At 36.4% G+C, this 144,179-nt stretch overlaps 1 protein-coding gene and 1 non-coding gene across 6 annotated transcripts; both read right to left on the reverse strand.

The window, feature by feature from the left end:
• Positions 1-23,725: 23,725 nt before the first annotated feature.
• Positions 23,726-23,832, reverse strand: LOC132364161 (U6 spliceosomal RNA). The gene has a single exon (XR_009502718.1). It is a non-coding gene; the product is annotated as a U6 spliceosomal RNA (small nuclear RNA).
• Positions 23,833-36,050: 12,218 nt separating this feature from the next.
• On the reverse strand, positions 36,051-113,952 carry CEP120 (centrosomal protein 120). Of its 5 annotated transcripts, none has more exons than XM_059916956.1 (21): positions 113,828-113,952; positions 113,271-113,348; positions 109,426-109,582; positions 107,648-107,762; positions 104,598-104,739; positions 94,741-94,889; positions 86,821-87,018; positions 84,919-85,146; positions 83,731-83,947; positions 82,091-82,268; positions 78,817-78,966; positions 77,875-78,057; positions 75,989-76,085; positions 75,732-75,884; positions 75,093-75,182; positions 71,510-71,602; positions 70,274-70,435; positions 66,698-66,820; positions 59,377-59,475; positions 41,747-41,892; positions 36,051-37,915 (listed from the first exon to the last, which is right to left on the reverse strand). In XM_059916956.1, the coding sequence occupies exons 2-21, from the start codon at positions 113,317-113,319 to the stop codon at positions 37,681-37,683; spliced, it is 2,964 nt and encodes a 987-aa protein (XP_059772939.1). In that variant the 5' UTR covers positions 113,320-113,348; positions 113,828-113,952; the 3' UTR covers positions 36,051-37,680. The 5 variants fall into 5 exon arrangements, with proteins under 5 accessions (XP_059772939.1, XP_059772940.1, XP_059772937.1 ...); XM_059916957.1 differs by having other exon boundaries at positions 113,271-113,351; XM_059916954.1 differs by lacking the exon at positions 113,828-113,952 and adding an exon at positions 113,598-113,722.
• Positions 113,953-144,179: the final 30,227 nt, after the last annotated feature.

The following is a 144,179-nucleotide window of genomic DNA, read 5'->3' on the forward strand; positions in this document are numbered from 1 at the left end:
TTGTCATATATGGCCTTTATTATGTTGAGGTAGGTTCCCTGTATGCCTACTTTCTGGAGAGTTTTTATCATAAATGGGTGTTGAATTTTATCATAAGATTTTTCTGCATATATTGAGATGATCATATGGTTTTTCTCCTTCAATTTGTTAATATGGTGTATCACATTGATTGATTTGTGTATATTGAAAAATCCTTGCATCCCTGGGATAAAGCCCACTTGATCATGGTGTATGATCCTTTTAATGTGTGGTTGGATTCTGTTTGCTAGTATTTTGTTGAGGATTTTTGCATCTATGTTCATCAGTGATATTGGCCTGTAGTTTTCTTTTTTTGTGACATCTTTGTCTGGTTTTGGTGTCAGGGTAATTGTAGCCTCATAGAATGAATTTGAGAGTGTTCCTCCCTCTGCTGTATTTTGGAAGAGTTTGGAAAGGATAGGTGTTAGCTCTTCTCTAAATGTTTGATAAAATTCGCCTGTGAAGCCATCTGGTCCCGGGTTTTTGTTTGCTGGGAGATTTTTAATCACAGTTACAATTTCAGTGCTTGTGATTGGTCTGTTTATATTTTCTATTTCTTTCTGGTTCAGTCTTGGAAGGTTGTGCTTTTCTAAGAATTTGTCCATTTCTTCCAGGTTTTCCATGTTATTGGCATATCATATAGTTGCTTGTAGTAATCTCTCATGATACTTTGTATTTCTACAGTGTCAGTTGTTACTCTCCTTTTTCATTTCTAATTCTGTTGATTTGAGTCTTCTGTCTTTTTCTCTTGATCACTCTAGCTAATGGTTTATCAATTTTGTTTATCTTTTAAAAGAACCAGCTTTTAGTTTTATTGATCTTTGCTATTGTTTTCTTCATTTCTTTTTCATTTATTTCTGATCTGATCTTTATGATTTCTTTCCTTCTGCTAACTTTGGGGTTTTTTTTTTTTTGTTCTTCTTTCTCTCGTTCCTTTAGGGGTAAGGCTAGATTGTTTATTTGAGATTTTTCTTGTTTCTTGAGGTAGGATTGTATCGCTATGAACTTCCCTCTTAGAACTGTGTTTGGTGCATCCCATACGTTTTGGGTCATCGTGTTTTCATTGTCATTTGTTTCTAGGTATTTTTGATTTCCCCTTTGATTTCTTTGGTGATCTCTTGGTTATTTAGTAGCATATTGTTTAGTCTCCATGTGTTTGTATTTTTTACAGTTTTTTTTTCCTGTAATTCATATCTAGTCTCATAGTATTGTGGTTGGAAAAGATACTTGATATGATTTCAGTGTTCTTAAATTTACCAAGGCATGATTTGTGACCCAAGACATGATCTATCCTGGAGAATGTTCCATGAGCACTTGAGAAGAAAGTGCATTCTGTTGTTTTTGGATGGAATGTCCTATAAATATCAATTAAGTCCATCTTGTTTAATGTGTCCTTTAAAGCTTGTGTTTCCTTATTTATTTTCTTTTTGGATGATCTGTCTATTGGTGAAAGTGGGGTGTTAAAGTCCCCTACTAGGATTGTGTTGCTGTTGATTTCCCCTTTTATGGCTGTTAGCATTTGCCTTATGTATTGAGGTGCTCCTATTTGGGGTGCATAAATATTTACAATTGTTATATCTTCTTCTTGGATTGACCCCCTGATCATTATGTAGTGTCCTTCTCTGTCTCTTGTAATAGTCTTTATTTTAAAGTCTATTTTGTCTGATATGAGAATTGCTACTTCAGCTTTCTTTTCATTTCCATTTGCATGGAATATCTTTTTCCATCCCCTCACTTTCAGTCTGTATGTGTCCCTAAGTCTGAAGTGGGTCTCTTGTAGACAGCATATATACAGGTCTTGTTTTTGTATCCATTCAGCCAGGCTATGTCTTTTGGTTGGAGCATTTAATCCATTTACATTTAAGGTAATTATCAGTATGTATGTTCCTCTTACCATTTTCTTAATTGTTTTGGTTTTGCTTTTGTAAGTCTTTTCCTTCTCTTGTGTTTCCTGCCTAGAGAAGTTCCTTTAGCATTTGTTGTAAAGCTGGTTTGGTGGTGCTGAGTTCTCTTAGCTTTTGCTTGTCTGTAAAGGTTTTAATTTCTATGTTGAATCTGAATGAGATCCTTGCTAGGTAAAGTAATCTTGCTTGTAGGTTTTTCCATTTCATCACTTTAAATATGTCCTGCCATGCCCTTCTGACTTGCAGAGTTTCTGCTGAAAGTTCAGCTGCTAACCTTATGGGGATTCCCTTGTATGTTATTTGTTGCTTTTACCTTGCTGCTTTTAATATTTTTTCTTTGTATTTAATTTTTGATAGTTTGATTAATATGTGTCTTGGCATGTTTCCCCTTGGCTTTATCCTGTATGGGATTCTCTGTGCTTCATGGACTTGATTAACTATTTCCTTTCCCATGTAAGGGAAATTTTCAACTATAATCTCTTCAAATATTTTCTCAGACCCTTTCTTTTTCTCTTCTTCTTCTGGGACCCCTATAATTTGAATGTTGGTGCGTTTCATGTTGCCCCAGAGGCCTCTGAGACTGTCCTCAATTCTTTTAATTCTTTCTTCTTTATTCTGCTCTGCAGTAGTTATTTCCACCCTTTTATCTTCCAGGTCACTTATCCGTTCTTTGGCCTCAGTTATTCTGCTATTGATTCCATCTGGAGAATTTTTAATTTCATTTTTTGTGTTGTTCATCATTGTTTGTTTGCTCTTTAGTTCTTCTAGGTCCTTGTTAAATGTTTCTTGTATTTTCTCCATTGTATTTCCAAGATTTTGGATCATCTTTTCTATCATTATTCTGAATTCTTTTTCAGGTGGACTGCCTATTTCATCTTCATTTGTTTAGTTTGCTGGGTTTTTACCTTGCTCCTTCATCTGGTGCATATTTCTCTGTCTTCTCATTTTGCTTAACTTACTGTTTTGGGGGTCTCGTTTTCACAGGCTGCAGGTTTGTATACAGTTCCTGTTGTTTTTGGTATCTGCCCCCAGTATGTGAGGTTGATTCAGTGGCTTGTGTAGGCTTCCTGTTAGAGGGGACTGGTGCCTGTGTTCTGGTGGGTTGGTCTGGATCTTGTCTTTCTGGTGGGCAGGGCCACGTCCAGTGGTAAGTTTTGGGGTGTCTGTGAACTTTTATGCATCCTCTCTGCTAATAGGTGGGGTTGTGTTCCTGTCTTGCTAGTTGTTTGGCATTGGGTGTCCAGCACTGGAACTTGCTGGTCATTGAGTGGAGCTCAGTCTTAGCGTTGAGACAGATATCTCTGGGGAAGCTCTTGCCAATTGATATCACGTGGGGCCGGGAGGTCTTAGGTGGTCCAGTGTTCTGAACTTGGCTCTCCCTCCTCAGAGGCTCAGGCCTGACACCCAGACAGAGCACCAAGACCCTGTCAGCCACACAGCTCAGAAGAAAAGGGAGAAAAGAAAAAAAATGAAAGAGAGAAAAAAATAATAAAATAAAGTTATTAAAATTTTTAAAATTTTTATTTTTTTAAAAAGTAATTTAGAAAAAAGAAGAGAGCAACAAAACCAATAAAGAAATCCACCAATGATAACAATCACTAAAACTAAACTAAGATAAACATAAAAATCAGAAACAAATCAGTCGCAGACAGCAAACCCCAAGTCTACAGTTGCTCCCAAAGTCCCCTGCCTCAGTTTTGGTACAATTCATTGTCTGTTCAGGTATTCCACCGATGCTGGGTACATCAAGTTGATTGTGGGGATTTAATCCACTGCTCCTGAGGCTGCACGGAGAAATTTTCCTTTCTCCTCTTTGTTCACACAGCTCCTGGGGGGTTCAGCTTTGGTTTTGGACCCCCTCTGCGTGTAGGTCACCCTCAGGCATCTGTTCCTGCCCAGACAGGTTGGGGTTAAAGCAGAGTCTGATTAAGGGGCTCTTGCTCATTCAGGCCAGGGGTAGGGAGGGGTACAGTAGTTATAACTGGAATGTGGGGTGAGCCTGCGATGGCAGAGGCCGGCGTGATGTTGCAACAGCCTGAGGTGCACCGTGTGTTCTCCCAGGGAACTTGTCCCTGATCATGGGACCCTGGCAGTGGCGGGCTGCACAGGCTCCCAGGGGGTGGGGATAGTGACCTGTGCTCGCCCATAGGATTTTTGGTGGCTGCAGCAGCAGTGTTAGCATTTCATGCCCGTCTCTGGGGTCTGAGCTGATAGCCACAGCTTGTGCCTGTCTCTGGAGCTCATTTAGGCAGTGCTCTGCCTTCTGTGGGCAGGCAGGGAAGGAATCCCCTCTTCTTGCACACCCTGAAACAGTGGTCTCTTGCCTGTTAGGCAGGTCCAGACTTCTTCCTGGATTCCCTCCTGGCTAGCTGTGGCACACTAGCCCCCTTCAGGCTGTGTTCACACAGCCAACCCCAGTCCTCTCCCTGGGATCTGACCTCCAAAGCCCGAGCCTCAGCTCCTAGCCCCCGCCTTCCCTGGCAGGTGAGCAGACAAGCCTCTCAGGTTGCTGAGTGCTGGTCAGCACCGATCCTCTGTGCGGGAATCTCTCTGCTTTGCCCTCTGCACCCCTGTTGCTGTGCTCTCCTCCATGGCTACAAAGCTTCCCCCCACCCACCCCCCGTCTCTCCCAGTGAAGGGGTTTCCTAGTGTGTGGAAACTTTTCCTCCTTCACAGCTCCATCCCAGAGGTGCAGGTCCCATCCCTATTCTTTTGTCTCTGTTTTTTCTTTTGCCCTACGCAGGTACGTGGGGATTTTCTTGCCTTTTGGGATGTCTGAGGTCTTCTGCTAGCATTCAGTAAGTGTTCTGTAGGAGTTGTTCCATGTGTAGATGTATTTTTCGTGTATTTGTGGGGAGGAAGTTGATCTCCACGTCTTACTCCTCCACCATCTTGAAGGTTCCCCGCCAATGGAATCTTGATAGAGATTGCATTGGCTTTTGGTAATATTGACATTTTAACAATATTAATTCTTCCAATCTGTGAGTTTGGATTATCTTTCCATTTATTTCCATTTATTTGTGTCTTCTTACGTTTCTTTCATCAATGTCTTGTAGTTTTCAGTGTAGAGATCTTTCACCTCTTTGGTTAAATTTATTCCTAAGAATATTATTGTTTTTGATGTTAGTGGAAGTGGGATCAATTTCCTTTTTAAAAATTTATTTTATTGAAGTATAGTTGATTTACAATGTTGTGTTAGTTTCTGGTGTACAGCAAAGTGATTCAGTTATACATACGTAAAATAGTTTGCATCTATTATTCCCAAATTCCCTATCCATCCCTCCCCCATCCCCCCTCCCACTTGGCAACCATAAGTCTGTTCTCTATGTCTGTGAGTCTGTTTCTCTTTCATAGATGGGATCAATTTCTTTATTTCTACTCAGATAATTAGTTTCTAGTGTATAGAAACACTACTGATTCTTTATATTAATTTTGTGTCCTGAAACTTTACTGAATTCGTTGTTTAGATCTTACAGGATTTTGTGTGTGTGTGTGTGTGTGTGTGTGTGTGTGTGAAGTCTTGAGGATTTTCTATATATAAAATGATGTCATCGGTAAATAGCACAAATTTTACTTCTTACTTTCCAATTCTGATACCTCTTTTTTCTTTTCATTGCCTAATTGCTCAGGTTAGAACTTCCAGTACGGTGTTCCATAGGAGTGATGAGAGTTGAGACTTTGTCTTGTCTTGATCTTAGAGGAAAAGCTTTCAACCTTTTATCACTGAATATGATATTATCTGTGAACTTGTCATATATGGCCTGTACATTGTACAGGCCATGTTGAGGTACATTCCTTCTATACCTAATTTGTTAAGATTTTCTGTCATGAATGAGTGTTGAATTTTTAAATGCTTTTTCTGTGTTTTGATATGATCATGATTTTTTTCTTTCTATTATGTGATATATCACATTTATTGATATGCATATATTTAACCATTCTACATCCTAAGGAAAAATCCCGCTTGATCATGATGAATGATCCTTTCAATGTGCTGCTGAATTCAATTTACTGGTATTTTATTGAGAACTTTTGCATCTGTATTCATTAAGAATTTTGGCTTGTAGTTTTCTTTAATGTCCTTTTCTGATTTTGTTATTAGAGTAATGCTGTCCTTTGGGAGTGTTCCTCCTCTTCAATTTTCAGAAGATTTGGAAGTATTGGCAATCTTCTTTAAATATTTGGTAAAATTCCCTGTAAAGCCAACTGCCCCTGGGTTTTTCTTTGTTGGGAGATTTTTGATTACTGATTCAATCTCCTTACTAGTAATTGGTCTGTTCAGATTTTCTGCTTCTTCCTAATTCAGTCTTGGTAGGTTGTATGTTTCTAAGAGTTTTTCCATTTCTTCTAGGTTGTCCAGTTTGTTGGCATATATTGTTCACAGTAGCCTGTTAGGATTCTTTGTATTTCTGTTTTGTCAGTTGGTAAAATCTTCCTTTTTATTTATAATTTTGTTGATTTGAGTTCTCATTTTTTTTTTCCCTTGGTTAGTTTAGCTAGATTTGTCAGTTTTATTTATCATTTCAAAGAACCAACTCTTGGTTTGGTCAATCTTTTCTATTGTTTTCCTATTTTCTATTTTATTTATTCTGTTCTAATCTTTATTATTTCCATCCTTCAACTGACTTTGGGCTCAGTTAGTTCTTCTTACTGTAGTCCTTGAGGTGTAGAGTTAAGTTATTTATTTAAGAATTGTTTTTCTTTATTTTTTTATTGAAGTATAGTTGATTTACAATGTGTTTCAGGTGTACAATAAAGTGACTCAGTTTATATATATACATAAATATAAAATCAGTTATATATATAATCTGAAAAAGAATATATAATATTTAATATTATTTAATATTTATATTTTAATAATATAATATATATTATATATGTTCTTTTTCAGATTCTTTTCCATTATAGGTTATTATAAGATATTGAGTATAGTTCCCTGTGCCATACAGTAGGTCCTTGTTGTTTACCTATTTTATATATAGTAGTATGTATATGTTAATCCCAACCTCCTAATTTAGCCCCCCCTACTATCCCCTTTGGTAACTATACGTTTGTTTTCTATGTCTGTGAGTCTATTTCTGTTTTGTAAATAAGTTCATTTGTATCATTTTTTTAGATTCCACAAATAAGTGATATCATACAATATTCCTATTTCTTTTTTTTATCTTTTTATTATTTTTTAAATTTCTTTTTCTTTCTTTCTTTCTTTGTTTTTGGCTGCATCAGGTCTTAGTTGCAGCATGCAGGATCTTTTCCTTGTGGCACGTGGGCTCTTTGTTGCAGCGTGTGGGCTGCTCTCTAGTTGTGGCATGCAGGTTTTCTCTCTCTAGTTGTGGCACTGGGCCTAGTTGCCCTGCGGCATGTGGGATCTTAGTTCCCTGACCAGGGATTGAACCAGTGTCCTCTGAATTGCAAGGTGGATTCTCTACCACTGCACCACCAGGGAAGTCACCATGATATTCCTATTTCTTAATGTACACATTTATTATTATGAGCTTTCCTCTTAGAATTGCTTTTGCTGTATCCCATAAGTTTGGATATGTTGTATTTCCATTTTCATTTTTCTCAAGAAACTTGTAAATTTCTTTAATTTTTTTTCTTTGATCCTTTGGTTGTTCAGGTGGATATTGTTTAAATTCTAAGAATTCATGAACTTTCCAGTTTTCCTCCTGTTATTGATTTCTAGTTTCATATCATTGTGGTCAGAGAAGATATGTATATGGTATGCTCTTGAGCTTTCTAAGACTTCTTTTGTGGTCTAACATTTGGTCTGTCCTAGAGAGTGTTCCATGTGTGCTTAAGAAGAATGTGTATTTCACTGGTTCTCAGATTGAATGTTCTATATACGTTAGGTTCATTTGGTCTGTAGTGTTGTTCAAATTCACTGTTTCTTTATTGATTCTCTTTTTGGATGATATATCCCTTGTTGAGAGTGGGGTATTAAAGTTTCCAGCCATTCTATTGCTGTTTATTTCTCCTTTTAGCTCTGTTAGTTTTTGCTTTATGTATTTAGGTGCTCAATATAGTTGATCACCTAAATATAATTATTTAAAAATTTTTGTCTGGTAAAACTGAAACCTGTGTTTTTGTAGGGTTGGTTTCTAGAGATTTATTTTGTTACTTTGAATAGGCCATGTTTCCTTTTTTCTTTGTATGACTTGAGATCTTTTGTTGCAAATTGGGCACAGGAGGAATGAGCCACCTCTCCAAGTCTTTGCAGACTGGCTCTGAGCAAAGGAAGAATTTCACTAATTCAACTGGCCTGGAGGTTTAATTCTTTTCAGACCTTTTCAGGGCATGTGTCTTCCCTGAACCTGTGTGTGTGTTTCCCTCTAACTCCCCAGTATACATGCCTGCTTTTAAATCTGTTAATTTCCCTGAGTTTTACCCCTGCTTTTTCTCAGGTCTTCAAGGCTTTATTGTATTCTTCAGCCTATAGTGTCTTGCCCCCAGGCACCCACAGGTCCGCAGTCCCCTGTAGTTTTTATGTGTCATTTTGCCCGCCACTGCTCTCAGCAGCCTCCAACCTGATAATCAAATTATGCCACTGTTCCTGTCTGAGATTCAAGTCAGGAGAAACAGAAACTAGTCCCTCAGGGTTTTTCAGACAAGCCAAAATGTTGCAAGCAACTTCTACTCTTTCCCTTCTGTCCTGAGGAGAGGACCAGGGATTTGGCAGCTTTCTCCTGACTGTCTTACTCCGCATTATTCCACATCAGGGATGGGGAGGGGTAAATGTGAGCAAAAAATGCCACAAAATTTCCTATCATTTTGTGTGTGACTTTTTAAAAATTGTTATTCACTTGGTTGCTGCATAACTTTGATTTCTAGAGCTCACCAAAATTATTCTAGTCAGTCCGTTGTTTACTTGATGTTTCCAGGGGGGAGTGAGGGCCTGGAGCTTCCTGGTCCACCATCTTGCTTGTGTCACTATAACATTAATTTTAATAAGTGTACTTTTCATCACTTTTATATTCTAGAGGTCTTGTAATTTGTATTTTTCTCTTTGATGCAAGTGTAAAGAGAGTGTTTAAGTAATTTTTAAGTAGAAGAGCCTCTTTATAATCTAGTTTTTGTATTAATTTTTAGTTTTTTTCTTTTTAACTGGGGTATAGTTGTTTTACAATATTGTGTTAGTTTCTAACAAACAGCGAAGTGAAGTAGAGTTCCTGTGCTCTACAGCAGGTTCTCATTAGTTATCTATTTTATACCTATTAGTGTATATATGTCAATCCCAATCTCCCAATTCATCCCTCCCCCCCTTTCCCCCTTGGTGTCCATACGTTTGTTCTCTATGTCTGTGTCTCCATTTCTGCCTTGCAAACACGTTCATCTGTACCATTTTTCTAGATTCCATATATATGCGTGGATATATGATATTTTTCTCTTTCTGCCTTACTTCACTCTGTATGACAGTCTCTAGGTCCATGCACATCTCTACAAATGACCCAGTTTCATTCCTTTTTATGGCTGAGTAATATTCCATTGTATATATGTACTACATCTTCTTTATCCATTTGTCTGTCGATGGGCATTTAGGTTGCTTCCATGACCTGGCTATTGTAAATAGCTGCAGTGAACATTGGGGTGCATTTGTCTTTTTGAATTATGGTTTTCTCTGGGTATATGCCCAGTAGTGGGATTGCTGGGTTTAATTTTTAGTTTTATCAAGACTGTGCTTTCTACATTTTTAGGTCATAAAATATTCTATGGCCTAGCATACTCAATTATTGCATATTTCATGTGAACTTGTAAAGGTTTATATACTGTTTTCTGGGTACAAAATGCATATATATAAATTATATCTATCTAGTTAATAATATTGAGGTCTTCTGCATCCTCTTTTTCACCCCTTAATGTAGTGAAGGAAGGAGTCTTTAAGTACAGAGAAGCAAAGATAACAACACTCAGAATCCTAAAGATGTTAATTTCAAGGCCATTCCCATTTCATTACTGCTGTATTTTTTGGCAATTATATCCTCTTTAGTGCCCAGGCAATTTCAAGCTGGATTTTCTGTCACTTACAGAAAGAGACTTAAGTATTGATGATATCACTAATATTTTCTCTGGCATTAGTATTTGCCAGTCTATGTTTTTCTCTCATACTGATTCTTCAATTATTTGTTATTTCCTTTTGAATTTAATTTAATTTTGTAAATCATCTGAAATTCCTTGTTAAGGGCAGCAAATATAAACCTGTACATAATATCAAGTAACTTCAAATAGAGTACTTTTCCACCTCTGCTGCAGCTGTCATAATGTTAGTCTGTGATGTAAAGATTACTTGGTTTCTGTATTCTCTGTTTCAAAAAGCAAAGATGACTTTGATACATTAAATATTTATCTTTAGAATGGTTAGAATAAGCAATTTTCAATGCAGTAAATGCTAAGCCTCAGTTATCTGGAAAATCCACTTACATGGAAATGTACAGTTGATCCTTGAACATGCAGGAATTAGAGGCACTGACCTTCCTCACAATTGAACTTTACAGTTGGCACTCTGTATCCGATATTCTGCATCTATGGAATCAACCAGCTGTTCATTGTGTAGTACTGTAGTATTTATTGAAAAAACCCCACATATAAGTGGATCTGCACAATTCTAATCCATGTTATTCAAGGTCAACTGTCTATGCCCTAATATGGGAAACAGATGCATTATCAATATAGTAAATAGTATATTAAAAACTGAATACAATTGAAAAACAACCAAGAATGCCTTGGCAGCTGTTGTTTTAATATTGGTATTTTAAAAAATTTAATAGCTTTACTAAGGCATTAGTGACATAAAGTAAATAGCAAATATTCAAAGTATACAATTCAAAAAGTTTTGAAATATGTATAAACCTGTGAAGTCATCACGTAAGTCAAGATAATGAACATACCCATCACCCCTAGAAGTTTCCTTGTATCACTTTATATTTCCTCCACACTGTTCCTTTCCTTACCTTACACCCTAATACAAATCAACTGTTGATGTGCTTTTGGTTATTATGCATTAATTTTAGCTTTTAAGAAATCTCTGTAAGTATAATAGTTCATTAAGTGCTCTCTTTTAGTTGGACTTTACTCAGCCTATGAATACACTCTTTGTAATTATTTTGAGATTCATCCTTGTTGCATCAATAACTCATTCCTTTTTATTGGGGACTAATATTCCATTGTATGGATATGCCATAATTTATCCATTCTCGTCCTGATGAACATTTGGGCTGTTTCCAATGTGGATACAAATAAAGCTTCTATGAACATTTATTTACAAGTCTTTGTATGGACATATGCTTTATTTTTATTTATTTATTTATTTTTGGTAAACACCTAGGAAAAGAATGGACTATTTAATGTATTTAGTCTGTTTAGTGTATTTAATTTTAGCCATTCTAATTGTTGTATAGTAGTATTTCGTGGATTTAATTTGCATTTTTTAATGACTATTGATGTTGAATATTTTTTCATGTACTTATTGGATACTCATAGATCTTTCTTTAGTGAGGCATTTGTTCAAAGCTTTACCTTCCTAAAATTTGGGTGGTTTGTTTTCTTATTATTTTCTTACAAGAGCTGTTTATATATTCTGAATACAAATCCTGTATCAGATATGTGATTTGCAGATTTTTTTCTCCCTAGTTGTAGCTTGTTTTTTCAGATGTCTTTGAAGCGTGAGTTTTTAATTTGGATGAAGTTCTATTTATCAATTTATTCCTTTATGGATTGTGCTTTTGATATTATATGTAGGGCATTTTTTTTTCTAACCCCAAACTACAAGGTTTCCTGCTAAAAGTCTTATAGTTTATGAAACATTTTGAGTTAACTTTTGTATATAGTGTGAAGCATGAAAAGTTCAGTTTTTTTACTTAAGGACATCCAAATTTTCCAGAACAATTTGTCAAAGACAATGCTTTCTTCACTGAATTGACTTTGCATTTTGGTAAAAAATCAGTTCTGTGTATACATGTGGTCTTTATTACTATATCTTTATAAAACTTGAAATTGAATAGTATTCATTGTCCAAATTTGTTTTTCATTTTGGTAAGTTCCTTTGGCTATTCTAGGTCCTTTGTATTTCAGTGTAAATTTATATCGCAACCTAATAAAGGCCATTTATGACAAACTTTAATATTTTGGATATTAACCCCTTGTCAGTTGCATCATTTGCAAATATTTTCTCCCAGGCTATAGGTTGTCTTTTTGTTTTATTGATGGTTTCCTTTGCTGTGCAAAAGCTTTTAAATTTAATTCGATCCCATTTGCTTATTTTTGCTTTTGTTTCCTTTGCCTTATGACTCAGATAAAAAAAATATTGCTACAATTTATGTCAGAGTATTTTCCCTATGTTCTCTTTTAGGAGTTTTATGGTTTCAGGTCTCACATTTAGGTCATTAATTCATTTTGAGTTTATTTTTGCATATGGTGTAAAAAATATTCTAATTTCATTCTTTTACATGTAGCTATCCAGTTTTCCCAGCATCATTCATTGAAGAGACTGTATATTCTTGCCTCCTTTGTCATAAATTAATTGACCATATAAGTGTGGGTTTATTTCTGGGCTCTCTGTTCTGTTTCATTGATCTATATGTCTCTTTTTGTGCCAGTACCATACTGTTTGCTTGTTTTATAAATTTATTTATTTATTTATTTACTTTTGGCTGTGTTGGGTCTTCGTTGCTGAGAGTGGACTTTCTCTATTTGCAGTGAGCAGGGGCTACTCTTCGTTGCGATGAACGAGCTTTTCATTGCAGTGGCTTCTCTTGTTGTGGAGCATGGGCTTCAGTAGTTGTGGCTCACAGGCTCTAGAGCAGAGGCTCAGTAGTTGTGGCACATGGGCTTAGTTGCTCTGCGGCATGTGGGATCCTCCTGGACCAGGGCTCAAACCCGTGTTCCCTGCATTGGCAGGTGGATTCTTAACCACTGCGCCACCAGGGAAGTCCAGTACCATATTGTTTTTGTTTTTGTTTTAATTTATTTATTTATTTTTGGCTGTGTTGGGTCTTCATTTCTGTGCAACGGCTTTCTCTAGTTGTGGCAAGCGGGGGCCACTCTTCATCGCGGTGTGCAGGCCTCTCACTATCATGGACTTTCTTGTTGCAGAGCGCAGGCTCCAGACGCGCAGGCTCAGTAGTTTTGGCTCACGGGCCTAGTTGCTCCGCGGCATGTGGGATCTTCCCAGACCAGGGCTCGAACCCGTGTCCCCTGCATTTGCAGGCAGATTCTCAACCACTATGCCACCAGGGAAGCCCCATACTGTTTTGATGACTGTAGCTTTGTAGCATAATCTGAAGTCAGGGAGCATGATACATCCAACTTCGTTTTTTTGGGGTTTTTTTTCCCCCTCAAGATTGCTTTGGCAATTCAGGGTTTTCTGTGGTTCCATGTAAATTTTAGGATTATTTATTCTAGCTCTGAGGAAAATGTCATGGGTATTTTGATAGGGATTTCATTAAACCTGTAAATTGCTTTGGGTAGTATTACGATTTTAACAATACTAAATCTGCCAATTCATGAACACAGTTTATATTTTCATTTCTTTGTATCATCTTCAATTTCCTTCATCATTGTTTTATACATTTCAGAGTATAGCTCTTTCACCTCCTTGGTTTAAGTTTATTCCTAAGTATTTGATTCTTGATGGGATTTTAAATGGGATTTTTTTTTTAACATTCTCTTTCTGATAGTTCATTATTAGTGTATAGAAAAGCAACAGATTTCTGTATATTCATCTTGTATCCTAAAACTTTACTGGATTCATTTATTAGTTACTGAATTCTAATAGTTTTCAGATAGATACTTTAGGGTTTTCTATATATAGTATCATGTCATCAGCAAATAGTGACAGTTTAAATTTTTCTTTTCCAATTTGGATGCCTTTTCTGTTTCTTGTCTTATTGCTGTGTCTAGGACTTCCAATACTCTGCTAAATATAAGTGGTGAGAGTAGGCATCTTTGTCTTGTTCCTTATATTAGAGGAAAAGCTTTCAGCCTTTCACCATTGAGTATGACGTTAGCTGTGGTTTTGTTATAAGTGGCCTTTACTACGTTGAGATGTCAAATCATATTCCTGATTTGATGAGTTTTCATTGTGAATGATGTTGAATGTTGTCAAATGCTTTTTCTGCATCTATTGAGATGACCATGTGGTTTTTATCCTTCTTTTGTTAATGTGGTGTACCATCTTGATTGATTTGTGGATATTGAACCATCTTTGCATCCCTGGAATAAATTTCATTTGATCACAGTGTATGACACTTTTTATATATTGTTGAATTCAGTTTGCTAATATTTTGCTGAGGACTTTTGCATCTATTTATCATATATTGGCCTGTAATTTTCTTTTTTTGGTTGCATCTTTGTCTGGTTTTGGTATCAGGGTAATGGTGGCCTCATAGAATGAGTTTGAGAGTGTTCTCTCCTCTTCAATTTTTTGGAATACTTTGAGAAGGATAGATATCAGCTTTTCTTACTGTGTTTGGTAGAATTCCACTGTGAACCCATCTGGTCCTGGACTTTCCTTTGCTGGGAGTTTTTAACTTACAAATTCAAGTTCACTGCTGCTGATTGGTCTGTTCAGATTGTCTGTTTCTTCCTGATTCAGTCTTAGAAGATTGTATGTCCCTAGAAACCTATCCATTTCTTCTACATTACCCAATTTGTTGACATATAACTATTTGTAGTAGTCTCTTATGATTTTTTGTATCTCTGTGATTGCACTTGTAGTTTCTCCTCTTCCATTTCTTATTTTGTTTATTTGGGTCCCCTCTTTTTCTCTTGATGAGCCTGGCTAAAGGTTTATCAATTTTATCTTTTAAAAAAAAACAGCTCTTTGTTTGTCTGATATTTTATTTTTCTTTTTTCTTTTTTTTGTGTGGGAGGGGGTTCTATTTTATTTATTTCCTCTCTGATCTTTATTATTTCCTTCCCTCTTCTGACTTTGGACTTTGTATGTTCTTCCTTTTCTAATTCCTTTAGAGGGTAGGTTATGTTGTTTATTTGATATTTTTCTCGTTTCTTGAGGTAGGCCTGTATCACTATACTTTCCTCTTAGAACAGCTTTTGCTGCATCCCATAGATTTTGGAAAGTTGTGTTATTGTTTTCATTTTTCTTGAGGTATTTTCCAATCTCCTCATTGGTTTCTTCATTGACCCATTTTTAGTAGCATATTGTTTGGTTTGCATGCGTTTGCGTTTTTCCAATTTTTCTTCCTTGTGTTTCCCCCCCTTTTCTTCTTTACCATTTTCCACCCACCCTTGTGGGCAGAAAAAGTGCTTGATATAATTTATATCCTCTTAAATGTAATGAGACATGTTTTGTGGTCTAGCATGTGATCTATCCTGGAGAATATTCCATGTGCACTTGAAAAGAATGTGTATTCTGCTATTCTAGGATGTGATGTTCAATAGACATCTGTTAAGTCCAACTGGTCTATTGTGTCATTTAGGACTTCTGTTGCCTTACTGATTATCTGCCTGGATGACCTGTCCTTTAACATCCCACTGACATCAAAATCCCCTACTATTATTGTATTATTGTCAGTTTCTTCCTTTGTGTCTCTTAATATTTGCTTTGTATATTTAGGTGCTGCTATATAAGTTGCATATATTTTAACAAGTTTTATATCCTCCTCTTGTATTGATCTCTTTATCATTATATAACGTCCTTCTTTGTCTCTTTTATAGACTGTTTTAAGGTCTATTTTGTATGATATGAATTTGCCACACCAGCTTTCTTGTCATTTTTATTTTCATGAAATATCTTTCTCTTTGCTCTCACTTTCATTCTGTGTGTGTCTTTAGCTCTGAAGTGAGTTTCTTGTAAGCACCATATGGATGCATCTTTTTTTTTTTTCAAATCCAATCATCCCCTTACGTCTTTTGATTGTAGCATTTAGTCTATTGACATTTAAAGTGATTATTGATAGGTATGTACTTATTGCAATTTTGTTACTTGTTTTCTGGTTGTTTTTGTAGTTCTTCTCTGTTATTTTATTCTTTCAGTTTCTTCCCTTCTGGTTTGATTATTTTCTTTAGTTGTATGCTTATGTTTCTTTCTGTCTAGTTTTTGTGTACCATTTTATGTTTTTGATTTGTGGTTACCATGGGTTCATATATATTGACCTATAACTATATCTACTTGTTTTAAATGGGTAATCATTTAAGTTCAAACACATTTTAAAAGATCTGCATTTTTTACTCCCCTCTCCCACATTTTCTGTTTTTGATGTATTATTTTATACTTCATGTTTATCTCTTAACTGTTTATTGTAGTTGATTTTACAGTTTTTTATCTTTTAGTCTTTATACTAGCTTATTTAAGTGGTTGATCCGCAACATTTACTATTTATTTGCCTTTACTAGTGGGATTTTTCTTTTCCTATAAATTTTTCCTTCTTATTGTAACCCTTTTTTTTTTTTTCCACTTAGAGAAGATCCTTCAACATTCCTTTTAGGGTCAGTTTAGTATTGATGAACTGTTTTTGCTTATCCAAGTTCTTCATCTCTCCTTCAAGTCTGAAGGAGAATCTTGCTGTGTAGAGTATCCTAGGTTGTAGGTTTTTCCCTTTCAGCACTTTAAATATATCATGTCACTCCATTCTGGCCTACAAAGTTTCTGCAGAAAAATCAGCTAATAAACTTACGGGGGTTCCCTTGTATGTGACTCTATTTTTCTCTTGCTCCCTTTGAATTTCTCTCTTTATCTTTTACTTTGCCATTTTAATTATGATATGTTTTGGTGTCAGTCTTTTGGGGTTTATCTTGTTTGGGACACTGTCTGCTTCCTGTACCTGAATATCTGCTTCTTTCTTCAGGTTTGGGAGGTCTTCAGACATAATTTCATCAAATATATTTTTGATCCCTTTCTTTCTTCTCTTTTTGGGACCCCTATAATGCAAATGTTAGTATGCTCAATGTTTTTCCACAGGTCCCTTAAACTGTTCTAATTTTTTAAAAAATTTATATGCTCTTTGCTGTTCTGATTGAATGATTTCCAGTATTCTATTATCTTCCAGATCACTTATGTGTTCTTCTGTATCATCTAGTGTGTTTTTCATTTCAGTTATTGTATTCTTCAGCTCTGATTGGTTCTCTTTAAAATTTTCTAGTTCCTTGTTAAAATTCTATGTTCATCTATTATTTTCCCTAGTTAGCATTCTTATTGCTAATGCTTTGAACTGTGTATCTGGTAAATTATTTATCTGTTTCATTAGTTGTTTATTTCAGAGCTTTTTTTCTTTCTTTTTTTGAGTAGTGTATTTATCATAATAATGTAATTTTTTCCCTAAATGAAACCATGTTCATTATAAAAATGCAAAAACATACATGTATATAAAGGAGAAGAGTGACATTTGCTCTTTTTGTGTTCCTTTTCCATAATACCCCTTTCCTCATCCAGAGATAAACACCGTTAATGATTTTGTATACCACATCCTTCCCAAACCATTTCTATGCATTTACCAAAATATGTGTTTGTGTGCCTTTATATTTATATATATTAGACATATATACACATGTATATGGTTTACACATTATAGTATCATATTACACATATTGCTCTGTAAGCTGATTTCCCTTTAAATATATCATAGATATATATTAATGGCCAATTGCCTTCTCATGATGTTTTACCAGTTTATATTACCTCCAAGAGGTGTGCTTTTTTTTTTATTTTTTATTTAAAAAAATTTTTTTATTTTATATTGGAGTATAGTTGATTTACAATGTTTTGTTAGTTTCAGGTATACAGCTAAGTGATTTAGTTATACATATACATATATGTATTCTTTTTAAGATTTTTTCCCAAATAGGTTATTACAGAGTATTGAGTAGAGTTCCCTGTGCTATACAGTAGGTCCTTCTTGCTTATCTATTTTATATATAGTAGTATGTATATGTTAATCCCAAACTCCTAATTTATACCCCCACCCGACATTTCTGCTTTGGCAATCATAAGTTTGTTTTTGAATTCTGTGAGTCTGTTTATCTTTTGTAAATAACTTCATTTGTATCTTTTTTTAGATTCCACATATAAATGATATCATATAGTATTTGTCTTTCTCTTTCTGACTTACTTTACTTAGTATGATAATCTCTAGGTTCATCCATGTTGTTGCAAATGGCATTATTTCATTCTTTTCTATGGCTGAGTAATACTCTATTGTTATATGTACCACGTCTTCTTTATCCATTCCTCTGTCGATGGACATTTAGGTTGATTCCATGTCTTGGCTGTTGTAAATAGTGCTGCAATAAACATTAGGGTGCATGTGTCCTTTTCAAAGTATGGTCTTCTCTGGATATATGCCCAGGAGTGGGATTGCTGGATCATATGGTAGCTCTATTTTTAGTTTTTTAAGGAATCTCCATAATGTTCTCTCTAGTGGCTGCACCAATTTACATTCCCACCAACAGTGTAGGAGGGTTCCCTTTTCTCCATACCCTCTCCAGAATTTATTGTTTGTAGACGTTTTGATGCTGTCCATTCTGACCAGTGTGAGGTGATACCTCAGTATAGTTCTGATTTGCATTTCTCTAATAGCTATGTTAAGCATCTTTTCATGTGCTTCTTGACCATCTCTGTGTTTTCTTTGGAGAAATGTCTATTTAGATCTTCTGCCCCTTTTTTGATTGGGTTTTTTTTTCATATAGAGCTGCATGAGCTGTTTGTATATTTTGGAGATTAATCCCTTGTCGCATCATTTGTCAGTCGCATCATTTACAAATATTTTCTCTCATTCTCTGGGATTTTTGTTTTGTTTTGGTTTGTTTTATTTATGCTTTCTTTTGCTGTACAAAACCTTTTAAGTTTAGTTAGGTCCCATTTGTTTATTTTTGGTTTTATTTTCATTACTCTAGGAGGTGGATCCAAAAAGATATTGCTGCGATTTATGTCAAAGAGTGTTCTGCCTGTATATTCCTCTAAGAGTTTTACAGTATCTGGTCTTACATTTAGGTCTTTAATCCATTTTGAGTTTTTTTTGTGTATGGTGTTAGAGAATGTTCTAATTTCATTCGTTTACATGTAGCTGTCCAGTTTTCCCAGCACCACTTATTGAAGAGACTGTCTTTTCTCCATTGTATATTCTTGCCTCTTTTGCTGTAGATTAATTGAGCATAGGTGTGTGGGTTTATTTCTGGGCTTTCTCTCCTGTTCCATTGATCTATAAGTCTGTCTTTGTGTAATATCATACTGTTTTGCTTACTGTAGCTTTGTAGTATAGTCTGAAGTGAGGGAGCCTGATTCCTTCAGTTCCATTTTTCTTACTGAAGATTGTTTTGGCTATTCGGGGTCTTTTGTGTTTCCATACAAATTTTAAGATTTTTGTCCTAGATCTGCCAAAAAAAAAAATTGCCATTGGTAATTTGATAGGGATTGCATTGAATCTGTAGATTGCCTTGGGTGGTACAGTCATTTTGACAATATTGATTCTTGCATTCCAAGAATATGGTATATCTTTCCATCTGTTTGTGTCATCTTTGATTTCTTTCATCAGCAGCTTATAGTTTTCAGAGTACAGGTCTTTTGCCTCCTTAAGTAGGTTTATTCCTAGGTATTTTATTCTTTTTGATGTGATAGTAAATGGGGTTGTTTCTTGAATTTCTCTTTCTGATGTTTCATTGTTAATGTATAGAAATGCAACAGATTTCTGTGTATTAATTTTATATCCTGCAACTTTACCAAATTCATTAATGAGCTCTAGTAGTTTTCTGGTAGCATCTTTAGGATTTTCTATGTATAGTATCATGTCATCTGCAAACAGTGACAGTTTTACTTCTTTTCCAATTTCGACTTGTTTTATTTCTTTTTCTTCTTGGATTGCTATGGCTAGGACTTCCAGAACTATGTTGAATAAAAGTGGTGAGAATGGACATCCTTATCTTGTTCCTGATCTTAGAGGAGATGCTTTCACTTTTCACCATTGAGTATGATGTTAGCTCTGGGTTTGTCATATATTGCCTTTATCATGTTGAGGTATGTTCCCTCTATGCCCACTTTCTGGAGAGTTTTTATCATAAATGGGTGTTGAATTTTGTCAAAAGCTTTCTCTGCATCTATTGAGATGATAATATGGGGGTTTTTTTCTTTTTTTTTAAAATTGAAGTGTAGTTGATTTACAATGTTGTGTTAATTTCTGCTGTACAGCAAAGTGACTTAGTTATACATACATATACATTCTTTTTCATATTCTTTTCCATTACAGTTTATCACAGGAGATTGGATATAATTCCCTGTGCAAGACAGTGGGACCTTGTTTTTTATCCAATCTAAATATGCCAGTTTGCATCTGCTAATCCCCATATCCCAATCCATCCTTATCCCACTCTTCTCCCCCGTGGCAGCCACCAGTCCATTCTCTTAGTATGTCATTCTGTTTCTGTTTAATAGATAGGTTCGTTTTGGTCATATTTTAGATTCCACATATAATTGATATCATATGGTACTTGTCTTTCTCTTTCTGACTTACTTTACATAGTATGATAATCTCTAGGTTCATCCATGTTGCTGCAAATGGCATTATTTCATTCTTTTTTATGGCTGAGTAATATTCCATTGTATATATGTACCACATCTTCTTTATCCATTCATCTGTCAGTGGACATTTAGGTTTTTTCCATGTCTTGGCTATTATGAATAGTGCTGTTGTGAACATAGGAGTACATGTATCTTTTCAAAGTGTGGTTTTCTCCAGATATATGCCCAGGAGTGGGATTGCTGGATCATATGACAGCTCTATTTTTAGTTTTCTGAGGAAGCTTCATACTGTTTTCCATAGTGGGTGCACCAATTTACATTCCCACCAACAGTGTAGGAGGGTTCCTTTTTCTCCATACCCTCTCCAGAATTTATTGTTTGTAGATGATGGCCATCTGACTAGTGTGAGATGATACCCCATTGTAGTTCTGATTTGCATTTCTCTAATAATTAGCTCTGTGAAGCATCTTTTCTTGTGCTTCTTGGCCATCTGTGTGTTTTCTTTGGAGAAATGTCTATTTAGATCTTCTGCCTCTTTTTTGATTTTTTTTTTTTTAATATAGAGCTCCATGAGCTGTTTGTATATTTTGGAGATTAATCCCTTGTCGGTCACATCATTTAAAAATATTTTCTTTTATTCTTTGGGTTGTCTTTTCATTTTGTTTGTGGTTTCCTTTGCTGCGCAAAAGCTTGAAAGTCTGATCATATCCCATTTGTATATTTTTGTTTTTATTTCTTTTGCCTTGGGAGACTGACCTAAGAAAACATTGGTATGATTTATGTCAGAGAATGTTTTGCCTATGTTCTCTTCTAGGAGTTTTATGGTGTTATGTCTCATATTTAAGTCTTTAAGCCATTTTGAGTTTATTTCTGTGTATGGTAAGAAGGTGTGTTCTAACTTCATTGAGTTACATGTGGCTGTCCAACTTTCCCAGCACCACTTGCTGAAAATATTATCTTTTTCCCATTGTATATTCTTGCCTCTTTTGCCAAAGATTAATTTACTGTAGATGTGTGGGTTTATTTCTGGGCTCTCTATTCTGTTCTATTGCTCCATATGTCTGTTTTTGTGCCAGTACCATGCTGCTTTGATTACTGTAGCTTTGTAGCATTGTCTGAAGTTTGGGAGGGTTATGCTCCTGGTTTGTTCTTTTTCTTCAGGATTGATTTGGTAATTCTGGGTCTTTTATGGTTCCATATGAATTTTATGATAATTTGTTCTAGTTCTATGAAAAATGTCATGGGTAATTTGTTAGGGATCACATTAAATCTGTAGATTGCTTTGGGTAGTATGGTCGTTTTAACAATATTGATTCTTCCAATCCAAGAGCATGGGATATCTTTCCATTTCTTTGAATCATCTTCAGTTTTCTTTATTAATGTTTTGTAGTTCTCAATGTATAAGTCTTTCACCTCCTTGGTGAGGTTTATTCCTATTTATTTTATTTTTGGGGTTGTGATTTTAAAAGTTATTATTTTTCTTAGCATTCCGTTTCTGATGTTTCATTGTTGGTGTAAAGAAATGTAACCAATTTCTGTATGTTAATCTTGTATCCTGCTACCTTGCTGAATTCATTTATCAGTTCTAGTATTTTTTGTGTGAAGTCTTTAGGGTTTTCTATATATAGTATCATATCATCTGCATATAATAACAGTTTTACCTCTTTCCTTCCAATTTGGATATGTTTTATTTCTTTTTCTTGTGTCATTGCTGTGGCTAGGACTTCCAATGTTATGTTGAATAGAAGAGATGAGAGTAAGCATTCTTGTCTTGTTCCAGATTTTAGCAGGAAGGCTTTCAACGTTTCACCATTGAGTATTATATTGGCTGTGGGTTTGTCATTAATAGCTTTTACTGTTTTGAGATATGTTCCCTCTATACTGACTTTGATAAGAGTTTTTATCATGACTGGATGTTAAATTTAGTCAAATGCTTTTTCTGCATCTATTGAGATGATCATGTGTTTTTTGTCTTTTCTTTTTCTGATGTGGTGTATCATGTTGATTGATTTGTGTATGTTGAACCATCCTTGTGAACTTGGGAAGAATTCCACTTGGTTGCGGTGTATGATCTTTTTTATGGGTTGTTGGATTCAATTTGCTAATATTTTGTTGAGAATTTTTGTATCTATGTTCATCAAAGATATTGGCCTGTAATTTTCTTTTTTGGTGGTGTCTTTGTCTGGTTTTCGTATCAGGGAGATGGTGGCTTCATAGAATGTCTTTGGGAGTGTTCCCTCCTCTTCAGTTTTTTGGACGAGTTTGAGAAGGATTGGTATGATTTCTTCCTTGTATGTTTGGCAGCATTTTCCTGTGAAGCCATCTGGTCCTGGACTTTTGTTTGTAGGGATTTTTTAAATTACAGATTCTATTTCACTTCTAGTGATCAGTCTGTTCAAATTATCTAATTCCTTTGTCATTCAATTTTGGTGCACTGTATGTTTCTAGAAACTTGTCCATTTCTTATAGATTGTTGAATTTGTTTTAATATAATTGTTCATAGTATTCCCTTAAGGTTTTTCATATTTCTGCAGTATCTGTTGTTATGTCTCCTTTTCCAGTTCTCATTTTGTTTATTTGGGTTCTCTCTCTTTTTTCTTCTTGGGGAGCCAGGCCAGATGTTTGTCAATCTTGTTTATCCTTTCAAAGAGCCAGATCTTGGTTTTATTGAATTTTTCTATTTTTAAAAATTTTTTTTTATTTATTTCCTCTCTGATCTTTATTATTTCCTTCCTTCTGCTGACTTTCTTCTTTTTCTAATTCTTTTAAGTGGTGGGTTCGGTTGTTTATTTGAGATTTTTCTTATTTTTTTGAGGACTGCCTGTATTATTATGAACTTCCCTCTAAGAACTGCTTTTCTGTATCCCATAGATTTTGTGTGGTGTGTTTTCATTGTCATTTGTCTCTGAGTATTTTTAAATTTCCTCTTTGATTTCATCACTGACCCATTGGTTTTTTAGTAGCATGTTTTTTAGTCTCTGTGTAATCATTTTTCCTCATTTCTTTTTCTGTCATTAATTTCTAGTTTCATGATGTTGTGGTCGGAAAAGATGCTTGAGATAATTTCTACACTCTTAAATTTGCTGAGGATTATTTTGTGCCCTAGTATGTGGTCAATCCTAGAGAATGTTCCACATGCACCAAAAAGAATGTGTATTCTGGTTTTTTTGAATGTAATTTCCTAAAAATCTCAATTAAATTTAACTGTTCTAGTGTATCATTTAGTATCTCTGTTGCCTTATTGATTCTCTGTCTGGAAGATCTGTCTATTGATGTGAGTAGGGTGTTAAATTCTCCTACTATTATTGTATTCCTAGCAATTTCTCCCTTTATGTCTGTTAAAAATATGAAATGCTTTATGAATTTCCATGTCATCCTTGCACAGGGGCCATGCTAATATTCTCTGTATCATTCTAATTTTAGCATATGTGCTGCCAAAGTGAGCATGATCATATGGTTTTATTCTTCAATTTGTAAACATGGAGTATCACACTGATTGATTTGCAGTTACTGAAAAATCCTTGCATCCCTTCGATAAATTCCACTTTACATGGTGCATGATCCTTTTAATGCACTGTTGGATTCGGTTTGCAAGTATTTTGTTGAGGACTTTTACGTCTATGTTCATCAGTGATATTGGTCTTTGATTCTCTCTCTCTTTTTTTTTTTTTTTTTTTTTTTGCAGTATCTTTGTCTGGTATTGGTATCAGAATAATGGCCTCATAGAATGAGTTAAGGAGTGTTTCTTCCTCTGCAGTTTTTTGAAATAGTTTTAGAAGGATCAGTGTTAACTCTTCTCTAAATGTTTGATAGAATTCGCCTGTGAAGCCATCTGGTCCTGTACTTTTGTTCGTTGGGAGTTTCAATTTCGGTGCTTGTGATTGGTCTGTTTATACTTTCTATTTCTTCCTGGTTCAGATTTGGGAGATTGTACCTTTCTAGGAATTTGTCCATTTCTTCTAGGTTGTCCATTTTATTGGCATATAGTTTCTTGTAGTAGTGTCTTATAATCCTTTGTAATTCTGTGGTGTCAGTTGTAACTTCTTTTTCATTTCTAACTTTATTGATTTGAGCCCTCTCCCTTTTTATCTTGATGAGTCTGGCTAAAGGTTTATCCGTTTTGTTTATTTTTTCAAAGAACCAGCCTTTAGTTTCATTGATGTTTTCTATTGTTTTCTTCATCTCTATTTCCTTTATTTCTGCTCTGATTTTTATGATTTATTTCTTTCAGCTGACTCTGGGTTTTGTTCTTTCTCTAGTTGCTTAGGTGTAAGGTTGGGTTGCTTATTTGTGATTTTTCTTATTTCCTGATGTAAGATTGTATTGCTATAAAGTTCCCTCTTAGAACCGCTTTTGTCACATTTCATATGTTTTGGATCATCCTGTTTTCATTTTCATTTGTCTCTAGGTATTTTTTATTTCCTGTTTGATTTCTTCAGTGATCCAGTGGTTGTTTAGTAATATATTGTTTAGCCTCCACATGTTTGTTTTTTACAATTTTTTTCTTGTAGTTGACTTCTAATCTCATAGTGTTGTGGTCAGGCAAGGTGCTAGATATGATTTCAATTTTCTTAAATTTACTGAGGTTTGCTTTGTGGCCCAGCATGTGATCTATCCTGGAGAATGTTCTATGTGCACTTGAGAAGGTGTATTCTGCTGCTTTTGGATGGAATGCTCTATAAGTATCAATTAAGTCCATCTGGTCTAATGTGTCATTTAAAGCCTGTGTTTCCTTATTGATTTTCTGTCTGGATGATCTGTCCCTTGATGTAAATGGGGTATTAAAACTCCTCACTATATTGTGTTACTGTCAATTTCTCCTTTTATGGCTGTTAGCATTTGCCTTATATATTGAGGTGCTCCTATGTTGGGTGCATATATATTTACAATTGCTATATCTTCTTCTTGGATGGATTGCTTGATCATTATGTAGTGTCCTTCTTTGTCTCTTGTAACAGTCTTTTTTTTAAGGTCTATTTTGTCTGATATGAGTATTGCTACTCCAGCTTTCTTTTGATTTCCATTTGCATGGAATACCTTTTTCCATCCCCTCACTTTCATTCTGTATGTGTCCCTAGATCTGAAGTGGGTTTCTTTTAGACAGCATATATATGGGTGTTGTTTTTGTATGCATTTAGCCAGTCTATGTTTTTGGTTTAATCTGTTTACATTTCAGGTAATTATTGATATGTATGTTCTTACTGCCATTTTATTCATTGTTTTGGACTTGTTTTCATAGGTCTTTTTTCTTCCCTTCCTTTTTTGTTCTCTTCTATTGTGATTTGATGACTATCTTTAGTGTTGTGTTTGTGTTGCTTTTTCTTTTTTGTGCGTACATCTATTGTAGACTTTTGGTTTGTGGTTACCATGAGTTTTTGATGTAGCAGTCTGTATATATACAAGACTGTTTTAAGTTGCTGGTCTCTTAATTTCAAATGCACATCCAATATCCTGCATTTGTACTCTCGTCTTCTCACAATTGCTGGTTTTGATATCATATTTGTGTGTGAATGATCTACTACATTTAGGTTTGCCTTTATTGGTGAGCTTTCCCATTCGTAATTTTCTTGTTTCTAGTTGTGACCTTTCCTTTCCTTCTAGAGAAGTTCCTTTAGCATTTGGTGCAAAGCTGGTCTAGTGGTGCTGAATTCCCTTAGCTTTTGCTTGTCTGTAAAGCTTTTGATTTCTTGGTCAAATCTGAATGAGAGCCTTGCTGTGTAGAGTATTCTTGGTTGTAGGCTTTTCCCTTTCATCCCTTGAAATATATCATGCCACTCCCTTCTGACCCACAGAGTTTCGGCTGAGAAATCAGCTGATTACTTTATGGGAATTTCCTTGTATGTTGTTTGTTGCTTTTCCCTTGTTGCTTTAATATTTTCTCTTTGTCTTTAATTTTTGTCAATTTGATTAATATGTTCCTCGGTGTATTCCTCCTTGGGTTTATCCTGCCTGGGACTCTCTGTGCTTCCTGAACTTGGGTGTCTGTTTCCTTTCCCATGTTAGGGAAGTTTTCAGCTATTATCTCTTCACATATTTTCTCAGGCCCTTTCTCTCTCTCTTCGCCTCCTGGGACCCCCATAATGTGAATGTTGGTGAATTTAATGTTGTCCCAGATGTCTCTTAAAGTGTCCTAATTTCTTTTCATTCTTTTTTCTTTATTCTGTTCCTTGGCAGTGATTTCCACAATTCTTTCTTCCAGCTCACTTATCTGTTTTTCTGCCTCATTTATTCTCCTACTGATTCCTTCTGGTGTATTTTTCATTTCAGTTATTGTATTGTTCAACTCTGTTTGTTTGTTATATCTCCTAGCTCTTTGTTAAGCATTTCTTATGTCTTCTTGGTCTGTGCCTCCATTCTTTTTCTGAGATCTTGGATCATCTTTACTATCATTTCTCTGAATTATTTTTTTAGGTGGATTGCCTATCTCCATTTCACTTGTTCTTCTGGGATTTTATCTTGTTCCTTCATCTGGAACATATTCCTCTGCCATCTCATTTTGTCTAACTTTCTGTGTTTGCAGTCCCACAGGCTGCAGGAATTTAGTTCCTCCTGCTTCTGGTGTCTGCCTCCATCTTGTTGTGGCTTCTTTGTCTTTGGAAGGAGAATATCATTTTCAGTAGGTTCGAGTCTGTTTTGTCGATGATTGTTCAGCAGTTAGCTGTGCTTTTGGTGTTTTCATGAGAGCAGGTGAGCTCAGGTCCTTCTACTCTGCCTTCTTGTCCTCAGACCCTACAAAGCTTTTGTTTTCCTTTGTGCTCTGTCTAGTTTCACTTGTTTATAATGTGTTGTGGGCAGAGGCCTTTTACCTGATGATTCAGGTAGAGATCCTGGTGAGAAATGGATTCACTGACACATCAGCTCAGGATGTGTGCAGAGGTATTTTTCTTGTTCTTGCATTTGAAACAAATTCCTGTCTTCTCATTTTCCATAAGTTTCTCTATTTCTATGAAATTAGATGTAACAGTTACCCATCCTGGTCTTGAAGGGGTGTCCTTATGTGGGTGTGTCCATCTACAGTCTGTGTGTGTCTAGTGGCTTTTGATGGGAGAACACGAGTCATGTCTTCCCCCAGGGTATGTTGACAGCTATCACTGAGGTGGGCCACAGAGATGGCAGAGCTAGCCAGAGCCAGGTGTGAGCTGGGGCTTCTCCTATGTTCAGTGCCTAACACCACCCTATTGAGGGTGGGTTCAGGTCTCAAGGTGCTAAAGAAGAGGCCCTGAGGTTTGGATCCAAGCTGGTTCTGTTCTAAGTGTGTGCTCCTCACTGCCCCCAGCATTGGCACCTTAGCTCCAGATGGAAGCAGAGTTGGAGCAAGAGGGGCCAGATCAGGCACCCAGTGCAGGCCAGGGCCTGTACTGGGTTGGTCCCATATAGCATTCAGAGTTCCAGACCACTCCTGATCTGCTGCCTCCAAGAGTGCCAGGAAGGGTCACTCCAAACCCATTCAGATGTAGTGCCAGGTATAAGCCAGCTCCGTCCTCCACAACTGCACATTCCCCCTGGCAGCAGCAACCTTCATCCTAGTGGGATGCTGCCCCACACAGCAAGAGGAGCCAGAGTGGGCACTCAGTGTGGGCCAGGGTGCATGGTGGGGTGTCATGGGAAACTGGCCAGAGTCCCAGGCAGTCTCAAACTGCTTACTCAGCCTTGTTTTGGGAACAAGGAAGGATGTGCTTGCACTTCACAAGTGGAGTCCAAGTTTCTCACAGCCCCCCTACCAGTCTTACTGGTCCTCAAACCAGCCAAGGGCACTCATCTTCCTGGTATTAGACTCAAGGTCTGGCACATCCCATATGTGGGTTGAACCACTCATTTCCCAGGAAGTACCTCCAGGCCTGTGTAATACCCCCCCCCCCCACTTCTGTGTCCCCTCCCAGGGGTGCAGGTCCTGACATGATCACTTCTCTTTCCTTCCTACCTGACTTTGTGTGGATCTTTATAGCCTTGGTTTCTTTATTGACTTTATAGTCTTTCTGCCAGTTTGTTTTCAGTGAGAATTGCTCCACATGTAGATTTTTTTTTTTTTTTTTTGATGTGTTCATGGAGGGGAGACAAGCTTAGCATCCTCCTACTCCACCATCTTGATCTCTCTAGTCATTATTTTTTGACATAAGCTTTCTGCCCCCTTTCTCTCTTTTGGTACTCTCATAGTACATATATTGTTTCACTTAACGGTATCCCATAATTCACATAGGATTTCTTCACTGTTTTTCATTCTTTTTTCTTTATTCTCCTCTGACTGGATAATATCAAATGACCTGTTCTCAAGTTCACAGATTCTTTCTTCTGTATCATTAAAGTCTGCTGTTGATGTTCTTCTTGCATTTTTTTCATTCCGTTATTATCTTCAGCTCCAGAATATGTTTTTGGGTGTTTTTTTTTTTTTAAATGATTTCTCTCTCTCTCTGTTGAGCTTCTCATTTAGTTTATGTATTGTTTTCCTAATTTAATTGTCTATATGTATTCTCTTATAGCTCACTAGTCTTCCTTAAACCAATTATCTTGAATTCTCTGTCAATTCATAGTTTTTATTTCTTTGGAGTTGATTACTGGAAAATTATTGTGTTTCTTTGGTTGTGTCATGTTTCCTTGATTTTTCACCTTTATTGTAGGCTTGTGTTGATGTTTCTGCATTTGATGGAACAGTCACCTCTTCCAGAATTTATGGACAGGTTTTGGTGGGAAAAGATCATCAGCATGTGGTACAAGGGCAGTGGCTGAGTGGGGTGTGGTAGTTCTGGCTCCAGATAAGTCCTGGTGGTGCTGCTCCATGCAGCTCCATCAGCTGAGGTCACTGTTCACAAAGATTGCTGGGGTCTTCATTGGCCAGGCCATGACTGTCTGAAGCAGTGGTGGGGTCTGATGGGGTCTTTGGTGGTAAAGTCTTCTAGGGAACTCCTGATCTTTCTTCTCCTGCTGGGGTTGTCATGGCAAAGGATATCCCTTTTGGATCCATGTCCAGCTCATGAGTGCCGTTGTGGTAGAGTTGGCATTGGTGTCTGATGCATAGGCACCATGGAACAGCTATGAAGTTGGGCTCTGGAGTGGATGTCCACAGAGCAACAGCGGCTCCAGGGATTGGGGCACTGGCTGCCCACAGTGGTGGTTGCTCTGGTATCTGAAATGTTGGTGAAAGCTGAGCAGCCAAGGAGCTGGGAGCTGGAGATTGGGTGCATTTGTAGAGACAGCAACTCCAGAATCTGGGGCACTGCCTAGCCCTCAGTGGTGTTGACTCCAGTGCCCAAGATGTGGGTACACACAGAACAGGCACACAAAGAGCACATGCACAGTCAGGGTCTGAAGTTTTGGGACATGCAGAGCAGCTGTGGCTCTGGGATCTGGGGTAAGTATGGGGCTTGGTGGGAGGGGGTGGCATCCTTGGTCCCAGGACACCACAGACTCTTTCTTGGGGGGTTGCAGTATCTCATCTCTGAGAGGTCCTTGATGACAATGGTTGTTTCTTACCTCAGTAGTGAAATCTGCTTGTATTATCCGTGGAGCGGGCCATTGGTATTCATATGAACAAACACAATGGAGTAGTCCATACTGTCATGGGGGCTGTTGAGCTCCTCAGTGGCAAAGTCTGTTGGGATTCTCCACAGAGCATGCCATGGGGAATGTGGTGGCCTTTGCCATGTGGCTGATACTGATAGCCTTCACCTTTTTTATTTTTTGATTCCTAGCTGTCTCTGGACACCTCAGCTATGCTGATCTCCCCGGAGATCCTTTTTGTGCAGTTATTCTCCAGTTTGGTTCCACTATGTTGCTATAGGCTCTTAATTGGACTCTTGCGTCCTCCCAGGGCTGTTTTCATTCATGAATAGCTGCATACTTGTTATATTTTCTTGAGGAATGAAGGCTGGTATCTCCTACTCCATTATCTTGTTCTTTTCTGCCTTATTTCACTGGCTATGAACCTTCCATACAGTCTTGAACAGAGATAGTGAGAGCAGATACTGTTTTGTTCTTGATCTTTTGGGAAAGCACTCACTCTTTTACTATTAAGTATGTTAGCTATAGGGTCCTGTAGATGTCCTTTATCAGGTTGAAGAAGTTCCCTTATATTCTTAGTTTGCTGGGAGTGTTTATCAGGAATGGATGTTGGATTTTGACAAATGCTTTTTCTCACTTGACCGCTATTATCACTTGTACCCAGAATTGGCTATTAACACATTCTATGGAAATGCTTTGGACCCTATGGATTTTAAGGCCATCTTAGATTCCAATTGAGTTTGCCTACATACACACCCCCCTTTGCTAGCTAAGTTTTGGGAGCACAGGCTTATAAACATACTATTTTGTTGTTGTTGTTGTTTTTCTCATTCTCCCCCTATACCTACCTCTGAAGTTTTAGTGTGACTAGCAACTACTCTGATGTAGTTTATGACATAAATTGTTCCTCTGGTTCAAACAAGTTTGATACCACTTTTAATATCAAATTTAGTATCCAAATACTCTTACAAAATCTGAGAAAAAGTCTTTATATAAAATAACATGCATCAGCAAAGTTTCTACAAATAAAGCTGTGATTGGAAATTTTTTGCTTACTCTACTTTATAGTAACAGAATCTATCAGAAACAGAACAGTGAGTGTAGATAAAGGATGAGGAAAAGGAAAATGCAGAAATGCTATTTTGGTCATTCTTTGCTGTTGACTACATGAAAGGATTGGAGGCGCACTGTCACCTGTAGTTTTTACTGATAACCATGAAGGGTATAATCTCTTTCCTAGATAACATACTAGGAAGAACAATAGTAATACTTTATATATAACTACAGTTGACCCTTGAACAACATGGGTTTGAACTGTATGGGTCCACTTACACAAATATATACTGTAGAACTATGTGATCTGTGGTTGAATCTTCAGATGCAGAACCGCAGGTAGGAGGGCCGTCCTAAAGTTACAGGTGGATTTTTGACTGCCAGGGTTGGCACTGCTAACACATGCATTGTTCAATAATCAACTGTATGTAGAACTGTATACTGCATAAAGCACTTACATATAGTGTGTATGTGTGTATATATATATTATATATAATAAATCTATATAAATCTATAATTTGTTTGATCTCTGTGGAACAGGCAGATTATTCTCTTTCACTTGGTAGAACAGCATGCCCCTAGCAATTGCTAAATATGTACACACACTGAAGGGAGCATTGAAATGAATACTGCACATGTGCTCCAAATTTTAAGTTTAGATTCATGCCAGAATATACTAGATTGACAATTACTTCTCATGTGTACGTATACTGCTGGATTCATAGACATATTCAGATAAATCTGGACAGTGACACTGAGGTTCTAGTGATAAGGGGTAAAGAGTAATCGAACCAGTGAACCCACCTGACAATTTTATAGACCTTAGGAAGAAAAAGAAAGGGTATACCAGAGGAAAATTGAGGTGTGAGCTCTTCTTTCCACTCTTTCTTTCCCCCTTTTTTCTTTCTCCTTCTTTCTTCCTTCCTTTTCTTTTTTGGGGGGTTTATAAAGAATCTTTTACAGACAAATTTTGGGTGTCATTTTTTCCTGGTAAACACTTACACATTCATAGGGAGATAAGAGAGAAAGAAGTGTGGATTGATAACAGGGAAAGAGGTGGTAGGCCAAATGTGGGCTGGCTATTACAGTTTTTATTGGTGAAAAAAGTCTGTGGGCTAAATCACTTCTGAAGACTATTTATAAAACTTTCCTATTTGGTACCTTTATTCTCTTTGTGCAAATTTTACAAATTTCAGTTGGTTACCTAAATAAACTTCTGCCAGAAACCTTCAAGAGACCATTAATCTCATCTGCCAACAATGAAGCTAAATCAGGAATTGAAAGTTCCTTCCTTGAGGCAACAACCGGGCACTACACCAGTCTGCTATACTATCTCATCCAATCTAAACAGGATGACTCAAGATATGTGCTGAATATTAATATCTCAAGTTCTTGATTTGACATCCCATTTTCAGGGCATCTTTGCACACAGTCTGAACTGAATTCAAGTAATGCAACAATAGCCTTGCTTGAAATTCAGAATTTCTCTCAAGAAAACAGATGGAAATTTTAGTAACCAAATCTTTCTCAGTTTTTCAGATTACAGAAAGAAGTCATAGAAATGAAAGTCCTTTAATGCTTTTAATCTTGCTCCATCTATTCATTAATATGAGAATTTGCTAAAAAACTGAGCAAATCTACTAGGCATAGACTCTCTCACTATTGGGTTGGCATTCACTAAAATTTACAGTAATGTCAAAGTAGGATTTTGCAATAATATTTCATTTGCTCTGGCCAAGTTTTAATCTAAAATATTGAGGAAAATTCAGCACTCATCCAATGTATCTGCATGCTTTTGACTAGTTAACGTGTTAATCAAGAAAAGGGTTGTGCTGTCCAACTATTAGATAAGCTATTTGGAAAAGAAAAAATATTTGTCTGTGAATTTGTGGATGAAATGTTTCCAAGAAGAAATTATAAATGGACCCTATTTTAGTTCTCTCCTATTATGAATGACAGGTTTAACATTCTTAGAAACCCTAAGAATATAATGACTACATCTTTAAAAGCCTCTAGGGATTATTGTACATTAACGTATCAGAGTCAGTAAATTATTTATCTATAAATTAATCTTTCTAAACAGATTTCCACCCCCCTTCAATTTGAAAGCTAAACTTCTGAGTCTATTTCAGCAACTTTATATCTGAAGAGCCTACATCTGTAAAAACATTTCTAATGAAAACATGAAGACAACCCCCAGAGAAGCAAATAAAATGAGATTTAAGTATATAGCAGCCTTTCTACAGTTACATTCCTAACAATAGTGGGTTCTAATTTGATGCCAAATAGAGGTTATATAACAAAATCAGTGAGCACTCTAGTTCTTTTGGTTTCAGTGAAAAATTTAGGTGCTTAAACACTTCCGTCTGTACTTCCACATTTACACCAAGATGGAGGAGTTATGTCTTTGTCTGCCAAGTCACAGAAGCCGAGGGCCCATCGGATAGGAAGATACATAGATTGTGTTCTAGGGCAGGTGGCAGAAGAAGCGCATGCTGGAAAGTCTGGGTTCCAAGGCCTTTGTCCCAGTTGCCAAAACACAAATATCAAAGACGGATTTGAATTTTCAAGTCATACCATGTTAAAAATTATCCACCCAGACTTTATTCAGCACTCCCACACAAACCATTTCATCAATTAATAAGACCACCAACCAACAATAAGACTACCTCAATCAAAAAGATATTAAGCCTAATTTAGGGAACTAGTAATCCACTGTGAAAAATTTGTGTCACTCAAGTTTATGTCCATGTTCTGGACTATCTGCTAAATTAAATAACCAGTACTGTTTTGTTTTGTGTTGATTTTGTCATTATTCCTTTTTAAAAGGATAATAAGACCTTAATTTTATAATACATGAAGGCATTACAATTCCAAGTTTCAAGGATGCTCCAATTTTACCTTTAGAGGTTGGGATGAAAAAGTAGCCATTAATTTTCACTGATTTCAGAATTTGCCAACAAAGGCACTACAAACATATAATGAAGTATCTGATCCACTCCTACAATCAAGGAATGAAAAGATAGTATCTTTAAAAATGGCTTGCCAGGAGGCTCATGTGCAAAACCCTTTTAGTATTTAAACACTGGGTAGGCAGATTTTGAAGCAAACTTTTTTTTTTAATTGTAGTAAAATATACATAACACAAAATTTTAACAATTTTAAGTGTACAATTCAGTGGCATTACATATATTCACAATGCAACCATTTCCACCATCATCATCCTAAACAGAAACTCTGTACCTATTCAGCAATAACTCCCCAATTCCTGCACCCCCTCCCCCAGGTAACCTCTATTCTACCTTCTGTCTCAATGCAATTGAAGCATACTTTTAAAAAGCCAAACAATCCAACAAACAAATCCCTCAGTTTCAACAGAGCCGGGTCAGTGAGGCCTTCCGAAAGCGCATTCTCCCAGTACCTCAGTCATTAATTTTTATGTCTATTTTGACTGGCAGACAATACACAATTTTTTCTTCATGTATTTCTTCATGAATGCAGCAACTATTGAGTACCTACCTGGGGAAGCCACTATTTTATTCCTGGCAAATGGCAGAAAGTAAGACAGACCTAACCTCTGCCCTCATGGACCTTCTATTCTAGGTAACCATGCTTCTCCTTATCCCCACTCTAGAAATCATGTGGGAAAGTGTCCAATTTTGATAGGATACCAGTGGCATGACACATGACCTGTATCAATAATCCATTTCCAGCATAAGAGGACTGCTCAGAGGTGTTACGGCAGAACATTATCTACCATTCACTATTTTAGGTCACTGCTTTACCAGGTAATGGATAACAGAACAGCTGAGCTATACTAACTGATCGATAAATATTATGCCCTTATTTGGGCCTTCTGCATCTCTGTTTCATTTAATTTAACATCTGATAAAATGCTATATACCATAGAAACCGGGCATAGAAAAATACTTAAAGTTTCCAATTTTAATATCAAATTTGGAATTTCATTTATATGAAATGTCCAGAATAGGCAAATCCACAGAGACAGAACGTAGGTAAGTGGTTGTCAAGGGCTGGGGAGAGGGGTAAAGGGGGAATGATTGCTAATGAGTGTGGTGCTTCTTTGGGGGATGGTGAAAACGCTTCAGTATTAGATAGCAGTGATGGCTGCACAACCGTGTGAATATACTAAAAATCACGGAAGTGCATACTTTAAAATGGTGAATCCTATGGTATGTGAATTATATCAATAAAAAAGTCAAGTCAGGTATTCAGTCAAGCCAGACACAATGGTAGTGAGAGGCCAAATTTTCGAAGTCCATCCATAGCTACCAGGGGACCCTTTTTACAGACTGTAAGAACCAGGTCAGTCAGTCCATTCTCAGGTGGTGGAGGACAAGCAATATGTACTGGGGCGATCTGAGGACTCAGAATCGGGCTGGGACGTATCTGGACAGAGCAGTAAGTGGATGAGAAAGTCATCTGATCAGACTTGCCTGTTGTAATCTTAAGTTGTTCATGCAGTGCCTTAATACATCCTTAAATCACACTCAAAACTTCCACACCTGCTGGAAGCAACAGGATCCCAAGTCTATATAGAAATCACTGGGATATACCTGTGAAGGAACTCTTCCAATTTATACAGACATGGCACCACACACACCTGGAAGACGTAGTAATACACCTCCCGCGCAGTATGTGCTAGCCTTACACATGGAAACTAGGCTTTCTCCATGAAAAGGAATCACAAACATTTTAAAGGTAAACTTTGTTTCACATGCAAATACCTGATGAAAGGTCTGCTGTTACATATAGTCCTGAGGAAACTTCTTATTCACTCACCTACTCACTTGCTCATTCACTCATCTCTCTACTATGGTCATAACTCAACTCCCAGGCACCGATGATAATTTAGTAAGAGCAATCAGTATAAATACAGTAAATGCCACTTACAAATGAAATGTCTGTTGCTACAGGACCACAAAGAGGTGTTAAAATTTCAGACTCTCCCCATCAATTTTAGAACATATAAAAGTATCTATCTGCAATGTAAGCACTTAAAAACCAAAAATACAAAGTAACTTGATACAGGAAGTGCCAAGCACTTGCCCAGTCCGTTTAACAAAAAAGTAACAGGCTGCTCAGAAACTCAAAGATGCATACAGGTATCATCTTTATTTGATAAAATACATAGCCAAAAGATTACTTTAGAGAAGGCAAACGACACATCCATTTTAGAAACGTCCTTTTTGTTTCTTTAAATCTAAGGCCCCCTCTAGCGTTTGAAAACAGTCACATGCAGCACACAGTGCAACTGAAGGCACAGTCACAATATTTACCTGAAACCTTCCCAAATAAAAAGAATACTTCTGTTCCATTCATGTGGCACAAAAATCAATGAGAGAAAATGTCTAGCCATAATTAATACTTCACATTCTTGCTATAATTCACATATTCATTATTCTCTCAGTAATTTCTCTATTTACTGTTGGGTTGTTTTCAGATTAATACTTGTTAACAAGGGGGGAGGAAAAAACATATAAAGCATGTAGGGACTTTAATTTCCCAAACAAGAAATATACCACCTTGAAAACAACAGAAAATTTAGTGTCACCAAATAGCCTATTCTGCTTTTGTGGAAGTTATCAGTAAATAGTATATATTTCCTAAAGTATATACTTAAAATTTATTATATTTGGGAATAAGAAATTTTAAACTACATATATTTCAAAGCTCACCTAATCTGTGAATTTGCTAATCAAACCTTTTTAGTACCCTGTAAAAGGAAGTGGAAAGTGTTGCTTTGAGGGCAAATGTTGGCTCTGAAGAATACGATGTAAAGGAATTCTTAAAAATTTATACTGACATGGCACTACATAAATCCGATGACTTAATCTCATGTTCTTTTGTAAAAGACTGATTAAACTCAGGGGGAGTCAAAAAATAGTAGGTTTTCACTCTACTTTCTTAGCTAAAGCGTTTATGCGTCTGTTTCCATGTTTTATTACAGAGGGTTTACATTAACAACTAGTATTACTATTACTGGAAAATGAAATCTCTATTTTTAACAAAAGAAAACAATGCAATCTTGAGCAGGAGACTGACAGAGGAAACTTACTAAGCTATTACTTCATATTCTTAAAAGTTAAGAGTATACTAAAAATTTGAAAATTCAATAGCTGTTGAAACAAGTTTAATCTGTATTAACTTTATTTAAATAAATGACTAATTTGTCACTCAATAGATCACATATGGCTTCTCTGCACTGATCCTGCTTTCTGTTTGCGAACTTGTCACCTGCAAATGTTACAAGTTAAAAAAGACAGCTCATCTAAAATGAATTAAATAAAACTAGTTGCATTTGCAAGTGGTCTCAACTTTTAAGATATCTCTATTCAAATGAACAGGACAGCATTTTTAAAGTGCAACATATACTCTTTTGGCTCAACATAAAAAATTATGTAACTGGAAATTACTACAGTCATTTCTCTGAGAACAAATTTAGTGAAAAGCTGTTTTGAAAGTTACCCATGAAATTATAAATTATGAGAAACACTGAAAAGTCATTAAAAATGAGAATATAAAATGCAATTACAAATAAACCAGAGTGGGAGAGGTAGCATAAAGTAAATAAAATCAAATAAATACTATACAATAACATACAAAATTTTGCTTATAAAAAACTGAAAATTGCATTGTAAAACATCCATTTTCCCTTCTTTTGAGGGCTTTACTATGAAATTAAAATTTAGACCTGGAGTCTCTGTAAAGATTTTCCAAATGTTATTAATTACTGGCATTGTTTTTTGCCAAAATCTCTCCGATCTGTCGGTCAAGTTCACTTATTATTCGATCCTCATGATTATACACACCCGTCCTCATCAAAGTATCCCTTTCTTCTATGAGGCGAGTCAAATAATCATCCAAACCTTCTTCCAATGCACTGCCATGTGGGCCATCCATTTTTCCACTTGCAATCTCTCTGGAATCCTGGTACTGTTTTTGTTCTTGTTGCCTTAACCTGAGAAGTCAAGAACACATGCCACTCTAGCAAGCAACAAACACTCTTTTGGTTTTTGGTTAACAACACCACTTAAAAACAAAATGATTTAGTGGTAAAATACATTTTTTTAGTAATATTTTCAGGAAGAAAACAAAAACCACTTGGTTGGCCAGAGTTAGCACACTTATAAAAGACAGTTTAAAAAAAAATACTTGTTTTTCTAATTATAAAATACATGAAAACTGTAGAAATTTGGGGAATGTGTAGAAAAGAAAATCATCACAATCTTAACCAGAGATAACCAATCTGAGTAATAATTTTCTGTATTCTCAATTAAAAAATGCATGTATTTAAAACACAGTATTGCTAACTTTTTAGAAAACTATATATGCAATTCTGTACATTATATGTATCACTTATTAATATAATGAATATCTTCCTATACATTATTATTGATCTTTAGGTTGTTATTAAACCTTTGTTATGTTTTTTGAACATAAAATTTTCTTCTAAATTCATCCCACAAATATTTACTCTTACTAAACAGTGCTAGGTTTGGGGGATACTGCAGTTGAATCAAGAAGAAAAGTTCCCGTTATTATGGAGCTTATGTTACTAAGTATTCATAGAAAGTGATATTCTATAGATGTGAATGCCTGGTTCAAAGGGCATGCACATTTTGAGTTTGTATGGATAGCTTCAAGTTATATTCATGATGATCTTATCTAAGAGATGAAGAAAGGGGAGCAGGTGCCAGCCTGGGATTTGGGTCTTTACAATGGAATATCATCAATCACTTTGCCTTGAAAATGGGGAGTATACTTGGCATTACTATCACTTAGTAAGTATACTAAGTTTGGACACAGAGTAGGTTTTAATTTGGAATCTACAACTAAGACATAACTTTATACTCTACGTACCTGGCTACGAAAATATTTAATTTGCAACTACTCCTAACCTTTGTCTTTATAAATAAGATAAAAAAGCAATTGAGTCTAAGCCCCTGCTTCTAGATGGTCTTCATAGTAAGTAAGCCAATGAGAACCAAATCCGCTTCTCCAATTACACATGGCGAGGGGGGAAGAGGGAGGAAGAGCCTGGGAGGAGAGTGCCCTGCCCTGACAGACAAGGAGCGCTGGGCCCCGGAAAGGGTGCAGGAGCACTGGGAGTGTACAGTGTTGTTTGTTCATATACCTCTCTGAAGCCTGAACTGACTCCTAAGATCCCTCACAAAAGAACAAGAAACTGAGGTATACAGTCCAAAAAGGACACCAAATACCTCTATCTGTTCTAAGAAAAAAACCCTAAATAGTGAGGGCCCTGTGCTTTGGGACTGGGGTGGGTGGAAATCAAGTGATTAATGGGACACTAGTAAAACTGCGCAACACATGGGGATGAGTAAGAGAAGATTTCTGAATAGCTGTTTTTCCCCTACTCTAACTCTTACAGCTCTCTTGGAGGAAGAGGTCCTCTTGGGAGATTAATGACACACAGTGCCAAACTATGTACCAGGAAGTTCAGCCATTTCCCTGTTCATCTGTGTATGCATGAAGGACAAATGAAATTTTTACACAACTGAGAGATTATCCCTATCAAGTCTTTACTAAAATGCAATCAACATTCATGATCACAACAGGATTTTAGAACCCTGTGGCTGAAGAAGTCCATAAAGCTATCAAAGGAAACTTTACTTCCCTGACAAACACTATGTGTGGACTCCACTCACCCAGCTTCGTGTCACTAGGAACCTACTGCTTTTAGAATTGCTCTGTTAGAAAGTTCCTTCTTATATTGAACTCAGTATGCACCTTTATACTTTCCAATAACTGGCTATGATTCTGTTCAAGAGGAAATCCTACTGAATTATTTTTAACATGGTAGCCCTCCAGATATCTGAAGAGAGCTTTCTAATACTTTGCCCAAGACTTCTCTACAAATTAATATCCCTCACTCTCCTAACCACTTTTTGGTCACATTCCTTTGGCAGCTCTCTAGGTAGCTGATTTCCCTTAAAGTCTGTTGCACACTGGTAAGAACAACCCAGAGGCGGTTTTACCACAGTGTGTACTGAACACTCCTTCTATGAATGTCCCTAACTGCACTGGCTCTTTGGCAGCCAAGTCACATTGTTAGCAGTAGTCACTTAAACCCCCCTAGGCTTCCTCACAGCAACTGTTTTATTATGTCTTGCCCATCACTTAAGAGATTTTTCTTATAATTTATACAGAGAACTCTGCTTTTGTTTCTAATGTATTTAATCTTGTTGGTTTCAGTTCTCCCGAAATCTTAATTTATTAAGACATTAATAATAAGTTTTAATTTTATATGACCTATCGGCAAAGAGCTATCTTCGTTTAAACCACCAAAACAGTGCTCAGCAAACAGTAGGTGCTTAGTATGTATTTGCTAAACTAAAACAAATTGCTATACATAATAGCAAAATTTTGCAAGGCAAAGGACATGTTAAAATTAATTTGTAACATCTTCCAAACCTATGATAGTAGATACCAAATAAATATTTGCTGAAAAAGAGAATAACAGTGTGAACTGAGCCCTGTAGCATGCATTATAGACCTTGACCTTTTCCAACCGATATTTATACATTAATACTCTAAATGCAGTGGTGTAATTCAGCTCCAAACCCACCTAATATAGTGACTGAATTTTCCCCATTTATATAGGGATATATCATGGGATATTCTGTCAAATGTTATGTCCTATGTATACATTGTGTCCTCCCCAAATTCATATTTTAAAGCCCCAGCCCACAGTGTGATGGTATTTGGAGATGGACCCTTTGGGAGATGATTAGGTTTAGATGAGATCATGAGCGGGGGGTGTCATGATGAGATTTATGCACTTATTAGAAGAGACACAGTAGAGCTTGTGAGGACACAGCGGTAAGGCAGCTGTCTAACAAGCCAGGAAGAGAGTCCTCACCAGAAACTAACCATGCTGGCACTTTGATCTTGAACTTTTAGCTTCCAGAACTGTGAGAAAATAAATTTCTGTTGTTTAAGCCACCCAATCTATGGTATTTTGTTATGCCAGCCTGAGCTAAGACAGTATGCTTCGCTGCAACAAAAATACTAGTCTCTTGCTAAACAAAAGTCTTCCTGTACACTCCCCTCAAAAAGACAGTAATTTGTTCTAATACTGCTTCCTAATGATTACTTTTCTAGCATGACATACTTGAAATTGTAACTAAGATGAACATGACACTATAGAGAAGCCCATTGTTGCAGAGTAGTTAAAAATACAACCTCTAGAATCAGATATGAACTCTGGCTCCCTGATTTACTAGCTGTGTGACCTTGGAAAGGGTACTTAAATCTCTTTAATCCTCGGTTTCTTCATCTCGAAATGGGGATAATATCTTCCTCAAAAAGTTGCTTCGAGGATTAAAAAAAGTGGAGATAGGCATATAAGGCATTTAAAATAGCTGCTGACACACAGGGCAATAATTAAGAGCTATATTCTGTATTACTTACATTAATAATATAACAATATTTGAAATTTCTTATACTTTATATAATTAAAAATTCAGTGTAATCAATTACCTTGAAATAGCAATAATCCTAAAATAGACACACAGGAATAAAATTTAAAGTACTAATGCTATGAGTGGAAACAAAAAAGCTAAATACGGCTACATTCATGGCAAAAAAAATGTTAAGAGTAATGGTCTTTGGCAAAGATTTTCTATCGTATAACTCAGCTACATTTTATATACGATGTACCTTATTCTTGAAAGACCTGATGTTGTACTTTCCCTAGACCAATGACTAAATAAAAAGTTGTCCTATTTGAACTTTTCTATGGAAAAAAAGTAATTTTTAGTTATTATACCTGTTCAGTTCATTTCTTATATCCAACAATTCTTGTCTCTCGGTGTTTACTGTATCTTTTTCCTCAGCAGCCAAGTAACGTAGTCTCATCTGTTCCAACTCTTCTTGCTGTTTTTTAAGACGAGCCATTTGACTTTCTTGCTCCCGCTTGAAAGAAACAAGCCAGATCTCTAATGTTAGGAATAAATATATTTATATGACTTTGACTTATGATTATAATCCTCCTTGACAGCACCCATGATAGAGCCACACACCACAGATTCTTTCTATTATCTAGAAAGCCCAGGTTCTCTTTACAAACTCTTCTGTGATTTCCCTTCTTGTTATAAGCCATAACCACTCATGGCCCAATCAGTGATTGAGGTTAGCTAAATATCGTAAGATCTAATAGTAGTTAGAGGGAAGAAAGAGTCTGCTGTCAACACAATGAGTTGCCCCAGGACCAATGATAAGAGTAGTATTTAAGAAATGGTTAATTATACAAAATTATCTAAGAAATTACAATTATAGAAAGGAATGGTAAATTATACAAATTTAATTACACAAAATACAAATTATACAAAGAGGTAACAAGAAAGATTCAGTAACTGTCCCTGTACTAGTAACTCCACTCCTACCTCAAGAAATAATATGCCTTTCTACTCTTTTCTCCAGGCTCACATAGAAATCTATGCACATGATAAAATTTCTTTTATATAAATGTGTGACATTCCACACAATGGATATTCCATGATTTAGTCAACCACTCTCTCAATAACAGACATTTTGGAATGCTGCAGTAAGACACCCTGTCATCTAACATAGTTAGCTCATGAATCTTTCTTATATATTTCCTTAGGGACCACAAGTGCTTTTCTTTTTTTAGGACAGACCCACTAAATGGGAAAGCTTGGATCAATAGGTAACATCATCTTTTTTAAAAAAGAAGCATTTACTGAATAATAACAAAACTACCGAATCATAATGGTGCACTCTGGTCAAATTTTACAAAGTGAACTACTCACATAACCACCATCCAGAACAAGAAACAGGAGATTATCATAACCCCAGAAGCCCCTCTGTGTTCCCGCCCAAGTCACTGACCACTCATCCTTCACCAAAGATAGGACTAATTTCTAACACCATGAATAAGTTTTCACTGCTTTGAACTTTGTGTACGTGGAACTGTACCGTGTAAGTTTATGTCTGGCTTCTTTCGCTAAACGTTTTTTCAGATCCGTTCGTATTATGTGTAGTTGATGATTCACAGTACTACATAGCATTCTATTGGATGAATATACAGTCCTTTCATTCCACTGCCGAGGGACATTTGCGTTAGTTTCCAGTTTTGTATTATAAAGCTGATGTGAACATTATTGTACATTCATGGACTTTTGTATGCACTTCTACTGAGTATATACCTGTGATTCAAACTGCTGGGTCATTGGGTATAAGAATTTCAATATTAGTAAATATGGTCTGTTTTTAAAGTAGTAGTACTAATTTACACTCCCATGTAAGCATTCCAGTGCTCTATACTCTTGCCAAAACTGCGTAATGTCAGTTTTTTCTTTTTTCTTTTTTTTCATTTAAACCATTCTGATAAACTTATGTAGTGGTATCTCATGATTTTATTTTGCATTTTTTCAAATACTAATGAGGTTGAACATGTTTTAATATTTTTAATGGCATTCTTATTCTGTAAAGTTCCTGTTCAACCATTTGGCCCTTTGCTCTACTTAGCAGTCCATCCTTCCTTATTGATACGTGTGTGGTTCTTTACATATACTGGATAAATCCTTTGTCAATTATTTAAATTGTAAATATTTTCCACTAGTCTTTGTCTTGCCTTTTACTTTAATGGTGTTTTTTACTTAATTCTAATATGGTCCAAATTTATCTGTCTGTCTTTTTGTCTGCCTCAGTTTTTTGTTTTTTGTTTTTAATTTTTATTTATTTGGTTGCATGGGGTCTTGGTTGTGGCATGCATGTGGGATCTAGTTCCCTGACCAGGGATTGAACCCGGGCCCCCTGCATTGGTAGCCTGGGGTCTTATCCACTGTGCCACCAGGGAAGTCCCTGCGTGCCTGTTTTGAAGACACTACTTTACATCACCCTCTTGAAGCTTCATTTATCAAAAATTCATATGCAATTGGTTTTGTGTACGGTGAGATCAAGTTTCTTCTTCTCCGCATACAGAGCTCCAACTGACTTAGCAACATTTACGGGAAAATAACTTTTTCCCCCACTGCTTGGCAGTGTCACCTGTTATACATCACCTCTGTCCTTTCATGTATGAGTTGTTTCTGGATTCTCTATCCTTGCATTAAACTTCACTGTCTTAATTACTGTAACTTTTGTAACAATAACTGGATATTTGATAGTATGTCTTCTGTCTTCAAAATTCTTTTAGTTATTCTTGACGTCTGTATTTTCATATAAATATCAGTTTCTAGGGTTGAAAAAAAAAGGCCTGCTGGAACTGCTTATGATTATGCTGAATCTACAAATCAATTTGCCAAAACCATTATCTTTACAATATTAATTCTTCAAACAGTGAACATAGTTTACCTCTCCAATTATTCAGGTCTTCTTTAATTTTGTTTAACAATATTTTATACTTTTCTATATACTGAGTAGCATCTTTCTTTGAATGTGCGCCTAGGAGTTTCAAGTTTTTAAATGCTACTGCAAATGGCAGAGTTTTAAAATTTCTGTTCTCTGTCTCTGGTATAGAGAATTAAAATTGATATTTACATACTCATTTTGTTTCCAGCAAACTTGCTAAACTCACTTATTAATTCTAATAGGTCATCTGTAGATACTTTCTGGTTTTCTATGTACATAACAACTGTCATCTGCAAATGACAACAGTTTTATTTTTTCCTTTCCAGATGATAGACCCTTTCTCTCTCGGCCTGTTACACTGGATAGAACCTCTAGTACAATATTAAAAAATGATAATAGAGGGCATTTTTCTCTCATTCCTGATCTCAGAGGAAAACCTTTAAGAAATATTTTTTGGTAGGTTTTATTAGATTAAGAAATTTCCCCTACATTCTTAGTTTGCTAAGAATTGTTACTGGGAATGGGTACTGACTTTTTCTGCATTTTTGATAGGAGCATTTGATTTCTTCTCCTTTATTTTTTTTTCTTTTATAAATTTATTTATTTTTGGCTGCGTTGGGTCTTTGTTGTTGGGTCTTTGTTGCTGCGTGAGGGCTTTCTCTAGTTGTGGTGAGTGGGCTTCTCATTGCAGTAGCTTCTCCGAGTTTCGTAGCTCGGGCTCTAGGCGCACGGGCTTCAGTAGTTGCGGCACATGGGCTCAGTAGTTGTGGCACACGGGCTTAGTTGCTCCACGGCATGTGGGATCATCCCGGACCACAGCTCGAACCCGTGTTCCCTGCATTGGCAGGTGGATTCTTAACCACTGCGCCACCAGGGAAGTCCTCCTTTATTTTTTAAGGGGGTAAATAGTCAACTTCCCCTTTGTTTAATAAATAAACTTAGTTGTGATGCTTACAAGTTTTATATCTATGTTCATGAGATTGGCCAATTAATTTTCTTATAATGTCCTTGTCAGATTTTAGGATCAAGATAACGCTGGTCTCATTTTTTTAAAAAGTGAGAGGTGTTCTCTCTTCCTAGTTTCTGAAACAGTTTGTGTAAGATTAGTGTTAGTTCTTTCTAAAATGTTTACTAAAATTGAAACGTGAAGCCATTTAGGTCTGGAGCCTTCTTTTGGTGAAGGTTTTTCATTACATATTAAATTTCTCTAATAGCTATATGACTACTTCTATTATCTGTTTCTTTTTGTATTGGTTTTGTGAGTTCTGTGCCTCATATTCACATAAAAATTTCATACCATTCTCTTATCTCCTTAAATGTCTGTGGATCTGTAGCCCTGTCCCATTTTTTTTAAACCTTGATATTGGGAGTTACTGCCTATTGTTTTGGTCCTTGAACACTCTGCCAACTTTGTTGATTTTGCTGTACATTTTCCCCATAATTCATCAATTTTTACTCATTTTGATTATTTCCTTCCTCCTAATTTCCTATTTGCTTATTGACTGTTTGAAAGGGATATTTAGAGAACAGATTTCATGCTTTTCTTATTGATATTTTTCAAGTGAACCTGAGGCTATAAATCTCCTTAAGCACAATTTTCATTAAAGCTCATGTCTTGATATGTTTTATTTTAATTATTTAGTTCAAAACATTTTCTAATTTCATTTGTGGTCTCCAATTTAGCCATGGGTTATAAGAAGTATACTATTTCAATCATGGGGGATACTTATTATCTTTTTATTACTAATTTCTAGCTTAATCTCATTGTGCTCAGAGAACATATTCTGAATTACAGTTCTCTGAAATTTGTTTAGAATTGCTGTTCGATTCAGCATATGAGCAATTTAGCTAAATGTTCCAGTGCACTAGAAAATGATGTGTATCCTGGGACTTTTTTGATGAAGTATTCTACATATAACAATGGTTAGGTCATCTAAATCTTCTAAATCTTATTATCCATTGTTGGTTTGCTCTATCAGTTCCCAGGAGAGTTATGGTAAAATCTACATTATGCATTTGTCCATTTCTCCTTTTAGTTCTATTAATTTTTGCTTTATATAAATTTGTGGCTGTTACCAGGAACACTCAATGTAGAATTGTTGTCAACTTCTAGGTGACTGACCCTTTTCTGATTATGAAAACTCTCTTAATCTACAGTAATGCCTCTTGCCCTAGAGTCTAAGCTCTGTGGGTTAATATTAATGTAACGTACAATTTCCCCTTTTTAAATTTAACCATTTTGTACTCTTATAGTTAAAGCGTCCTTATATTTAAGTCACATACTGTTGTTTTTTTAATTCAGTTTTTAGTTGAATATGTCTTTAATAATGGTATTCAGTCCATTTATATTTAAAGAAATGGGTGATATATATGGGTTTAAATCTTTACATATTACTCTTTTCTACTTCTTCCATCTATTTTATGTTCTGCTTCTCTCCTTTTGTCCTTTTTTAGATTAATATTTTATGTCATTCTATTTTTCCCTTCTATCAGCTTATTTTTACTCTTCTTTTACATAGAAATTAAGACCTTTACAACTTCACAGACAATGCAACATACTTTAAACATTTTAACTCTATTTATCCCTTCATATCTTTCGTACTGTTATTTGCCATGAATTTTAATTCTCTATATACTTTAAACCCAACAAATACTGTGATTATTATTTTCTCCCAATTTTTGTTAGTCTGAAAGTCTTACGTCGCTTTCAATAATGAAGTACATTTTCACTGGATACTGAATTTAGGTGGGCCATTACTTCCTTTGAGTACTTTAAGGATGTTATTCCACTGTTTTATGAATTCCTTTACTACTGTTGAAAGTTCATCTGTCAATCTCATTGTTGCTCCTGTGAAGGAAACGTTTCCCTCTTCATCCATGGCTTTAAATATTTTCTTTGCTTTGGGGCTATTTTTTTTTAATTTTTATTGGAGTATAGTTGATTTACAATGTTGTGTTAGTTTCTGCTCTACAGCAAAGTGAATCAGTTATACATATACATATATCCACTCTTTTTTAGATTCTTCTCCTATATAGGTCATTACAGAGTATTGAGTAGACTTCCCTGTGCTATACAGTAGGTTCTTATTTGTTAACTATTTTATATATAGTAGTGTGTATATTGTCAATCCCAAACTTCTAACTTACCCCTCCTTCCCCCTTTCCCCCTGGTAACCATAAGTTTGTTTTCTATATCTGCGATTCTATTTGTTTTGTAAATAAGTTCATTTGTACCATTTTCTTAGATTCCACATAGAAGTGATATCATATGATCTTTTTCTTTCTCTGACTTACTTCACTCAGTATGACAATCTCTAGGTCCATTCATGTTGCTGCAAATGGCATTATTTCATTCTTTTTTATGGCTGAGTAATATTCCATTGTACATATGTACCACATCTTCTTTATCCTTTCCTCTGTCAATGGACATTTAGGTTGCTTCCATGTCCTAGCTATTGTAAATAGTGCTGCAATGAACACTTGGTGCATGTATCTTTTCGAATTATGGTTTTCTCCAGATATATGCCCAAGAGTGGGATTGCTGGATCACATGGTAGCTGTTTTTTAAGTAACCTCCATACTGTTTTCCATAGTGGTTGTACCAATTTACATTGCAACCAACAGTGTAGGAGGGTTCCCTTTTCTCTACACCCTCTCCAGCATTTACTGTTTGTAGACCTTTTTATGATGGCCATTCTGACCAGTGTGAGGTGATACCTCATTGTAGTTTTGACTTGCATTTCTCTAATAATAACTAGTGATGTTGAGCCTCTTTTCATGTACTTTTTGGCCATGTGTATGTCTTCCTTGGAGAACTGTCTATTCAGATCTTCTGCCCATTTTTTGACTGGGTTGTTTGTTTTTTTCATATTGAGCTGCATGAGCTGTTTGTATATCTTGGAGATTAATCCCTTGTCAGTAGCTTCGTTTGCAAATATTTTCTCCCATTCTGTGGGTTGTCTTTTCCTTTTACTTATGGTTTCCTTTGCTGTGCAAAAGCTTTTAAGTTTGATTAGGTCCCATTTGTTTATTTTTGTTTTCATTTTCATTACTCTAGGTGGTGGATCCAAAAAGATATTGCTGCAATTTATGTCAGAGAGTTTCTGCCTAAGTTTTCCTCTAAGAGTTTTATAGTGTCCGGTCTTACATTTAGGTGTTTAATCCATTTTGAGTTTATTTTTTGTATGGTGCTAGAGAATGTTCTAATTTCTTTCTTTTACATGCAGCTGCCCAGTTTTCCCAGCACCACTTACTGAAGATGCTGTCTTTTCTCTATTGTATATTCTTGCCTCCTTTGTTATAGATTAGGTGACCATGGGTGCATGGGTTTATCTCTGGACTTTCTATCCTGTTCCACTGATCTATATTTGTTTTTGTGCCAGTACCATACCGTTTTGATGACTGTAGCTTTGTAGTGTAGTCTGAAGTCAGGGAATCTGATTCCCCCAGCTCCGTTTTTCTTTCTCAAGATTGCTTTGGCTATTTGGGGTCTTTTGTGTTTCCACAGAAATTGTAAATTTTTTTGTTCTAATTCAGTGAAAATGCTATTGGTAATTTGATAGGGGTTGCACTGAATCTGTAGATTGCCTTGGGTAGTATAGTCATTTTGACAATACTGATTCTTCCAATCCAAGAACGTGGTATATCTTTCCATCTCTTTGTGTCATCTTTGATTTCTTTCATCTGTATCTTAGTTTTCTGAGTACAGGTCTTTTGCCTCCTTAGGTAGGTTTATTCCTGTGTATTTTATCCTTTTTGATGTGATGGTAAATGGGATTGTTTCCTTAATTTCTCTTCTCATCTTTCATTGTTAGTGTATAGGAATGCCAGAGATTTCTGTGTATTAATTTTGTATCCTGCAACTTTACCAAATTCATTAATGAGCTCTAGTAGTTTGACTATTTTAAATTATTTATAAAAGAGACCCAGTAGAGTTCTCTAGCTCTTCTATTATGTGAAGACAGTGGAAAGATGGCCATTTATGAACTGGGAAGTGGGCCCTCTCCAGACACAGGACTTGACCATGTGTACACTTTAATCTCAGACTTCCAGCCTTCAGAAATAAACAACAGAAATTTGTTTCTCACATAAGCCATCTAGTCTGTGCTATTTGGTTACAGCAGCCCAAACAGACTAAGACAGGGGTCTGTGGTTACACAAAAAGTAGTCAGTCTCATATACCCTATACTGTATGTCACTTATGTTCTTTGTTGTATTTTCCATCCTTTTTTCTGTTCCAGTTTGGATACTTTTTATTGGCTTGTCTTCAGTTCACATATCCTTGGTTCTGCTGTTAATTCATCTACTGAATCTTACAATTCATTTGTGATACTTTTCAGTTCCAGAATGTCTATATGATTGAAAAGGCTCTACTTCTCTAATACATTTCGCCATCATATCACCTATTTTCTAGTAGTTATCTCTAACTTTGTGTCTGGTGATTCCAGAATCTGTTGATTCATTTCTGTTGATCAAAAGACAATAAGACATTCCACATGCAAGTCTAATAAACAAATGAAAAGATGCTCAAAGTCAATAATCAGGGAAATGAAAATTTAAGCCACAGAGTGATATGATTTCAGACCCACCAAACTGGAAAAAGTTAATACATCTGATAACAGCCAAGTGTTAAACATGGTGTTAAGAATAACAATTACACACCATTCTTGGGAACTGCAGATTTGTACAACCACTTTGGAAAGTAATTTCACAACATTTAGTGAAGCAGAAGAAATGAGTGAACACTATGACCAGAAGTTCTACTTTTAGATATAAACACTAGAGAAACTCTTACATGTATAAAATTTTTCACTGTTGTCTTATTATGAGAAACTTAGAATATTCATATGTTTGTTTTATAAAGCAATAAAATAAACTTTAGCTACTGCATCAAAATAGCTAAATTTTGAATCACACAAAGTAGTCACAGAAGAATGATTCAAAGAGAATATTTCCATGTATATAAAGTTTAAAAACATACAAAAGTAAACTGTTGTTTACCGATACTTTCAATACTTTATAAGCTTATAAAGAAAAGCAAAGGAATAATAAGTACCAAATTCAGCTAAGTAGTTACCTGCGGAGAGGATGCAGGTTAGAAAAGGCACAAGGAGCACTGATAATGCTGTTTCTTACACTAGAAGGTGGGGGTTGAAGTGCATAAGAATCTTCTTTTTTCCCCCTCTTTGGAATGTATGATATATTTCATTTAAAGAGTAATTATTAAAAAATAAAGAAAGGAGGGGCTTCCCTGGTGGCGCAGTGGTTGAGAATCTGCCTGCTAATGCAGGGGACATGGGTTCGTGCCCTGGTCTGGGAAGATCCCACATGCCACGGAGCAACTAGGCCCGTGAGCCACAATTACTGAGCCTGCGCGTCTGGAGCCTGTGCTCCGCAACAAGAGAGGCCGCGATGGTGAGAGGCCCGCGCACCGCGATGAAGAGTGGCCCCCGCTTGCCACAACTAGAGAGAAAGCCCTCGCACAGAAATGAAGACCCAACACAGCCAAAAATAAGTAAATAAAAAAATAAAAATTTAAAAAAAAAAGAAAGGAAAAGAAATCCAGACAAGAATACACCAAATTGTTATCTCTGGCTGAGGAGGTGATAAGGTTACCAGTGACTATTATTTTTCTATGCTAGGATGCTGCAAAATTTGGATTTCTTTTACACTAAGCAAATATAATTGCAAACAGGAAAAAGATGGTCAATTATTTAATTTTAGGTTATTTTGTAAAACTGTAACTTTATAAAACTTGAAACATTTTAATTCTGAAACATAAGCCTTTAAATGCCTTGAATTTTTAATCAAGTATACATCATTAATAATAATCACACATGCACACACAAAAATTAGAGGTTAGAGGAAGAAATCCTCTCTGCTGCCAGGTGCTCTGGGTTAAAGGCTCCTCAATCAAGTGAGTATAATCTTTATTTTGCCTTGGCTGCCTATAAATCCAGAGAGGAGATGTAAACATGCATACACTAGACTAAACAGCGGCTAAAACGTGGCCACTACTTACTCTCCCACTCACACATACCATGTAAGTCTGTGGGAAAAAACTTACAGCTAAACTAAGGAACTCAAGTCAAGTTTTCTGAAAATAACCCAGAGCTGACAAGTCAGTAGGAGGGCCTGGATGGTTTCAAGACACAGTTTTTAACCAAGACTTGGACCTCCAACTGTTTTCTTAAACAAAGATTTACATCCCATCCTTGGCTAAATTACTTGTAAATTAATCAAATTAATTACTCTGAGTGGATAAGCAGGAGGCTGGACAAGATAGTGCTGATGTCAGCCAATGAAGTCTGTGTTGTTTTAACTAAATATATCAGCTTAGTTTTAAACAGATCTACTGTGCACAAATATGGTAAGGGATTCACATCCTACCCAAAATCTTAGTTCTGTTTCCTGTCCTGTGAACAAACATACCTAGTTTTAATGTATCAGACATGATAAAAATGTTAAATTTCCCAGAACAACAAATTCATACCTTTTAACAATGATTCATTTATTTTTAAAAAGTAGTGGCTGTTATTCTTCCTCCTTAACTATATTCTAATGTGTCAAGAAATGTTTTAAAATAAATATGGTACTTAGAACACAGTAAAGTAACAATCTTAACTTGGAGATGGGAAAAAAAGAAACTAAATTACCCCTTAAATGTCTAACAACCAGAACTCTTTAAAGTCAGTGTTATACATCATACCAAAGATAGCAAATCCAGACTGTATGGATATCGTTTCCTTGTCTTCTAAGTTAGGACCCATTTTATGTTACACTTATTTATATTTTACAGCTGTCGCCTACCCACTTACCCAAGAACAAAAAAGTTTACAACATGGAAACACCGGCTTTTATGCTTGTGAATCAGAAGAAAAGATTTTTTTCCAAATAATTGGAAGATTATGATTTTTTAAATTCACAAATTGACTATACTGGGTCACCTTTGAGTAATGGAAATCTCTGTTTAAACATTCTTTTGGCAATAGGCACGGAGCATTAGGTCTTATTTCCAAGCTTTACCAGCTGGGTTTTGTCATTAACATTTATTAACAACCTAAGATATGGCTTTCGCCGTCTAATCCATACTACACAAATGTTTTGTATGGCCCTCCAGAGGATTTTGCTGTGACAAATTACTGGCAGAGATTATAGCCCCGTGGCTATTCACCAGAGGCAATGTAAAATTAACATGGTACTAATCCAATTTAAACAAGGAGTTGCACAAACAATCCTCTGAACAAAAGCAGATAGAGGATTCCAATTTTATATTCAAATACAATGTGTTTTTAATAAAAAGCTTTAGAAAAAAAAACTGAAGTAACTTTCACACATATAAATTGTGCCTATTTGATGAAGGTATTAATTTTAATTTTCCAAAAACAGTGGCAGAACACAATTCACTATGGTAATCGCAAGGTCTATTAAATTTCTTCTTAAAGTGTTGCATCTCAAATGTGGTCTGTAGAACATCAGTGATTCCTAGTGACCTTGAAATATGTTTACAGTGTTGTTTCTAAAGCAGAAAGTCTATGGGATAAGGAATAGAAGTGGTCTGCAATGAAGATTACTGCACTCAAAGAATGAGACTATTTTCTTTCATGAAGTAGAAGTCTGGAGTTGAACCAGGAATTTAACACTATGTTTTCTTTTCTTCTTAATTCACTTACAGTAACTTCAAAGAGGCATCTGAACTTCTGCGATATCCTCTGTTATTAGGCACAAATAGTTAAAATTACTTTGCCAATGCTTTTTAGGCAAGAAGGTAGAAAACACTTAGGAATAAAGGGTAAATAGAAAACAATGAATTAAAGGAAAAATCCAGAAGATAGCAGAAGTGTATGAGAAGGCATACGTTAGGAAGGAGGGGTGCTTGGGTGGGAGCCTTTTAAACTGAACCTTTTTTTAAGAGTCTCAGTCCATGAACTGGGGGGTTTTTGTTCAGAAGATTATTTTCTTACATTTGAAAAACCACCTCAAACAGTGAAAACAACGTCGTCTGTCAACATACATATGTGAACATAACTTAAAAATCAATTTACTCAAAGTAATAAATTTTTGCATGGCTATTTCTTAAAAAGAAACATAACAATTATAATGAAATTATGCTCTGATAATTAATCACTCATTTCTCCAGAAGAAATGCCCGATCAACAGTTCACAGGCTTCCATCTTTTCATTACTAATTTTGGTAATGCCTTGTAATTAATTACCATTGCATTAGTCTCTTATCCTTCGTAAGTTGCATAAATTTCTTCAGTGGTAGGCACTGTCTTCCACTTCCTCCCAATCTACTCTCCATTTTAAAACTTGAAATGATTTCATATCTAATACTGATATTTATTATTTTTAAAAAATGTTTATTTTATATTGGAGTATAGTTAATTTACAATGTTGTGTTAGTTTCAGGTGTACAACTAAGTGATTCAGTTATACATATACATATGTCCATTCTTTTTCAAATTCTTTTCCCATTTAGGTTGTTACATAATATTGAGTAGAGTTCCCTGTGCTATACAATCCTGTGCTTATATTCTTGTTGATCATCTATTTTATATATAGTAGTGTGTATAAGTCAATCCCAAACTCCTAATTTATCCCTCCCCCCAACATTTCCCTTTTGGTAATCATAAGTTTGTTTTCTATGTCTGTGCATCTGTTTCTGTTTTGTAAATAAGTTCATTTGTATCCTTTTTTTAAGAGTCCACATATAAGTGATATCATATGGTATTTGTCTCTCTCTGACTTACTTCACATAGTATGATAATCTTTAGGTCCATCCATGTTGCTGCAAATGGCATTATTTCATTCTTTTTTATGGCTGAGTAATATTCCATTGCACATATGTACCACATCTTCTTTATCCTTTCCTCTGTCAATGGACATTTAGGTTGCTTCCATGTCCTGGCTATTGTAAATAGTGCTGCAATGAACACTGGGGTGCATATATCTTTTTGAATTATGGTTTTCTCCAGATATATGCCCAGGAGTGGGACTGCTGGATCATATGGTAGCTCCATTTTTAGTTTCTTAAGGAATCTCCATACTGTTTTCCATAATGGCTGTGCCAATTTACATTCCCACCAACAGTGTAGGGTTCCCATTTCTCCACACCCTCTCCAGCATTTACTATTTGTAGACTTTTTGATGATGGCTGTTCTGACGGGTATGAGGTGATATCTCACTGTAGATTTGATTTGCATTTCTCTAATAACTAGTAATGCTGAGCCTCTTTTCATGTACTTTTTGGCTATCTGTATGTCTTCATTGGAGAACTATTTAGATCTTCTGCCCAGTTTTTGATTGGGTTGTTTGTTTCATATTGAGCTGCATGAGCTGTTTGTAAATTCTGGAGATTAATCCCTTGTCGGTTGCGTTGTTTGCAAATATTTTCTCCCATTCTGTGGGTTGTCTTTTCATTTTGTTTATGGCTTCCTTTGCTGTGCAAAAGCTTTTAAGTTTGATTAGGTCCCATTTGTTTATTTTTGTTTTCATTTTCATTACTCTAGGAGGTGGATCCAAAAAGATAGTGCTGTGATTTATGTCAAAGAGTGTTCTGCCTATGTTTTCCTCTAAGAGTTTTACAGTACCTGGCCTTACATTTAGGTGTTTAATCCATTTTGAGTTTATTTTTGTGTATGGTGTTAGGGAATGTTCTAATTTCATTCTTTTACATGTAGCTGTCCAGTTTTCCCAGCACCACTTATTGAAGAGACTGTCTTTTCTGCACTGTATATTCTTGCCTCCTTTGTCATAGATTAGGTGACCATGGGTGCGTGGGTTTATCTCTGGGCTTTCTATCCTGTTCCTTTGATCTATATTTCTGTCTTTGTGCCAATACCATACTGTGTTGTTTTTTTTTTAATTAATTAATTTATTTTTGGCTGCACTGGGTCTTTGTTGCAGTGTGCGGGCTTTTTATTGCGGTGGCTCCTCTTGTTGCAGAGCATGGGCTCCAGGCGTGCGGGCTCAGCAGTTGTGGCTCACGGGCTCTAGAGCTCAGGCTCAGTAGTTTTGGTGCACGGGCTCAGATGCTCCACGGCATGTGGGATCTTCCTGGACCAGGGCTCGAACCTGTGTCCCCCGCATTGGCAGGCAGACTCTTAATGACTGTGCCACCAGAGAAGCCCATACCATACTGTTTTGATGATTGTAGCTTTGTAGTATAGTCTGAAGTCAGGGAGCATGATTTCTCCAGCTCCATTTTTCTTTCTCAAGATTGCTTTGGCTATTTGGGGTCTTTTGTGTTTCCATAGAAATTTTAAAAAGTTTTATTCTAGTTCTGTGAAAAATGCCATTACCAATTTGATAGGGATTGCACTGAATCTGTAGATCGCCTTGGGCAATATAGTCATTTTCACAGTATTGATTCTTTCAATTCAAGAACATGGTATATCTTTCCAACTGTTTGTGTCATCTTCAATTTCTTTCATCAACGTCTTATACTTTTCAGAGTACAGGTCTTTAGGTAGGTTTATTCCTAGATTTATTCCTAGTTATTTTATTCCTTTTAATGTGATGGTAAACGAGATTGTTTCCTTAATTTCTCTTTCTGATCTTTTGTTGTTGGTGTATAGAAATGCAAGAGATTTCTGTGCACTAATTTTGTATCCTGCAGTGTTACCGAATTCATTGATGAGCTCTAGTAGTTTTCTGGTAGCATCTTTAGGATTTTCTATGTATAGTATCATGTCATCTGCAAACAGTGACAGTTTTACTTCTTTTCCAGTTTGGATTCCTTTTTCTAATACTGATATTTGAAACACTGTTTTTGAATCATTTCTCCCTCAGCTTTGAATGACAAAATACAATGATAACCCACTGTCCTCTTGTTTTTCTCATACTTATTTTCTATTATTTCTGCTAACTTCATTTGCATTTCTTACCACCCTGCCATGTTCTTGTTAAGTATCAGCCCTCCCAGCTGAACTTTAAGTTTCCTGTGGGGAGAGAACTGCTGTATCTAGAGCATCTACCACTGTGCAAGGTGCATAGTAGGCTCTCGATAAATACTTGATGAATGAAAAATGAACAGATAAAACAACTATAGATGTTTCTTCAGACTCAATGCACTCTCATCTCTTTACGCCTAACTTTAGGAAGTTCACCTACTGACTGACAGTATTGCATATCTGCACAATTAGCCCGAACATAAGTTTTTCCCCTTATGTCAGTTTCTACAGAACATCTATATTAAATCTACCATCCAAATACAAAGTACTGTTATTACTCAAACTATATTGAACCTCACTTCCCCACTGCTACTATTACATAACAACATTCTCCTATCTTGTAGACTTAAAAATTTTCTATTTTTGGTTGGTGCCTGTCATTTTTCAGCTACTCAGTCGTAAATCCTTCTAATATTTGTTCTATTCATCAGTATTCCAAAGGTACCATCTGATTAGGTCCCCAATGACCGAAACCAAGAATACTACACAATAGCTTTATGGCTCATATCCTTTTAACAACAGTTACCATTTATTGAGCATACACTATGTACAAAACACTGTGTTAAATGCTTTACAGACCACTCATTTAACTCTCAGAACAACGTGTGAGGAAAGATTTTTCATTTTCCAAATGAGGAGACTAATCAGAGAAATTATATTCCCCAAGTCACAAAGGTAGTTAAGAAGTATAGCCAAGATTCAATACAGCTCTCTTGACTCCAAGGCCATGTTCTAAACTGCTATGTATGCTGCCTCTGGTAGAATTTGTATCCTGTTATTTTTAATAGCCACTCTCACCACATTATTTCCTTGCTCCCAATTCCACAGGGACTCCTCCCTGTGGTACTAAATGTAACTTAAATATCTTGCCATCATGACTTTATATTAGCTTATTCTCTTTCAAAGTCACTTTAATTCTCATTACCAGAGCTAGTCTGTCAGTGATGTCATTTTCCTTGCTTATGATAGGCCAAATCATGACTTCTTCTGCTTCAATACTCACTCTGTCAGAAATCCCTAATGTCTTCCACAGCTCACTTTGTTCTATTTGAAATTCTTTCAATATGTGGCTTCTATGGAATCAAACCATAACATTATAAAGCAGGAAGAGCCTGAGACTGCACTCCAGTCAAATGAGTCTAATCCTTGCTCTATCACTTAGTACCTGTGTGATCGTGTGCAACTTACTTAACATCTCTAAGTCTGTTTCTTTCATCTATAAAATGAAGTATTACCTGCTATGTAGGGATCTTGGTTAGGATCAAATGAAAACGTATGAAGGGCTTAGCATAATACCAGGCACTTATCACTTTCCTTCCTCCTTAAACATAAGAATTCTAAGTTCTATCTGCCACATCTTCAATTATCACCTCTGCAAAAGGATTCCTTCATGTTATTAAGCTCAATCATCCTCCCAACATCAGTCCATATTTCTAACTGCTTGCTGAATTTCTTTCTGTAAAAATTTAAATGTTCAAATCTGCAAGTCCTATCTCCTTCCCATGCCTCAATCAGCTTCTTGTCTTAATAACCATCATTCCAATCCTGGAAAACTCTCTTTCCAGACACTAAGGCTTGAACCCTTGACATCATCTTTGACTTTCCACTCTGCATTCTGATTAGGTATAGTGTACTGCATAGAATCTACCAAAACCATGTCTTTTAAAATAATCTCCTTGTCATGTTCCCACTGCTACCTAGTCCTTATTTCCTGAAATGACCTCTAAAATGGGACCTCCTCTGTTCTCCATGGAGAGTCTATGCTTTCTGACTCTGTGCCTCCTTGCTATAATCACTCTATTCATTGTATATACAACATTTTCCCCACAGCTTTCCTAAATCACAACCAATTCTCCAGAGATCCATCTCAAATATCTCATCTTCTATGACACCTTTCCTAAGTTCTATTAAACAGATGTACTTCCCCTCCTAAGTACTCTGTACAGGTCTTTTCAGGGCTCTTACTATTTGGCAGTAAAGGTTATATTTATAGTTTTCTTCCCTATTACTAAACTGCAAGCTCCCTGAGGCAAAGACCTATGTTTTACTTATATCTATAAATCTAGGACAGTGCCTTGAACACAGGAGGCCCTCAGCACTATATATGATTATTCATTCATCTATCCTTAGTCTTGCGAGCATCTATAAAACATATTCAGTGTGTGTAATATTATTTTATACTTATGCTTACAATCCCAATTCATCTAAAAGCTATGTTAAGGCAAACCGCACTATTTATTCTCAGGCAGTCTAGTACATACTCTTCTATGAAGGTGGTAAGCATTTACTACAATACCTCAAAGATGTTTAATGACATTTGATGGTTTGGGAGACACGTTAAAAAAAAATACAAATCTGAGAGACCCTACGTACCAAATTTCATTCAGCATATAATGGACACGTTTCAGAAAAGCAAAACTTAGAATAAACTAACCACTAATGATCCTTAAAAGTTTAGGTCAAATAGATGAGATTCAAAATAAAAATCTTGCTCATATTTTATTTGATCTTAATAATTTGAAGACATTATAGCCAAAATTAAGGTTAATTCCTCAGGAAGCTAACAGCATTTGTTACCTGGTACCAGGAAGGAAAAAACAAAAGTAATGTAAAGAATTTAGGAAACTACTCTCACTTTTAAATTCTTGTAAAATTATGCAAAAATCCCCTGTGATCCCTTTTTTTTAATGAATAAATTACTGTGTCTTCCTAGGAATGACTTTTAAAATATGTTCTTAAAATTCTCCCCCCAAAGGCACTCCCAATAGAAGGAAATTAATACTAAGGAGAAAAGGATGGTAGTTTTATAAGTGAAAGTAAAAGGAGAAAAAGAATGGTAGTTTTTAAAGTGAAAGTAGAAATTATTCCCAACTTGCTGTGGGGAAGAGGAGAGTTGGCTTTAAAAAAAAAAAGGAAAAGAAAAAGGACCTAGAAGTTTTCGTTTTTATAAAGGAGGATCTTATATGTAACACATTAAAAAAAGGGGGGTGGGGCCTAATCTCAAATACAGAACTGGACATTAAATACAGACATCTGAACCTAACAGATATTGCCAAATATGCAAACTTATAAAAAATCAAGGGAGAAAGACATAAAAAGAATAATCCATCATCAGCTATAAACTACATACCTGTTTAAGTCTGGCAAGTTCTTTCAAAGCTCGTCCCCACTGCTGCTTGTAATGCAGCTTAGACTTAGTTGCGGATTCCAACTTTCTTTCAAGTTCAACCTAACAGTGATTAAAATCATATCAAGTGAAACACTATACCACTGTGTACAATCACTGAAAGATAATATATACAAAGACTCTGGCTTAAGAAAAGAGTTTATATAGTGTAACGTACGACATCATCTAGAACTGTTATATAATTTACTGTAAATATTATGGCACATGAACATTTTCTTGTTTAAAATATAGTTGTATTTTTACTGCCTAACAGCCTATACTAAAAGGAACTGAATCAGTCTTAACCTCCAGACAGTTACTATAAATGTATTTAAAACATATATATTACATAAAGATCATAGAGTGAAAAAATACATTTTTTTTTTTTTTTTTTTTATATATAACAAAAAGCAGTTGTTAGCATTCCATTTAGCTGACACTCTCAACCTTGAAACCAAATTATTCCTTTTGGAGACCTATCATTATGTGGAATTTTGTCTTACATTGAAGAGAGCTTGTAGAGATACTTTTATAACTCTATTTTGGCAAAAATCATAGAATGCTGAAAACAGTGAACTGTTTTATCAGGAGGCAGTTTACTAAGTGTACAAAGTCAAAAATATTTTAAGAATGTTAAAATAAACCCAAGAGTAAGAAAAATAATGCTCCAAAAAACACTCATCTAACTTTTATTTTCTATTTTTCCTCAAATATATAAAGAAAAACACGAAATAGATTTGATTTTTAAAATACGGTTATTTATACTTGCAGCAGGCAATCTGTTGTGTATGAACTGAAGCCAACTTGGCTAGGTTTTGGAATGTACTCTCAAAGTTTCAAACCAAGTACCAAACAAATTCATGTAGCCAACAGTTTTACTATTTAAGTGATAAGGTAATAATATGGATGAATTACAGTAAAATACTGTTAATCTAAACTGGCCTAATTTTTTTATATCAAGTCTAATTTTTCCCATACACATAACTCCTAATGTTTTGCAGAAAAATAAAATCGAAGACACTATCCAAAAATTCAAACTTCAGAAAGCTCAGAAGGAAATAAAATGAAAGGAAAAGCACATTGCCAAAATCCCTTCACAAAAGACCAGAATGTTCTCTGCAGTAATATATGACTTCATGGAGTCAAGGTCTTTTCTGCTTTACAAATCCCTAGTGCTTGGATTTAAATGTGTTGACATTTCACAACTATACTCATACATCTTAAGTTGAATAATACTCTGAGATTATCAAAGATGATCTCTTCCACTTATGCCCTAAAGACTTATACATATTAGTTGGTAATTTTAACAAGAGGACATATGTCAGAAGAAAAGCAAAAATCTGTTTATAACTGTGTGATAAAAGAACAGTATTCAATTATAAAAGTGATCATGTCCCTGGGTCTTGGAGAAGGTACAATATATCCTGGACGAGCCTCAGAATGAGGGTTAGGACAACCTAGAGAGATCACTTATACCCACTGAACTGACTCCATCAGAAAAAGCTGGGGAGATTTTATCAGTTTTGCCATGATTATCAAAATAACTCACATTTGCATTGATATTCACACAGTAGTTCACACTAATTTAAAATGCATATATAATCAAAACATATAATGTCTTTATTCTTAACAAACAAAAAAAAAACTGTAGCTAACAAATCTGAGACGTTACACATCATTTTTCTAATTCATCCCAAACTACCAAATCAGTGATTCCTAACTTTTTTTAAGGATACAGATGCCTCTGTGATTCTAAAGAAATATATGGACCCAATTCCCAAAAAAAGGTACACAAGCAAAATTTTGACACAATTTCAGGGCATTCAAAGACCTCGAGTTAAGAGCCCTTTTTGTGGGTAGATATGAGACTTCAGGAAGGCTTTTCTGATTTAAATCATAAGCCAAGTTATAGACTCAAATTAAAACTTGGCTCAGGACCTAGAGTCAATTCAGAGGCTACTGAAGATCAAGCACAGACTTTCACTGATTCTCAATGTCCCTGTTTCTATCCTTGATATACCCACAACTCTAATTCCCTACTGGAGGCATGGCATTGTCTTTGCCTCTAATCTCCTATTCCCCAGTTCCAATGTGTAACAAAAACCTATAGATTTCTCCCTTGAAATGTTTTCGAGTTTTATTCTTTTATGTTCTTTCTACCATTTCCTAAGCTCAGGCTTATCTCATCTCTCGTCTGCTCAGCCTCAAACGTATTCTATCTACAAATCCTGCAAATCACTATTACATCAATTTACTCTCTACTAAAAAATCTACAACAGCTACTACTTGCCTACAGGACTGAGCCTAAACTCCTCTGCCTAGGTGTTAAAGCACTCTGAGATATAATTTCCATCCTACTTGTTCTACTACTTTCTTGGTATTCCTCAACAGGAAACCCTCTACTCCAACCACCGGGTTTGTCTCCCCTACATATACACCTTGTCCAAGTTACTTCCTGAGCCTGTCGATTCTTTTTCTTCATTGCTTATTTAAAACTTCAGATTCAGCTCAAATTCTACCTCTCCATGGAGCTGTCTTAAAACTACTATATTCTGAACACCAAATGACTTCTTTCTGAATTGCAAAGAGTTCCTATCACATTCCCTGGTATTCGATTATATATGGTCATTTAAGGTTCTCTGAGTCATCTCCCCAATTATATTACAAACTCTTTTAGAAGTGAGGTCCCAGGGACTTCCCTGGCGGTCTAGTGGTTAAGACTATGCCTTCCAATGCAGGGGGTGTGGGTTCGATCCCTGGTCGGGGAGCTAAGATCCCACATGCCTCACAGCCCAAAAACCAAAACATAAAACAAAAGCAATATTGTAACAAATTCAATAAAGACTTGAAAAATGGTCCACATCAAAAAAAAAAAAAGTGAGGTCCCAAAAGGATAACATACTTTTACTCTTTTCTCTCATTTTTCCCTTTGTCCTAAGACACAGTAGATACTCACCAAATGTTCTTAAATACACAAATTTAGTTTCTGTCTTAATCTTCTGTATGCATTACTAAATTATAATGCTTTCCCTATTTTATTTTTCAAAAGTTCCAATTGTTTTTAAGCCATCTAAAAGTCATTTCCTAGCTAAAAGCACATCAAACTATCATTCACTTCTTAAGGGATTTAAGAATTGCATTTGGTAAAACTGTATCTTAATGTTAACTTATTTTTAGACGATTTCAGTGAAAATGGAAATATTTGTGTTATATTGAAGAGATGAGTAAACAGAAAAGAAAAAAGCTCTCAATCAGACATAACCAGAAGTTGTAGACTAAATCAGGTACTTTTTCACTTAAGTCTTCCTTTTTATGCTTTTATCTCTTTGTTACTTAAGAAATAAGATTCTGCCCTCTTCTGGCTCCAAAAAAAACTTACGAAGAATGTTCAAAGAGCTGAGAAGCCTTGTTTTGCTAGGCATTTAAAAACAGTGGATGAATTCATTAGGTCTGATATAAAGGTGCTTCCATTACACTTTTTTTTTTCCTCAACAAGTTCATGGTGCTGCTTATATTTGTAATATGTTTGGTGATTTTTATCCTTTTGGTAGAAGTGTAATTGGAAGAAGAAATTTTTAAAAATCACAATTATTTCTATGGTGATACACTATCTAGTATATATTCAGAAAAGATGAATATGATAAGCACTCTGTTCCAATTTTGAGATATTTGGCCCTGAATTTCCCCAAGATAAAATGGAAATACTCTTGACACCTACTTAAGAGAACTTGTGAGAATTGATGAGATATTGTCTGAATGCTTCAAATATCTCTGGCAGGCCACATAATTCATAATATAAAAACAAATACTTTAATATTTGGTTTAATCAAAAGGGGTGGGAAATGTCCAGTTTGATTCAAATTCAAGGTCACTGGTAGAGAAATGAGAAGGCCAAAAATGGAGAATGAAGAGATTGTCCAGATATGTAAGAAGCAGAATCAACAAGACTTTGCAATTAAATAGATATCGGGGTAAGAAGAGGAACCAAAAACAGCATGGCATTTGACAAGCTGCAGAAACATTTAATGAATTCAGAAACGCTAGAAGAAAGCAGTTAATACCCTTTTCAACTCTAACCACTCTTATTCTTGTCTCCAAATATTTTATATGCACCCTTCTGCCTCTTGAATAGTCATATCAAGGGCCAAATTTTATATCTATGCTCCAACCATCCCCTCCTCTCTTAAAGCTTCAATTTCTCCTTGTTGTTAATTTCTTGTCCTTAATCTAAAAATATTCTCTGATTTTCCTACCTCTAAATAAGCTTTTCTCAAGAGCTTTAGGCCCTTGGGCTACGTTTTTTCTTGTCTTCCGGGGTTTTTTGAAATTTATTTTTTTTATTATTTTTTAAAATTTTTGGTTGCATTTTGTCGTCGTTGCTGTGCGTGGGCTTTCTCTAGTTGCGCTGAGCGGGGGCTACTCTTTGTTGCGGTGCGCGGGCTGCTCACTCCGGTGGCTTCTCTTGTTGCAGAGCACGGGCTCTAGGTGTGCAGGCTTCAGTAGTTGCAGCACACAGGCTCAGTAGCTGTGGCTCACAGGCTTAGCTGCTCCTCAGCATGTGGGATCTTCCCAGACCAGGGCTCGAACCCGTGTCCCCTGCATTGGCAGGTGGATTCTTAACCACTGCACCACCAGGGAAGCCCTTTTCTTGTTTTCTTTTCAAAGTCAAACTTTCTATAACCTTCTGCAATTTGGCTTCGTAAAAATCAGTGACCTCTTAACTGCCAAACACATGGTCTTTCCTCAACCACTCTTGACTTGCCCATCATGAGAGATTACTTTCACTTCCTCATTCTTTAAACTCCCCCTTTCCTTTTGGGCACAGCACTAGACTGTTTTTATTACTTCTCTAAATCTCATTAGCCTCCTTCCCCAACTCTTGATTGTTCTCAAAGCTGAACATCCCCCTAAGTTTTACCATCAATTAGCTTTCCTAAACACTCCTTAAGCAATTGCATATACTTGTAAGCTGTTACTTTATTCAAATCACTCTCAAATCTGTTTGTCTAGCCCTTTTCTCTTCCTACTGTATTTTCTCATTTTTTAACCACTTAGTTAACTCCTTACTAAGATTACTGCATTAGCATCTCAAATGTAGTATGTCTAAAATCTGAATTCTCTACAGCTTCCATCTCTCCAAAAAAGTTCATCGAAAATCTTCATTTCTATTAATATTAACATCCATTAAGCCAATCTTATAAATTTGAGAGTAACCTCTGACTTTTCTTACCAGATGAAATATGAATTCTTTAAGTAAACATCTAAGGTCTTCCCTCATATGGCTGAAAATTACCTTTATTTCCAGCATTCTCTTATCAGGCCTACATTTATTTAAAAACTACAGCTGACATTTGCACAATGCAGGGGTATGCATGCTAATCCTCCATGCTGTCAAAAAAATGCCTACAACTTTACAGTTGGCCCTCTGAATATGTGGTACTGCATCTGAGGAATCAACCAACCACGGGTCATGTGGTACCGTAGAATGTACTTTCTGAAAAAAATCTGTGTATAGGTGGACCCTCACAGTTCAAACTCAATGTTGTTCAAGGGTAAACCATACTACTATAATGATTAGACTCTAGGTTCTAGTCAAGCAGCTATCCAAATATGCAATAGACTTTTTAATCTTTTTTATACTTTTGTTCAGTGCTTCTTTTTGGAATAACCTCACCCACATATCTACCTATTTAAAGTTTCACCTATTCTTAGGCTCCATATACAATCTCATTCCTTCTTTATACTTAGTGTGTTGATTTCAGAAGCTGACTTTGTTTTCCCTTTGGACTCATGGCATTTAGTAAGAGAAAGTTAGATGATATCTGCTCGTTTGCCTTTTGCTATAATTATTTGGGTATGTTCCTTGTCTCCTTCTGTAACTTGTTATTTACTTGACGGTATCCTGAACGCTTTTGAATCATTCATGATGGCATTTAGCATGGTATCATAAATAGCATACATCTTTGCTGGATAATGAAAAACCAACTCTATCAATCAGCATCCTGCCAGGAATCTAGAAATCAGAAGTAATTTAATACAGGAAACTGGTTCAACAGATAAAGGAAGAGCAGAAAGGCCAAAGAGGATATGGTGAGGCAACCCAGTGATCAGCAGCAGCAAGAAGCCCCCACCTCTCCTAGGCAGGAGGGACTACAAAAAGGTACCAGGAAATAGTAGTTCTTAATACAAGCAACCCACAAACTGGGGGTGTCCAGTGGGCTAGAACCACAGTGGAGACTGCCTAAAGGAAGCTGGAGAAGGGATGCCTGGTGGGAGATGGAACCATAAAAAGATGTAACTACTGCCACAGAAAATAAGGGAAGTAGAGAGGCAAAAAGAGAGAGAAGAAAGAACTACTCTGGCATCTTCCCAACTCCTATCTACCAGTCTTCTGTTAGTGTCCCCTAGTGGCTGAATCTACAGAAGAGAAAGGGCAAGAAAGCCTTTAATACAATGCTGAGTTGGAACAGACAGGCAATGGCTGCCACGACAATTAAATCCTTAAGCTTCTAAAGCTTATTTTCCTGTTTATTATTAACTCTGTTATTTTCTTAAGCATGCTATATATTTTTAATAATGCCTAAAATTTATCAAACTCTAAAATGCAAGAGCTCATATTGTCAAACTTAGATTGTCTGTTGGGTATTACACATTTTTTAATGCCTAGAACTTGAACATTCTGTCTGTGGGGAATCCCAATATAAATGAGAGTCAGGACCTGGCTTCCAACCACAGAAAGCAAAATAGGATGGCTATCCCTTCTTCCAAACTAAGAGTAGAGTACAGACCTGTGATTTAAATGCGTGCTCCTACCTGAGACAGTGAATCTAAAGGGCAGTATTATGGAGAGAGGGTATTCACAATGGCTACTGCAAAACTGAGAGTTCAACAGCCTAACACTAGAATCAGGGGAGACAGAATCCAGGGACATGGCAGTCATGGAACCAACAGTAGCATCCCGAGTAGACTGTTTCATGACAGGATGGGCCCATGACTTGCTTCCCCCAGGTTTTTTAGCTTTCCTGACAGGTTTGTGAATTCCTTTAGTCCAAGAGTTACTCAGTTCTGTTGTCTGTAACCAAGGACTCTAGTATAGGCTCTAACTGATAAAAGCCATGAAATTCAAGTATTGACAAAGTCATGTGCCTCAAATTCTCTGATATGTTCTTATTTGATATCAGAATACTACAGTTAAATGTTATTACATTGTATATGCACATATCATTTTTTATTTTATAAATTTATCATTAAGGCTAGTTAAATTGCCATAAATTGACATGGGTACCTTTTCCAAAGTGAGAAGATTTATTTCAGACTGTAGCCGAATTTCTGGTTTGCTGCTTTGCTGATCCTTGAACTGATGGAACTCTTTTTCCAAAATCTTATACTTATTTTCAGCATCATTGAGCTGTATTAAAAAAAATTATAGCCACTTTAAAACAGCAGTGCGCAAAGTTTAGTATTACAGAATTCAATTCAATAGTGTCATTTTTTTCTTACTTTAAGGCATGTTTCTATTAGAAAATTTAGAAAATATATAAAGTATAATGAAGAAAATTAAGATCTCTAGTAATCTCAAAAATTCAGTAAATCAACTGATTAACAATATATAAAAACTTTTTAGGAGTATGAAATTTCTTATAAAACCAGTACCTTGAGAACATTTTTGTTAAATTTTGGATGGCAAATGGAAAAGTCAGTCTATAAAAATACTGAAAATAATTTTTAAAAATGCAACATGTAAGATTGAGCATTATAGATATACCTGATTATTGATGAAAGTTTAATTTTAAGGCAGTATTATTGTTCCTATAATTTGACACTGTAATTTCGTAATTCCAATACTATTACAACTTACAGATTATTTGGTCCAGTCCCTTCATATTTATAGGTAAGAAAATTGAGGATCAAAGAGCTAAATTACTGAGGCAGTGCCAAAGAGCTAGTCACTAGGAGACGCATGAAGAGAATTCAGATCTTTTCATCCCCTAGAATGATGCTCTAATGAATAGTTCCTTAAATTTAAAAAAAAAAAAAAAAAAAAAAGTGAGAGAGACCGCCTTGACTAAACACTGTAATTTCCCTTAGAACAGTTTCAAAACTACCAAGAAAAAGAAAAAAAGATATAAAGGTATTCTTTTAAAATGTGGGATTTTTCTAATCAAATGCAAATAAGCACTGTTTAAAGATGCTTTCTGAAAACATACACCAATATGACTAGCCATCTTTAGATAACCCAATTATCTCTTTAAGACTAAGACTTAACTAAATGAGAAAACTGGTGGCAAAAATGGAACTTAAATTACCAATAATAAATTCTTGTTTTATGCTAATAAATCCTAATTAGAATTATTGATAATTATCTAGCATCTTTAGGTAATGAGTATTCCATACATGGAAGTTTTCCGTATAACTGAAGTTTACCTCTTTGAACATGTAAATTTTATGTTTAAAGTTGAATAGAAACCTCTCTAAAGAATCTCTCTCACATTTTTGTTTTAAACAAAAACTTATTAAACTTAATATTTGGCATTTTTTTGACCATTCAGGACATTATCAATCTACTATTAAGAATGACTAATCAAGCTACTAGGCATACTGGGTTCTTTGCTAAGTGGTCTATAAACTACATTGATTTTTTTCAGTTCTGATAACTGCCTTTACATATTTGAATATTTATACTTAATCTTCATCACCTTGCACTGATAGTATATCTATCTGTCCCTTCTACCTGTCCAGTTAGAATTGTGTGTATAGTACATGTAACCTGGTTCAGAGTAAGGGCCTAAAAAGGTTTCTTATATATAAAAGGGGAAATGTTTACAGTCATGGACTTAGCAATTTGGGCATCCCAGAAACTTCTGCTGCCCACCACAGTTTTTTCCCCATGTCTTAGCTTATGTTTTAGAAGTGCCCCGGGGAATTTTTCCAAAATACCAGTTCTTCCCGCCAAGGTTCTTCCCACAACGTTGTAAGCTAATTATACCGGTCTGGGACAGGGTAGAGATGTGGATTTTTTCATGAGCTCCCCCGGTAATTCTAATACATGTTAGAAGCCTTTGTTCTAGATGGCTGAATCTCCCTGATAAGTGGTAGAAGAGAAGCATTACTGGCGAATCCCATCACAATTGCCCACTTTTACAACTTTATCTTTCATAAATTTACATGAGACCACCACCACAACAATCAAATTTATATTTATAACCACCTAAATAATATGATCTTAACTGACCCTGAACTGCTATGGAAACTATTCTTCACGCCAGGATTTACTAAAGACTTCAGAGGCATTCATCATACATATCTAATCTACACTGAAATGTTTCAAGACAGATAAGCTTCATTTTTAACAGCTTGAGCCTTCCTTTTTCCAGCAAATATTTATTAAGCCCCTATTATGTGCTGAAGACTGGCTGGGCTCCAGGCATACAGACAGAAACCAAAACAGTTTTATGGAACTAATAATCTGACACTGATCAAATTATCACACTAATGAAAATAAAAACAAACTGCTATAACATATCATAAAGAAATAGAATAAGAGAATAATACCCCAAGAAAACATGTAACAAAAACTTGACCTAGACTTGGACAGCAGGGGTCAGGGAAGATTTCTCTGGGAAAGTAATGCCTCAGCTGGAAACTGAGGGATTAGTATAGTTCACTAGGCCAAGAAAAAGCAGCACACACAAAGATCCTAAGGGTGAAGCATGCATGGTATGCCTGAGGACCTGAAGAGGACGAGTGTGGCTGGAGAGCACACAGAAAAGGTGAAAGAGTGGGAGATGAGGTGAGAGAGGTAGGCTGGGTCCAAACTATGCAAAGGCTGGTAGGGCAAGGTAATAATTCTGATCTTTATTCTATGAGCATTAAGACAACCCTGAACAGTTTTAGAGGGAGGGTGTCATGATTCCAAATTTCAAAAATATCACTCAGGCTGCGACAGGAAGAACAGGTTACAGGGGTCCATTACTGACATAAAGAATACTTACAGCAAGGTCAAGTATGGACAGGAGGATCATGTTGGGTTTTAAATGCCTTTAAGACACCCAAGTAGAGATGTCTAAAAGGCAATGAGATAAATGGGTTGAGAGAGTGCAAAGGAAAGGTTTGAGATATAAATGCACAAGTCTCAGAGATACAGATTGTCTCTGAAACCACAGGCACGAATAAGATTGTTTAGCACAGTGTAAGTCTGAAGCTTGGAGGAAGTCCAACATTTAATGGCTAGATAAAGGAAAATAAACCTGCAACGGACCTGAGGCATGGCCAGAAAAGTAGAGAAAAACAGGAAGAGTGGTGTTATAGAAGTTGAGAGAAGAGAATATATAAAAACAAGAACAATAGTGTTGATGCTGTCAATAAGTTTGAGTAAGATGAGAAATGAAAAACACCCACTGAACTTAGTGACTGAGCCACTGGTGGCTTCTCTGACAACTGGCTGGCTGGGGCAATGGGGATGGAAAGCTGAGGCGCATGGGTTGAGAGGTGAGAAAATGGAAAGGAGCACAGACAATTCTCTCATGAAATTTGGTTCTTAACTGAACTTGGTCCAGTGATATATGAAGAATATCTACATTTGCTCAAAGGAGATTTATTGGAAAAAAATTTTAAGATGAGAGTTAACTAAAATATAGCACAATCTCATACAAATAATTATAAGGGAAGTAAGATTATTCCAATATAGTCCTCAGCTTTCAGGAAAAGAAGATCCAACTTACATTTGAATCTCAGTGTAGTAAATGTGATTAATAATCCAAATTACCGGGAATTTTTATAACTCCTTAGTGAACGATTTCTATTATTTCTAGAATGCAAATAAACTCTAAGTTTAAAGAGATGACAGGTATTTTCATCCAACCTGTTGCTGAAGTCGGTGTTTATCCTCTTCTAGTTGCTTCATCTTCAACCTTTCTAGCTCTATTTGGTGAACACAATCTTCTTTGGCCCTACGGATAGAGTCCTGGAGTTCTTGCAGGTTCCGTTCACGTTCTGATTTCAGTTCCCTTCTTTCTCTCTGAAGCTTAAAACAGGTACATCTTTAAGAGGCTGACCTATTACTAGCTGCATTATACTATTCAATATTCTATTATCCTTATATATGGTCAAATGTTCAGAATGTTTTATGAAGTGATTTTTATATCATTTTCACGTATTAGACAGTTAATGTTTAAGTGTATTGAAAGTATAAATTTTCAATCATCATTTACTCCTAAAATACAAAGTATATCCCCAAATCCATATATGATGCATAAATTCAATTGAAAAGGCCCTAAATGCTTAAAACCCCTATTTGAATAAACCCATTTTATTATGTAAGCAAATATGCCCAAGTTTCTTTACGTCTTTAGAAACTTCTTATTTGTTACCTAATCACATAAAAGATAACAAAGCCTTAGTATTAGGAACAAATACACATTATGTTTAGGTTTAACAATCTAAATCAATTTAGAAATTGCCGAAAATGTGTAAAGATAAGGCTAGGGTGATATGCTGAGAAAATTTTAAGAAACATTTGGGTAAGGAAGGGGCATATAAATTTCACAAGGAAGAAATTCTAATAATTTGAGGTGAACTTTATAGTAATTTAAAAAAGTATTTAGGGTACAATTTAATAAGACCTAACAAAAATGCTAACTAGGCATGGTACTAATGTAAGTTTATCCTTTCTTGGGATCTAATCTTTAATAGGCAAGAAAGAGGTATATTCCCTTCTTAGTGAAATACAAAATCATGATTCTAGGTCCCTGAGCCTATGCTACATTTTCTCTTTTCTCTAGGTAGTGCAACTATCCATTCCTTCCACATAATTGCAAAGGTAACCAAAAATCTCCACTATTGCAGAAGTCAGCCAAAGCTGACTGAATAATAGTTAACCGTTTCAAATAACAGTTTTCTACCTAATTCCTCACCTTCTAACATATAAAACATGTTTCACCTACATGCTTCACCTAGTTGAATAGCAGTTTTCTCCATAATGTCTGAAAGACTATTTCCATGAAATATGCTTTATACAGTACAAAGGAAAAACAAAGGAATAGTATGAATTTAATATATGGATTCTGTGAAATAAAGACATGATAGATGAATACAGTACCTCTGATTCTGCAATGGCCAGCTGCTGCTCTCGCTTCTCCAAGTCAACTAGGGTTTTTTGAAGTTTTCCTTCGAGAACAGTATATTCAGCAACCTAAAATATAATAAAAGTTACCTTATCTTTTCCCCAAATTCAAAACACAAATTCAAAAATGCATATATTATGATTTTACTGAAACAGAGGATCTGAGACTAGGAAAATCATGAATTACATATACCAATTCAAAGCAGAAATTCTCTCCACTATACTCTAAGGAAGGAAGCCAATCTAGCTTCTGCTTGGGTATCTCTAGTAATATTCAGTCTCCTGAGGAAGCCCTTCTCCCACCGGGTGGTAAGTTAGACTGCCAGTAAAATCTTGTGTTTTAGTAAAAACCTAGCTCCTTAAAAATCTGCCTTGCTCAATATTCCAGTAGTCTTCTGAAGCCCTCTTAGTCACTTATGCTCTTTCTCTGGAACTAATATTGGTGATAGGCCAGCTATCACCAATCAGTTTCAAGTCAGTCCTCCTATTGTTGAGATCTAGTCCTTTATTACAGTTTAAATAACTGAGTTCTTAATTGCTTCTGAAGCTACAGTTCCTGCTTGGGACCTTAGCCTAGTACCCCAATTTGTACAAGCCTGAAGTCCTGCTCTGCTCTGTCTTTAAGGATGTGAGTCCCATTAAGGATAAGAGGTCTACCTGCTTGGCCTGTATAGGATCCTCTCTCATGGTTTTCTATCTTTTAGTTCAGACTGATCCTATTTACTAGGACTTTCTGAACCAAATTTTCTATCCTCCTCACCAACGAGTCTCCAGGTCCCAGGCTCCAACCTGATTTTCCCTTTACAAGCCTGGGTTTGATGCTCCTTAGAAGCCCACCCTTTAATCCTGTTTCTATCCCTTGGGAAGAAAAAAAAAAAGTATCTTCACATATTTGACTCCAGTGATAGCCATCATACATCCTCCTAGTCTTTTTTTCTCCAAGATAAACACAAGCGTCAACTATTATTCACATGTTATTGTTTCCACATCCTCTAATATCTTGGATTTAATCTGGAGTCTACATTCTAAACTAAGTCCTTTCAAAAATATGGTACCCAGATGTGATCTCACTAGTTCAGAGACTAAAGAATGTGCACTGCCAAAGACAGGTCAGCAAATGTCTCCTAATTTTAACTCCATCTAAAATTGCATTTGCTATCTGAGGATGCTAGTCATGCTGTTCGTTACGTCAAAGAAAATCCCCAAGGTCTTTGTTCTTAAACTTGGAGTAACTATACCCATTGTCCAAGTGAATGTTTCACTCTGACTACAGAATTTGACATTTGTCTTTATTAAACTTTATTTTGATGATTTAGCCCAATATACCAACCAAGCAAGATCATTTATTTATTAATTCTGTTAACTCTACCACTGATTTTTGGTTCATCTTTAAATTCTTAACCAAATCACTAATATAAGTGTGTCAAATTCTGAGTGCCACATGTAAAAAAGCCTTATAGAAAGACAGGTAAACAGGATGGGGAGGAAGTATTCAAACCATATGTTCGTCCTCTGGCAACCCAAACATCTTATCTACGTACCATCACAGATACGAAGAACTCCCAAATTTATATTGCAAAGTCAAACCCCCCTCCAGAGTTGCAGACCTGTAAATCCAAATACCTGCTGAACATGCTAATAGCCCCCATACATCTCAAACTCAAAACTGTATAAAACCTGAAATCATTCATTATCCTTTTAATTTAAACAAATATTTATTGTATACATAGCAGATGCTGGGCAAAACAATGTCATGTGGAATCTATACTCTGAGGGAAGACAAACTATAAACAAAGAAATGGATATTTAATGTAATAGTAGGTAAATGCTATGAAGAAAATAAAGCAGAATGAGGAGACAGTTAGTGCCTGGGGGCAGGGGAAGAGAGCAGTACTTTGGATACAGTGGTCAGAGAAGGCCTCGCTCACATTACTCTGAGCAGAAACCAGAAAGTATCTCTGAAAGAAAAGCAGTCTACAGATCCTGAGGAGAGAGGTGGCTTAGCATGTTTGAGGAAATACACAGAGGCCAAGATGGTTAGAATAGACTGTGTGAACAGAAGGCTGACAGAAGATGAGGTCACAGAGGAAGCGAGGGGACACATCACAAAAAGCCTTGTAGGTCCTGGTAAGAACTTTGAGTTTTATTCTAAATGTGATGAGGAGTATGACGTGTTTTAAGGAGGAGGAGTCCATAATCTGACTTCCTCTACTCTTGGCTGATATCGCAAGGTACAGGGGTCAGTAATGGAGGACAGGATACCAAGTTAAGAAGTAAACGCAGAGACTCCGCAGTCCCAGTGCAGGGGGCACAGGTTCGATCCCTGGTGGGGAAGATCCCACATGCCGCACAGTGCGGCTGAAAATAATAATAAAAATAAATAAATAAAATAAAAATAAAGAAGTAAACGTAGTTATCTAGGAAAGAGATTGTGATTGCTTAAACTAGTAAAACAGTATGAAAACTTTACAACAGCGTTTGTCCATTTCCTCACTTCCATACTTTGTTATTTTCATCATATATTTTGCTTTTACATATAAGCATCAACACCGAAAAACCCATCAGTCACATTAAAAAATGGCTCAAAGATTAACTTGTCTTAAAAGCTAAATGTGCTGTATCATCTGAAGGTTTACTGTGATAAGTTAAAGATGCATACTGTAAGCCCTACAGCAATCACTAAAAAAAAAAATAGATATTGCTAATAAGGCAACTGTAGAAATAAAATGGAATCATAAAAAAAAAAAGAAAAATTCAATGAATGCAAAAGAAAGCAGGAAAAGAGAGAAAACAAAGAATGTATGGGACAAATTGAAAACCAAGAGCAAGACAGTAGACTTAAACCCAAGCACGTCAATTATTAAATATAAATGGCCAAAAGTCAGAGACCTGAAAAAACTTTAAAGAATTTTCTAGTCCATACCCTGTCCTGTCTCTTGATCTAGTATAGCAAACTATCCTGCCACTGTCTTCTCCCATTTATAGACATTTCATTAACCACTAATATGAGAGTATTTTTACAGACTTGAATTTGGAATATTTGAGACAAGTCTAATTTTCAGGGTTGTTTTACTCAATAACTTGAGTATAAATAGATAAATATTAAATTTTGGCTTTCTGGAATAAGATCAGATGGTCTCACGTTATCATTTTAAAAGATGTGATTTATAACATTTCATGATTCAATCTTTTAAAACAGCTTAAGAGTTTTTGGTCCTTTTTACTAACTAATAGATTATAATGTAATATTTATATATACTTAAATGTTCTATTTTCTTTTTAAATACAGAGATAGGCTTTTTCTCTAAAGTATTCACTTTCTATATTTATTCACTTTTTGAACAGGTAACACATTTGCAGGGTTCAAAATCTAAGGAGTACAAAACAACTTACAGTGAAAACCCTTCTTCCTATCCCTGACCCATTCATTCACTTTATCCAGGCCAATATATAACCACTATAATTAGTTATTCCTTCCAGAGATTTTCTTTAACGTATACAGAAGATACTATTATTAATATTCTTTCTTTCCTCCTTCAATTTTTATAAAAGTCATTACCTTTTTCTTTACTAGTGATTCCCTCTCTCGGTCCCTTTTCTTCCATTCCTCTGCAAGAGCTTGCATATGAGCCAGTTCTTTCTGCTTTAGCTGCCAAAGGAACAAAAATCAAGTAAAAAAGAGAAACCCTAAATATTTCAAATAAATAAACCAGCTGTTTTCAGTTAAATAATTAATACTGATCACTGATATATTTCTTTCAGACATGCCATTTTATTTAAAACAAAACAGAGGATGCCTGAGGTGAGTAATACCCATATAATTCAGGACAGTATAAAGTTAATAGCTGTTTTCTACCTCTCTTGTTTAACAACTGATGATTCTGGCTTCCAGGAGGGTATGCTAAATGAGATCTTGAAATTAAAAGAAACCTTCAAGTCCTTAACCTCTGAATTCTAACCTTCAGTGCTAATTTTGCCCACAAATCATGGAGAAAGTTTAGGAGAATCCTTTCTGGGTGGCTTCTGTGAAGCTGTCATATTTTGAGTATTTTTTTATTCTTTGTTTTTTTTAAAGAGTAAGGCATTCTTGAATTCAAAGGGACTAGACAGAGTACCCATGGAAAAGAGAGAAAAGCCTACTATGGAGAAGGGAAATAAATAGACAAAAAAACTTTTTAAGTAACATTTAAAAAGTAACCTGATTTTCAAAAATGTCTTCCTGCATCTCTTTCCACATTTCTAGCTCAAGTGCTGCTTTGTATTCTAAGGTTTCACGAGGCTCTGTCTGGATTTCTGAAGGACAAGGTGCTGGAGGAACAGAAGATGGCTTTTGTTGTACAGCAGATAAACCCTAAGATATGAATGAAAGAAGCATACTGAAACAAACACACTCACGCATATATACACAGTAGGTCTGTTTTAAAGAATAATTTCATAAGATTCAATGACATATACCTGAGATGAATCAGACACAAAAATCTCACGCATTTTCACTAGTCCGTAATCTTCTAAAGTCACTGTGTAAGAAAGATCTACTATCCTGTTATTTGACCTACAAATGAAATCAGAAATATTTTAAAACTCATGGAAACACTTTCATATTATTTCCTTTTACTTCCCCAATGCTAGAGCACTGAGTAGACAGCATGTCTTGCACCTGACACTTGCTGCTCAAAGTGCAGCAGCTTCTGCAGACTTCAAGACCTTCTATATATGTGATATTATTTGATCACAAACAGTATTAAGTACATACCTACATTCACTACAAAATGACCTATAACAGTTACAGATTTGAAAAAACTGAACAATATAAGAGAAATTTTAAATCTCACTGCCCACAGATAATCACTGCTAAAATTTCATTTCCTTCCTCTTTTTTAGATATGTAGATACACATGTACTCATGCACATTAAAATCATACAGTTTTGCCCTTTTTTTCCCCCATTTATCCTCCTGCATTTTCCTCCTGTATAATGACAAACATTAATTAAAAAATATAATTTTCAATGCCTGTAAAACACACTAATGAATTTATGTAGTAAAATTTTAAAAACTTAACAATTCCCCTACTCAATTATATATAGATTATTCTGGACTCTTTTTCTACTTTTCCTGGAATGAACACCCTTGTTCATAAATCTTTTACTGGATATGAGCACTGCTTCAGGATTAAATCCTAGAAGTGGGATAATTATGTTATTTTTTATTATAACGAATACCTTTCTGTATCACAGAACCTGAATGCAGCATTTACCATTAAATAAAAGGACAAAATGTTAGAGGAAAATAAAATTCTGGCAACAAAAAAATGTGGCTTTGTTTAAATCAAACAAAACTTTAATGAATGGATCCCACACGATTAGAACTCTTAATCAACTTTTACATTTTCTTCTTCTAATCTCAGATTTCAGAAGAAATGAATAAAATGAAGCGCTATCATCTCTGAAGTTTTCACTTAGGTAAATCTCTTAAAACGTCTGTCTACAGAGCAGGGCAATAAAAGTTATTCAAAGCAATCAGCATTAAAATAACTTCCAACAAGTAATAATTATTTTCATTATATTCTACTTACAATAAGAGAAAAGAATGCTGATTTTTAAAAGAATTTCTCTAAAAACCTGTTCCCAGATCTCCAAGTGAATAAAGGTTTACTAAACCCTTCACTCTCTGGAAGTGGCATGGATGAGGAAAAGTAAGGGAAGAAATTCCAATAATACTTCTACATCTCAGCTTTTTACTGGGCCTGATTTTCTTCTACATTCCTTTAAAAATAAAGGCATATGATATGTAAGGTTAAAGTCAATTTAAATTTCTATTGTTAAATATAAAAAGATAACATATTTGTTGAATGATTTTGTGTAAAATATGTGAACTCAAGTTTTTCACCGTGGCAGTGGATTTCAGGGCAAAAAAAGAATATTCTTTTTTTAAAGTGTCAAACATTTGCAACATTCTCCAACTATATTTGAGGCAAAAGTTTAAATATTTTTCAAGTAGAAAAATTCAAAATAATGTAAAAATACATTATAAATTTGACCCTGAGTTACTAAGCTAAAAAAACAAAAAACAAACTGATCCTGAACTTAAAATTATCAGTCTAAAGAGAGGAGAGAGAAATACTTACTCAACACTCTAAGTATTACAGTATTACGGTAGCACAGATTCACTCTGTGAGGATATAGTAGGTATCAGAAAGCTAAAGAGCAAACTAGGATATAACCCCCATAGGTCAAAGAAAAAAGATCTCAGAAAAAAGAAATGACATGAAAGGATAAGGTTGTAGCTAGCTAAACAGAATAAAAAGTAAAGCTAATAAGACCAGCTCTAGGAAATGCATTACCCTTGTGCTGCTATAATAGGCACGCTTTCACTGAAAGTTTGTCGCCAACACTGTTCACCATTAGAACCTAAAAAGCGAGTTTTTTCTGAAGACAAAATGTTAGAAAGTTGGATTCTGGCAATTCCCAGAAGTAAATCTTTACTCATTTTATCCTTGTGCCATAATTCAACCAGCAATGGAATCCTAAAAGGAAAAGAGAAACATATGTTCATACCTATCAACTCTGAACTAAGGCTTTTCTGGACTAAAATTTTTGAATTCCTTTAATGTAGCCAAAGATGTTTTTGCTACCTGGAATGTAAAGGCTCAATTCCACAGGTAACAAATAGAAAATACTATTACATTTTTTTACACCTCTTCATGTGCAATAAAGAAAACCCTTCCGAACACTACTATTCCCACAAATGGTTACATAACGTTTAGTTACTCTTCATTCTTTCTTTTAAAATTCTTTTCAAATTGTGATACTCTGAGAAAGTACAAAGACATTTCACAGATCTCATTTTTTGTCACAAATCCATTTCAGATAGCTGGATCAACATTTCCATTTTATATAGATGAAAAAACAGAAAAAGCAAATAATGCATTACAGTCATTAAGTGAATCAATAATAAAAACTAAACAGTTTATTTATCGTCACATTATATTAGGAAAAAGCAAAATTACTTTTCAAAGTTCCTTCATTATTCATATATTGTTTTAAGAAAGTTCTAATATCCCAACTCAGGCAAACAAGATATGAAAATCTGAAAAGAGCCTTCGTAACCACATAAAACTTTATAGTGGAACCACAAGTGTCACAGATTTTAAATTTGTTTCTAGATTCGCAAATGCATAAGCAGCTATGGATGTAAAAATATAGAAATTCCTCTTGTTAATATGATACAAATTTTCAAGAGTTGATTTGAGAAAATAATATCATACACACCATGTATACATTACCTTAGGAAGGTATCCTGCAGCTGATGAGGCATAGTTGCAAAATCAAATGCACAGTAAGATTGGGGAAGAAAAACTTCCATGTTTTTCCGAACTTCTATAGGAGGATTAGTCATAATAGGAGCTGCGCTTCCGAAGAAAGGATATGAGTACCTGGAATTTAAGAAAAACAAAATCCTATAGTTTACAAATGGGATTTATAGTCTGTTAAAAAAAAAAAAAGTGTAATATGAATATTAAATAAAAATTTTTTCATAGATAAATAAATGGTACAAATACATTATGGTTTTACTCCTATCACCAACTTTAAAATTATACAAATATTTTCAGTGTTGATATAAAAATCACAGAAATTATAGAGAAAATGCATTATTTGCACAGCACTGGTTTCCAAAGTTCCTTTATAAGTAATCTTCCAATGATCGTCTGGGGAAGGAGTATACACTGGTATTTTGAAGGCAATACACCAAATAAGAAAGAGACAGTCACTTTGATACACTTCAAATAAGACAAAGATTCAGAAGTGAAAATGACTCCACTAAACAAAGAGCTGCCATCTGTTAAGAGCTCCCTGAGGTATATAAATGTAGCAAATTAACATGTTGTACACATTACATTCACACAATGTTATATGTCAAAAATATTTTTATAAAAAAATGAATACTAAAACTTAAATGTGGGGGGGAAAAAAAAAAGAGTTCCTGAGGGCACGGGTCTTATCTTTTTCATCTTTGCGCTCCCAGAACAGTTTCCGTCATATAGTAAACTGTCAAGAAATGCTTGCTAAATTTAATTTCTAAACCTTTTTTTCTTTATATACTAATGTCCTGATTTTTTATGGGCTAAAAAAACCCTTAGTCAACTCCAAAAGGATGCATTCATAGTATTTTGTCTCTGAACTGAGAATCAAGCATGAAAGCAACTCAAATATACTACAGATGAATCAAAGAGTGACACAACACTATTTCTTTCTTTCATCATAAAAGTCACACCAGATTAAATAGAAGAATGTCTGACTATTGCTGAACTTATTTTGTACGTAAAGCCAAATACAGAGATATTGTAATGCTCACTTAAATTTCATTTTATAATTTGTTATTCATTAATAAAACTAGACTTTAAACTCTACTAGTAGAAATTGCTTTTCCTACAAGAAGAATCCTGCTCATACACTCAATTCCTACACAATTACATAAACTGAATTTAGGTCATCTCAGAGACCTCATCCCCTAGAAATTTAACCCCCTACTACAGATGTAGTGATTTAAAAGAAAAAAAAAAGCAAACACATTAAACTTTTTCTAATATCAGTTATCTCACAAATTCCATTAGACAACTGTACACTACAATTTCATATCATCGCAGAGCATGATAACATAAAATCTATCAAACATAAAATGCCCAGCATTAAAAAAAAAAAAAAGCCTTAAAATAAATCAAAGACAGAAGCAGTAGTCCTCAAGTGATTTCTATAGAGTATTAAGTGGATCATACCTCTTTCCTCGGTGTAGTATATTCTTTCCCTTTTCTTTGTCAAGTGAATTAGTAGCCTCCCTCATGTACTGACATATTTCTGACTCTGTCTTCTTCACTAGATTGAGCTCTTTGTTTATATGCCCCATGCCCTAATACCAGACAAACTGTTGGCATAATGTAGGCACTTAATGATTAAACAAGTGGCCCTATGGCAAGCAGGAAACACAAAAACTAATATGTGCTTTCTAACTGGGCTTGTTCAAGGCTCCTCCCTCACAGCATCCAATCTCAGATCATCCCTGTGCTTCTGGCCAACATCATCTCTAAGTGTCCTAAGATCAGTTTCTCCAGTAGCAGCAGGAGAGAAAAAGGGACGCTTCTATGTTATATAAACCCTGTGAGAAAAGCTATGTCTATAGCAGAAAACTTTTTCCTGGCTTTCAATTTTTAAAAAAACAACAGTTTAGTCATGATTCTCAGCCTCTAACATGAGGTAAAATGCAGAACTTAAGCTGTGAGGACAAACTTCCATTCTATGACTTCGCCGTGTGAACTCAGTGCTGGGTCCCTTTGGTTCTGTCCATTATTCACACCAAAGCTCAGAGGACTTTGGAAACAACTTGATAAGGAATCAAACAACTGAAAAATTAGATACAAGTAGGAGTTGATTTATGCATTTGAAAGGCAGACATGCCTCAAATAACAGCAGGAACCAATGAGAAGTTGCTGACATTCCTGGGAATGGCAATCCAAGATGATGGAAGATTTTCTGATTTTCTCATTTTAATCACATAGAGACCAAAAATTTTATTACAAATGCTAATGCTTGTTCCAAGGTAATTTATGAGGACCTAAAGACGCCAAACTAAAACACATAATTATATTATATTTAATATATATATTAGCCACAAAGTCTATGGAAATGTAATATTATTAAGAACAAGCCATTATGGGGACTTCCCTGGTCCTGGACTTCCCGCCTGCCAATGCATGGGACACGGGTTCGATCCCTGGTCCGGGAAGATGCCACATGCCGCAGAGCAACTAAGCCCGTGTGCCACAACTACTGAGCCTGTGCGAGAGCCCGCGAGCCACAACTACCGGACCCCACATGCCACAACTACTGAAGCCCGCACACCTAGAGCCTGTGCTCCACAACAAGAGAAGCCACCACAATGAGAAGCCCATGCACCGCAACAAAGAGTAGCCCCTACTCGCCACAACTAGAGAAAGCCCAAGCTCAGCAACGAAGACCCAACGCAGCCAAAAATAAATTAATTAAAAAAAACAAAACAAAACAAGCCATTATGTAAAAGCCATTTAACTGACTGAAATATATATTTCAATTCTCTAAATTGAACAGTGTGGACACATTCCACTTCCAGTTCATTAGGTATGGTTTTTAGAGTCATAGGTATAAAAGGTAGGTATTAAGACTATAACCTCCCATTATAACACAGTTTTATAGAAAAATCAGATACTATACTCCCATCATTTTGATCTATGGCACCTTTTCTGGAAACGATACATTTTTAACTTCAAGAGTCACTATATTTTAAAAAGGAACATTAACAAATTATTATCAATACCTACAATTATTAGCAAGACTGTTACCTCTCATACTACCAATGCCACCTTTGATTAAGTTCAAAGTCATTAGGACATAATAGCCTTACACCCTTTTAGTCCACTGATTTAACAAATGTCATAACTTCTTTGGTGACATTTCTCCTCTGCAAACCCCAAACAGAGGAAAGGCATTTCTCCTCAGAAAATATATTGAAACAAAATCAAATCATACCTTAATATACAGTTGACTGGAAAACCAACTTCCAAATCACGGATACTCCTTAAGTCTATTGAAAAGCAAAAATGATGTGATGTTGCAGGAACAGCAATTTTCTGTCCTGAAGCTGTTCCTGAAGCAATGGATGTAGTCACTGGCTGGGCCAGTAAAGCAGGTTCAGAAGAACTGACAGCTAAAATGAACATAAAAATTTTTTTTAAAAAATTCCATTTGCTAACAATTTCTCTTAAGTTATTCAGATAATTTAAAGATATCATCTAATTTACCTTCAAGCAAAGACTTGACTATCTGATTTTATAAACATATGAATTGAGGCATAAACTTCTTAAAGTGACTTGTCCAATATTATGTAGGCTTTAATTCCCATTATAGAACTGTGTAAAAAAAAGAGCTTACTCTCACTCTCAACATATATTGCAAAACATAAAAGCATACAGTACCGATGCAGTAATGTATGATAGCAGCCTGGCAGGCACTAATATTTCTAAGAGACAGGTGAATATAGCTTAGTATTTGAAGGGTTGTATTTGAGACTTACTGCAGATATAATTACATCACTTTTTAAAAAGTAGTTTGGTTAGGGTTTAAAAAGTAGTTTGTTAGACTATGTCTAACAAAAAACTAAAACTTGACAGAGAAAGACAAATATCATATGATATTGCTTATATGTGGAATCTAAAAAAATGGTACAAATGAACTTATTTACAAAACAGAAATAGAGTCACAGATGTAGAAAACAAACTTACGGTCACCAAGGGGGAAAGGGGAGGGGAAGGGATAAACTGGGAGATTGGGATTGACATAGACACACTACTATATATAAAATAGATAACTAATAAGGACCTACTGTATAGCACAGGGAACTCTACTCAATACTCTGTAATGGCCTGTATGGGAAAAGAATCTAAAAAAGAGTGGATATATGTATATGTATAACTGATTTACTTTGCTGTACACCTGAAACTAACATAACTTTGTAAATCAACTATATTCCAACAAAAATTAAAAACAAACAAAAAAACTAAAACTTGAAAAGACAGAGGTATCTAGTCCAATCCTATTATACACCAGAGATGTTTAATGAATGGCCCAAGTCCTATAGCTACTCAGTGACAGACCTATAACTTGCACCCAAACTTCTAACTCCTAATCCACCACTGCTCTTACAACTTGTACTACTAAATTTAACTGTAGATTCTTACGTAACAGATGGATAATTTTTATAAGACCAGATAAATATGCATTCTCAGACTGTCTCGACTTTAGGATCAAAAATGATTATTTTAAGTTTACTGTAAGAGGCAGTTAGTATCTCTTTTCTCTAAAATTCCAGTGAAATTGAGATACTGAAAAGTTGGCTAACAATCTATTAGAAAGAATTATATTCTTTAATTTCTTTTGAAGAAGCTACTATTTCTAGTATGAAAATAAATGAAAAATTCTCTTACCTTTTAGCAAATTCTACTATGAAGTTAAGTAAATTTCAATTACTTTCATCTGATTCTTTTTTTTTACATTGGCTCTTTAAAAAACTCACAATTTTTACTTAGCACCCATGAAAACTCGCACAATCATTTATTAGATGGCTGAAAAATCTATACCTAAAAGACAGATCTGTGAAAAGAATACCTTACCCTTTGGATTGGGTTTTGTGTCCTTATCATACTGTAAGCTTTCCACTTCACTTTCTGTTGCGTCGTCTCTTGTTGGAGGTGACTGACTGTGAGGTGGAACAGGGGACACGCGTGGAGACTTGGGCCCAGTGTGTGTCTTCTCCTTTGTGGGGGTGAAAACTGTCTTCTTTGAATGATGTGGCTCATGTTCATTCTGGGTCTTTAATTCAATTAAAGACTAAAAACAATTTTTAAATAAAGTATAATTTGCAAAGAACTTTCCTTCATAATTAAGCAAAAATCGTGATGTTGTTTTTAAAAAATATTAGCTTCCTTTCCCAGTTTGGATATTCCTAGTCTATTTCTCTTCATAATTTGCAAATTTTCTTATAGCATCTAGGACCAGAAAAAGGAAGATGAACAGGAAGGAAATATGATATCCAGAGCTCCGCATCAAAATGCATCCTAATGCATAAGAAGGGATATTCAATAAAAGAAGTCAGGCATAGGTGTCCTTGGGAATAGTTATTCCTACCAAAGCAATACAAAGGAGGTCTGTATTACTAAAAAACAAACAAAAAACCAAAAACCCAGAAGTCTAGTATGATTTTCTTCCTTTGCTCCACTATCCTCTAAAAATACATGCATATATGTCTTTTTAAACTCTCACTTCAGTTCACAGCCTACATAAAAATCAGTTCTTTAAAAGAACATGACACTAAAGTTGATTCTGGGGCTATATATAATCAAAAAACATATATATTCAAATAAATGTCTCTATTGCCTAGAGACAGTATGAGGACTATAAAACACTGAGCCAAAAACCTTATCTTAGCTAAGGCTGAGTCAACCAAAAAGGATCCATTAACGCAGATTACCAGAAACTGGGTCTAAAAATATTCTCTTCTACCGTAGTCCCTCTTCTGCCACAGTCACTGACTACGAGCTGGGGGTGTGGGGAATGGTTTTCACTACATGAAAAGACTGGACTGAAGGGCTCTGGACAGTGTCACCTGTGAAATGCGGCAGAAGCCACAGCACTTCTCAAAAGGGTCTTTTTGGAGAGGAGGTTATCATATAATGAAGGCCACTACCTAAGAGTAATAAATACTTTCTTATGTGGGGTAATGCTTCTGAAGCTCAACTTTTGTGACTAATCATGAACTACATCGAAGAAGCTGGAGGAGGGGAAGGAGGGTCACTACTTGCCTGGGCATCTATGCCTTCTCTCTGCAGAGCCACAGACACTCCCACAGTGGGGGCCAAATCCACAGGAACAGGTGCAAGCTTTTGTTTGGCTCGGTTTGGAGGGTCAAGAGTAAAAGCACCTTCAACTGTGACTGGGCGATGGTTGATTTCTGTACTACCCTTTTTCAGTAGTCCGGTTAAGGGTATTTCTGTACTTCCAAGTGACTGGTCTCCACAGCAGAGGTGGATCTAATATGACAGGGAAAATCAAAATCAGGCTTTATATTTTCTCCTTTATTCTAAACACACAAACTTAACAAAAAGTTATAAAATGATCCATAGAAGGAAAGCAGAATGCAGATTATCTTATTGACCTGCAGTGACTAAGATACTCACACATGATTGTTAAAACTGTTGCTAAAGCACAAAATTTACCCAGAACTCAATAATAAAGTTATTAATTCTTTTCATTTTTCCTTTCACTACTGTACACTCCTATGTTATCACCTTGTCTGTTCTGTCTCTTTGGTGAGCTATGGTTACTTTAATATTTTACTATGCTATATTACATATGCAAATTATATCATCAATATATGAATTTAAACGGAAAACAAATACATCAAGCATCTTTTCTATTTCCATTATAACATTAAACACAGTTCTTAAAAAATAAGTGAGTGGGTCCAGCCCTATTTGGAAATTAAAGAACCTCAAATAATTCTGTTTTATTCACCCACAAAACATCATGAATGTTTCTTTCTCTTTTTTCTTGCTTTTCAAACTTTATACATAAAACAGAGTGCTTAACAGTGAAAGGTAAAAGAGAATACCTCTGGGGTGGTGGAATGTACCATTAATCACTGCTAGCTAATCAAAACTTCAACATTACCACCTTTTGCAACTACCAAAAAAAAAAAAAAAGAAAGAAAAAAAGAAAGGCTGCTCCAGATATGTGTCACATAACTATTCTTTTCCCTTACTACATTGAAGCCACAGCAAACCTAATATTCATATGAACAATATGCAGTCATTACATAAAAATACTTTTAATTCTACTATCAGCAATGACCTATAACAGTCCTAATGTTATTAGGTGTGATATTTTTAATGGGCTGGAGAGAAAGGATTTTTATGACTTAAATGTCCATGAGAATCAAACTAATAAATAAGTCAATAGTTTTGGTAAGGAATTTTATAAGATAAAATTCAAAGTGCTTTTTTCCTGCATTTCATCATTTTATATAACCTTCAACTTTCTAAATACCTTGGATTTAGCAGAACCACCTCTAAAATTTAGTTCCACTAAAATTTCTTAATGCCTCTTTTCACTATCCACTCAAAACGCAAGCAAAGTCTAATGAATGATCACTTTACTATAAAAAAATGACTACCCCACCCTACTTCACCACCCATTTCAGTCTGATTAAAATTAATCATAACAAACAGAAAAGTAATTTTGGACTAGATAAGGTTCACTTTTAAATAAAGTCCAATTTAAAATTGGTTTACAAAACTACCAAATTCAAGAACAGGTTTTAGAAAGTTGTTTTATCTCTTTGATTTTAATAGCAATAAGGTGTATAAATTCTGAAATCTAGAGTGTGATCTGTGTGGTGACAGCTAATCTCCACTAACAATAATAAAACCTGCCTGGTGCCCGCAGCTTTAAGCTCCAGGTACAACTTTTTATTATAAATGACCGATAACTGATCTACCTCTTTCCACAGTAACAAAGTAAGGCGGTATATCTCCTAAAATTCTGAAATAACTGTCATGCTGTGACTGTACAAGTCAGGATAATTCCTAAAAAATTAAAAGATGTGGCAGAAATATGATATCCACTTCAGAAATAAGACAGAGTTTGGGTACCTCTTTAATGCTTAAAAAATCATCTCATAAGAAACAATTTTCTGCCGTACCTACCTGTAGTTTAGACTGAAGAGCCAGGTAAACACGAAGAATTTCTATACTGCTACGTATTCGAACAGATGCTCTCTCTGGCTCAAAGTCTGGGTTGATCAAATCATTGAAGGGTTCATTTGTAACATCATTTCCCAGTAAAGAATAGTAAAAGAAAAACTCAGGCCGTCTTTCTGGAAGTTTCATGGTACATGGAATTAACTAAATATTTAAGAAAAAAAAAGGATTATTACTTTATAAACCACTAAACATCCTTAAAGATGTCTGAGAAACTCCAAAAATATTTGCTAAAATGATTTATTTCAAGCCTTAAATTAATAACTCAAAATTTCTAAATCTCTGCCAAATTACTACCAAATCACTAGTTTAATTTTTAAAGGTTTATCTTACACAAGCACAAAGAGACTAAAATATTTTTATACATTAATGTTGTTTTAAAGCTTATGTTTCATTCAACTACTCGATGAAAACTCCATAAAAGTTCTTTTAGAAGAAAGTGGTCAAATATTTTACACTGAGCTTTCCTTATTTCCACATATCCTTACTCCACCATCCTCTCCGTAAATGAGAGAAGGTTTTTAAAAAACCTTAATCCAAGCTATTTACTATAACTTCTTTTGATGGGAAAATAAAAGCTTTGTAGCTACTCTTACAAAACTTGGAGACCTATAAATTAAGTTACAAAAGGCTGTCTTCCACCCACTGTAAGGAGCTGCTGCAGGGGGAAGATGGAGCCCTTCACAAATGAAATGTTTACTGGGGGTGGAACAAGATGGCAGAGTAGGACATGAGCTCACCTCTTCTCAAGAAAACACCCAAAATCACAACTAACTGCTGAACAACCATCGACAAAAAAAAAGATGGAACCTACCAAAAAAGATATCCTACATCCAAAGACAAACAAGAAGCCACAAGGAGATGGTAGGAGGGGAACAATCACGATAAAATCAAATCCCATACCTGCTGGGTGGGCAACCCACAAACTGCAAAATAATTATATCTCAGAGGTTCTCCCACTGGAGTGAAAGTTTTGAGCCCCATATCACAATCCCCAGCCTGGGGGTCTGGAATCGGGAGGCAGAGCCCGCAAGGCATCTGGCATTGAAGGCCAGAGGGATTTGATCGCAGGAAATCCACAGGACCAGGGGATACAGAAACTCCTCTCTTGGAGAGTGCACACTAGGTCTTGTGTGTACCAGGAACCAGGGGAAAGAGCAGTGACCTCATAAGAACCTGGGCCAGACCTAATTGCTGGTATTGGAGGGTCTTGTAGAGGCAGGGGTTGGCTGTAGCTCACTACTGAGATAAAGACACTGGTGGTTGTATTTCTGGGGAGTACCCATTGGCAGGAGCCCTCCCAGAAGCCACCATTTTCTCACCAAGACCTGGCCCCATCCAACAGCCTGTAGCCTCCAGTACTGGGATGCCTCAGGCGAAGCAACCAACACAGCCCCACTCATCAGCAGACAGGCTGCTTTATAAAGCCTTCTTGAGCCCACAACTTCCCAATAAACACACCCGTTGACATGGCCCTGCCCACCAGAGGGACAAGACCCGAGTCCACCCACCAGTGGGTAGGAACCAGTCCTTCCCACCAGGAAGCCTGCACAAGCCACTAAGACCAGCCTCATCCACCAGGGGGCAGAGAGCAGAAGCCATAAGAATTACAACCCTGCAGTCTGCAGAATGGAAACCGCAATCACAGAAAGACAGACAAAATGACATGACAGAGGAATATGTCCCAGACAAAGGAACAAGATAAAACCCCAAAAGAACGAGTAAGTGAAGTGGAGATAGGCAATCTACACGAAAAAGAATTCAGAGTAACGATAGGAAAGATGATCCAAGGTCTTGGAAAAAGAATGGAGCCACAGACTGAGAAGATACAAAAAATGTTTAACAGAGAGCTAGAAGATCTGAAGAACTAACAGAGATGAACAATAAAATAACTGAAAAGAAAAATACACTAGTAGGAATCAATAGCAGAATAAACAAGGCAGAAGAACAGATAAGTGACCTGGAAGAAAGAATGGTGAAAATCACAACCACGGAGCAGAATAAAGAAAAAAGAATGAAAAGAAGTGAGGACACTCTCAGAGGCCTCTGGGACAACATTAAGAGCACCAACATTCGCAATGCAGTAAGTCCCTTACATACGAACTTTCAAGTTGCGAACTTTCAAAGATGCGAACATGCATCTGGTTCCACCAAGGAACCAGAACCTGTGCCATCAATGTCAGGCATGAGTGAAACTGCAGCTTACCCTCCGTCTCCTATTGCTGATAATCCTTCAGATTTACCATCTCCCACCTCCTCTCCCTCCTCCAGTCAGTAACTCTTCTTGCCTGTTCACTTGATGCCAGCCCCTGTATGCCAGCTGTTGTACTGTACTACCATACATTTCAAGGTACTATACTGTAAGATTAAAAATGTTTTCTTTTCTGTTTTTTATGTATTATTTGTGTGAAAAGTATTATAAACCTATTACAGTACAGTACTATACAGCTGATTGTGTTAGTTGGGTACCTAGGCTAACTTCGTTGGACTTACAAACAAATAGGACTTACAAATGCACTCTCAGAACAGAACTCATTCGTATGTAGGGGACTCACTGTATAGGGGTCCCAGAAAAAGAAAGAAAGGACATGAGAAAATATTTGAAGAGATAATAACTGAAAATTTCCCTAACATGGGAAAAGAAATAGTCACCCAAGTCCAGGATATGCAGAGGCCCAGGCAGGACAAACCCAAGGAGGAACATACAGAGACACGTTAATCAAACTGACAATAATTAAAGACAAAGAGAAAATATTAAAAGCAACAAAGAAAAGCAACAAATAACATACAAGGGAATCCCCATAAGGTTATCAGCTGATTTTTCAGCAGAAACTCTGCACGCCAGAAGGGAGTAGCACAATATATTTCAAGTGATGAAAGGGCAAAACCTGCAACGAAGAATACCCTACCCAGTAAGGCTCTTGTTCAGATTTGATAGAGAAATCAAAAGCTTTACAGACATGCACAAGCTAAGAGAATTCAGCACCACCAAACCAGCTTTACAACAAATCCTAAAGGAACTTCTCTAGGTAGAAAAGAAAAGGACACAACTAGAAACAAGAAAATTACAAATGGGAAGGCTCACCAGTAAAGGCAAACATAAAGTAAAGGTAGTAAATCATCCACACACAAATATGCTCAGAGGGGAACAGTAGGGAGTTTCCTTAAAAAACTAAAAAATAGAGCAACCATACGATCCAGCAATCCCACTCCTGGGCATTTATCCAGAGAAAACCATGGTTTGAAAGGATACATGCACCACAATGTTCACTGCAGTGCTGTTTACAATAGCCAAGGCACGGAAACAACCTAAATGTCCATCGACAGATGAATGGATAAAGAAGATGTGGTACACATATACAATGGAATATTACTCAGCCATTAAAAAAAAATGAAACTGCCATTTGCAGCAAAATGGATGGACCTAGAGATTATCGTACTAAGTGAAGTAAGTCAGACAGAGAAATACAAATATCATATGATATCACTTATATGCGGGGGGGAAAATGATACAAATGAACTTATTTACAAAACAGAAACAGATTTGCAGACATGGAAAATAAACTTATGGTTAGCAAAGGGGAAAGGTGGGCAGGAGGGATAAATTGGGAGTTTGGGATTGACATATACACAGTACTATATTTAAAACAGATAACCAACAAGGACCTGCTGTATAGCACAGGGAACTCTGCTCAATATTCTGTAGTAAATTAAGTAGAATATATACATATATGTATGTATAACTGAATCATTTTGCTGTACACCTGATACTAACACGACATTGTAAATCAACTATAGTCTAATACAAAATTAAAAAAAAAAAAAAAAGGATGTCTTCCATACTAGGAGTGTTACTTCTCAAAGCTGGTAGTTTCCTGGCCACGTGACATGAAGACATGGGATGCTTGTCCCATAAAATGCAAAATACCTTCTAACAGACCTTTAATGTTTGCTAGCACATTGTTAAAAGTAACAAACTATAAGTAATTGACATGTTCTGCAACAGGAGATGGCTTAAATATATTATAGTTATCATACAATATGGCTCCTAAATAATGATATAGTGACATGAAAGTTATCTAAAATATTTTTAGGTCAAAAATACTTACAGGACAGTTTGTAAGTCTGTAAGTCTGTGAAAATAAAAGTACTAACCACTTACATTAAAACAACCCAGTACTGAGCACACAGTAAATAGTCAATAAAGTTATTTATTTTATATTATATTTTAAATACAAAGCAAGTTATTACTTTAATCCTATACTTTAAAATGTATTTGTTTGATTAGATTTTAATCATGTGGATTTTTTTTTTTTTTTTTTTTTATGGACAAGAGATTTATTTATTACTTACTACCATGGGGCAAGCCTAAATAATGTTCTGGATGTTACATGTGGATTTTAATCATGTAGATTTATATTTATTGAGAGCCAGCACTTATACACTTTTAGTTGTTGAGAGCACAAATTCTGGAGTAAGCCCCGACCCTCAACTTTGGTTCCACCAATGGCTTGCTATGAGACTTTAGACAAGTACTTAATCACTCTGAACCTCCATTTCTCTTAGGGTTCTTGGAAGGATTAAAAGAGATAATACATGTTCACTTCTACAAGTCTGCCTAGCACATAGTCAGCTATTATGTGAATGGAAAAATACCTGAGGAAAAGAATATACTGCCCTTATGGGTGATTATTTCTGAGGAGTTTAATTAAAAGAGACTTTCATTTTCTTTTCCTTTCTTCCATAGTCAGAAAGCAATAAAAATTTTAAGAAAAAAAGATAGCCCTTTAATATTTCATAGCACATTTAACTCTAAGTAATTCCCACTAAGAGAAGAGATGCTTTTAAAAATCCTTTATCATCCTTGGATTTAGAAACAGGTTTTTTGCCCTAATTTCAATATTTAAAAAGGAAGCAAGGTTATCACAATCCAGTATTCTTACTCTAATTTCATTCCTGCATTCTACTACCTTACAGTATCAATGTTCTAAGTCACTTATTTGCATCCGAAAGGTATGTTTGTTTATTGCTAGATGCTTTCTCACACTACCTTTGACTAGCTTGAGAAGAAAAAAACTAAACTGCTATTTTTTAAAATCCTTGACTTGTCCATAAAGAGTGAAAAAAGCAAACAAGTAATACTAAGCAGTATCAAGGGATGAATAAATTATTGGGCTTAATTTTTTGTGTTTTAAAAAATTATTGTAAAATACACATAACAGAAAATTTATCATTTTAACCATTAAAAACTGTACAGTTCAGTAAGTACATTCACAATGTTGTGCAACCATCACCACTACCTAGTTCCAGAACTTTTCCATCACCCCAAACAGAAACACCAGAACCACTGAGCAGCCCCTCCCATGCCGCTCCCCCATAACTTCTCCCTCCCCTGGTGACCACAAATCTGCGTTTTGTCTCTATGGGTCTGCCTATCTGGATATTTTATATAAATGGACTCAAACAGTATGTGACCTTTTGTGTCTGGCTTATCTCACTCAGTATGTTTACAACATTCATCCTTGTTGTAGCATGTATCAGTACTTTATTTCTTTTATAGTTAAATAATACTCCAGAGAGAGTGTGTGTGTGTGTGTGTGTGTGTATTCATTTATTTATTTTGTTAATCTATTCATCCATAGATGGACATCTGGGTTATTTCTGTGGTATTCTGGGATATTGTAAATAGTGCTATGAACATTCACGTACAAGTTTTTATTTGAATACCTTGTTTTCAATTCTTTTGATATATACCCAGTAGTGAAACTGTTGGGTTCTATGGTAATTCTGTTTAATCTTTTGAGGAACCTACTTGGCTTAATTTTTATCGGAGATAGCAAATAGCTTGCCAGACATCAATCTGTTTTTTTATTTTTAACTAAACTGAGTGACTTTTCCTAAAAAGTTACTTTGTATTACCAAGAACTGTATTAGTTTTAGTTGTGGATTCAGTAGGTCAATTACCCACAAGCTTTCACTATATAAATATAGGTTCACACATACAAACTACATGTTAAGCACATTAGTTTTATCTCATTCCTCATGCACACCCACAAGGCTGGTACTACTGCCACCATACAACTGAGAAAATTCAAGCCTGAGAAAGGTTAAGTAGGTTGCCTAAGTTAAAGAAGCCAGTAAGTAGTGAGAATTAGATTCCAACTCAAATTGATCTTACTCCAAAACCCCTTCAGAGGCAAGAGAGCAAAATATGGGAACAAGAGAATGTGGAGAGTGACCATATGGCCAGAAATTCCTAGGATATTTACTAGCTAAAAAACTTTCTCAAAACTTGGTTTCCTCATCTCAAAAGTGAAAATAATAATCCCCTAAAGTTGTGCTAGGATTAAATACAACATTAGCAAAGTAGTGAACACATGCCTATTTCACAAAATATAACACAAGTAAAATTATGCCTTCCTAGGGAGTTGAAAAAATATTTTTAAAAATAAAGTAGCAATTTTAAATACTTTGCAGGTATTTAATAGCACAGTAAAAACACAGTAGACTCACTATCTAATGTGTGTTCTGATGTGGTTAATGAACAGACAGTGGACATCTAACTCCCCACCCCCCCAACCAGCATGGCATATTAAGCCGGGGCAATCCACAAGCAGAGCTTTATGAAGAGAGGAAAAAAAGGAAATTGACGGAAAGAGACAAAATCACATATATATAGTGTCAGTGAGAAAATGACAGTACCAAATTGGGAGAGAAAGAGTAAAGCTCAAAGAATACGTATATATAAAAAGTACTTTTTGTAGTGGGCATGAATTCAGTGTGACAGAGCTAAACACATTTCCTGAGAAAAATCTTTTACCTGATAGATCTTACTAAGATTTAGTGTGGTCACTAACTCATATTTCACTTATGAATGCAGATTATCTGGGAAATGTATACCTCTAAGAAAGTGAATAGTCTGATAAAAATTTTAAAGTCATAAGCCATATTCTCTATATTTTAAAGTAGTAATTTATTTCAGGTGCTGTAGATCAACATAATGTCAAAAAAACTGGACTCGATCCTGAAAAGGACAATGAAATAACAGCTACTTTTGTGTTGAGCCATTGTTGGGAGGAAGCAATCGGCCACAGGCCCTGAGCATCCCTGCACATTCTTGCCGAGTGTAACAAGAATGCAAGGCCCTGACCACTCTTACCCAGGCCATCTCCCAGCGCTGTTTATGCAGCTCATAACTTTGATAAAGTAACGTGTCTTCCCAGACAAAGACCTAGACTACTTACAGTAGAAGTCGTACATTCCCTAAGTTCTGTGTTCCTCAGCTGTGACACACTCCCAGTGAGTGTGGAGCAACCACCTGGGACCCTCTATGTCACCTCCATGGGACTTGGGATAGGGGGAACTGAAAGAAATATGCTGATATTCATGTTGCTTGCTGTGCTGAGAGTAATATGCTCCTTTCTCTCTGACCCAAGAATCTTCTGTCTTCTGGCAGCATTTAGGCTAATTTGTTAGTGTGTAAATAAGGTAAAATCTAATCCCAGACCTGACAGCTATTAAGGTCTGACTGAGACAATGTTCCCAACATTGTATTTCTCCAAAAAGTAAAGTATTTAACACTTAGAAAAAAATCATTTCATAACAGTCTTTACAATGTCACACAATACAATGTGAAACAATGCTTATTTATGGTCTTTCTTCTAAATTCTAAGAGATTTAATTTATTCTCTTACTACCAAGATCATCCCAATTTATTCTTTTCCTAAAACAAAAATGCTTTCTGATATGAAAGAAAACATTTTTCTAAATTATTTTTGTAAGTCTACTTGCAAGGCTTTTTAATACCTAAAAGACAGATTTTAAAAATAAAATGTTTTCAAGTTCTTCATGAATCACTCATCTCACCTGCTCCAACTGGGTGGCGAATGCTATGGTCACGGACATCACGAAGAAGTCAGTACAATACTCTGCTGGTCCGATCTGATGATAACCTCCCTCCTCATTCAACACCGCCACAATGTCCTTTGCATCAAGTCCAGACAGGCTGGCGGGTACTTTATGGAAAAAAACACAATTAAACTACATTGTAGTTTGCCATAAACCAGTATAAGATTTTGAAAGCTGGTTATGCTTTTTAATTTACTTGGCAGTTTTCACAGATACAGTTAATATCTCAGCAAGGTTTCCTTCGATTTCAATTTAATAAACCACGTTAGAAAAGGTATCACAGGTTGCCTGAAGGAAGTGAATCTAAACTGCAAACTGAAAAATAAGCAAAACTTGGCTAAAAAGAGCAAGGTGACTAGACAGAGAATGAGGGAGTGGAAAACGGTGTTCTAGGCAGAAGAAACAATATATACAAAGACTCAGAAGCAAGAGAAAGCATGTGGTTAGAGAACTGAAATAGATGTGGCATGCTGGATCATAGAGTGAGGACTCAGGTACAGAAAGTGGGGAGAGGCCATATCATAAAGAGCCTCCTTGAACGCCATGCTGAAACATTTGAATAGTTTTCTAAGAATAAGAGAAAACAATAAAACAATTTTGAGAAGAGAACAGATATAATCAAATAGGCTTCGTTATGAAGAGACTGGAGAGGGACAAGGGTTTTTCAAAACTGATTAAGGAAAAAAACAAAACTACACAAAACTAAAATAATAGACAATGTTCAGTGTCAGGGAGATTGCCAGCAGGTTGGCACGCTCCATGTTGGTAGGTACAGACTAGTACAACCTTTTGGAGGGTAATATATCAGGGCTTATCAAAATTTTATATATGTATACCCTGTAAACCAGCAATCCTCGACTCCTTCAGGAGTTAAGCCAAAAGAAATGTGCTTACAGTAGCACTGGCTAAAAATAGTTTAATGGTTAAGAGTATAGACACTACATTCACATAGACCAAAGTTCCAACCCTAGTTCTGTCATTCAGTAGTTGTATGGGGAAATTATAAGATCTCCTTTAGTCTCCATTTTTCCTTCTGCAAAGCTTTTACAGTGTTGTTGAGAAGATCAAATTAGATAACAAAAGCACTTAGCACAGTACCTGACAATTAAGTACTTTAATAAAGGTAGCCATTAAATAGTAAGGTCAGCAGAGCTTAAGAGGTCAAAATACTAACTATGACAGGTCTCGCATTATCAGAAAGGGAGAACACTAGGATAAATCTTGTGGTGTAGGATTAAAAGGATTGAACGTGTCAATGTGAATATATGTTGTTCAGTATATATATGGGCAAATCAATATATAAAGTATGTATGTATATATACGTGTGTTTGTGTATATATATCCATGTGTCTGCATATATATGTGTGTATGTATACATACATGGGAACAACACCCCAACAGCACACCTAGCAGCTGGATCTTGACTTGTAAACATCATTCTCTTCTAAAAAGAAGCAGGGCTCCTTAAAGTAACGGCTGAATCCAGGGCTGAGATAGGAAAAGTATAAGATGAACCTGGACCATCTTCTTGTATCAGGGAAAAAAAAAAAAAAAAGCTCAAAGGGACTTCCCTGGTGGTCCAGTGGTTAAGAATCCGCCTTCCAATGCAGGGAACGTGGGTTGGATCTCTGATCAGGGAACTAAGATCCCACATGCGGCAGGGCAACTAAACCTGCACACCACAGTTACTGAGTCCGCGCACTCTAGAGCTTGTGCACCACAACTAGAGAGCCCATGTGCTGCAACTACTGAGGCTGCGCACTCTAGAGCCCGCACCACAACTAGAGAGAAGCCCGCAAGCCGCAACGAAGAGCCTGCGTGCCACAACAAAAAATCCTGCATGCCACAATGAAGATCCCATGTGCTGCAACTAAGACACAACACAGCCAAATAAATAAATAAATAAATAAACTTTTTTAAAAAAAGCTCAAAGGATTATCGAGATAGTAAAAAGGAAAAAGAAGAAGCTTGAAGGGGTTCTCAATGCTCAAATCTGGGACAAACAATGATGGTTAAAGATTATAACCCACTAAATAAAGAGAAAACTGTCAAGTCCATACTTAGACAATACAAATAAGTGAATAAATTGAAGGTATAATGAAGAATAAATATTTTTCTAATTTTCTAATTCTTCCCCACAAAATATTTATTAATTACAAAAGAAAACAAAAGTAAGTTTATAGTTGAGGACACAGACACACACCACCATAATCAAGTAATCAAGTGAACATAATCAGTAATGAGACTAAATGAAAATAGTGCACCACCTGATAAGATGCAATGAGAACAGAGCATCTTAATAGGCCTGCCAAAGATGCATAACCAAAATCTAGTATCAGACAAGCCCAAACAGTACAGGGGACACAGCCTCACCAAGACTGAAACCTAATCACAAGACTATAGAATGCTTCCCCTCCCCCTTACCACTATATTACTAAAAGTCTATTTTCCTTTACCCAGTATATCATGTCCATCTTTCAATAAAAAATTACAAGGTACACTAAAAGGCAAAAAACCCACAAAACTCCATAATCTATGCTTCCATCTTAGGAAAATAGAAAAAGAGGAGCAAATTAAATCCAAAGTAAGCAGAAGAAGAGAAATAATAAAAACTAGAGCAAAAATCAATGAAATTGAAAACAGGAAATCAATGGAGAAAAAATTTAACAAAATCAAAAGCTGGTTCTTTGAAAAGATCAATAAAATCAATAAGCATCTATCCAGCCTAAGAAAATAAAGAAGACACAAATTACTATTAACAGAAATGAAAAAGGGGACATCACTACAGATTCCCATGGACATTAAAAGTTTAATAAAGGAATGCTATGAACAACTCTTATGCCCACAAGTTTGATAACCTAGATGAAATGGACAATTCCTTTCAAAAACACAATCTGCTAAAACACACACAAGAAGAAAACAATCTGAATAGGCCTATATCACTTAATGAAATTGAATCAATAACTTCAGAGAACAGAAAAGCACCAGATCCAGATGGATTCACTGGTGAATTCTACCTAACATTCAAGGAAGAAATTATTACCAATGCTCTACAATTTTTTTTCCCACAAGACAGAAGCAGAGGGAATACTTCCTAACTCATTATATGAGACTAGCATTATCCTAATATGAAATCCAAGCAAAGACATTACAAGAGAAGAAAACAACAGACCAATATCTCATAAACACAGATGTAAAAATCCTCAACAAAGTATTAGCCAATAAAATCAACACAATGTGTAAAAAGAACTATACACCACAACCAAATGGATTTATTCAAGGTACACAAGACTGGTTCAACATTCAAAAAGCCATTAATGTAATCCATCACGTCAACAGGCTAAAGAAGAAAAACCACATGATTGTATCAATACATGCAGAAAAAGCATTTGACAAAATCCAACACTCATTCATGATAAAACACTCTGCAAACTAGAAATAGAGAGTAACCTCCTCACCTGATAAAGAACATCTACAAAAAATCTACAGCTAACATCATACTTAATGGTGAGAAGCTTTCCCACTAAGATCAGGAGTACGGCAAGGATGTCCCCTTTCACCACTGCTTTTCAATAGCACACTGTAAGTCCTAGCTAATGCAGGAACACAAGAAAAGAAACAAAGTCATGCAGATTGGGAAGAAAGACACAAAACTGTCTTTGTTTGCAAGTAACTGTGGAATGACCATCTATGGAAAGACCGAAAACAAAAACAAACCAAAAAAAACCTACTACTGGAACTAATAATAAGCAATTATAACAAGGCTGCAGGAGACAAGGTTAATATGCAAAAGCCAATCGCTTCACTACAGACCAATAATAAACAAGTGGCATTTGAAATTTAAAATACCATTTACAGAAAATTAACCACTACGGAGACAAGATGGCAAAGTAGGGGATGTAAGCTCACCTCTTCCCAAGAAAACACCAAAATCACAGCTAACTGATGAACAGCCATCAACAAAAACAATGCTGGAACCTACCAAGAACGATATCCTACATCCAAAGACAGAGAAGCCACAAAGACAGGGTAGGAGGGGCGCAAATTCAGTCCCGTTCCCACTGGGTGGGCGACCCACGAACTGGAAAATAATTATATCACAGAGGTTCTCCCACAGGAGTGAAAGTTCTGAGCCCCATGTCAGGCTCCCTGGCCTGGAGGTCTGGCGTGGGAAGGAGGAGCCCCCAGAGCAAACTGGCTTTGAAGGCCTGTGGGGTTTGATCGCAGGAAATCCACAGGACCAGAAAAAACAGAAACTCCACTCTTGGAGGGTGCACACACAGTCTCATGAACACCAGGACCCAGGTGAAAAAGCAGTGATCTCATAGGCACCTGGGCCAGACCTACCTGCTGGTATCGGAGGGTCTCCGGGAAAGGCAGGGGGCAGCTGTGGCTCACTACAGGGACAGAGACATTGGTGGCAGTACTTCTGGGGAGTACTCACTGGCGTGAGCCATCCTGGAGGCTGCAATTTTCTCCCCAAGATCTGGCCCCACCCAACAGCCTGTAGGCTCCAATGCTGGGACACCTGAGGCCAAACAACCAACAGGGCAGGAACACAGCCCCACCCATCAGCAGACAGGCTGAGTCTTTCTGAGCCCACAGCTTCCCGCTAAACAAATCCCTTGACACAGCCCTGCCCACCAGAGGGTCAAGACCCAGGTCCACCCACTAGTGGGCAGGAAACAGTCACTCCCACCAGGAAGCCTGCACAAGCCTCTTAGTTGGGCCTCATCCACCAGTGGGCAGAAAGCAGAAGCAAGAACTACAACCCTGCAGTCTGTGCAACAGAAACCGCAATCACAGAAAGTTAGACAAAATGAGATGCCAGAGGGGTATGTCCCAGACGAAGGAACAAGATAAAACCCCAGAAGAACTACTAAGTGAAGTGGAGATATGCAATCTACATGAAGAAGAATTCAGAGTAATGATAGTAAAGATGATCCAAGATCTCAAAAAAGAATGAAGGCAGACTGAACAAGCAAACAGAGATGAACGATACAAGAACTGAAACAAAAAATACACTAGAAGGAATCAATAGCAAAATAAATGAGGCAGAAGAATGGATAAGTGAGTTGGAAGACAGATGGTGGATATATTGCTGCAGAACAGAATAAAGGGAAAAAAAATGGAAAGATATGAGGACATTCTAAGAGACCCGTGGGACAACATTAAAGGCAACAACATTCTCATTACATGGGGTCTCAGAAGGAGAAGAGAGAGAGAAAGGGCCCAAGAAAATATCTGAAGAGATCATAGCTGAAAACTTCCCTAACATGGGAAAGGAAACACTCAAATCCAGGAAGTGCAGAGAGTCCCAGGCAGGATAAACCCACGGAGGAACACAGGCCAATATCACTGATGAACACAGAGGCAAAAATTCTCAACAAAAAACTAGCAAACCAAATCCAGCAATATATTAAAAGGATCATACACCACGATCAAGTGGGATTTACCCCAGGGATGCAAGGATTCTTCAATATCTGCAAATCAATCAGTGTGATACACCACATTAACAAACTAAAGAATAAAAACCATATGATCATCTCAAGAGATGCAGAAAAAGCTTTTCACAAAATTCAATACCCATTTATGATTAAAAACTCTCCAGAAAGTGGGCACAGAAAGAAGTTACCTCAACATAATAAGGGCCATATATGACAAACCCAGAGCTAACACCATTCACAATCGTGAACAGCTGAAATCATTCTGCCTCACCACTTTTATTCAACATAGTTTTGGAAGTCCTAGCCACGGCAATCAGAGAAGAAAAAGAAATAAAAGGAATCCAAATTGGAAGAGAAGAAGTAAAACTGTCACTGTGTGCAGATGACATGATACTATACATAGAACATCCTAAAGATGCTACCAGAAAACTACTAGAGCTCAACAATGAATTAGGTAAAGTTGCAGGATACAAAATTAATATACAGAAATCTCTTGCATTTCTATACACTAACAATGAAAGATCAGAAAGAGAAATTAAGGAAACAATCCAATTTACCATCACATCAAAAAGAATAAAATACCTAGGAATAAACCTACCTAAGAAGACAAAGATCTGTACTCTGAAAACTATAAGACACTGATGAAACAAATCAAAGACGTCACAAACAGATGGAAAGATATACCATATTCTTGAATTGGAAGAATCAATATTGTCAAAATGACTATACTACCCAAGGCAATCTACAGATTTAATGCAATACCTATCAAATTACCAATGGCATTTTTTGCAGATCTAGAACAAAAAATTTTTAAATTTGTATGGAGACACAAAAGATCCCGAAGAGCCAAAGCAATCCTGAGAAAGAAAAACAGAGCTGGAGGAATCAGGCTCCCCAACTTCGGACTATAGTACAAAGCTACAGTAATCAAAACAGTATGGTACTGGCGCAAAAACAGAAATATAGATCAATGGAACAGGATAGAAAGCCCAGAAATAAACCCACGCATCTATGGTCAATTAATCTTCGACAAAAGAGACAAGAATATATAATGGAGAAAAGACAGTCTCTTCAACAAGTGGTGCTGGGAAAACTGGACAGCTACATATAAAAGACTGAAATTAGAACATTCTCTAACACCATACACAAAAATAACTCAAAATGGATTAAAGACCTAAATGTAAGACCAGATACTATAAATCTGTTAGAGGAAATCATAGGAAAAACACTCTTTGACATAAATCGCAGGAATATCTTTTTCAATCCGTCTCCTACAGTAACGGAAATAAAACCAAAAATAAACCAATGGAGTAAAACTAGAGCAACCATATGATCCAGCAATCCCACTCCTGGGCATATATCTGGAGAAAACCGTAACTTGAAAAGACACATGTACCCCAACGTTCACTGCAGCACTATTTACGATAACCAGGACATGGAAGCAATCTAAATGTCCATCCACAGATGAATGGATAAAAAAGATGTGGTACATATATACAATGGAATACTACTCAGTCATTAAAAAGAATGAAATAATGCCATTTGCAGCAATATAGATGGAGATTATCATACTAAGTGAAGTAAGTCAGACAGAGAAAGACTAATATCATATGATACCACTTATATGCGGAAACTAAAAAAATGATACAAATAAACTTATTTACAAAACAGAGACTTACAAACTTAGAGAACAGACTCATGGTTACCAAGGGGGAAAGGTGGGGAGGAGGGATAAATTGGGAGTTTGGGACTGACATATACACGCTACTGTATTTAAAATAGATAACCAACAAGGACCTACTGTATAGCACAGGGAACTCTACTCAATATTCTGTAATAACCTAAATGGGAAAAGAATTTGAAAAAGAATAGATATACGTATATGTATAACTGAATCACTTTGCTCTACACCTGAAAGTTACACAACACTGTAAATCAAATATACTCCAATATAAAATAAAAACTTCTTAAAAATGTACCATCAAAAAATAAAATAAAATACCATTTATATTAGCACCCAAAACAATTAAATACTTAGGAATAAATCTAACAAAGCATGCAGAAGATCTATATGAGGTAAACTATAAAACTGTGATAAATATAATCAAAGAAGAACTAAATAAATGGAGAGATATTCTATGCTAATAGGACAATTCAATATTGTCGGGATGTCAGTCCTTCCCGACTTGATCTATACAATCAATGCAATCCCAATCAAAATCCCAGCAAATTATTTTGTGGACATGGACAAAATGATTCCAAAGTTTACATGGAGAAGCAAAAGACCCAGAACAGGCAACTCAACATTGACGAACAACAGAGTCGGAAGACTGATACTACTCAACCTCAAGACTTACTATAAAGCTACAGTAATCAAGACAGTGTAGTACTGGTGAAACAGACACAAAGATCAATGAAATAGAATAGAGAGACTAGAAATAGACCAACATAAATACAGTCAACTGATCTTTGACAAAGTAGCAAAGGTGATACAATGGAGCAAAGATACTCTTTCAAAAAGTGGTGCTGGAACAACAGGACATCCACATGTAAAAAAATGAATATAGACACAGACCTTAAAACCTTCACAAAAATGAACTCAAAATGGATCATAGACCAAAGTGTAAAGTAGAAAACTTTATTAAATCCTAAAAAGACAATATAGGAAAAACCTGGATGACCTTGGGTATGATAATGACCTTTTAGATGTAACACTGTAGGTACAATGCATGAAAGAACTGATGAGGTGGATTTCATTAAAATTTTAAAACTTCTGCTCTACTAAAGACAATGTCAAAAGAACAAGAAGACAAGTCACAGACTGGAAAAAGTATTTGCAAAAGAGACATTTGGTAAAGGACTGTTATCAAAAATATAAAAAGAACTCTTAAAATGCAACAAAACAAAACACACAACCAATTAAAAAATGGGCAAAAGACCTGAACAGACACCTCACTTAAGACGATATATTGATGGCAAGTAAGCACATGAAAAGATGTTAACATCATTTATTACTAGAGAATCGCAAATTAAAACAATGAGACACCACTACACATCTATTAGAATGAACAAAATCCAAAACAGTGACAACACCAAATGCTGACAAGGACATGGAGCAACAAGAACTCTTATTCATTGCTGGTGGGAATGCAAAATGGTACAGTCACTTTGGAAGACAGTTTGTTGGTTTCTTACAAAATTAAATATATTCTTACCATATACTCTTACAGTCTGGCAGTTTCTTATAAAACTAGGCATGCTTTTACCATAGGCTCCAGTAATCACACTCCTTGTTATTTACCCAAATGAATTGAAAACTTAGGTCTGCTCAAAAGCCTGCAGAGATGTCTGTAACAGCTTTATTCCTAACTGCCCCAACTTGGAAGCAACCAAGATATCCTTCAGTAGCTGAGTGTTTAAATAAACAGTGGTACATCCAAACAATGGATTATTATTCAGCTCTAAAAAGAAATGACTATCAAGCCACAAAAAGACATGGAAGGAACTTAAATGCATATTACTAAGTGAAAGAAGCCAATCTGAAAAGGTTCCATGCTACATGATTCCAAAAATACAAGATTCTGAAAAAAACAAAACTATGGAGATAGTAAAAAGATCAGTAGTTGCCAAGGGTTAGAGGGGCGGGAGGGATCAACAAGCAGAGCACAGAGGATCTTCAGGGCAGTGAAACTATTCTGTAGGATACTCCAATCAAGGATATGTGTCATTACACATCTGTCAAAACCTATACAATGTACAATACCAAGGACAAACCCTAATATTAATTATGGATACTGGGTGATAATGATGTGTCAATGTGGGTTCATCGATTTCAACAAATGTACCGCTCTGGTGGGAGATGTTGATAGTGGTGGGGAGGGCTGTGTGTGTGTGTGGATATCTGGGAATACTTAGTACTTCCCACTCAATTTTGCTGTGAGCCTAAAAATGCTCTAAAAAAAAGGTTTATTAATTAAAAAATAAAGGGGAAAAAAAATGAAGCTTTTCTTAAACTACAGCTGAGTTAATAGAGACCAGCATAAGCATTTTTGGCTATCCTGCACTCATCCTAGGAAGAAAATTTTCCTAAATAGCAATTTTTATAAACAATATAAAATTCTGCTTTGTTGTTATATATATCAAATAAAGAAAAGACAATCTTTCCCTATTTCTAATTTTTGTAAACAAGAGGTAAGAGCAACAAGTGTTCATGTGTAACAATGTCCCAACATTTGTCTGCTGCTCTAGAGTAAGATCAGTTTACACTCCTGCATTTATCTTCCTATAATACCTCCTCCCCTCCCTTCCTCAAGTTCTAGAGCACAGATATAACTTCTCAGAGAATAACCTTAGAGATGATGCACAAACCTCTTCCATCTCGAGGAGGGGCTCCCTTTGCTTTAAAACTATCCACTGGTGCCTTTGTATCTGTTTCCAAAGCAATGCTTATCTGTATCTCAGACTTGAACTTGGTGTATTTATTACTCAGCAACTGGTACCATTTTGGTGCCTAGAGAGTAACAACAAAACAAAACAAAAGCAAAACTCCTTAATTGTTAATAGGAAATATACAGTAGTGGGAAATGTTTTATAAGGTTCTAAATATATTTCCTGTAGTTTCTCAGTACTTTCTCCTCTTTTAAAGTATTTTCTTTCCCCACATTTTCCTCAAAAGAAATTAATCCTGCTTAGGAAACTAACTGAATTTCCTCGTGAAAAAATTAAGTATAAGTTTAGATTGCCTTCCTTGTTTCTACTCCTATGCTTCAACAGGTAATAATATATTAAAGAGGAGGAAACCCAGTACGTGTATTTCTTTCTATCTTCACTCATATCCCCAATCTCACTTCATCCCTTATAACAACAACAAAGACTATCAATTTTCCATTTCCTAACCCTTAATTTTTCACTTTTTCTGTTATACCTTTTCTGCCTGCCACATTTCTGCTTTGTTCTGTTTATATCAAATCAGAAAAAGAAAAGCTTAGTGTTAATAAAAATACTAACAAAATACTTAAGTAAGGTCTAATGGTAGAGTTCTGGGTTATGAACCATGCATTTGACTGATACTGAAATATAAAGGGTTTCTCACAGAATGAGGTATCCTCAATTACCTGAATAGCCACCTCCTCCCCCAAACCGCAAGGTAACCTCAAGAATTCTCATACCGAAATCAAAATCTCATGGCCCAAGACCACGTGTATCATTAGTGAAGAGGCACCATTTCAATACCTGTAAACAGCATTCTTACTCTGACCACTGTAATATAAAGGCATAGGAACTGGTGCTTATAGTGATCAAAACCAAAAACTGCAGCTTTATATTCAAATTATGTTTGTAACTAAAACAGAGTGAACTAGCCCACAGGTATTTTAAAAAAATCCACAACCAAGTTTTTTTTAAAGGCAAAAACTCAGTCTGTTGCTGTATTTCTTATGACAGATATTTTCTAATTTTAAGTATAAGCCTGGAAAAAAAGATTTTTAGCTGTTCACAGGATTTATGATATATTTTTGTTATTAACTCAGAAAAAGAAATCAAGGCTCCTCTGTTTGTGTTTATTTATAGAGAATAATTTATCTTGAAATTCAAATATTCTACTATCCAACTTCAAATATTTCTTCTGCTGGCAAACAGAAGACATTAAACAAGACAATATTTGGTTTTCCCAAAACTAACATAATTTAAAAAAATTTCTCCTTAACTTTGTTCACCAATACGATGACAAACTGCCCTCAAGGACTAGACAAGGGGAAAAGGAACACCAAAAGCATTTAGAGGCATGATCTCAGCTCAGATATCCTCCTCCTAAGAGGATTTACCTTCTCTTAAACCAAAGCAACTGCAGAAGTATTCAGGGTCTAAGCTTAAAGAAGGAAAACCTTTTTCAGGACTTGTGGGCAGAGAGGTGATGAGTACCTAAGGATGGAGGAGAAACAAGTCCTCTTTTAAAGCAGTTCAGTTTCTTTTGAATAATTCCAAATTTGGGCCAGGCTGACTGGCTCATCTGCAAATACACACATACCCTTGGAGATATTGTAAGTTCAGTTCCAGACCACCACAATAAAGTGACTATTGCAATAAAGTGAGTCACATGAATTTTTTGGTTTCCCTGTGCATACAAAAGTTATGTTTACACTATCCTGTAGTCTATTAAGTGCGCAGTAGCATTATGCCTAAAAAAACAATGTACATACCTTATTTAAAAGGTACTTTATTGCTAAAAATGCTAACCATCATCTGAGCCTTCAGTGAGTCATAATCTTTTTACAATAGTAACATCAGAGATCACTGACCACAGATCACTGTAACAAATATAATAATGAAAATGTTTGAAACATTACAAGAATTACCAAAATGTGAGCAAATGCTGCTGGAAAACAGCCCCAACAGATCTGCTTGACATAGGGTTGCCACAAACCTTCAATTGGTTTAAAAAAAAAAAAAAAAAAGTATCTGTGAAGCACAGTAAAGTGAACTGCAATAAAACAAGGTATGCCTCTATCATTGCTATCAATACCAAAAATGTTAGTAACAGGTAAATTTTTCTTCACAGAATCCTAATTTAAGATTCAAATCAATTGAGGACTTTAAAATAAAAGAGAAGAATTTTTTTTTTACTTTATTTTCTTAAGAAAGTTGGACCAAAAGAAGTCATTAGGAAAAACTGAAAGTTAGAATTTCTGAAGTCAATAACATTACAAAAAAGGTTGTAAGATATTTTAAAAGACGTAAGAAGCATTTTCAATAACAAAAAGCACAGGAATCAAGACCCTGAGTTGTTCTTCCTTCCTGTGGTGGGAGTACTATTTACATAACAAGTGTTTTTCAAGAAATTCCCTTCCTCTAACTACTACATAAGGAATGCAAGGAGCGGGAAGCAGGGAAACCAGTTAGAAGGCTACTATTAAGACAGCCAAGGTAAGAAGGACAGAGAGTGGCTTAAGTTGAGATGGCAGTGTGAAAATGCAGAACAGCAGATAGATCAGGAGGCAAAACCAGCTGCAAAGGGTGGCCAAGGAGGCCAGGAAAGGGACGTGTCAAGGAAGACTTCTATATTTCTAGCTCGCCTAACTGGTAGGAGGGTGGTGACCATCCACTGAAGCAGGGAACTCTAAAAGAGGCACACCTTTGAAGGTGAAGTGCAAGAGCTGAAGGTGTTAAAGGTAATAGCAACTTGAACACAGACTTGAACTCAGAGAGAAGTTTCTTTGAGAAAGATGGTTCTAGGCCAAAAGAATGACCAAAAGGTCAGGATTTTCTAAATCAAATTCATCATAAGAACTAAGAACTACCATATTGGCTCAAGCCCATGATCTATTAGGTCCAATATTCCATGTCCTTTCCATCAATCTGTTATCTATTGAATATAACCAACTGTTTACATAATCAGTAACAAAACATCAAAAGGTCAGTACCTGCTTTGTTTCTTGAGCAGTTCTTAGGTCTAGAACAATGTAACCTATAGTTTCCCTGGATGAGGATAAAGGATCCAAGGCAAAACAATGGAGTTTGATAGGAGTACGCTGTAGCCTGCAACGTAACAATTTATGTGATAAATAAAATCACTTTTGCTTAATACTGAACTTTCTATTAGCTTTGAAAAAGCAGCCTACTACTATCAAGACAATTATAGTTTTGTTGAATAACCTATATCTATTCTATACTTTCTGAAAAACTCTTCAACTGGCATGAACTATTAATTATGTCTACTTATCTATACACCAACTAAAGTCATATACAAAACATGTCAAAAATTTTAGTCTCTCTCATTGAAGACGCTAACATCTAGATCAATGTTTCTCAAGCTTCTGTAACATACAGAACTCTTTTAAAGTCAAAAATTACCATGAATTCTCAAGATTGATTTTAAATTGTCTTTCTTAGACTGTCACACACACATAAAGCTTCAAATACACACGCGTATGTGCTTATAGCTCTTTTTGTTGCTAAAAAAATGAAATAAACTTAAGAATTAAATGCCATAATATCACAAATTATTAAAATTAAGTTAACAACAATTCAATGTGCTACATGATAAGGTCATATAAGCATGACCTTCACTGGTATAACATGGCTTCTTTTGAGTCTGGAACCCCTATACTGGCTCACTCATATAGTAAGCTGATTGGATTTTGCCATCACTGTCATCTAATGGAACGACTATGAAATCTGCACTTGGCACAAAAATCATCATTTCTATATTTAATTTATCTGTGTTATTTTCTCAGTCTACCAAATACAGAGTGGTACCATTTTGCACTAACACAATTAGATACACAACCACCAAGACAGGCACTAATATATCAAGTCTCTGTCTGAGCAGATATTCCAGAAGTCACTGAGATGAAATACAAAATTCTAATATCCTCTAGGAATTTGATACCCTTTCAAATAAGTCCATGGACTAATCTAACAATAGAAGAAATTAAATTTCTCCTTGTTTTCATTTTTTTAACTTGGTACTTTTATTTCATTTAGTACTAAGAAAGAACAAATATTAAAGAGATTCTATGTTCCCCAGAGGAAACATATTTTCAATTATTTTTAAAATAAAAGTATTAGTGTTCTTGCCTGCTCTGGTCGTCATAGTTCATGAAATAATAAGAAGCTATAACTTTAAATATGTTTTATATACCAATAAAGTATTTAAAGGTCTAAAATCAAGTGTAAAATTAGAAAGAATACCTTATATAATTACTATATATATATATATCTATATATCCTTGGCAAGCCAGGTAAAATATACAATAAATTTATTAATAAAAATTACAGTGAATTCCAACCCACATTTAATAGTGGGTAGGCATCATGATGGCACTTCTAGAATATTTGTTCTCTCAGACATTAGCAAAACAAGAAAGAAAAAAAGCAAGCTAAGCTAAGTGTAGTGGTTAAAAGCTTAGCTCTGGAGTTGAACTGGCTGCTGGGCTCTACCACTGTCCAGCTGACTGACTTAAGGCAAGTTACTTAACCTCTTAGGCCTCAGTTTTCTCACCTGTAATACGGGGGAAATAATACCTACTTCATAGGGTTAGTCTGATGTTTAAATGAATTACTGTTGCAAAGTACTTACAAATTTCCTGACACATTAAAAAACCACTCAACAAATATTACTGTTATCTACTTAGAGATATATATGTATTTATTTATAACAGACTAAAAAAGAGCCAAACAAATTGAAAATAACAGTCACCTGTGCTGATGAAGGGCTTTCCTGTCAATTTCCCAGGCTAACTCAGTAGCAAATTCTGGCTGGTCAGTATGGTCCACAGGATCAGTAGCCAACTGTTCTCCATCAAACTTTGCTTCTACCACAAGCATATGCTTTGGACGTCTGGGGAAATGGCGACCTAGAAAAAAAAGACTGTACAGGTTAACCACAAGTGTACAAGAGTCAAATATGATCATTTAGCATGTGTTTTAAAAACTGACATAAGTTAACAGTGGTTGACTTGTATAGTCCATAAACTACCTCACTAGCACATACTCACAGATACACTCAAATTCATGATTCATAAAAAACATTTATCAAATTGAAAGCTATAATTAATAAACTAGTGCTTCTCTAACACTAATGTGCAACGAATTACCCAGGAACCCTGTTAAAATGTAGATTCTGGTTCAGTAGGTCTGGGGTGGGCCAGAGAGTCTGCATTTCTAACAAGATCCCAGGAGATGTCCATGGTGTTGTCCTTGGTTCACACTGTGAGCAGCAATGATCTTAATAACATTTAGAATTAAAGAGTTAAAAATGTGATTACACCAATTTTAGATATTACGATACCAGTACTTAATATAGAACAGTTAAATCATCTGGAGAGTTGAGAAATAAATTAGCAAAAACAAATTTACCTGCATCTTAATTTTCCTGCTAACACAGTTAAGAATACCTTACAAATTAGCCAAAGGAAAATAAACACATTTATTCATTCATGTTATTTTCAAGTACAATGTTGTATATTATCAAGAAATATTAAAATATTCTATCTACACATTACTGTTCATTTGTACTGCCTGACCTCATTCCTTTACTGTTTGTTGAAGGCATATTCAAAGTCGAGTATTAACGCCAGAAAATGGGATGCAAAAAGAGTAAAACAGAGTACTTGTTCTTGAGTAATTGAGGGTCTAGTGGAAAGCGACAAACTTAGAACACTGAAAACAGAAAGCTAAAAAACTAAGAAAGAAGCACTAAGAATCTTACAGCCAACATGTTTACAGGTCTGGTGAGGGGGATTTCGGTGAGGAGGATTTCAGTTAGGGGAGTTTTAACCACTGTTAAGTAAATATATCCCTGCTGCTACTCACCCTGCTACAAGCCACTTAGTAAGGAATTAAGCTGGCCAGAAAGAGCTTGATTGCAAACCTGTGAGTTTCTACCTGATGTTCTCATTTGAAACTCCCTATTAAGAGTCTTACCACATATGGCATGGCTCTCCTAATTAGCACTAATTGAAGGCCTCTAGCTGGACCTCATTTTCAGCTGCTCTGAAAGATCACTAAGTTTCCCAAATGAATTTCATATGTCAAAAAACCCTGTATTTTCAGACTATCCTAACTACAACCTCCAATAAGCTTGAAAACAGAGGATAAGCAATAGAACAAACAGGTGCCTGCCTCGTCCCAAAGACAATGAATACCTTGAGAACAGAGACCCTGTCATTTTTGTCCTTGGAATCCAGTAAATAGCCCAAAGTTTGCTCATAGTAGAAACCCAATCATTTTATTTTGAATAAAGGGCATTTCTAGAAATGTAGTCAAGAAATTGCAAGCAGTTCAATGTAGTTGAAGGACTGGGAACACATGAAAATATGGCAGTAGGGGAGATGAGGCTGAAAAGGTAGGCAACATGTCTACCACAAAGGGCCATGTACGCCACTCTTAAGTATAGACCTTACCCCTCAGCACACCGAAGGATTTTAAGAAAATTAGATTTGCATTTCAGAAGGGTTATCCCCAGACAGTAAGGTGGACACTAAGTGTTTTCTGAAAAGAAAACATTCATGAAACAGACTACTGAGAAGATTACTACAGTAGATTAGGTGGATAATGACGGCCCCAAAGCAAGGCACCCACAATGGAAACTCGTTCATTTAAAAGTTTATATGAAGCACCTACTATTATTTGAAAAATAAAATCAACACTCAGTGACCATTTATAAGTTGGGGATGGAGAGGGAATGCAGGCAGATGATGACTCCCAGGGTCTTGGCTTGAGGCAACAGCATGGTTACAATGAATGAAAATACAAACACAAGAGGAGGAACAGTTTGGAGGACCGTGGGCCAGTTTTAGATATGTTTGTAGCAACACCTAACCGACCTTCCTGACTCCAGGTTCTCTTCGCTGCATGCTGCTACTAAGCTACATTTACAAAAAAACTTTTTCTTACTTAGGAATATATGCTGGCTCCCTATTTTTTAGAACATTAAATCTAAATTCCTTGGCTTTCAAGATCCTCCAAGGCCTATTCACTCTATCTGTACAAGCTTATTTCTTACCGCAATATTCCTGAATATTCACCTTCCTTGGGTCTGGTCACCTTGCTGACCTCTTCACTGTTCCACCCACCATGCTCAATCCCACAGTGGCCTGGGTTGTCTCATCTTCAGGAATGACTTTCTTCTATCCTCGCTTATCTAAAGCTTACCTACCACTCAAGGCATTTCAGCCATCATCCTCTCCCACCTCCAAAACCTGCGTTTACAGCCCGTATCATTGATTTTTATTTTATTTATATTATATCCCAACATATGTCCTGCACATTAATTTGATCTCCCCAAGGAGACAGAACCCTACAACCTTGAAGGGAGAGAGCGCTTTACATTTCTGTTACCTCATAGCATGGGCACAGTTCCAAGTCCAAAAGCTTACGTTCACCAAATTACAATGGGATTTCAATCCTATGTCTTTAAACAGTCAGTAACCTAACAGTTAAATCTGCCCCAACACTAAAGCTTCTGGTCAGCCTTCTCTTCCACAACTCAAAATTTGGGTTTGTAATGTTTTCTTTCCTCTCACCACCCAAATGGTGCCAGGCCTCCACAAGATACCTCCCATGGCAGGGCAGGGGTCCCCAGCCATTCCTCTCACCACTCAAGATGACTTCTTCGCGTCCTGTTATTCAAAACCTATCCTCCATTTACCAATCCACTCCTATACCCTCCACTTTCCTGCAACCTGCTCTCCAACCACACTGAATTCAAGCAATCAAAGAACATGCCTTGTTTTTCTATACCTTAAACATGCCACTGGCTCTTCCCTTCGCCTGGAACGCCCTTCCTTCCTTTTTTTTCGCCTGACAAATTTCTAATCATCCTTTAGGACCCAAATAAATGTCACTTCCTCTGGGAAACCCTTCCCAGCTTCCCCAGACAGAGGTGGTCCTTCTCTCTTCCACATCATGATGAATTATTTAAATTATTTACTGTTCTCCATGCTATTCCCTTAGCTTTTAGAACCAGGACTATTTTACTCTTCCATTCCCAGCACAGTGCCTGACACTCAGTGAGTCTCCAAATAAATAATGTCACTCATTCAACAAACCAAACTTCGAGGCATGTGTAATAGACCCTCTCGACAACTGTAGTCCTCTACGTCCCCCGTCAAGAGCTGTAAAGGGAATAGCCACCGCAACACTTCTGCAAATGCAGGAAACGTGTATTTGAGTCAAAGCAAAGTTCTCACCAATGGTACTACCAGGAGATTGCTGAACAGAACGTGCTTTCCAGGCACATTTTCGGCTCATAATATAAGACATCAACGTGCTGCCTCTGATGGAAATCGTTTTTCCAACATTCTCTGGGTCTACGGCTAGTCATGCTAAATATCACCTATCCCTAATAGCTCTCATACTCCCTTGAGGGATTTTTAAATCAACTGCCCAACAGACCTCACTGTGTACAACTTTGAAGAAGTCTCTGGGGACGGCACAAGCAAAGATGACAGGGCTTTTCAGGTTAACAAAGCCTCGGTCCCATACTACTCTGTTAAAATTCAGGAAGCAGCAGTCGCAAACGCCAAGTCCCGGGCCACTCACCTTCTAGGATGGACACGATGATGAGCAGTTGGTCGGACTTGGAGACCATGGTCGCGGTCGGCGGCCCGCAGGCGGGGTCTGCTGGGAGGAAGAGGAGCCCGGGTGAGTGGCTGGCAGCCCGCGACCCCCGGCTGGACTCCCGCCGAGGTTCCCGCCACCCGCCTGCGGCCCGGGACACCCGGACCACGCTCTGCGGTCCGCCTGCAGCGCGCCCGGCTCCCCGGCCCCGGGCCGCCAGTCCACCCGCAACCCGGCCCCGACTCAAAAGCCGCTCGGCCACCCGGCCCGGCCTGCTTTCAGGGAGACGCGAGTCCGCCGCCTGAGGACCTTTTGCCGCCTGCGTAGTAGCTTTTTAAACGCCCGGGTAGCCGCCGCGGCCGACGCCGCGCCCCCCTTCCACCTAGCAACCAGGCCCGCAGGCCCACAGCCCGGGCGAGGCTGGAGGACAAAGGGTCATAGAAACCAGGGCAGTCGAGGATAGAACGCCCCTCAGCCCGCTTCGCCTCCTACCCTTTTATGCAAAGTTCCAGAGCCCTGAGGAGAAGACTAGCCATTACCTCACAGCGCCCCCTGCTAACCGGACGGAGGAAAGCGAGCAATATGGTGGAGACCAACTGCGCAGGCGCACCACTGCAGTAGACGCTTCCTGAAGTTCCCCAGAAACGAAAGTGGATTTGTTCTCTGCTCCACGCCCTAGACATAGCCTGGGAAATATGTCAATAGAGATTACAAAAAAAAAAAAAAAAAAAACTAGCTCTGTTCAAGCCCCCATTGTCAACACTGCTTAAAAGTTAAGTAACAGAAAAATAATGATTTAAGTTTGAACTCTAAAATCAGCTAAAATTGCCCTCGCGCGGCTGCTCAAGTTTCCATGCTTTGTAAACAAGTAGCGTCAATACGGTAATTGCTGTAAACTGTTGGCGGTGACGTAAGCTCTCTGAGAATTTCCTGTCCAGTAAAAATTACGCTAAAACAAAAACATTGTCACGTGGGCCGGGGAATTAAAGGTATACGTTCTTCTACCCCCTGACAACAAAGTAATGAGCAAAATCAAGACCAGAATAAACAAGGCAGCTAAAAGCTGTAAACCGACATTTTCCCCTTTCTACCCCTTCTCCCCACAAACTTCAGGCTTTATTTTAGGAAACATTAGAAATCTTTCGGAGGGCACCTAGTTTGAAACTGGATCTTGGGCGGGATAGGTGGGAGGGAGGAGGAAGAGAGAACAATTTCCACTCCTTCACCCCCCTCAACCCCAACCTCCGCTTTGTGCCCCAAAGAAAAGGAAGATGTGGAGACCAGACTACTTCTGAGACCCTTTCAGGCCCCTTCAGAGCCCTCCCTGATATAAAGCATTATGCAAAATAAAATCAAAGTAGTGATCTACTTTGGGTTCATCATTGAACAATACATTCCCTTGCGGAAAATGTCAAACACTCAAAAGTAGGTAGAATAATATAATGAACCAGCAGGTACTCAGAACGCAGCTTCAGAAATTGTCAACTAAAGACCAATCATCTTCATCTGTTGCAGAGGAGCAGGGATTTGAAGGAAATCCCTAAGGTCAAATCAATTCATCTCATTCAATATGTACCTCTAAAAGATAAAGATTTTTTTAAAATATCTTAAAATATTAGATACTTAACCACAATTGCATTATTACACCTTAAAAGTTAACAATAATTCCTTAATACAATTAAATATACACTGTTCAAATTTCCCTGATTGTCTCATAATTTTTTTCAGTTGGTTTGCTCAAATCAGGACCCAGACAAGTTCCAGAACACAATGTATTTGGTTGATCTATCTCTTGCCACTTTTAATCTATAGGTACTCGCCTGCACTTTTTTTTTTTTCTTTGAAACTCTTCATTGAGGAAACTGGCCACGTAATTTTATACAGTTTACCACTGTCAAAATTTTGTTGATGCAATACCAGTGTTGTTATTTAACATATCCTCTGTTGAGCAGTCTAATAAATATGTCCACATTGACAATACTCAAAGAATATTAGCAAACAGATGAACAACAACAAGCAAAATACAAGGTTATCAGTGGTGTAAAACACTACTTAGCCTTAAACTCTAGAAAAAGGGAGGTCAAAGCATGAGACTAAGGGTCTCCAATGGAAAGAGATCAGAGTTTGGGACCTATGTCTGCCAATTTATGTGCTGGGTTACCTTAAGCAAGTCACTTTATCTGTTTTAGCCTCAGTTTCAGCTATACAGTGGTAGCATAGATGATGCCTTAGTTTAGGACTTAAATGTAGTAAATGCCATTTAGTTGTTACCTTTTTATATGAACAATCTCAGACCTTAAATAGTAGCTGTAAAAGAACTAGGAACTGCCATCAATATACCTCATTGTTTTACTTTAGGATATCTACCAGGGCTGAAAACCTGGATTGTAAACCATCACTGAATGCCAGAGAATAATCTCAGCTCAGAAAAAAATCTGACAAATCATCGACATAAACTAAGAAACTTTTTCACGTGGTAAAATTTTCACATGGTTCTCGTTCTCTGGATTTTTCCCCCAAAACAACACTATTACTTCTAAAATCACCTCATCACAGCTAATGAAAAGTCATCAACTTAGTTGGCATGGTTTTTTTGTCTTTACAACTACAAAACTAATGACATGAAATTTCTCATTTATCCCACCTAGAAATGGAATTATAATTCTATCAGCATCTAGAGCCTCCGTATCTGTTATTCTACAATCTAATTTCCTCTCATATGTGATATTTAGCAGTAATAACTTCAGTTCTTGCATAAATCATCATATTTTAGCTTAAATTCATGAGAGAAAATTTTGTTATAAGTTTATAAAGTATCAATACTGTTTCAAAATACATAAGTGCTAATAAGATATAAAATTTGTGTCTATTACATAATGTGAGATTCATTACACTGTAAACATGCAAATTCAAACTAACAAGTTTGATTAAATGCTTGATTCTGAAATCATGTTTGTCAACCTAAAAGCTTATCATATTAGGTAGCTTTCTATTTCTAGGGATTTCCCAGAACCAAACAAAGCATTTTTGACTCCTTTCAAGCCTTTCTTTTTCTGTAGCTATTTTACATCCCGGCAAACCACTTTCCTAGTAGTATGTCTCTATATTTCTTATCAACAGTCCTGAGGCCACCACAGGAGGGATCATGAGCTGAGTTCCCCTTCCTCAGCCCCTTGCCTCTTCTTGTCCCCTCCCCACATACTCACACGTTCACACTTAGTAAAATTTAAGGCAAGCTCCAAGGACTAATAAAACTAACATATCTAGGGCTTCCCTGGTGGCGCAGTGGTTGAGAGTCTGCCTGCCAATGCAGGGGACACGGGTTCGAGCCCTGGTCTGGGAAGATCCCACATGCCGCAGAGCAGCTGGGCCCGTGAGCCACAGTTACTGAGCCTGCGCGTCTGGAGCCTGTGCTCCGCAACAAGAGAGGCCGCGGTGGTGAGAGGCCCGCGCGCCGTGATGAAGAGTGGCCCCCGCTTGCCACAACTAGAGGAAGCCCTCGCACAGAAACGAGGACCCAACACAGCCATAAATAAATAAATTAAATAAATTAAAAAAAACAAAACAAAACTAACATATCTATTGAATAACTGCTATTTGTAAAAGCATGGTGCCACCCTGACCTTCAAGAGGTGCTTAGAAAATAGCCTCCTTCTAGAAAAGGGAGCAGGAATAGACTTAGTAACTAGTACTCACTTAGTGTCAAGGTGACTTCCAATCTAGGGTCTGATCTCATTAAACTTGGTCATTAATTTCTGTGCCTTTAATCCCTTAAAGAAGGACCACTAACATCTATGGCAGTGGAGACAATGGAGCCCCATAGTAAAGAGTCATACATACCTGCATTCCAAGTTTCTCAACCTATCAACCTTGTGGATTAGCCAAAATTACTTTGCCCTGAACCTGTTTTCCCATCAGTTAAACAGGGTTAGTCGTCCTCACCTCACATGGTTTTTGTGAGCATTAAATGGCATTGCCTCTTTTAAGGGCCTAGGATGTGATGAAATCTCTGAATATGGTAGCTATTTTTATTGTGAATGTGGAGGGATAATTTATTCTGCTATTATTTTGTGATTTGTTCCTTTTCTGGTTCTTCAGAAATAACCAGATCCTCTATATCCCCCCACCTATGCCTATATTTATGTTCTAGGGGTAATATCCCCCCATACAGCCCCTCTCCTTGCCTTTTGTGAAAGACCACAGCAGAACCTTCCAAAGTCAGATACTCCTCATGTCAGGCAGGTGCTGTTAACTAGTGCAGTGGGCTGGGTCTGGCCTGAGCAGAAGCAAGGACTGCCCTTCTCTGCCCCAGCTGGCTATTGTCATGCAGTAAAAGTCAGGTTTTCCAAATTTCCATAAGAAGCTAGCATTTTAGATATTTACGTGAACCGATTCAATTTTTAAATGCTGGTAACTAATTTCAGTTTAAATAAAAAAAAAAAAAAAACCAACCCACTGCAGGAGCCAAGCCAAAACTTCTGCCAGCCACAGGTTAGTTACCAACACCACACTTCATCCCCCACTCCCAACCTAAATTCATGAAGGTGGTTCTAATAGCTGTCCCTGACAGGCAGCGGAAAGAGAGTGGTAAGGAAAGGAGAAGAGGTTGCCTTCGGCTGGGAAGGAGAGGAGTGAAGGGGAACGTGGTGGGGACCCACATTCCGCTTCTTGGCAAACCCCTCAGGAGGGGACGGAAATGGGGAGGGAAGTGAGGAGTTAGGCCCCAATTTATCATCCTTGGCACAGGTTCTTATGCCCCTAATTTCACATAGAATCAGCAAATTCACTAGACTTCAAGGGCTTGGATGAGAGTCAGCTGAGCAGTGACCAGCAAGGGCAAAAATTTTCAAGGCCTCAATATTTACTCAGTGTAAGAACCTTAGCACCTTTGCACAACATTTTGTGCGTAGATGAGGGGAGCAACAATGATGACTGAAATGGAATTTCTGCTGTTGAAAGGAGCTTTGGATTGAAATTAAGAGTCGAAAGAAAAGCAACATTTCTGGCACTCTCTCCTATGTGGAGTAAGCTTCACGGGGTTATTTTAGGCTGAGATGAGCTTTGAGCCACCCTGTCATGGTATGTTGTCACAGTGGCTCTCTCTGAGGCAAGGTGTAGAGTAGAGGGTGGGAGAATGCCCCCTACTCGAGACAGAAGAGCTGGAGACACTCCTGGAACTGTGGAAAGGGCTGCAGGCCAATAGAAAATGCTGCTCAGTTTTGCTTTGCAAAGACTATGCCAGCAGTAGAGTGCCCACATACTAGGGGGCAGCAGACTTTCAGGGGTCCATTTTAGGGGTAGAGGATAGAACAGATGGTAGACGCTGGGATGAAAGACCCGCCACAGTAACATTGACATTGAGAAACATTATGTGACATTGTGGGACTTTGCTTCACCTATTATGTAATGTCTGATGTGTTTTTTTGGTTTGTTTTTGTTTGTTTGTTTTTCTCTAAAAAGCTCCCTTTTGAAAAACTGAAACCAATACTGGTGGAAGAGCTGGTGCCAGCCTACTCAGCTGTCTGGTGGAGAAATTCCCCAGGCTTCTGGGTGAGTGTTTGGCCCATAGAAGTCTGACCCCACTAAATGGTAACAGAGTCTTCTGTGCTAAAAGATATCCCTGACACAAGAGTTCTATTTAATGCTGATGTTACAAGTACACCTGAAGCGTATAACACTATTCCCTACCTCACTGTGTTAGAGTGAACCAACCACAACAAATTACATAAAAATAATTACAGCCCCCCCCCTTAAATTAAGAGAAAGGCTCTAAACATATAGCCTGGATTCAGAGAAGACAGAAGCCTCCCTTAACTTCTCACCCACATCCCTAAGCCGTAGCACAAGCAGCTCCCCTAGTCAGCATCTAGCAAGCTGCATCACACCATTTCATGAGTGGTACAACAAAACTGTTATCCCATGCGATTTTGCATAAATCACAATACTATACTTCCCGAATTTTTGCATGTGTTCCTGCTGCCAACATAATACTTTTTACTTGCATAAATGTGTGCTTTTCCAAGCAGGTTCTAGTGAGCATAACAAGAACTCACACATGTGTCCCAGGAGAAACTCAGCATTGAGCCAGGAGCCACTCAGAGGGCATCAGGGATGGATGGATCTTGAACCAAGAAAGAGCAACAGACAAGGGAGGACCACACCTGTATCTGCTGAGTTAGGGATACTTGCAGTCTTTCTGCATCTTTGATCCCAATTCTTTGGAGAAAGAAAAGAAAGGAAGAAAGAGAGGAAAGGGAATAGAACAGTTGATCCCATTCCTTTCCCAACCTCAATTACTTAAATGGAAACTTCACTGAAACAGGGAGGGCGGGAGGAGATGAGATTTCAAACAGATGTGAGGTTAAATTTTCAATTGGAAATAAATTGGACTGAACTGATATTTTAATAGCTGAAAGTGATCAGAAAGCTGTGGGGTCTGACTAAGCTGTCATAAAGGGATGGGAGAAGGAAACTCAACGCTGCATAGTTGAAAGCAGTAACTGGAGAAAAATGGAACCATTTCATATTTGTACCCTGACCTAAGTTCTGATTGTTGAACAAACCAGTCATTTGATGATGATGATGATGATAATAATAATAATAATAATATTCTACTGACTCTTCTGATCTTTCCAGCAACATTATGGAGAATAAAGCAGGGTTTTTACCACTTTTCAACAGATAGGAAAATCTGAAGTTGGATAACTTGAACAATTTGATAACAATCAGAGGTCAGGTCCTCTGAGTGCTTCTGTTAAGCTACCCTAGTGATTCTCAAACTGGGGTACACATATGACCTGAGAACATGGAACTGTGCCAGAACTCTGGAGTAGAAATTTCTATATCACATTGTGGGGCAACAATGTTAATCAGTGGTGAGAAATGAAAACATGTTTTTTATATTAAAACAAGCATGAAACTATATGGATACAATAAACATTTTGCATGATTTTTAAAGATAGAACATAACACTTCAAAGAAGTTTGTTTTGGACTACACGGTCGGCCTTCACCCCACCCAGACTCCGTCCATGTTAACCCTCTTCTCCAGTTAGTGGGTAATTTAGTGGACCCTTTGAAAAGCCCCTCACTTACATTCTTGAGCTAGATTCACCTTTAAAGCTGTTTGCAATAGTGAAAGGAGGAAATACAATGTCCAAGGGGAAGTAATATCCTACTTCCACATGACACTCCATGGGGTTAGAGAAGATTAAGGTCATCCTAATTATATGTTGAAATCGTTTTTATTTCAATGCAGTGAATGAAGTTCTTAGGAAGGTTGACTTTGATATTCTAGTTACGCCAGATTTAAATGGTTGGACATTTTCAGCTGAGAGGTACTCTTAGGATAGTTGAGTGTGATAACGGAATATTAATGCACTTTGTTAATTTTCACAATTGTGAATTGTTTTTTATCATAAAAATAATTAATGTCCCAGATGAGAGCTGACTACAAAGTAAAAAGCAGTGATTTAAAAAAAAATTTTTTTTGGCTAGAAACTGCAACATTAACGTTGAGTGGCTTATCCTAATGGTAACCAGAAATACACCATCTTCCAAATATCAGTTAATGTAAATTCCAGTAAGTTAGAAAACATGTCTATTTTGTTCATTGTCCTATTGCTAGTGCCTGGAAGAGTGCTGAGTAACTTTGTAGTAGAGGCTCAATAGACTCTTATTAAGTAAACAAGCCAAATTTACAACAATCATAGAATTATATCTGCATCAGTGATAGAGAGTAATAGAGATGTAATTCGTACATGTGCAGAGGACAGAGGTGAATACATAATTCGGTGCAGCTCAAGAAATGTAGCTGTGAAATTTTCTTGATCAGATTGTACCAACCATCCTCTGATACATTAAAAACACTGTGTAATCCATTTAGTTTCAGCAACTTTTTAACAATATGAAAAGAAATGATTTACTGGACTACAGGAGAGAAGAAAGACCTACAGTGGTACTTTGGGAAAGGCTCAAAGGCTAAGATGACAATAAAGAGATGATTTTGCAAGGACGTCAGGGATGAGAGTCAGTGAGTGAAAAAGTCATCCTTGAAAAAGTGATTATTCTACACGTGTTAAGAGGAGAAAGAGGAAAAATAGAAGAAAAGGGAAAAAAGATATAATATTAAATTCTATGTTTCATGAGTGTTCTCAAGAAGCCTGACAAGGAAAGAGGATTACTCCATTAAGGAGTGAGAAGGATACTTAAAATAAGAAAAAAGAACTATTTTAAAATCTAGACTTCTGCAGAATTTAAACCAATAGTTATACACACAACGAGACGTATTTTCGAAATACATTTTAAAAAGTATGTGTTTATCAACCAGTTCTAATAATTCTTAGTTAAACAACATTTGCATTGTATCAAGATATGGAATATTATAGTTTTGGCCACCATCCAGCAGTGTTTATTAACAAACTGGTTTCTGTCATCTCTATCAAGGAATATGTACATGCCAAAATGATGTCTATTCAGCAGGGAGAAGTTAAAAAGATATTTTACTACTTGTTTGCTATTATTTTCTTGTCGGGAATGTTAACACTGTTTTGATACAGCACATCCCAAATCCTTGTTTAAATTAACAAGTCATTATATTAGTAGAACACATGTCAATGAAGTACAATCTATTAATTAAGTTCCATGAGACAGGATCTCGTTTGTTCTACTTTCTATCCCCAGGGTCTAGAATAGCGCTTGGCACACAGTAGGCATTTAATAAATATTTGTTGAATGAATGGACAAAACTACAACGGATTTTAGCCAGTAGATGGGCTCTAAACCTAACGTGACATGACCTATTTGACTAATATCCTCTATTATAAAGTAAATTTATCGAAATGTTAAACATTTTCTTGGAATATTCATTTCTTCCAAATAAAATGCTATAATATTATTTTGTTATATTTAGCTAGTAGCTTACTTTTGTCAAACTTTTATACTTCAATTTTTTTAATGTAGCAATCAGAAGTTTTCAAGGACTTTCTCCTGTTTCTTACCTTGGCCAAAATAGAACCCTAAGATTCCCAGGAGTTTCTTCAAATTTCAAATACCCAAATTCACATTGCCGTCTATCTTGGAAAATTTACCTCTGGACTTAATCAGAGGAATTGAATAAATTTATCATATATCTATGTTCAGTCAAGTTCACTGGTGATTTTTTTTTGTTTTTTGAATTAAAGTAAGCTTCTAAGTTTTAGGAAAACGGAGCAGAGATTCCAGGGCTTGAATTTGCTTCCATTTAAAAAGTATTAAATGGTATAACAAATGCATTGCAATGGACCCAAATAGTTAACTTACCACTTCTCAGAGTAGAGCTCAGGGAGTGCTCATCTTACACAGGTGGCCAGGTTTCTTTTCTTCTTGTCCTTTCCCCTGAAGGGTTTCTGCCTAGATCAATTAGCTTTCTCCCTACCCAGCCTGGTTCTCATGAGTATGGGTGCCTAATGTTATCATTTTGATAAGAAAAGGTGGAACTTCATAGCAGTTCCTTGTATTCATTACCTTCATATCCATTTAAATCAAACAATTTAATCTGATACCCAGTAATGAGGCAATTATTCCATACATTTTTTTCTCTCCCTCCCCTCAAATCAACCATGGTTATATTCAAAGATAATAACATCCAGATATGTTATTTACTTTGGTCAAAATTTCACTCATTGGGACATTTTGTTTACAAGTCCTCCCCCCAAAACAAAATCTCATTGGATTAAAATGTTACAGGTTTTTGGAAACAGAACCTACGAACCTGCTTATATTAGTTGTTTGTACCTTATCAGATACTGCTTTCCATTCTAAAATCTCGTACATGAACCACCAAACACAAAAAAAGAAGAGAGTTAATTTAATACATTTCCCTTAATTTGAGAACTTTCTCTTTTGATGAAGCTCTATCTTTTTTCTACTTTCTTATATCAGCAAAATAGAAATCAATTTAAATCTAGATGATCAGTATTTATCTAGCTTGAATACTTTATTTCCTCTGTGGCCACATGCTATTATAATATGTAGGAATTATGAATCCAACAGATTAAGTATAGGTAAATAATGGAGGATGGATGCCAAAGAGCCTATGGATGTGTAGTCTGCAGAATAAATACTGCTGAGTTTAATGGAGAGAACATAGAAACCCCCAAATAAGCATCTCTGAAGGGCAGAAGATTTTCTATCAAAATATAGCACAAGTTTTCCACAATTATTTTGGCACCTAAGTAATCTTCAAAAGCATATACTTTCAATGCAGTTACCTTTCTGCTAGAAAACAATCATGTGGATTACCTTGCATCTGTTTTTATCACCTCCCCCTCTCCTCATACCCTTAAAGTTACTGATTTCCTAGACATCCGAGCTATGGAACAAAACATGAAATTTCACCAAAGAAGGAAAAAGTTAAGTTCATTTCTAAAGGTTACTTGCTTCTATTTTTGTATTTTTGATGTTATTTTTAAATATTTCAATAAAGTTAAAGGAATGAATGAATGATCTGAAAAGGGACCACTTTTTTAAAACATAAGGATTACTTTTGCAATACTATAAATAGTTATTGAACTCCCTCTTCAATGTAATTCTTCAATTTGATGATGTGGTACATACATTATTCAGGAAGAGATGTATCTTAATCACTTCTTATCAGCATTGATGTTTTAAGATTAGATCTCAAGGACATTACAGGTAAAACATAGTTTAAGCACAAATCCTATTACTGAGATTTGCTTTAAGATCTTTGGCATTTTGTGATTGCTAAAAGCCCTCGTCTCTTATAACCAGCCATATTATTATGCTGTATTTAATGGAAACTTTTAGAATTAATATTTCAGATGCTATTTAAAGTGATTAACTTAAATCGATAATTACAGAGACTCAAGCAGCTTCTCTTTCCCTGTTATTCCAGCCTATGAAGTGAAACAGTTCACACTAAAATTATAGAACAATATGTTGAGGAATTCTTCAATATTCCATATGTTGTATAAGTATCAGTATGCTTTCAGCTTCAAGAAGTGGAAAACTTGACCCCAACTGGTTTATAGCATAAGGAAATGTTTGTACTTGGTACTTTAGAAGTAGGGAGAGCATCAGGGTTCGTGCAATCCCTACAATTCCATCACTTGTGCTCTTCATTTTGAGTTATTTCATCCTTAGGTCAGTATCCCTCACGGGGGAGAGACTGTAACAACACAGAATGATTTCCAGAGAGACAGCATCTTTTTGGGGGGCCTTTCTCCTAACAGTAAGGACATTCCTTTTTAAGCAGCTGGAATCTCACAGGCTCACACTGTCCCTCGGGCTCATTTCTGAACAATCCTATGGCCAGGGGAATGCCACAGCTGACTTGTCTATACCCTATTCCTAAACCAGACCCTGCTGCAAGAGTTTGAGATTAGCCTTAAACAAGCCAGGCCTAGCCCGGAGGCTGGAGATGAAGTCACCTTTCGCTGAAGCACATGGTTCGCAGAGACAGGACAGCAAGATAGGATGCAGTTAGGAAGGGAGAATGGAGAATGGAGTAGCACTAACAATGTTTAGCAGAATAAAGCTTTTTTTTAAAATAGGTAATTGCCTGTGATGTTGAACTAAATATTCAGTTAAAGGCAACAAAACAATATAAAGCAGTAATCATCCAAGTAGGGGGATATTAGAAGCATCTAAAACAATTTTTATTGAAGTTAAATTCCCCTCCCTATTCTGATTTGCACCTGTATGAGGCTCTCTTCCTTGTCCCATTGAAAATTAGTTACTGTTGGGAGCCTTGTTGGATCTGATGGATGAAGACATTAAAATTATTGAGAACCATGGCTGTAGAAAAATGTTTTTAATGTGAGGGGCCAAAATAAATGGTTGTAAAGGAATAAAATAATGTAGCTTGTTATTCATATTTCATCCTGACGTCAGCCTCTTTTCACTTGCTGTTTTGGTTTCACAAATCCTGTGATAAAGGCTATTACTGGGTTTTTTAAAAAAATCTTTTCAAAAAAAAAAAAAAAGGCAAAAAACCAGATTTCACCTAACCTAGTGATAAGGAAAGCAGCCTAACTTGTTTTTTTTTGTTGACCCTGTATCTCACCTAAGACTGTGTCTCTTTGGTAGAGGATGGTTCAGGAGTAACTGTAGCATTGCCATCCCTTTCTCCAAAAAAAGGCAAAAATAATTTCTCAAAAAGCCCTGACCAGCAGTGGTCACCTTTTTACATTGTATAGACTTCATCTTGGAAACATTTGAATAGGAGAATTTTTTTTTTACGTGAGCTAATTTAAAATTTAATGATTTCTTTTTCAAATTTTAAACAAAATAAAAATTCAATGCAGAAAATTGAAAACATATAAACTTCAAAGACTGTTGGTAGGGATGGAAATTGGTGCAGTCACTGTGGAAAACAGTATGGAGGTTTCTCAAAAAACTAAAAATAGAACTACCATATGACCCAGCAATCCCACTCCTGAGTATATATCTGAAAAAATTGAAAACACTAATTTGAAAAGATACGTGTACCCCAATGTTTATAGCAGCATTATTTACAATTGCCAACTGTCCATCAACAGGTGAATGGATAAAGAATATGAGATATATACTTACATCTCTATATAAATATATAGATATAGATACACACACACACACACACACACACACACACTATGGAATACTACTCAGCTATAAAAAAGAATGAAATTTTGCTATTTGCTACAACAAAGATGGACTTGGAGGGTATTAAGCTAAGAGAAATAAGTCAGACAGAGAAAGACAAATACTGTATGATGTTACTTAGATGTGGAATCCAAAAAATAAAACCAGTGAATATAAAAAAAAAGAAACAGACTCACAAATTCAGAGAACAAACTAGCTGTTACCAGTGGGGAGAGGGAAGAAGGGAGGGGCAAGAGAGGGGTAGGGCATTAAGAGGTACAAACTACTACGTATAAAATAAATAAGCTACAGGGATATATTGTATAACATGGGGAACATAGCTGATATTTTATAATAACTATAAATGGAGTATAACCTTTAAAAATTGTGAATCACTATATTATACACCTAAAACTTGCATAATATTGTACATCAACTATTCCTCAATTTTAAAAATTACAAAAAAAAGTATAGTCCAAAAAAAAAAAAACTAATAACATATAGAAACATATAAAGAAAAAAATTTTAAATCCTCATAATCCCTCTAGCTAAAGAACCATTGATAACGTTATGGCATAGTCTTCCAATTATAGATGAATAAATTATAGATGAATAAATTGTAATATGTATATATAATGCTTTTAAAAAGTAGTACTTTACCAGAAATGCTGTTTTTGTAACCTGCTTTCTTTGTTTATCATACCATGAACACTTCCCCCATGTATTAATAATTCTTCTAAAACCATCATATAGTTACACGATAGATCATTTAGGCAGTCTCTAGTGGGCAAATAGTTTACTCTTGCAAATAAAACATTTTACAAATGTTTACAAAGCTAGAATGTCCAACACAAACATAAGGCTAGCCTCCTATATGAACTACCTGAGTCTTAAAGTTAGTATTAAACCAGAAATCCAGATGGAAAGCTAGGAATGAAACTCCAAATTGTAAAACAAAAGTGTGACAGAGGAAACAAGCATGGGAAAGAATTATGAATCAGATATGTACTGGAATTTCCTGGAAGTTTTCAGATCCAAGTCAAAAATACTTTGTCTACATGTGTCTGCACTAAACTTCTGTTATTAGCTGCTTGTTAATTGAGATGATGGCTTTACGTCAAGTTTGGAACTAAAGTAAAAGGGAAAGGATCCAGAGAGGGAACCTCGGTCCTGTGGGTAGAGATTAATTAGATGCTAGATATGGAGGAGTTTCTAGGAGACAAAAAGAGGTAGGTAGCTCTGTCCCACCTTGTCTCCTCTTGGGTTCTGGTGGAGAAGTCATGTCACTTTGGAAAGTGGACCAGGCCCCTGGCAGCAAGAGTTGACCACAATACTGGCAGTGGAGGCTCAGGGTGGAGCTAGAAGTACCATTTTTCTAAGGAGTATCCCTTAGTGAACAACTCAAGAGTTGGTGAGACCAATATCTCTGCTTATCTTACATGTTAGAGTCGCATTTCTAAGACTTCAGTTGTCTTGTAGACCACCTTCATGGTTTTTTCATATCTGCCTACCACCTGTGCTATCATTAATGTTTTTCTTTGAACTGACTCACTTTTTTTTAACTTAAATACTTTATGTTAAATAAAACACATATCACGATTTTAAATGGAAAACAGAATCACTTGCCATAAATGCAATGGTGGGTGACCTCATGAATTCACTGAAAACAAATACCCAACAAAAACAGTATTTAGTTAGGCCTAGAGTGCTGGTGCTTGCCAAAGGCTCTTGAGCCTGAGGCCTGATTTCTGTTTGTGGATGGAAAAGAAGGCGGGGAGTGGGTAGGGAGGAATCAACAAGTGTTAAAAACATGACCAACAAACCCAGACTGCCCATGGACTTCTTCAGAAGAACTGCAAGGGAATGAAATCACTTTCACAAAGTGATTCAATGTTATTTATACCACCTAGCTTCCTGTCCAGCAGTGTACACGCCTCTCTAGCAAGCACTGCGCTAGGGGAAGCTGCCCTCTGTAAAAGGGTAGGGAGAGGATCCCAGTGTCGCTCTTAGGCCATACTTAGGAGCTATTAGGAGTTGAGGAGTTACCATAAACCCCTGTACTCAGTAAGTGAATGGTAGACTGGACTGGGTTCACTCTCATTTCTTGTAAACTCTCCTGTTATGGGCTCTCTTGTGCCCCCCTCTCCCTCCAGGTTCACATGTTGAAGTCCTAACTCCCAGTACCTCAGAATGTGACTATATTTGGAGACAGGGCCTTTAAAGAGGTAATTAAGTCAACATGAGGTCATTAGGGGTGGGCCCTAATCCAACATAACTGGTGTCTTTATAAGAAGAGAAAATTGGTACACATACACACGCACACACAGAAAACCATGTGAAGACACAGAGGCATGACAGCCAGCAACAAGCCAGGAAAGAGGCCTCAGAAGAAACGAACTGTACTGACACCTTGATCTTGGATTTCTAGCCACCAGAACTGTAAGGAAACAAACTTCTGTCATACCCAGTCTGTGCTACTTTGCTAGGACTGCCTTAGCAAATTAATACACCTTCCTAGTGGTACAAAATTCAAGAGATGAATTGTGTACAACTGCTTTGACTTGTTTCCTGAAATATCACAAAGGTACTAAGGTCTAGAGCCCATGTGGAAACCATTTGGATTTGCTTCCTTGGGTGGTAATGGGTATTTTTAAGGCTACTAATGAAACTTATGTATAAGGAGACTTCCAGTAATACATATATAAGGGACCCGTTCAAGTCAAGTGATTAAAAGCAATCCTGTGTATTGGTATGTCATAAGGTGTGTACTGCAAGTGAGGAAAGAGTCTCAGGTAAAAACGGAGACATGAGTCTGACTGACAGTGTTCTTAGAAGTGCCACAAGATGCAACTGGAACTTATTCCAAAATGAGGCCTCCATAAAATCATAAAATAAGCCATAAATGGGATAGTAATTGGGTTGTCTCCATCGAGTGATAGCCATCTGTCCTGGTGTACAACTTAAAAAGTCTGACCCAGTCTACCAGGTGGATCTGAGACCCACTCTGGCCACTTTGAGGGGTGGCGTGACTCCTGAGGCTGGCAGCAAACTTCTGATATAAAATGTGGATCATCCATCCAGGCATATATTCCTCTAATTTCCCTTATGATTGGAGAGATAGTGCCACTGATAGACTTGTGCGTAATACACATTAAAGACTCTTCTGTACTGTTACTTCAACCTCCTTGAGAATGGAGACAGCGCAGGACAGCAGAATATCAAAGAGTTGCTACTGCATAAACTAGATGTCCCAGTTATGTTAGAGAGAACCATCTAACTCAGCAATGCCTCATTCCCAGGAGATATATGCCTGTGCTACAGCACTTCACACAAATGTAATTATTTTAGTCATTCGTCTTTTAAATTTTTTGTTGTTTGTCTCTCCTGCTAAACCCCATTGAGATCAGGAATTTTCTAGTTGACTACTTTATCCTCAGTATATGGTAGAGTGCCTGACACATAGTATATGCCCAAGAAGTATTTTCTGAAGTAATAAATAAGAGCTAAGGGCAGAGGCTATGAAGCTAGAGCAGCTAGATTTGAATCTCAGGTGTCCCATTCACCAGCTCTGTGACCTTGGGCAAGTTATTTAACCTTCCTAAGCTTCGGTTTCTTCACCTGTAGGGTAGTTATAGTAATACCTACTTTGTAGTGTTATTCTAAGGATTCAATGAGCTAGCATAGCACCTGGCACATAAGTGCCTAGTAAAAACTAATATCATTATAATTATTCTAAGATAACAGAAACACGGAATCTGTTTGTTTAATTGACAGAGAATGGACTGTTTGGGCAAAAGCAGATCATACAAATCATTGATTATTACTACCTCTTTTTTTTTTCTGTGTGTCTTGTAGATTCCCATTAAAAAAAAAAATCCTGACCACCAAAACTTATGTTTGGAAATGCTCATATTATACTGTACTAGTTATAAGAATCATAGTCTATTATTTTTATTTTAGAATGTTGGTGTTCAAATCTAGTCGACATATTTTATGCAAAATTGACTCATAATTCATTATGTAGGCTAATGAAGACATTTATTGAAAATAGTTATTACAGAATAAAAATGTATTAAAATATTTTAAAAATTATTATGTATTTAACAGAGCATTCCACATCTTTACCCATTATTAATTGTCCATATAGGATCCTGACATTAATGCAAATAATTATGAAAACTTCAGATTATGACTGATTTATATAAGCATCTAAATGAAACAATTCTGTTTGAAAAACGCATGCAGTAAAATGTCATTTAATCACCTGTTATCTAGACGCGAGTGTAGGTGTGTGGGTGTGTATTTCAGGAACATAAATGCTCTTGGGTCCTCTGAATATAAAGGGTTGTAGTTAAAGAGAGAGGCTAATGAAACTTGAAATTCCAGTTTGGCTTTAGAGATATATCTAATGGCAGCCTTTTATAGAAGAACAAATAGCTGATGGTCAGTTTTCTATTTGATTGCTATTTTTGCAGGAAAAATAAAGGTTTTCAATAATGTATTTTTACCTAGGAATCAAACTTATATAATGCTGTGTTTCTATCCTTAATTATTTATCATGTCTGGGATTAAAATTGATTTTACACCATGGTAGGGAATGCATGCAGACACACACATACACAAAGAATGGCCTCTTTTCAGTGGAGATTCACTATAGTCTGCGAAAACTATTAAATATGTCTTTTTAAATTATTTTGAGATACACCCTGTCTTGCAGAATTCTTTAATAGAGTTTATAATATCTTCTTCAAGATACTATTTTATTATGAATAAATTCTGTCACATAACTGTAGACATGTTTAGCTCATTTCCCCAAAGCCTTGTAAAGCAATCTATAAGCAAATACTCATTGTATATGCTGTGAGAGAATACAAGAAAAGTATGAGATAAAGTCGCTGCCCAAGAGGAGTTTGCAATCTAACTGGGAAATAAGATATTCTCATAAAACCAATAGTGAACATATGAATAAGACAGGCTTTTACACAAACACAAAAAATCACTTCTTTTTTCTGATTTTATTCAAACGTTTGACACCTCCTCCACACATCCTTTCTCTAAAAGACAATTAAAGAAAGAAGAAATTCACAGTTTCATTTTTCATTTTGTATTACTTGTGGCTTGACCAGGATGAATGATCCTACGCTTTTCAAGAGCAGAATGATCCTATGCATACGCACTGAGTAAAGAGCTCAGCTTTTCTACTGGAAAGGGATGAAAAACAGAGCCGGATTAAATAAGATGCTTCCTGTCTCCATGAGGTGTATTCCTTTACAGTTAATAAAGGCTAAGAAATTTTGTTGTAGATCTGTTTCTTGATAACGGAGAATATAAGCCTAAATCTCTACTCAATATTTCTATACAGACAGGAAATCTGCATATATTGTAGTACATCCTTGATAGGTTGAAAAACTAACCAAAAAATCCATCCAGTGGCAACAAACCCACATATGATATACTTCTGCTCTCTATTTTTTTTTTTTTTAACTAATTTATTTATGGCTGTGTTGGGTCTTCGTTTCTGTGCGAGGGCTTTCTCTAGTTGTGGCAAGCAGGGGCCACTCTTCATCGCGGTGCGCGGGCCTCTCACTATCGCAGCCTCTCTTGTTGCGGAGCACAGGCTCCAGACACGCAGGCTCAGTAGTTGTGGCTCATGGGCCCAGTTGCTCCGTGGCATGTGGGATCTTCCCAGACCAGGGCTCGAACCCGCGTCCCCTGCATTGGCAGGCAGATTCTCAACCACTGCGCCACCAGGGAAGCCCTGCTCTCTATTTTTTGACTCTTCTCTAGAGACCTCAGAGGATGGCACCTACTTATTTTCTAGGCTCAGAGAGAATAAGAAAAGCTTTCATCTGCCTGTACATCACATTTTTTAGGGCCTCTGGAATAATGTGGAACCTGGAGACTTAGTTGAGTAGATGTCTGCATTTACCATGTTCCTCAGGAAACAATGTAGAAGCATTAATTTAGGGTGGATTGCTCTCCCGGGGGTGACGTGGAGTACGTAATTAAGCATAACTGGGGACGCAGGTGGCTCTGTGATTTTCACAAAGGGAGCATGCTCTCGTGCTAATTTACTTCTTGAGTTCCAGTTCTTTTCTGTAAGTGATACAGAGAGTAGCCATTACATGCTATCATTTTAGAGTGCAAAAAAGAATTCACAGGGACCATACACTGAAAGTGGTGTATATACATACATAAATTAGTTTTGTGTTCTTTGGTTTGCCTTGATTTTCACCGCTAGTGAATAACTGAATTTGTCAGAAAGTGACTATTAGAAATTATTTTTTTACAACTGTCATCTGAACTCTCTTTTGAGAGTAGAAAAGAAAGCCTTTTGAATCATTTTGTCCTAGCAATATGCATTTTTTAAAGCAGAATTTTAGTAATTTGCCTGTACAGTTAGGGATAAAATATAAAGTTTGAGGCTTCCAAACCGAAATGTAAGAAAAGCAGCTCCTTTAAAAATTCAATAAACTCATTTTGCTTAGTTTAATATAGAGTGAGATCTTCATTCAATTAGAAAAACATTATCTAATAGAAATATGGGCAAAGGACAAAATTAAAACAAATGGTCAACAGGCAAATGAAAATATGCTTCACTTCAAATTTAAATAAATGTAAGTAGGCATATCATTGAAATATAATTTTTCACCTATAAGTACTTTTTTAACCTATCAAATGCCCATGGTTGGTGAGTTGTTGAGAAAATGCCAACTATTTCATGTTGGTAAGAGTTAGGCTGGTACAAATCTTTTGGAGGGCAGTATGGCAAAATATGGAAACCTCAATATACTATATAAGTTTAACTTGATAATTACACTGCTAGTAATTTATCTGAAGAAGATAATAAAATAAATCCTAAAAAAAATTTTATAGGTATATAACATTTGCATATAAAACTAAGAAATTAGGGCTTCCCTGGTGGCACAGTGGTTGAGAGTCTGCCTGCTAATGCAGGGGACACGGGTTCGAGTCCTGGTCTGGGAGGACCCCACATGCCGTGGAGCAACTGGGCCCGTGAGCCACAACTGCTGAGCCTGCACGTCTGGAGCCTGTGCTCCGCAGCAAGAGAGGCCGCGACGGTGAGAGGCCCGCGCACCGCGATGAAGAGTGGCCCCCACTTGCCGCAGCTAGAGAAAGCCCTAGCATAGAAATGAAGACCCAACATAGCAATCAATCAATCAATCAATCAATCAATAAATCTTTAAAAAAAAAAAAGAAAGCAGGTGGATTCTTCTTAAGCCACTAAAAAAAAAAAAAAAAAAACTAAGAAATTAGAATAAGCTAATTGTTAATCAATAAGAGATTTATAAAATAAATTATAATATAAACAGTCAATGGAATACTATGCAACCATAAAAAATGATGATTAATTACGTCTGTATTTACCATGGAAAGAAGTATAGAACATAACACAGATTTTAAAAAACAGATTACTGAACAACTTATTATTATCCTTACTTTATAAGCCTATATGTTGAAAGACACCTGGAAGTATGTTACCCAAAATATTAATAGTGATTATTTCTAGGTGTTGAAATCTGGGGTGGTTTTTGTCACATTCTTAATATTTTTCCGTATTCTTAAAATTATTACACTCAACATGCTTTACTTTTATAGTTTGAAGAAAAAGCAGTTGATCTCTCCTCAGTTTTGACGTAAAATCTTCTTTTATTGATGACAATGGTACTTTAAAATAAAACTAGAAAACACCTCAGTTCCTTTACACTTTGTAGAGGAACATGCATATTATAATTATGCAGTATTTTTAGTAAATCGGCGTGAGTCTTTTGTGTTGGAAGCTTTGTCTAAGAGTAACCAGTAAAACAGATGTGCTGGGTGGGGTAGACCATCTGTTTCTCTTTTTTTGTTTTTTCAATAGATCTTTATTGGAGTATAATCGCTTCACAATACTGTGTTAGTTTCTGTTGCACATCAAACAGAATCAGCCATATGCATACACATGTCCCCATGTCCCCTCCCTCTTGAGCTTCCCTCCCAGCCTCCCTATCCCACCACTCTAGGTCATCGCAAAGCACTGAGCATCTCCCTGTGCTATGCTGCTTCTTCCCACCAGCCAACTGTTTTAAATTTGGTAATGTATATATGTTGATGCTACTCTCACTTAGCCCCAGCTTTCCCCTCGTACCCCATGTCCTCAAGTCCATTCTCTATGTCTACATCTTTATTCCTGCTCTGCAACTAGGTTCATCAGTACCATTTTTTTTTTTTTTAGATTCCGTAGATATGTGTTAGCATACGGTATTTGTTTTTCTCTTTCTGACTTCCTTCACTCTGTGTGACAGACTCTAGATCCATCCACCTCACTACAAATAACTCAATTTCGTTTCTTTTTATGGCCGAGTAATATTCCATTGTATATGTGTGCCACATCTTCTTTATCCATTCCTCTGTCAATGGGCATTTAGGTTGCTTCCATGTCTTGGCTATTGTAAATAGTGCTGCAATGAACATTGTGGTACATGTCTCTTTTTGAATTATGGTTTTCTCAGGGTATATGCCCAGTAGTGGGATTGCTGGGTCACATGGTAGTTCTATTTTTCGTTTTTTAAGGAACCTTCATACTGTTCTCCATAGTGGCTGTATCAATTTACATTTCCACCAACAGTGCAGGAGGGTTCCCTTTTCACCACACCCTTTCCAGCATTTATTGTTTCTAGATTTTTTGATAATGGCCATTCTGACTGGCTTGAGGTGATACCTCACTGTAGTTTTGATTTTTATTTTTCTAATAATTCATGATGTTGAGCATCTTTTCATGTGCCTTTTGGCCAACTGTATGTCTTCCTTGGTGAAATGTCTATTTAGGTCTTCTGCCCGTTTTTTAACTGGGTTGTTTGTTTATTTGATATTGAGTTCCATGAGCTGTTTGTATATTCTGGAGATTAATCCTTTGTCTATTGTTTCATTTGCAAATATTTTCTCCCATTCTGAGGGTTGTGTTTTTGTCTTGTTTATGGTTTCCTTTGCTGTACAAAAGCTTTTAAGTTTAATTAAGTCCCATTTGTTTATTTTTTTTAAAATTTCCATTACTCTAGGAAGTGGGTCAAAAAAGATCTTGCTGTGGTTTATGTCAAAGAGTGTTTTTCCTATGTTTTTCTCTAAGAGATTTATAGTGTCTGGTATTATATTTAGGTCTTTAATCCATTTGGAGTTTATTTTTGTGTATGGTGTTAGGGAGTGTTCTAATTTCATTCTTTTACATGTAGCTGTCCAGTTTTCCCAGCACCACTTATTGAAGAGGCTGTCTTTTCGCCATTGTATGTTCTTGCCTCCTTTGTCATAATTTAGGTGCCCATATGTACATGGGTTTATCTCTGGGCATTCTACCTTGTACCATTGATCTACATTTCTGTTTTTGTACCATACTGTCTTGATTACTGTAGCTTTGTACTACAGTTTGAAGTTGGAGAGGCTGATTCCTCCAACTCCGTTTTACTTTCTCAAGATTGATTGGCTATTCAGGGTCTTTTGTGTTTCATACGAATTGAAAAATTTTTTGTTCTAATTCTGTGAAGAATGCCATTGGTAGTTTGATAGAGATTGCACTGAATCTGTAGATTGCTTTGTATAGTATCATCATTTTCACAATACTGATTCTTCCATTCCAAGAACATGGTATATTTCTCCATCTGCTTATGTCATCTTTGATTTCTTTCATCAGTGTTTTATAGTTTTCTGAGTCTTTCGCCTCCTTAGGCAGGTTTATTCCTAGGTATTTTATTCTTTTTGTTGCCATTGTAAATGGGAGTGTTTCCTTAATTTCTCTTTTTGATTTTTGTTGTTGGTGTATAGGAATGCCAGAGATTTCTGTGCATTAATTTTGTATCCTGCAACGTTACCAAATTCATTGATTAGTTCTAATAGTTTTCTGGTGGCATCTTTAGGATTTTCTATGTATAGTATCATGTCATCGGCAAACAGTGACAGTTTTACTTCTTCTTTTCCAATTTGTACTCCATTTATTTTTTTTTTTCTTCTCTGATTGCTGTGGCTAGGACTTCCAAAATTATGTTGAATAAGAGTGGTGAGAGTGGACATCCTTGTCTTGTTCCTGATCTTAGTGGATATGCTTTCAGTTTTTCACCATTGAGTATGATGCTTGCTGTGGGTTTGTCATATATGACCTTTATTATGTTGAAGTAGGTTCTCTCTATGCCCATTTTCTGGAGAGTTTTTATCATAAATGGGTGTTGAATTTTGTCAAAAACGTTTCCTGCATCTATTGAGATGATCATATGGTTTTTATTCCTTAATTTGTTAATGTGGTATATCACATTGATTGATTTGCGTATATTGAAGAATTCTTTCATCCCTGGGATAAATCCCACTTGATTATGGTGTATGATCCTTTTCACATGCTGTTGGATTCTGTTTGCTAGTATTTTGTTGAGGATTTTTGCATCTATGTTCATCAGTGATATTGGTCTATAATTTTCTTTTTTTGTGATATCTTTTTCTGGTTTTTGTATCAGGGTTATGGTGCCTTCATAGAATGAATTTGAGAGTTTTTCTCCCTCTGCAATTTTTTGGAAGAGTTTGACAAGCATCGGGGTTAGCTCTTCTCTAAATGTTTGGTAGAATTCGCCTGTGAAGCCATCTGGTCCTGGACTTTTGTTTGTTGGAAGACTTTTAATTATGGTTTCAATTTCATTACTTGTGATAGGTCTGTTTATATTTTCTAATTCTTCCTGGTTCAGTCTTGGAAAATTGTACCTTTCCAAGAATTTGTCCATTTCTTCATGGTTGTCCATTTTATTGACATATAGTTGCTTGTAGTAGTCTCTTATAATCCTTTGTATTTCTGCAGTGTCAGTTGTGATTTCCCCTTTTTCATTTCTAATTTTATAGAGTTGAGTCTTCTCCCTTTTTTTCTTGATGAGTCTGGCTAAGGGTTTATCCATTTTGTTTATCTTCTCAAAGAAGCAGCTTTTAGTTTTATTCATCTTTGCTACTGTTTTCTTTCTTTCTATTTCATTTATTTCTGCTCATTTATTTATTTATGATTTCTTTCCTTCTACAGACTTTGGGTTTTCTTTGTTCTTCTTTCTCTAGTCGTTTTAAGTATACAGTTAGATTGTTTATTTGAGATTTTTCTTGTTTCTTGAGGTAGGATTGTATTGCTATAAACTTCACTCTTAGAACTGCTTTTGCTGCATCCCATAGGTTTTGGGTCGTCATGTTTTCATTGTCATTTGTTTCTATGTACTTTTTGATTTCTTCTTTGATTTCGTCAGTGATCTCTTGGTTATTTAGTAGCGCACTGTTTAGCCTCCATGTATTTGTGTTTCTTACAGTTTTTTTCCTGTAATTGATTTCCAATCTTATAGCGTTGTTGTCAGAAAAGATGCTTGATACAATTTCAATTTTCTTAAATTTTCCGAGGCTTGATTTGTGACCCAAGATGTGATCTATCCTGGAGGATGTTCCATGTGCACTTGAGAAGAAAGTGTAGTCTGCCACTTTTGGGTGGAATGTTCTATAAATATCAGTTAGGTCTATCTGGTCTATGGTGTCATTTAAAGCTTGTGTTTCCTTATTTATTTTCTGTTTGGATGATCTGTCCATTGGTGTAAGTGGGATGTCAAAGTCCCCTACTATTATTGTGTTGCTGTCAATTTCTCCTTTCACAGTTGTTAGCATTTGCCTTATGTATTGAGTTGCTCCTATGTTGGGTGCATAAACATTTATAATTGTTATATCTTCTTCTTGGATTGATCTTTTGATCGTTATGTAGTGTCCCTCCTTATCTCTTGTAACAGTCTTTATTTTAAAGTCTATTTTATCTGATACGAGTATTGCTACTCCAGCTTTCTTTTGATTTCCATTTGCATGGAATATCTTTTTCCATCCCTTTACTTTCAGTCTGTATGTGTCCCTAGGTCTGAAGTGGGTCTCTTGTAGACAGCATATATATGAGTCCTGTTTTTGTATCCATTCAGTCAGTCTGTGTCTTTCAGTTGGGGCATTTAACCCATTTACATTCAAGGTTATTATCGATATGTATGTTCCTATTACCATTTTCTTAATTGTTTTTGTGGGTCTTTTTCTTCTCTTGTGTTTCCCACTTAGAGAAGTTTCTTTAGCATTTGTTGTAAAGCTGGTTTGGTGGTGCTGAATTCTGTTAGCTTTTGCTTGTCTGAAAAGGTTTTGACTTCATTGAATCTGAATGAGATTCTTGCTGGGTAGAGTAATCTTGGTTGTAGGTTTTTCTCTTTCATCACTTTAAGTATATCCTGCCACTCCCTTCTGACCTGCAGAGTTTATGTTGAAAAATCCGCTGATAACCTTATGGGGATTCCTTTGTATGTTACTTTTTGTTTTTACCTTGCTGCTTTTAATATGTTTTCTTTAAATTTAATTTTTGTTAGTTTGATTAATATGTGTCTTGGTGTGTTTTTCCTAGGGTTTACCCCGTATGGGACTCTCTGTGCTTCCTGGACTTGGGTGAATATTTCCTTTCCCATGTTTGGGAAGTTTTTAACCATAGTCTCTTCAAATATTTTCTCAGACCCTTTCTTTTTCTCTTCTTCTTCTGGGACCCCTATGATTTGAATGTTGGTGTGTTCAGTGTTGTCCCAGAGGTCTCTGAGATTGTCTTCAATTCTTTTCATTCTTTTTTCGTTATTCCACTCCTTGGCAGTTATTTCCACCATTCTGTCTTCTAGCTCACTTATTCGTTCTTCTGCCTCAGTTATTCTGTTATTGATTCCTTGTAGTGTATTTTCCATTTCAGTTATTGTGTTGTTCATCTCTGTTTGTTTGTTCTTTAGTTCTTCTAGATCTTTGTTAAATATTTCTTGTATTTTCCCAGTCCGTGCCTCCATTCTATTTCTGAGATTCTGGATCATCTTTACTATCATTACTCTGAATTCTTGTTCAGGTAGATTGCCTACTTCCTCTTCATTTATTTGGTCTTGTAAGTTTTTACCTTGTTCCTTCATCTGTGACATATTTTTTTGCCGTCTCATTTCTTTTTTTTTTTAATGAGTGGGATTGTGTTCCTGTCTTACTGGTTGTTTGGCCTGAGGCTTCCAACACTGGGGTTTGTAGACTATTGGTAGAGCTGCATCTTGGTGCTGAGATGAGGAACTCCGTGAGACCTCACTCTGATGGATATTCCCTGGGGTCTGAGGTTCTCTGTTAGTCCAGTGGTTTGGACTCAGAGCTCCCACCGCAGGAGCTTCAGCCCGAACCCAGGCTCATGAACCAAGATCCCGCAAGCTGCCAGTTCACTTTGGGGTTCCTCCCATCTCCTTGGGTGTCAGAGTCCCCCACCAGTGACCAGCAAGCGCCCTAGTTGTGGGGAGACGCTAACTCCGTGTCTTCACACACCGCCATCTTGACTCCACCTCCATCTGTTTCTCTTTGTAGAGATTTTTTTTTAAGAGGATGGAAAAGGATTTAAAATCCATCCTCACTGACTGAAAAGCTAGGAGAAGAAAATTAATACCTTTCCTACAATGCAGCATTACCTTCTGCTGTTCTTTTCTGTGAATATATATTTAGAAACTACCAACAATACTGTTCACAAAGTTTTGGAAATACAAGATTTGCCTCAGGTCAGAGTCTCAAAGTTTACTTGCCAGTAGGGTGTTAATTAATAGCTGAGGTTAAGACGAAAACAGACATAAACACTAAGTTCTTTTCAGAAATTCCCACTTATGATTAAATCTTTGTTTTGTGCTAGAAAGGTTTGGGGGTGTCTTGAGAACACCTCTACCTGTCCTCCCTGCTTTATTATTTCCTTCTACTACCTGAAGAGAAAATCAGATTTGCATCCCTAATAGGGAAGTTGGTAAGATTTCACAAAGGTATTATTTTGCTTTTTAAAGAGGCCACACAATACTCTCTCCTATAAAAAAGTCATTAATGTGGTACAGCCACTTTGAAAGACAGTTTGGTAGTTTCATACAAAACTAAACATACTCTTACTGTATGACTCAGCAACCACACTCCTTGGTATTTATCCAAATGAGTTAAAAACTTAAACTGAATGGTATTTGCCCAAATGAGTTAAAAAGTGTCACATGAATATTTATAGTAGCTTTTTTCATAATCACCAAAACTTGGAAGCAACCAGATGTCCTTCAATTCTTCAATCATAAAAGGATTACATTGGGTGCATACATACAAGCTATTATATTAATTATCACATGATACATTAGAACATTCTGGTCTCAAACCATATTTTCAAAAATCTTAGTACTAAATTCCTTTAAAAATGTCTTAGCTGCCATTTATTGTATTCATTTCAACAATTTCCAAGTATGAGAAAGATGATTTGGAAGATCTGAAGTATGACACCACTGTGTCTTGATAACTGTGTAGTTTGAACAGAGTATATAGTATTTTCATAATTATGCCTTTATGTTTTTGAAATCACTTGAAAACCCCAATAGCTATGAAAATGCACCACTCAGATCTCCTGCTACAGGGTACATAGTTGATGGACAGCCCAGCCCTCTGGATTCACCTCAGGGTTTGGGCTGAGGACACACTTCCCCTGGGCTGCTCCCAGCCAGTGACTAAGCACAGAGAACTTGCTAGTGCAGGCCTACTGCTGCCAGCAGAAGGGCACATCTACAAGGTAAATTTTGCTCAAGGACTCCCTTTGGAATGCAAAGCTTGCTTAGGTCCCTACACTCTGAGACTTCTTTCCAAACCTCTCTGCTTTCCCCTCACCTTTCACAGGTGTTAGACCTACACTGTGGTCTGATGGCTCTCCCCGCCTACTCCTACTTCCTCTCCTTTATCCTTCATAAGCATTTCCCCTGTACATTTCTTGCATGTCTAATCCTACTGTGGCATCTGCTTCTGAGAGGATCTGAACTAATACAAAGACCAATCCCTAACGCATGGTCATTTTTATCCTTAGAAGCATGATCATGTCAATGAAAATCTATAAAGCTCACACATCTACTTTTATGAATTAAACTCTAATAGCCACAAAACTCTTTTTGTTAATATAATCATGTATCCTATGTAATTTTCAATTTTGAAGAATATCGATTTAATTGTTTATGGTTTGTCATGTAGTTCCCAAGTAGACATTGTACCTTTGGAACTCATGTGTTTCTCTCTCTCTCACTGGTATGAAGAACAAAAGTAAGAGAGATTTCAATATAACACTGGCTGCTTAGTAAGCATCATTGTTTCCTCATATAAATGCCACCAGAACATCTTATCTTTTCCATGTAAACACAACTCACAAAACTAGTCCTTTTTTTATCTGTAAATGTGTGACAGAGAAGATGTGGAAACCATGAAGTCTGGCCAAGGTACGAAGGTCATACCTTCAATGAGATTAAATTACTAAAAAGTGATTGTGACACAGAGGTGAAATCTAATTGGTTGAATTGTAATCTGTAGAAAGAAAAAAGCTATTCACAGAGAAGGAGTAGTCTATATAGACTCTGGAAAGGGAAATCCTTCAAGGTAAAATTTGTAGTTATTTGGCACTATCCAGAAGAGAGAACAATGTGACTAACTGGTATGAATATTCAACAACCTAAAGTGGCCATGCATGTATCAGACTTGATGACACTAACCATTGAGAACACTTAATTAACCCTTAGATTATTACAACTGACTTGCATATGGGAGAGAGATGCATTTACCTTTCTTTTCTGACAAACTTCTGATCTGCTTTGAAATGTTTTTTTTTTAATATAAATAAACAAACCACCACTATGGACTATATCTCAGTCTCATATAAGTTTTGTTAGTCCTCTGAGCTGTATCAACTCTAAGGACCCAGACAATATAGAATTTCTGGAACAGCAAGTACTGGTACCCTTAAGGGCTTATGAATTGGTCAGTCAGATTCTATACACACATCCATATCTCTATAGTACACATCCTGAAAAATAATTTTAAATACATGAAGTTTTTTCACTACTTACCAAAACTCCAGAGAAGAGACCACTATGTTTCCAAAGTAATTACCAATGTAAGTATTGTCAAGAACTGTGAAGGTTCTGAGATTTTTTTACCCTACCTGCTAGCTCACAAGTTAGCCTGCCAGCAGTATCATGGATGCTGGCAGAAAACACAAGATCCCCAGATGAGAGATGAAGTACAACAATAGCAGTAGCTAAAGTGCCAGCATTTTTGTGCTGGTTCCCTGACCCCTATCTCCACAGGACAACACGAAGAGGGCCAGAGGACGGCAGTAATCCACAGTTGGTGTGTTAAAGTAAAGGAACCCTGAGCCTAGAGAGCCAGAATCTTTTATAACGGGCAGTGATTATGCCTGTGCTTTGCTCTGGAGGGCGATGTTATCTTTGCTATACAAAATATTAAGCATGCCTGTCCATTGCTCTGGAGGCTGATACTGTCCCTATCTTTCAAGGCTGTAAGTAAACCTGCCCTTTGCTCCAAAGGGCAACACTTTCTCCATTTTGCAAGTGTGTTCATTTTATAAACATCCTTGAGATTGTCCAGAACAAAGGGCAATCGGTGCCTCACTTACAATATGTGCAGAAATATGAAAGACTGCAAAGAATTGTCTCCCAACTAGTATATATTGCAAAACTTCTCAGTTCTGAAAACATTAATGAATAGGCTAATGGTTTACTTCTAGAAATCTTGTCCTTCCATAATCTTCTTCATATAAATTAGAGATAAAAGTTATTAGCCAGCCTAGTCTACTTTGAGATAAAGGCAAATTTGTTATAATAAAGAATAAAAATGGCATATATATATGTACATAAAATGCCATGTCCTTTCAAATACTGACTCTTTTCCCCCTTGATATTTCCAATTATTTACATCACTGTAAGTTTTCATAATGATTATATGGTTTCTGTTCTTTTCACCTTTAGAATTGTTAGAAAATGTTCAGATTCTGATTTTATCCTGCAAAACAACTCACTAGTTTAGAGTCACTCCCCAATCTTGGGTATTTTGAAAGGTTACCAAACTGTTACGTTGTTTCATTATTACTATGGTGGTTACAGTTTTCTTCTCCCTTCTGCTTTCAGAGCTTTTGTTTATGTCATGCTACAAAATACTTCTAACCCTTCCTTGATAATTTGTGCCAGACATAATGTCTCCTATCAGAGATCTGAGACTGCAGTAGAAAAGAAAATCTCTATTGTCTGTTTATGCTAATTGGAACATACTGTCTTGTTCTCTTTTTCTCAATGAGATTTAGAAAATGATCATTTTATCTCATTTGATTTTTTAAAGAAGCATTTAGCATTTTACACAGAATAAGAGAGTGGTTGTCTTTATAATACAGTGGGTAACCTTGAAGATGTTCCCTGTCATAAATGGTTAAACTCTAAGGGACAATCATTTCTAATTTTGCAATGATAATTGTCTATGGCAGATTCATTTGATGTAGATATTAGATTTGTAGGCAGTGGAACACTCTTAACTTGGAGTCTGCTTTCCCTTTATTATAAGCAGGCTGCTCACTGAAAGAACAACAACAGTTTTGGCCTCTTCAAAAGCTCATTATTTGGAGGGGCAGGCTTTGGCTTGATAATAGAACCAACTCTGGCTCTTGGCCAGCTTTGTCTCCTTCCACACACTCATCCAGCAACTGACTAGAATCACAGACCTGTGGTTTGGAAGATGCATCAGGAATTATCTGGTTCCATTGGTCCTCCACACTCTATGTGGGATAAATCTACAAGCTCTATGGTCCCACCGTAACAGGAAAAACAAAAGCAAAAACCAAAGCCAAAAATACAAAATTTTCTCTGAAAAGTTTTGTACTTTCTACCATTATGATAACATCTTAGAATATGTTCAGAAGATTCAGGTGTGCCATCTATGCTACCTGTACGCTTTTCTTAGTTGAGAGCCACTGATCATTTCAAGATGAAGGAACAGGCCTTGATCTGCCAAGCTCACACAGCCAGCTGGTGGCAGAGTCAGGATTGGGGCCCAAATCTCTTCCCTCTGGGATGTGTTTTTCAATATCCTGCCTCCTGGGGCACTGGGCAGGTGCTCACTTGCCCCTGCAGCCGCCTAACCCTGTTTCTCTTTATGCTCTGTTCTCTGGGCAGGGCTTCACTTGATGAGTGAGTTAGCCTCAGGCATAAATCAGGCAGTTTTCATTAATGCTTAAAGGTCATTAGGGTACCATTAGCAAATGAGAGTTTTAGTTTAACTAAAAGGCACCCTGGTAGCCTGAAAGAATTTTTGTATCCCTAAATACATTAAGCCAGAGTTGAGGACATTTAATTTAGTAATTTAACAAATAATCCAAAACTTCGTCTTCTCAAAACTTATTTAA

This window comes from Balaenoptera ricei, chromosome 3, assembly GCF_028023285.1.
Source record: "Balaenoptera ricei isolate mBalRic1 chromosome 3, mBalRic1.hap2, whole genome shotgun sequence".
NCBI classification, from domain to species: Eukaryota; Metazoa; Chordata; class Mammalia; order Artiodactyla; family Balaenopteridae; genus Balaenoptera; species Balaenoptera ricei.

Coding starts and splice junctions, on each gene's coding strand:
- CEP120 (XM_059916956.1), bottom strand. CDS start 113,319: ATGGTCTCCAAGTCCGACCAACTGCTCATCATCGTGTCCATCCTAGAA. Junction 82,269..83,730: donor CACAAAACCCAATCCAAAGG/GTAAGGTATTCT, acceptor TGTTCATTTTAG/CTGTCAGTTCTTCTGAACCT. Junction 59,476..66,697: donor ATCTTCTCACTTTGGAAAAG/GTACCCATGTCA, acceptor AATCACTGTTAG/GTTGAACTTGAAAGAAAGTT.